The sequence below is a fragment of the Sylvia atricapilla genome, chromosome 4, assembly GCF_009819655.1.
Source record: "Sylvia atricapilla isolate bSylAtr1 chromosome 4, bSylAtr1.pri, whole genome shotgun sequence".
In the NCBI taxonomy this organism is placed as follows: Eukaryota; Metazoa; Chordata; class Aves; order Passeriformes; family Sylviidae; genus Sylvia; species Sylvia atricapilla.
Genome location: NC_089143.1, coordinates 9,837,085 through 9,951,315, shown reverse-complemented (window position 1 = coordinate 9,951,315; position 114,231 = coordinate 9,837,085). Strand labels below are relative to the sequence as shown.

General features: G+C 38.5%; 1 protein-coding gene across 2 annotated transcripts; it reads right to left on the bottom strand.

Moving 5' to 3' along the window:
• Positions 1 to 12,115: 12,115 nt before the first annotated feature.
• PDS5A (PDS5 cohesin associated factor A) lies at positions 12,116 to 90,704 on the bottom strand. Of its 2 annotated transcripts, XM_066317090.1 has the most exons (34): positions 90,493 to 90,704; positions 89,528 to 89,698; positions 59,578 to 59,781; positions 59,081 to 59,167; positions 58,200 to 58,297; positions 57,599 to 57,725; positions 54,014 to 54,094; positions 52,449 to 52,589; positions 51,280 to 51,395; positions 50,398 to 50,492; positions 49,382 to 49,527; positions 43,287 to 43,438; positions 39,973 to 40,086; positions 39,284 to 39,365; positions 38,495 to 38,543; positions 38,226 to 38,365; positions 37,110 to 37,225; positions 36,300 to 36,405; positions 35,243 to 35,403; positions 32,500 to 32,623; positions 31,074 to 31,232; positions 30,758 to 30,826; positions 30,002 to 30,138; positions 29,184 to 29,307; positions 28,729 to 28,933; positions 28,106 to 28,220; positions 24,832 to 24,964; positions 24,073 to 24,192; positions 22,879 to 22,941; positions 18,947 to 19,086; positions 17,839 to 17,944; positions 15,049 to 15,401; positions 13,893 to 14,043; positions 12,116 to 13,323 (listed from the first exon to the last, which is right to left on the bottom strand). In XM_066317090.1, exons 1-34 carry the CDS (start codon positions 90,517 to 90,519, stop codon positions 13,288 to 13,290), a joined length of 4,248 nt encoding a protein of 1,415 aa, XP_066173187.1. In that variant the 5' UTR covers positions 90,520 to 90,704; the 3' UTR covers positions 12,116 to 13,287. The 2 variants fall into 2 exon arrangements, with proteins under 2 accessions (XP_066173187.1, XP_066173188.1); XM_066317091.1 differs by lacking the exon at positions 13,893 to 14,043 and having other exon boundaries at positions 90,493 to 90,702.
• Positions 90,705 to 114,231: the final 23,527 nt, after the last annotated feature.

Here is a 114,231-nt window from a genome sequence, read left to right as displayed (position 1 = left end):
GTACAAATTGAAATAGTTTTGCACTTCATGGTCTGTTTATAACTCATACTAGATGAAATCAGGAACACTATGGTATCTGTTAAATACCTGGAGCATAGTAGTAGGGGAACAAAACCAGAAAACACAGCTGTCAAGACCTGGCTGGTTCTGGGATGTTCCTGTACTGCTCTGTCTGATGTGTCCAAACTTAAAACAGGGCACAGACAGTAAATACTTTGAACTCATATCAGTGCAATACTAAATGCATTTGCTTAGTCTTTATACTTACTGCTTTTTAAAGTGTAGTCAGTGATCGGTTTCTTCAGTTAGTGTAAATCATTTGCAATGATGCCAAAGGAAATGAGTTGTTTTGACTTTCCTTATATTTATTTATTTTTTTAACAAGAAGCTGCTACTGTTCAGCTGGTTTGCTATGTGAAAACCAGGAACAGTAGGAAACTGGCAAAATGCTACTTGTGTTAATCTCAAGTTGCTGTCTTTTCTGTTATACAGGCTAAGAACTTCTTGATTACATCAACACCTTTTTTTTTTTTTTTTTTTTTTTTTTTTTTTTTTTTTACCCTGGTGGTAAATTTGAATAGCTGACTACTTTCCCTTGTTCTTCGCTGCTATTTATCAAAAGAAAGAACTTGGAAATCATTGTCGGGGACATAAAACTTCTCAGTAACGGGCTTCTGAACGTGTCTGTGACAAGACCAGTCTCCTAAGAACAGCAGGCTTCTCCAGCAGTATGTAAAGTGATAAACGAAGCCAGGGAAAGGGAGAGAGGGGAAAAAGAGGTTCTTAGGTGAGCACAGTCACCTCTGAAAGAATGCCCTTTTAAGTTTTACTTCTCTCATGAAGTTACCTCATTTTCTTCTCTACTGCAAAACACCCATCTTTCCCCTTCCCCCCAGTGTATTAATGTTGGATTGTGGATTTTGCCCGCCATCCATGCGCTTGGGAGCTTAATGCTAGCTCAGGTGCTGGCAGGAAGCTTCTCAAGATGTGAGCTGGGAAGGCAACACGACCCAGCATTAAGGAGACATCTTTGGTCTGAAGTCCCTCTGAATTTTGACATGTGACTCCTTTATAAGGAATGTTTTTGTATTCTTGGTAATTATCAGAGTTGAATATAGGGATAATGTTGTACAAGGTTAGTTTAACTGCAGCTGGGGCTGAGCCCTAGGAATTTTGCTGTTATTGTTCAGCTTATCATTGTGACACATTGTACATACAAATGGTAGTTCTGTTTTCTGTATCACTGAACATCGCTATATTCAGGGCCCTGTGCACTCACAGACAGGGAGTTGCCATGCAGCCCACTCCAGCTCTGGACTCAGGCTGTACATTTACCACTCCTTGCAACAGGAACACAAAACATGGGTACAGTGGCTAAGTACAGATAAATCATGTGTTGTCTTCCTCTATTGTGCCAGAAGATGGCTTGAAACAGTCATTTTGAAGTCTAAATGGCCCCATTTTTCTAATCAAGGTATTGGTAATGACACTTATGGATTACCAGAGCATCCATTGGATTTCACTGCTAAACATTTCAACATGCATCCAACAAAGTGGTTTATCCTATCTTACCTAATTCCTCCAAGAGCAAAGTACAGCTTTGTTCAGAGATAGAGAAATGCCCTTTCCTGTTGCCAAAAGCCTCCATTTTCCCATGAGTACCAAAAGCCTTGACTCTATTCCACCCTTTTGCCAAATTTACAGCTTCCTCCCATTCCTTCTGTGAACATACTGTGTTCTCAGTGTGACAAATGGGTGCATTTTGGAGACAAAAAACCTTAGGAACATATCCTGGAAAGATGCATCATTTAGTGCATTCTGCATATTCCAAACTTTTTTATTCTTTTGTTTAAAGCTTGCAACAGAGTACATGGGGCCTTGACTATAATTGGTTCGGTAGTATTTATGAGCAATTAGGTACTACTGGTGTATGAATATGTCTTAGGTTTTTTTCTAATTATCACTGTATTCAACTGTTTTCCATGTAAATTAGTATTGGAATACTGACATAAGGAATATAGAAGCTTTTTTTGTTGTTGTCTGAAAGGAGGAATCAAATAGCCAGAAAGAATCTTACCTTGTAACACCAAATCTGCATTAGATGGTGTGGGTAACAGAAACATTTAAACTATGCAAATTTAAGCCTAACAGCTGTGACTCAGACTAGGCACTTCAGAGCTTATGGATTGCTTATGTCATTTGGGAAGGGAGAAGGGGAGTGGGGGGAAATCAAAACATGGACTCCAGCGAGAGTTCTTGTTTTACTGCATTGGTCATGCACTGTGTCGGGAAGTTCTGTTTTTAGCACAGGGGAAGTCAACTGTGCATGTCCCTTGTTCCCTTCTGAAACCACCAAAAGCTGGCTTAGACTTGGAGGCTTGCCTAACGTAGGAAACATTAAATTATTTAGCAAATAAATTGGTTTTTCTTAAATGCTGATGAGCAGAGGCAATGATAAGATGAGGTGTCCTCTCCTGTTCGGTTGATGGAGCTGGTGAGTGGGGGCACTGATTTGTGACCAGGTGCTTATTTTGTATGGTTTTGATGAGCAGCTGGCTCAACAAGAGATAGCAAAAGTGCATTTCATCAGCATCTGTTGCATCATGGAACTAAAGCATGAAAGTCAAGATGTTTATGGATGCCTAAAGCCTCTTCTGGGAAGACCAAATTGACGTTTTCAGTGTTACCATCCTTGTTTTCCAGGCACAGCTTTCTCCTAGGGCTAGGCAAAGGGGCAATCACTTCTTTCTTGCTAGTTTTCTGATCTGTTCCAAACCTATCCGTGAATGATGTAGGTAGCTCTTCCTGCTTGTGGCGTTTGTGTCATCAGCTGATTCATCATCAGACTCACAAGACCAACTGTTGTCGACGCATTTGGCTTCTGGCTTGGTTATTGCAGCTGCAGTGCTCTGTTGGCAGCAACCTGACTTTGGATTTGTTCTCACTGGACAAACCCCTGTGAATCATTTGCCCTGTACTGTGCTGTGATGTTCAATCTGTGCTGTTACCTGCTTTGTAGGCATCAAACTGGCTCCAGGATCGCTCACGCTGCTGAGCCCTTCATTGATAATGTAAGTTCAGATCACGGCTTGACAGCTGAGGACATGTACTGTGACAGTGCTGGGCTTGTCTGGTGTACAATCTGCAGCAACTGCTGCTGCTCTGGTGCAGTGTCTGAAGAAGGCTGCCATTGTAGGAATGCTGATGTCAACTGCTGAAGAGCCCTGCTTTTCACTTACCTTTTCCATCTTAAGTTCTGACTTTTCTAGTAAATCAATATTTACCTATAAGTACTGCAGGAGGTTTGTTCCTGAGCTCCAGACTTCCTGTGGAGGCGGAACAGGGGTGGGGAGGCTGGAATGCAGCATCAGTGGTTTTTGTCTTGAAAATAAAAACTACAGAAACACTTTTGTACACAAATGATTTTTAAAATAAACACACATTTTAAAAGATGTTGATTTTTCATTGGGAATGCTTAACAATAAATGCATGTTTCCCTGAAAACAGTTTTCATTTTATTTCTGGCAATTCAGATTGTTCTAAGATTACAGGGTCTACTGCCTCCATGTCAGCAACAAGAGAGAAATGGATGATCATTTTTTTTGGTGCACATTAAAAATTTTTGAAGAAGAAAATTGTGTAAATAGAAGTTGTGTAATATTTCAATTAGGACTGCCTCTTGTGCTGGCCTGACCATCCTGCACCACCTCTTGCGTACTTCCAAAGGCTGCATCTGAAGAAACAAAGCTGGTAACACAGAGGAAAAGTTCTCTCTGGATTTCCCTGCACCACTTATGTTCATGTCATCTCTAGATTTTAAACTGTGTACCTCAAACTGCAGTTGGTTCATGCACAGGGAGGTGACAGCCTGGTGGCTGATAGCACTGCCCTGCTGCTCAGCTCTAGAAGAATCTCGAAGGGATGATGACTGTGGATTTATTACCAGTACAAACCACTTTCTTGGCATTTGTCAACATTTGTTAAATGGAGTAAAGCAATTAGAAGACAGTGGCTGCACAGCTGAAGCAAGGAGCAGTGAGTTTGCTGTGAAGCTGGTTGTAATACTGTGTTTCAGATCTGCATCCCATCTTCAGGTGCGTGTTTGCCCCTGGGCAGGTTTCTGGGCAGGCTCTGCCAGCTGAGATAGTGCTGCACTGTTTTATGGTGTGAGATGTTGTTTGCGTTTTTCGTTTAACTTTACTGTCATCAGGAGCTGTGTCGTATTGTGGTACCTCATTCTTTAAGAGGGGTGAGGGAGAGGGAGCACTCCCCAGTCCCTCTCCTGCAGGTCTTAGCCTGACATTAATTCAGAGTTTAAAAAAAAAAAGCCCAATTTCCCCAGTTCGTGTAGTTAGACACTGACATGAGTAACTGAGAGCTGCTTTATACTGAAATACTTGTGAAGTTGTCCAACAGCCTTGTCATTTCTTCCAGCGCCCCAGAACTGGAAGCGAGTTCACAGCTGAAATGGACTGATGGTGCTTGCTAGCTTGACTCGTCCTGTACTTAGTTTTCTGTTTCAGTGGCTGTAATACTGACACATTTGGCTCTCAGACGGGTAACTGATACCTCCAATACAGCAAATCCAGGATTTTAAATTGTTTTTAAGGTCAAGTCTGGATCTGGAGCACCCGTGTCTGGTATAATGTCAAATAAATTACATTGCTTCACTTAGTGGCTGCTTTGTGTTGAAATACATGTTTTCTTTAGGTGGGTTTATGACAGCCTGGTATAAAATAAAGGGTGATAAGCTGGGCTGGTGAAGAAAATATGGGAGGGGGAGGTGGGACAGAAACTGTTTTGTGCTAATGATACCTGAGCCACCAGACCCCTTTAGCACCCCAAGTCTTTATGTACAGCTGCCTTTGCACCATTTGCAAGCAGGGCATGGGCTTGTGGCCCCCTGCTCCTGTAGTGGATGGGGACAGGGACAGTGCCATGGTCTCTTCCCCTTGTCTTTCCCAAAACCTCACAACAGGCAGTTTAAAAACATGATGGTGAATAGTCAAAGCTCCTGCTGACCCTGAGAGGTTTGGGAAGTTCCCTGCAGCTGAGTCACATTACTGTATCAGGGCCAAGCTGCCTATCCCCATTTTTATACTTCCTCCTGCTGCCCAGGTGCTGAGGTGGGTAGGAGGGTGCCTTTCTTGAAGGAGGAACATTTTGCTGGTTATAGCCCCCCAAAATAGGAGCCAGTTATACACCAAGATAGATTTAGTTCAATGGTTGGTCCCATTTTACACTGCAGTCAGTCATAACAAAGAGTGGGCACTGGAAATCCTGTCATTGCCACAGCTTTAAATTTCCATCAACACAAGGCTGGAGAATAAACACCAAACACAAAGTGGGTCCTGGGTGTTTCTGGAAATGGTGGCCATCACATCTTCACCTTGCTGCAAGAAATGGTTGGGTGTGAAGTGGTTTATCTGTAGAAAGTGGCTTAAAGGATCCAAAGCTGTCAGTGCAAATGGAGTGAAAACACTTGATGTTTATGGCTTTTGCTGTCAAAGAGGCAAGAAATGAATCCTGTGTATGAATGACCTGCTGGGATGGGGGATTGATCAGTCTTTGCTTGGCATAGGTCTTGCCCACTATAGCTTATTCCACATTCCAGTCCTTTAATGGTCTGAGCCATATCAAAAATACAGGGATAAAGTGTCTCCAGGCCATGCTTATCAGGAGACAGAACTATTTGGAAGAAAACATGTGTGAATTACCAACATTTTGAGTTACCAAAAATTCACTGGGTCAGACAATGCTGAGGTGGAAGAGGAAGAAACCAAAGCACAAACCAACCCCAAACATTTCTTGAAAACAAAGAGGAAAAAGGAATTCTTTGTACTGTTTGTGTGCCATTCTTTTCACCTGCGAATGGTTCTCATTGTGAGTAATTCAGGAAGGGAAGCTCAAAGTCCTGAACCTGGGGAGGAAAAACCCAGTACAAGCTGGGACAACAGTAAAGCAGCTTGGCAGAAAAGGACCTGGGGGTTTGGGATCTGGACCAAGCTGAGCATGAGCCACCAACCTGTGCTCATGGGAAAGGCAGCAAACTCTCCTGGGCTGCATGAGGCAAAGTGGCAGCAGCAGGCCAAGGGAGGTGATCCTGCCGCTCTGCACAGCCCTGCTGAGGCCACATCCCGCAGGAAGGCCAGGCCCGGCTCCCCTGGGATGGGCTGGAGGGAGCCAGCTGTCCACACCAGAGATTGTGTACTCGGGTCAGTTTCATGGGACTGCTAAAGAAGCAATAGACACAAAAAAGGGGCCACATCCTGCAAGTGTAAAATGACAAAGCCCTCAATAGCAGAAAGGTTAAAAAACCCCACCATCAACCCCAAAATAGAAACAACTTAAGTTTTGGCTTAAAGGTATGTTTTGGAAAGAAAGCAGCTCAGTGATGCAGAATGAAATTATATTCTGCCATCATCTTGGCCAACTGCTTTGGGCAGCTTCCAAAACCGCCCTCATGAAAGAATGTGTGCAAGGGAAATGCTTGGAGCAGGAACTCTGCTCTGCTCCCCTGGCAGTGAGTACCCCTGGCATGTTGTGCAGGTCCCATGTGGCAGCAGGAAGGGGCTGGACACAGCAGGGTAAGTGGTCTTCTTGAGGAGAAACTCATTACCATTTTAAGGCTGAAGAGTGACCAAATAAAAAACAGACTAGAGCTCTCGAGATCTGAGGAAGTTTGGCAAATCTGTCTTAGTAAATTTAACAGAAGGCCCCCATGCCTCTGACTGTAGCTCTGGGAATAGAGGTGCCCCCAAAACTGGCCAAAGACCACCAAATCCATAGTGGTTATGTGGGAAAACAAGTGTGTTGGTCAGACACGACTTGGAGAAAGTGTCTAAGGTGTCTAAGGAGTGAGGCACTGGAGAGGAAGTGGTGCCACAGCACTGGCAGGGCCCATTCCCCTCTCCACAGGCACAAGAAAAGCGCCAGAGAGCAGATGCCCACGGCCATCATTGTACATTCTGAAGGATGATCTCACCAGGAAGGTATCTGAAACATGGAGAGCCAGAGATACAACCACAGCCACCACTTGGTCAAACACACCAGGACTGCTGAGAATGCCACTTCTGTGTGCAGTCTGTGAAGGCTTGGTGTTTCCTACTTGTGTGGAAACTAGAAAGGATTAAAAATACACCCTATTTCTGCATGAAGGGATGCTGGATCTCCTGCTGTGTCTTGCAACAGTCCAGATGACTACAAAGCACTGGAGATTTGGCATTTTGTACACTTTGACAGACAGAGGCAGCTCCAGAGGTTACTGTGACTCTCACATGGATAACACACAGGTTACACCACCCAGAACCTGCATGGGAGGTCCACTGTGGGTACGAACCCTCCAGACAAAGGGAGTGGTAACAGCAGGAACCAGGTGCTGGCCTAGGGAGGATGGAGGATACCAGGGCTGAAGATAGTGTCCTTGTGGGAAAACCAGACCTTAGAAGCTTGTTACTAAGCAGAACCTGATAAACTGTGACATGCAGGCCCCCAACAAGCCTCAGAAATGCATCAAGGCAGTCTGCTTTCTTCCCAAATCCTTTTATGCTTGAAGCTAAACTTATGTAGATTAAAGTGAGAAGATAATGCACAAGACAATGTGCAGGTATGGATGGATACAGCAAAGAGGGACTTGAAAAACAGCTGGGAAACAAGATACTACAAGGCTGAGCAAAGGGAACTGGAAAGGGCACTAGGAAAAAGCACTATTTTGTCATGCTCACACACTGAGTGTGCAGAGCAGCTTCCTTGTCTATATCCCAGCCTGAATCCTGTCCTGGTGTAAGAGCATGAGGAAGGATGAACAGTGGTTGCTGCTACCACCATCCAGAATAATTTATCCAGATTACTGATTACTCTCTCCATTCCAGAGAACACTCAAGGATGGAAGCAGGTGATGGCTTGAATTACGTGGGCAGTGACAGTGTCTCCTGACTTTATGGGAAGCAGAGAAGAGCTCAGGTGTGGGCAGCATGGAGCAGTGCAGGGCACCTTGCATGTGCTCTGGAGGCAGCACATAAACCTCCTGGGAGGAAACTGATGGCTCTGCCCTCAGCATAAACCCAGCTTGTTTCTGGTTTGGGGACACTGACTCCCCACTTGCTTTACAGACATCAGACCCAGCACCAAAGAAACAGACAACCACCTTCCATCTCTTCCAAGAGCATTGGTTTATCAGAGTCAGCACATCAATTCCTGCTTCCAGGGCAATGAGAGAATTAAATACCTGAAGTAAGAAGCAGAACGTGTATTTCTTGTTCTGGAGCATGCCCAGCTTGCAGCGTTATGAACACACATCTGAGCCCTTGTGGCTGGCAGGGCTGTAGGAGGCTGCTCAGTATTCCAGAGCTATGTGGTCAGGCTTTTTGCCTGAGCTGGCACATTGCAGAGACTACACGGCTTGCCAGCATGACCCAAGTGAGTTACAAATGGGCTTGGACAACCTGTGCTCCCAGTGAAAAGCAGATGTCTCCTCATGGCTGTCCCTCCTCACCAAGCAACACAGGACTCAACTGCACCACCCTCTTGCATTGCCCATGCAGGAGGTCTCAGATCTGCTGACCATGGGTAGAGCTGCACAGCTGGCCATGACTCCACCAGGTTCAAAGCTGAATGGCTCCTTAGTCACTTCTTGCCAAAGCTGAAAGGGTCACCAAGAGCCAAACTTCCTCTGGTTGGCTCACAACACCCGGCCACTGCAGGCCGACAGTCCTGATAAAAGTGTCAGGACTTGCCCTAAGCGGAGAGAAGATGCTCTGTTGCAAGTCAGAAAGGTCTTTCCAACAGATAAGAGGAGGATTTTTTTCTAATGGTATGATGACTGCCCTTTGCCTGATATGACACCAGGGCTCTGAGGAACATACTCACAGCATCTTCCAGCACATGTGACACTGACTGAGTTCAGCTGCAGAGCTGCTCCGACCAACTGTGGAGTACCTGTGGCTGTGCCTTCGGCCTTTTCGGCCTGAGTGAGCAGGAGGTCTGAACTGCAACAAGCCTTGGCTGTGGTCCCACTCATCTCTTTACAAGCAGGAGCACAGCCCAAAAACTTGCTCATCTCCTTTTCAGCAAAAAATAGGGCTGTGAAGTTCTCCAGAGTCAGAGATGTTCTCATTCTGAATCTGAAGCGTACTAGGGAGTGATTTGTTGAAGCAGTCATCCGTCACAGGGCCACCACACTGACTTCACGCTAAGGAATCTCTGACGGGAGTACTGGGTCATTCACTTGCTTTTGTCTCTCATTTAGAAATAAGAAATAAAAGGACATCCTGGATCCACTCTCCTGACTCAGACTATGCAGCTAGAAAGGGACAGGTTGTCAGCAACCGCTTCCAACTTCTGCTTCTGAGGAAGTTCTGTCTTGTTTTCTGTCTTTGAGGAACTGAGGCAAATCAATCCAAAAATGTGTGGATTAAAAACTCTTAAGGAATGGAAGCTACTGCTGGTCTTTGAAGTTTAAGAGTATTTTATAGTATTGTTTGAGCTTCCTTCTGGCCATCTGAATAACTGGGATACTCATCAGCATGATTCCCTCCTGTCAGAAATTCAAGCAGGGGAAGCCTTCAAGGGACACATAAAGTGCTGCTGTACAGAAGGACTTTGCTCCCTGCTTTTTAACACCTTGCTGCTCCCTGTGCAAATCTATTCCTGCACCCAGACACAGTGCCCTGGGCTGAGACCAGCCACTGTGTGACTAATGCTTGGTTATCAGCTCTGTGCACCTGCAGCCAGGCTGGCAACTAGACTTCATAGCCCAATTCCTTTAGTTTGGGCTGTTTCCCTGAGCACCAATTTGAGATTTAATTTCCAGGCACAAACAGAACTATTACTGCTGATAAAGACAGGAACGAAACACACAGGCAAGAGAACTAGGATTCACATGGATAATTTCTTTAAGAAGCAAGTTTCCTGTGTATCCAAATGTTTGGTGGTCCCAAATCTTGCTTCATCTTTAGAGGAAACAAACAGTTCAGTTGTTACAGCCCCATCAGTTAACTTGACATTCAAGAGCCAGTCTGATGTTGAACTTGGTCCAACAATGTGAGCTAAGTAACACACAATCTGGAAGCACGTTTTAGATAACATTTCGTTATTTATCAGTTCTAAAACTTACAGGGCTTGTTAGCACATGCAGAAAAAGGTTTGTAGTGCATCTTATTTCTCCTGTTTAAGATTGCTCTAGACAACATTATTTTTTTTTAATCCAAAACAACTATTCAGATTTAGTTTTGTGGAGTGGTAGAGGTTTAATTTAGTACATTACCAAGTATGTTCTCAGAGCAGCTTTCCTGTTTTACTGTGATGAAAGCCATGCAGTCCAGGCATCAGAAGACAGAAAGAAACAGAAATAAACCTATGTCTGCTGAGAAACACAGCCAGACTTTTATGAAGATACGAACTTAAAAGATGGTAAGAGCTTAGCTCTAACTATGTAAAAATGTGAAATCTCAATACCTTTAACTCCTACACTGGTAAAAAGCCATAGACTGGGTTTTATTAGGCTTCCTACTAATTGCACATTAACAAGTGAAGAACTCTTGAGCATCAGTTTCCTTATTATAATGGGAGAATCCCCACTCTTACATACAGTATTTGAAAACTGATATATGGTCATTTACAAACCCCCCCACCCCACCCCCCTTTTTCTTTGAAATACTTTGCCTTCAGTTCTGGAGTTTTATACTCATTACTCTCTAATAGATCTTAATTTTAAGGCCTCAGCAGCACTGACAATGCATCAATTACATCTGTGTAGGAATGGTGGCTGTGCTCTGCCCTGGTTCTCCAGGCCCCTGGGTGCTGTCACTGCTCTGGTGCAGCTGTGACACAAAGGTGCCCACCCATGGCTGGGGCAGCTTCTGGAAAGAGTCACTGGGGGGCTCCTTCCTGCTAGTTCTTGTAAGCTGCATTTTGGCTCAGCCAACTGTGCTCTGCATTATTTGATACACGAATGTATCTGAATTCATCTGTATCATGAACTGACTCTACTGATAAGTCAACATGTGAAAATAACTCAAATGTCCACATCAAAAAAAAAAAAAAAAACAACCCCCCAAAAAAAACCCCAAACCAAAACAAACCACACCAAAACCAAAACCAAACAACAACAAAAACCCCCACAAAACCATAATTCCACCTGGAGAGACAATTGAAAACCATGCTCTGAGCATGGCTGTGAACCTCCAGAAATTTCTTCTAACCTTTATCATTCTATGATGAATGAGTAAAGTGACTTTGAAAGTAATTAAAAACTGCCCCAAAAAGATAAAAAGGAAAAAAATCCAATAATTATCCACTTCATAAAAACCGAAGCTTTTGGAAATAAATCTGAATTACTTGCAGGATTTGTCAAGTCTAGATTTCAGATCACTGTTAAAGGCCCACCACTGGGTACCAGAAGTAATTTCTAAGAAAAAGCAAGGCTCTTTTTCAGTTAGCATCAGAAAACTTTGAACTAAAACATTTTAAATTAGTTTAAATCAATAAGTTTTTGACCAGAGCACTGAAAAGAAACTGCATTATAATCAGTAAATCCACTTTGTGAAATTATTTTAGTTTCAGAAATCAAACCCCTGATAGATGTGTTATTACATAATTTTAAAATCTCCTCTCTGTCAAAAGCATTTCAAATCCTTCAGGTCAAAGCAGAGCAGATGCTTCAGAAGGGGAGCTGCACACACTGCTTTATGCACAAAGCCTGATTTCCTGTTACAGAAGAAAAAACCAGCTGTACACTTGCCAAGAGAGACTTAAGTCATGTTGAAAGGCACATAAGTGCACCCTACCATTTTAGGAGCACAAGCAATCCCTAACTAATGCCACCAGTATCCAGCTCTTCTATATGAATCTAGGGATTTCAAAACAATTTGCAGAAGAGAAATGGGGAACTGAGGCAGTGGGAAGCAAAGCAAAGTCTTCACAGACCAACCCAACCCCCTTCACAAGATAAAGCACTGTAACTTCACTTAAAAAATTTAACTTTTTAACTACCTAACTGTCTGCACTACAGCTTCTTCACTCTGTGCAGTAATTCTGTGAATGTCCAAGCCCATGGATGGACACCGGAATTAAGTTTTCTGTGAAAGAAAAAAACAATTAAAAAAAGACCGGCATGTGACACCTAGAAGCGTTTATTTTATGCAACAAACTTAAATATGATCATGTGTACATAAAAGTGTACACTGTATCTATGCTGAACAATGCCAGGAAACATAATATTGATGCAACAATCTTCTAAAATAAACATTAAAAAATGAGCCTGGACAGGAAGACAAAATGCAAAACAGACTTACTTCCAATCAGCACAATGCTTAAAATTGAGAGCAATCCTAAACATTTCCAACTTTCCTTACAAAGCTGCCAAAGTCCAACTATTTTTAAAAACTGATTTTTTTTTTCTTTACATCAATAATAAAAATCTGGTGACAAACATTATAAAATCAAATGCTGGACTGTCTTTACTCCTTTAAAATTTAGAATATTCCAACAGAACCGCAGGAGTAAAAACACTTAAAGTGATATATGTTTTTATAAAACAAACATCAATATGTACATTTATTGCAAATTATATTAAACTAAAATGGAGGGAAAATTAAAAAATGAAATGTCTACTTGCGAATTAATAATAATTTTAAGTGATTACTTTCCCACTCTGATAAAAATCAGAAAGCAACATTTATAAAATTGCCACCACATGACTTTTCATAGCAGGGAACTGAAATCTGTACATCTTATTTTTGCAGAAAAGTAGGCAGGCAGAAAGAATTATACATAAAACAGTCTCCAAAAGTAAAGCAAAAAAATTTTTTTGTGTGTTTTATTTTTTTTTTTCCCTCTAGTCTTGTTTAAAATCCATTCAGTAGACTTCTACCTGTTCTGTGAAACATGGGAATACCTGGCTCTAGGATCATGAATTTTCAATGTCAGTGTAAGGACCTTCTCTGACTTTCTTTAAAAAAAAATGCAGCATGAAAGTTAATGGTGTAAATACACTTTTAAACTCCAGAATGCAGGAACTGGAACCAAGTGTTAAGCAATTTGCTTAATTATTGACTTTTCATAAAAAAAGTCTCTGGGGAAATAAGTACAGATGCTTTTAGCCTCTTTCTCAAGAGTTTCTGCTTTACATTTCCATCGAGAAGGATTAATTTCATGTGAAAGGGAAGCATAGTTTTCCTTCTGGTTTCAGAGCTGAAAGCTGTGTGTTTTGAAGTAATTTCAGTTCCTGTACAGGAAATTCTGAATCCTAGTTTTTGCAGAAGCTTGGAGCATGCCTTTATTTGGCCTTCATTTCCTCCCTTTTCGAGCAAGTTTTCTTTTTACCTTTATGAGGGGAGAAAAGAAATGAAAATTAACTGTAAAGACATGGAAATTACAAGTTATTCTGAATCAAAAGCCTACCAAATATTGCTTACATTTTATCTTTCACACTCTTTATACTGTGATTCTTCCAACTCCATCTTGTATCTTCTCAATAATTACATAATTAATTGAATACAACTGAATGTCCTTACTGTACAGCACAACTTCCTGATAAACTTGAAACTACACAACTTGAATTGTGCATTTTGTAATTCCAAAACTGAGTAATGTTTTTTCAGCAATAATATAAACAGTTATCCACTGCTTTCACTGGAATCAGAGATTAAGAACAGTAATTTGATCTAATTAAATGTAATTACCCAAGGTTTATAAAAATAGCCCATTTTACTTCAGAATAGGCACTACTTCAAATGTTTTCCAAGTATTTACAGTAACTTGTACATGTCTACTCAAAAGCAAAAAACCTATTAGACACAGCATTTTTAACACACAAATTTGATTTCTTACTGTATAAACTACAATAAAGAAGTAAAAACAGAGAATTGTCCTATATAAGATGCCTGCTACACCTTAAGGAAGCCTCCCTCTGCTATCTCTGTATCCTCAGTATCTTCCTGGCTGCTCCCACAGGCCTTAAAAAGATCCATTGCATTTTGAGAGTATTCTGAACTTGAGTCTATCTCCAACAGTGAATCTCCATCACTTCCAAGCACCTGGCTTCTGAAAAATGTTAACAATGTTTTGGTATTTTGTCCAAGAAACACTCAGATATTACTCATTTTAAAGATGTTATCTGAAACAGTAACTTATTAAAGGCTATGGATAGTGCAATTAGGTTTTAAGACTTGAAGAAATTTGACATAGTAAACAAGCATTGCAAGGCAGTACACGAATATTACACTCTTCACATACAGAATATTTTACTGGTGTATAAAGCTTACTCTGAGAAGAAAAGGTAAAACTATTCCAATTATTCTTTCTTTACATTAATTTGTGATTTCTTAGAGCACACTGGTTTGCAGACCTTATTGCTCTACCACTTTGGACATTTTGCATTAATTGTGTATCGGATCCAGCAAAACAAACCTCTCATGTTTATGCACATTATAAACTGCTTGTATTGCAAACCAAGTAAACACGTTTAAACACTAAAGCAGCCCAGATTATCATCTAAAAGTTGTTTTCTTGTTTACAAAGTTCCAAATGTTAATTTTCAGCTACTTAAAATAGACATTACAGTACTGCTAATATTAAAACAAGCACAGACCCATAATATCAGGAAATAGTTACAGCTGGAATTACAGATTTTCCTGTGCATTGAAGACAGTCAGTTTCCAAGCCTTTGCTACCAATGAAGGGAAGCATAGCATAGCTAAATGCCTGTGTGCCTGGCATTAATGAATGCACTGAAACACCATCAACTTTGTGTTCCATTACACAGCAATGCTAGAAGGGGAAGCAGGATGCATAAAAATAATATTTGGTGAAAACAGGTGAAGTTTATCCTGTTCCAACCAAACAAATGAATTTCTCTAATTCCAGCTGCCCAGACACTCTGAAAACTAGAACTCAATGCAACATATGGGGGACCATGGCATCGGCTGTGGCTTAATTATGCCCTTAACTATCCTAGGTCTGTTGTAATTATAAATTCAGGGTCTGACTTGAAAGGACCACCCCCCCCCCCCCCCCCCCCCCCCCATGTATTACATTATTTATTTTTACCTCTGTAGATCAATTTGTCTCTGTGCTGCTGCTGGCTTTTTCGCTGTGTCTTGCTGTTTTGGTGCTTTGGCATTACCTGCCTCTAAACTCCCTGGACTTTCTTGGTTGGCTGCTGCCCTCTTCCTTCCCCTGACAGGTGGTTTATTTGTTTCCTCATTTTTTGCAGTGGTGCCCTGAGGTTCCGGTTTGGTTGGTCGCCCTCTTCTGGTTTTTGCTGCGAGCGATGGGCCTGTTTCTTCTACGCTTTTTTCTTCTGTTTTCTGATGAATATTCTCCGTTCCAGATGCTGTTGCTGTTCTTTTTTTCCCACGTTCAGTGCTATTTCCTTGTGTTGTCTGATCAGAATTCATCTCCTAGGAAATAAAAATCATGTGAATGTGAAGAAAAAAAGATTCCCAAAGGCAAACTCAAATTGTCACCTCCAACAGAAAAATGAGTTTTTAAAACTCTAAGTACTGTTATGAAAACACATCACATGACCTTGGACCTAGCAATAAGTTTACTAAATGGGATTTTGGACTTTATCATTGCAAAAATATTTTCTACATTGTGTGTAATGTTAGGATCTGCACCCAATGTATCTTTTAGTGGTGTGAAAGAGAGATTACAGTAAGAGTAATTATCTTTATGGGTTCCTCTCATGCCTTTTTTTTTGGACAAGCTCCTTTTAATGTCTCTTTATTAAATTACAGGAGAAAACTGAAGAGCAGAAGAATTATTCCAATACAGCAATACTTACTATTTACTTCCATACATGCAAATTTTGAGACCAACATTCAGTAAAGGTGACTGAAGATGTAAGTGCCAGTAAAGAAAAACCCAAGACTTGTAGGGAATGAAAAAGTGAGATCACACCAAAAATGAAATTTGCTGTGTTTGCTAATCCTTCATCATCATGTCTGATTTGGTTATGACTTACATGCACATTTTTCTCAACACACTGAACAAGGTAATGAAATGATTAAATACCATTAAGAGGTGTCTGTGTACATAAACAGAAAGGGTTAGCAATGTACTTCTCTATACAGAGCAGTATTCATATGTAATCAAAGAGGAAGCCAACTGGATGCAAAGCCTTCATTTGGACACTGACTTCCAAACCAGCTGGGAGAAGGGGTGGGGAAAAGGATACTGAAGAAGTATGGCTGGAATGACTTAGCAATTTCAACCAAACCAAGGCCACCATTCTAAGTGCTGTATCTGAACCAAGGACTTCTTTTGTTAAATATTCTACTGTTATTTCTTATGTGTTCAAATGAGTCAGGCAATCTCTGTAATCTTCACTACTGTTCCAGCAGCTTCACACTAGTAAGTAGACACCTACTATTGCTATTCATACGAACTTTACAAGTTCTCTGAAATTTCAAGTTCAAGAACCTAGAAAGCATTTTTGAAGATTTATTTTATATGTACTTTGCCTAACTTTTCTATGTGATGATACAAATCCAAAACACTTGCTTATTATTATTACTCTGATTTCATGTAATAAAAGGTGATTATGCAGATATATAACTTCTTTAAAAGCCTAAATCATCTGTATCCCTACATTATTACAAAAATCTGTTTTAAACCACAGAACCATCTCTGAAAATCATCTTGTCAAACCTGTTGACAGTGAGGCCTCATCCAGGGCCTTGACAAGCCATGAATAGTAATAATCCACCACTTTTCTGGACAGTCTGTTCCAGTGTTTAAACTTCTCAGCAATGTAGACTTTTTTTTGTATTTTTTTTTCCTGCTTGCATCCAGACAGAATTTCCCCTGAAGCAACTTCTTCCAGTAGCCTTTTGTCCTTCCAGTAAGCAGCCTTGAGAATACTTCCATCCTTTCCCTAAATACTTTTTAGATATTGAACGACTGATTGATCCTCTCCAAGGCTTCTCTTCTCTAAGCTGAACAAACCAAACACTTCAAACCCTTTCTTCACACAACTTCTCCATGCCTTAATTATCTTGCTGCCCCCTGCAAGGCTCTCTCTAGTTTTTCAGTATCTGCATCAAGCGGGGGAGGACAGAATATTCCAGGTACAGCCTAATGAATGCCAAATGGGGTGGAATAACCACATCCCTCTGTCTGCTGACTACTCAGGACACTACTCAGCTTGCTGCCCTCACTGCAGCCAAGGCACACAGCCAACTCATGCTCTGTTGGTTATCCACTGGGGATGGTCTCCCAGGTCCTTCCCAGCCAATGTGCACTCCAGCCAGGCAGATCCCAGCATGTTGTACAGCTGCTTGAGTTTAATCCATCCCAGCTGCAGGACTCAACTGTGGTAAAATTCATGCTATTTTATGTTTCATAAGTTAAAAAATCATTATGGTTTACACATGGTGTTCTCACTCTAATGAAAGGGGGGTGAACCATACAATTTATTTTTAATAGTTTAATTAAGATTTTAGTTGTGGAAAAATTCGAAAGTTAGATGTTTATTTTATCCTGTAGGACCACTTGACGTTTTCTTGGCAGTAATTTCAGTTAAAGCTACTACAGGAGTGAACTTTCACTCTGAATCCCAAGATCACTGTTACTTATATTGGAAAATGCAGAATAAATGTGGGAATAGTCTGGAATTTTAAAAAAGAATGGATCCATTCAAATGAGTGCTATAAATTACTCTGGATAAAATAAATGGCCATTCTGAAGATAAGGAGTCTTCTATTAGGCTAGGAAACTGGCAGAACTATATGAAATGAAACTGGATGTTACCAGTTCCTCAGACACCACCTGCAATGATGAGTACTGAAAAAACCCCCATGTCAGACATAGAGTCCATAAAACCTCTGGACATACCTTGTTTTTCACAGGTTCTGTCTTTGCTGGTGTGACTGAAATAATCCTCACAGGATTTTCATCATTTTCACTGACTCCAGTTTCTGATATATCTGAACTTTGTTCCCTGGAAGCATCATGGAAGATATAATAAAACAAAAATATACAGAAAAGAAAAAAAAATTGAATAACTGGAGGTAAAAAAAAGGGGTGGGGAGGGGAATCAACGCAATAGTCTAAATTAATTTAAATCCAATTGAATTTGCCAGAGTGCACACTTTTTATTTTCTTTCCCAGAACTGGGAAAGGTCTGAAAGGAACTGGTTGGTCATTGAGCCAAATCCTTTACCACAGACACACCACCGTATAATGACTTTCGGAAACTTAAAGACCAGAGGTCTAAAATAGGCTGTGTTCTTTTTCCAGACAGAAAGAGCTGATACTGGAAAATGTAATGAAAAATAATAAACATCAGTAATGTCCCAAATTCATAGAAAAAGACAAAAAAGAAAAAACTAAGATTATTACAACTCATATCATGCACACTCACAGAACAAATTCTGAATGCAGTTATACTTCCTTTATGAAACATAGCAACTAGAGCTGACTTTCTCTGCTTTCTTTAACCCTTTATTTTAGTCAGGTAATAAATTCCAAACCAAATAAAACCATATTAAACTCTGAAAGTGTAAACTGTTTCTCCAGATTTACAACAAATTTTAAAACCCTGCTTCCATATAAAAATAATGCTTGCTAGAAGAAACACTGAGTATTACAATCATATGTTGCATCTTTCCACTGAGACCTTGGTCTGCTTCAACAAGCTCTTTTTATTATTTTTCATCTTATACAGATCAGAGTATTAAATCTGTATCCAATAAGTTTCTTGTTTCCAATCAGGATTAACCCTAATTTATACATCAAGATATCAACCACACAAACTGAACCAAAAAGCAAGTTCTGAGATTTTACCTATTGAGAACTACTACATTTTCTAAACCTGGGCAAAATAAGGACACTCTTCAAACATGTAAGCACACACCCCAAATCATCTCCTGTCCTAAAACTTGCAAGCACAGTGGAGAACATGAAGTAAAGAGCTGATGAAAGAAATTTTGGACTCCCATACCTTGATCTGTTTCCTGCAGAAGAGCTCAGCTCAGAGTTTACACTGCTTCCAGTCTCTGATCCTGTAGTCCTAATATATGGTCTCCTTCCAGTTGCAGATAATGGTTTGTTAACTGTACCTAATACACCCGTGGGTTTTGGCTACAAAAACAATGTTTAAATCTTAAAAAGCGCAAACTTCACATACACGCTTGATTTTACAAATATTTGCTTGATTATTTAAAAACACTTTGTCTGGATTAACAATCTTGATCACAATGTCATCAGTTTAGAGCTACCAACCTTATCTTTACTTTAAAAACATTGTTTATCCTTTTAGTTCTTGTAATTTGAGAGCACTTAATCAACCCCCTTCTGTCTCTCACACTTTGAAGGCATAGCAGCTGGAGAAGTCTCAACAAAAGCCAAAATGTTAGGAAATATTAGAGTTGAGAGCCTCTAGGTAAGGATGAATGGGAAAGCAAATAAAGTGGATATTGTTGTGGGAGTCTACTACTGACCACCTAGCCAGGACACTACAGTAATGCGTAATTCTACAAGGAACTACAGGATCTTTCTGGATCAACTGCCCTTGGCCTTATGGTCAACCTTGGTCCTGTATATGGGGGACAGAAGACTGCGGATGCTGTAAGACTTTTGGGTGCTCTGGGAATCTGCTTTTGAAGATACTGTGATCTATGAACACTGGTCACCTTTTAGGAACCATCTCTCAAAAACACAGGAGCATGCAATTGCAAAGTGTAAGATGCCAAGCAAGTGAGGCAGAAGTTTAGCCTGGCTGAGCAGGGATCTTTTGGAACTTAGGCAGAAAACAAAAATATACAGTATTTGGAAGCAGTGACAGACAACAGGACTACACAAATGCTGTTCAATGCTGTAGGGAGAAAATTCCTGTGGTCAAAGCTTAGAGGTCAAGTTGGCTAGCACTATTACAAATGTCACAAAAAGGGCTTTTTAAGGTATGTCAAAAGCAAAAGGAGGATCAGAGATAACACTGGGCCATTACTTCAGGAGGCCGGTCACCTCACAAACAGGAGGTGACAAAGCAGAAACATTTAGCCCCGTCTTTGCCTGTCTTCAACAGCAATGATGAGCCCTGGGACTCCCAGAGCCTGGTGCCAGAAACACTTTGTCTGGGTTTCTAACATATAGAACAGATGATAGATAAACAACTCCAGTTCCCTCAGCTGCTCCTTGCAAGACTTGTGCTCCAGACACTTCACTCCTTTTGTTTTCCTTCTTTGGACATGCAGTAAACTCAGCTACTTAGTAAACTGAGCAAATAAATTACTGTATTAAAAGAATAATATGTTTAAGTTAATACTGCACAGAATTAGCACTAGGATGATGTAGCCACTTAGCATGTGTCTAGTGAAAAGCCTTTCCTACAGAGACTGTTGCTTTTCTTGCTAGTCAATGTTTTGCTAGCATCTGTAATATCTTTTTCCTGCCTGCTCCATCATAACTTCCACACATGGGAATTATTTTTTCTTCTCGGGTATGTCTTAACTTATTAACTTGGTCTCCAAGGAAATGTATCATTACATGAAGAATGTGACATGCCAGTTATGAAAACTTCCCTGACTGTTCTCCAGGGACAAAATAAAAAACTTCCTGTTGCCTACCCAGCCTGAGCACATGGGTCAAGTCACCAGCCACAGCAAGATCTAAAATGTTGGAATTGTATCAGAGAACCCCAAAGAGATAGTTTTACTTCTAAATCATCTCTCTGCATATAGTTACATAAATATAAAATATATAAAGACATAAATAAAATAGTTCAGTTAAAACTCAAGCTGGCCACTGCAATGGAAGATAATAAAGTGTTTTACGAATTTATTAAAAATAAAAGGAAGGCCAAGGAAAACCTCAATGCTTTACTGGACATAGAAGGGAATATCATAACCAAGGACAACGAAAAAGCTGAGGGACTTAATGTCTTCTTTGTCTCCTCTTTAACAGAAAGGTCAGTTATACTCAGGCTACCAAACCCCTGAACTGGTAGACAGGGATAGGGAGCAGAACAGATCCCCTGCAATCCAGAAGAAAGTAGATAGTGGCCTGGTGAGCCACTCAGACACTCACAAGTCTATGGGCCTGGATGGGATCCCCCTGAAGGTGCTGAAGGAGATGGTGGAAGAGCTCATTGAGCCACTCCATAATTTTTCATCAGTGTTGGTTAACTGGAGAGGTCCCAGATGATTTTGGAGGCTGGCCACTGTGATGCCAATCTACAGGAAGGCCAGAAGGAGGATCTGAGAGATCTACAGGGCTGTCAGCCTGATCTTGGTGGCCAGGAAGGGTATGGATGATATGAAGCTGAAGACTGGTTATCTTGAGTGTCCCTGTACATGGTGTGTACAGGACAGCCAGAGGACCAGGCCCAGCCAGTGTGGACTTAGGAAAAATGGGTCCTGCTGGACCAACCTGATCTCCTTTTATTACCAGATGACCTACCTAGTGGATGAGGAAAGGCTGTGGATGTAGTCTACCTGGACTTAAAGCCTTTAATGTTGTCTCCCAAAGCACCCTCCTGGAGAAGCTGGCAGCACACGGTTTGAACAGGTACACTCTTCACTGGCTGTGTGGTCAGGCCCAGAGAGTGGTGGTGAAGGGCAGCAGTGGCTGGTCACTGCTGGTGCTCCTGAGGAAGCAGTGTCAGGGCCAGTCCTGTTTAGTATCTCTACTGATAATCTGGATGAGGGGATTGAGTGCCCCTCAGTCAGTTCACAGATGACACCAAGTGAGTGGCAGTATTGTCTGCTGGAGGGCAGGAAGGCTCTGCAGAAGGACCTGGACAGGCTGGATCAATGGGGCAGGGCCAGTGCTATGGGGTTTAACATGATGAAGTGCCAAGTCCTACACTTGTGTCACAAGCCCAGCAGTGCTACAGGCTGGAGCAGAGAGGCTGGAAAGCTGCCCAGTGGAAAAGGACCTGGGGGTGCTGGCTGGGAGCTGCTGAACATGAGCCAGGGTGTGCCCAGGTGGCCAAAATGACCAGTGGCATCCTGGGCTGGGTCAGTGTGGCTAGCACAACCAGGTCAGTGACTGGCCCCCTGAACCCAGCACTGCTGAGGCCACACCTTGAATCCTGTTCCAAATTCTGGGTCCCTCTCTGCAAGGACACTGAGGTGCTGGAGTGAGACCAGAGAAGGACAATGGAGCTGGGGAAGAGTCTGGAACAAAAGTCTTCTGAGGAGCAGCTGAGGGAGCTGGGGGTGTTTAAAACTTTCTATGACTGCCTGAAAGGAAGTTGTAGCTAGGAGGGGAGTGGCCTCTTTAGGCAGCTAAAGGCAGGAAAGCAGCAATGGCTACAGCTGTGCCAGGGGAGGCTGAGGTTGAAAATCAGGAAAAATTTCTTCACTGGAAGGATTGTCAGGCACTGGAACAGACTGGCTAAGGATGTAGTTGAGTCACCATCACTGGAAGTATTAAAAAAATACTCAACATGGTATTAAGCACTGTAGTTAGCTGGTCTGATCAATGGCTAGAATCAATGACTTTGGAGGTCTTTTCCAACCTTAATCATTGAGTGGTATCTCCTACTGTTGTACTGAACCTAATTCTGCATTACATTCTGGAAAGCCTCTCCCAGAGGTGCTTTGCTTTGCAAATACACGATGTTAGAATCACAGAATTATCTCCAGCTGGGACTCCCTGAAATAGACATTCAAAAGTGCATAGACATTCGCAGTTGAATTTAACAGCATTAAAAGCTATACTAAAAATATCTCAGTGCAGATAAACTTGGTGTTGTGTACTCATCAGGTAGAGTATGTTCAAGGAATTAATTATATGCTATCAAATAAGAGTCACAAATTACTGTGACAAATTACATGAACTCTTAATATAATTTTTAAACTTCTGTAGTCCAGAACATTTTAAAAATCACAAGTAATATTCAAAGACTTGCAACTTGTCAAAATATAGTACCTTTCCTGTCAAAAGAAGAACCCTTGTCTCTTCTGAAATGTAATTCCTGTCATTGCAGAAATCCTGCATAAAAAAGAAAGTAAAAATTAGTTTGTCTTTGATGTCTCAATCTCACCTCTTTTTATATACACTCAACTGACTTCTCAAATTAGATGCAACTATCAAGTGTTACACATACTTCACACCATGCAACCTGCTGATCAATGAATCAATCTAATAGGTCAAACTTGTATTTTGGTGAAGACTTACAGTGAGCATTACTGAATGACAGTATGCCATACCTGAAATTGAGACAAACATTCTTCCTTCTAAAGTGACATGAATTGTTTGAAATTATGCAAAACTGCTCTCCCTATTTGTCCACTTGCACATTTTTAATGGGAAGTCCTAACAAAGGAAAAGAGGAGCCATTTTCTCTAACCAAGCTGGAAGATGTTACCTTTGTCACACTGAGTATCAGAGTTTTACACAGATCTAAATCCTGTAACTGAATAAAGGCATCAGCTCACTGTTACATGGCATCTGACATTTCACAATTAAATAGGAAACCAAATTTTGCTTAAACAGACTCTGAAAAGGCTGTTAATTAACAGTCTATGGCACTGAAAAATGTCAGCCAGTACATTCTCCAGGACAACTAAACCATCAGGTCTGGTCCAGAGAATTACTTGTGCTCCCTTTACACTTTTCAGAAGTAGGTCGCTTGGAGAGCAGTAGTACTACTGCTGACAGCACAGCTGCACTTGCCAAAGGTATTACTGGGCAGTAAGAGGAGCAACTTGCACAGCAAGCAGAACAGCCCAACAGCTACTGACAGACAGAAGCATACCATGGGTAACACAAAACAACGTTCCCCATTTTCTTGTCTGATTTGCATTCTAATTCACATATACAGTCAGAATATACATATAGTCTCATTGTATTCAATGCATTTGTAAAACACACCAATGAAATGACTCAGCAAATACATGCCAACATATCAGCATTAATTCCAATTAACTCTCACCTGGTTATAAACATTTCTGTCACATGTTCATAATACACAGACAGCACAGGATAGAGCTGATATTAAAAAAATAACTGCTGATAATAAAAGATGCATTTTCCCACTCATTATCTTACAGAGATAATCAGCTCTCCATCATAAAAAAATATTTCCCCTTATTACTTTGGAAATAAAATCAACAAATTTACCTTTTCAGGTTGTGTAAAAAATTTGGTTGGCAATACAGGGTCCTTTGGTGAATCTGCATTGCACAAAGCACTCTTGCTGTTGATAACACATAGTGCTACATCACATACTGTGTAAAGTTTCTGGAGAAAAAAAAAAAAAGAACAGCACGCTTTAGGAATTACTTACTGCTTTTACAGAGCAGAAAGAATGCAGTACTTTTAAAAAGTTTAAATTACGTGTTTAAATAACCACCACTAAGGACATTATTGTAATTATATAATTAACCATACTGCTGGGTCTTAAAACACATGGAGAAGTCCTCATTTTTATATGATACTATTTATAAAATACTTTACATTACTATGCTGTACAACTGAAGCTCCTGCTCAATCAAATCACCTTAAATGGTTTCTCATCTCTAGCTAGAGAACTCATCATTCTCATCATCAGCTAGAAACTAATGGGTTTACCAGTAGCTGTATAATGCAGTATTTCCTCCCCCAACAGCAGAAGACACGTATGTCAGGAAACTAGGTAATTGTTGTTAAAATAAGGTAGGCAGTATCAGGAATATTTTTTAAAATTGCAGGTATTATGTACTGACTGAGGTCAGCAAGGTTTTGCAAGAATGAGATTGGAAACATACAGACAGTGCTTGCAATTAGCAATGTCTCGAAAAAACCATAAAAATGTCAAAGCTAGTTCTTCCAGACCCTGCAAATCCTGCTTGTGAAACTCTCAGCTCATCACCCAGCACTAATCTCAACTGCATTTCTTACTTCATTGGCCTTTGGCTCATCAGGAGACTGAGCATCTCGGGTAAGCTTGATGTTTTCTGACATCTTTTTCATGAAGGCATGGCTATTGTTTTCATTCTTTGTCATCAAAACTTCAAGCATGAACCACAGGCACCTAAAAAGCCATAAAAGCACAAGCAATTACACTCCAGCTTTTATACTGCAGCTCCTACAAACAGCAAAGCTTTAGAAAATTTTGACAGCTGTACTAGCTTTTTCTTAAGAACCCAAAATCAATTTGAAGACAAACAGATAACATCATATAATGGTGTGAACAGAGTCTAGACCTTTACCACACACAGCCTTCATTGTACTCCTTGGAGTAAAACCAGCCAAATTAGTGTGCTTATTATTACATTGGTAAATACTGCCCAACCAACCAACTTAATTTTCTTCCACATATGAATAGAAACAGGACTTCTGGTGCTATCATCACCCAAATAAAATTCTGTAATCACTACCTTGAGCACTGTGTCCCTATCAACAAAGTACCACGAGCACACTCAAGGCAGGCTTAAACAAATCATGCTGCTGCTAGACAGTTATCCACACGAGGTGGATTAGTACTGCAGTTCAAATAGAAGAGGAGATCCAAAAAGCAGGTCAGATTCTTGCTAATGTTCCATAAGGGAGAAAAATTCTCCCAGGTAAGACATAATGGAATTAGCTTTCCGAGGTTTCTTTTTTTAAATCTGGCTTATTTATAGTTAGACTACATTTTATTTTGACTCCAAGTTTGTTTTAAAAATTTGTCAATTATGATATATAGAGCACAACTGCTCCATCCACAGCTATCACTTGTCACCAAAGCTCCACCATTGCATATGGTTAGAGGGTCAACAGTCACAATATGGTAAAATAGTACTTAGTTGGGAAAAACATATGGGTGCTTCTGGGAAATGCAGCCTTGGCCAGTAGCTAATTTAATTCTGAAGCTTTGGAAGAAAGATTGTTTAGCAGAAAGAGGTAATAAAACCCAAGAAAAATAGGATGACTGAACATTAGAATTCCCTGTTCAAAAAAGGCCCCATCTTCTTACCTGATACAAACTGTATTGAAAGGGATGAAGGAACATATCTCTCAAAAGCTCAGAGGCTTATGCTCCACCACAATACTTACAGAGCTATCTGATGTTCAAGAAACTAAGATGTCTCTAGTCTGACCTGCATCCAAGAGCTACAAAGGCTACAGTAAATCAATCTGTTAGACAGCTTTACATCCATTTATCCACTATCTTCAAGAACTCAACTAAGATGAATACAGGACCAGTAACATAACACCCTGACCCAGGTTCAGCAAAATCCAGTGCCATCCTGAGATTACTACTGAGAACACATTATACTCTGGTAATCCCAGTTAACTCATGTCAAATTCAATAGCTTGACTTACTCACTACATCAGAAAATTACATAAGTAATTACCAACTTGGAACAAAACCTGTCCAAAACACCAGTGCGATTTTTTGTAAAGAAATATGCACCTAGAAGAACACAGTCACGTAAGTCATTCTTTGTTTCCATTTCAGTAATTTTGGACTATGAATTAGGAAGAGAAAGATACTTGAGACAGTATGAAGATAAAAACAACCAACCCCAAACATACCCCTGCAGGATAAACTTAAAAATCTTCATCAGTAACAGTAAATATCACAGATTATGGTCCAGGAACTGTTAAGCATGCATTTACTGTACATCACTGTATCTAGGCCATGTAAACAAAGACAAACTAGGGAGACACCTACAAAACACACTGCAAATTCTGTTTTTCCAACTTTGCAAGCATCTATGTTAACACTTTAAAGTGAATACTAAGACACTCAAAGCTGTTAAAAGGAACACTGTATGACATTAAATGGAAAACATTTTTCTCATATCTCAGGAGACTCTTCTTAAGTATTCCTGCCAAAATTCCCCTACAGTGTATTTCTTTGTTTGGAGCAGTCCCTTCTGGCTAGCTCAACCAGTCTGTGACAAACATGAGGGAGGAAATTTGACAACAAAGAAAAGCTCTACAAGGAGCGTCCAAAAAAGCTCTGTGCGCTAGAAAGTGCTTCTCAAAGGAAGTATTAACTCAGTGACTGCAAATCAGAACTTGTTCCCATGCATTTTGGATAAAGTACATGCTGGAGGATGCTTTCAGATGTTGCCAGGAACAGGGAGTGCTGGGACAAAATGCAGGCTTGTTGATAAGGTAGAAAGTCTTCACTGACTTCAGGTCTGACCAGGTGTGAAGCAAGTAACTCAGAAATCAGAACACACCAAGCTTTTCATTTAGAGAAAGAATCAGACTTGGACTGTTACAAGCGAAGGTGCAAAAAGCAAAAAGCACTAAGATCTGAACTAGTCTATTGGTGCCAAAAAAGAACTGCTTCTCAGACGTCATATATTGCAGTATGTGGTTATATATGCCTAACACAAAACCAACAAAGCTCAGTTTCATCAAGAATCAATAGAACAAAAAACCAAAACACTAAAACCAGAGCTGTGTGGTGGGAGAGACAACATGCTTTAGTAATTTTTAAGTGTTAACTATTATTCACTGCAAGACATAAGGAGCAAAAGAAGTTGTAATTAAGATGAAATATGATTTGAGGCACACAAGAAGGTCTGAATCTGGAAACAACACAGAACAAGCCCCTGCCAAGTATGACAGTATTGTATACAGTAATTTTATAATAACAACAAAACTGCATGATTGTATACAGTAATCTCTGCTGAATACATTAAGAAGTACTAAGCCTGCACTGCTGATGTATAGTGTAAATGGTAAGTCAGCAGCAAACTTACAACGAATTTTAGTGGGCTTGCACAGGAAGGGGAAAATGAATTTCCACTGAGGCAGCACTTAGCCAGCCTCAGTGTTTTCAAGTCTTGGAGAAGCACTCTATTTTAAAAGTTCCAAAATATTTGAACTAACATTACTTGACATCCTATAAATATTCCTAGGCACAAAGACAAGACTCTAAAATCATTACTTTAAAAGAAGTGTACACAACTCACTAATTTGGTCTATACTACAGTATGACCTACAGTTTACCATTTGGGATCTCAGAATATACTGCTAAGCAGTTGTTGATGCCTTCTTTCCATGGCTGAAGTGTTCCGTATTTCATTTTTTCCATTTACTGGTTTGCAAGATACTGTTGATAAAACAAATATTTCTTCTTCCTAATTAGTTGTTTCCTTTTACTAATCATATTCTTTCCAAGTGCAGAACAATTCTCAGCATAAGAATTCTAGAGTCACTTGACACTTACTCTTTGACATCACGAAGCTGATCAACATCCTGAGGTTTTGTGAAATCTGGATCATGTGCCAGTAAGTGAATCATATATGGTACCACATATTCAGGCAGCAAGGACAGCAATTTTTCTACAGTAAGAACAACAAAAAATTGCTTCTGTATTACACACATACATGTGCATCATAAGAAAAACTTTTGCAAAGTAGAACTTCTTCAAACATGCAATGTAAAATTTTGACTTGCATTTTCTTCCTACAGACTTTACTTTTAATGAATCATTAAAAATAAATGAAGAGGTTTTACTACTACAGAACTACTTGGTCTTGCTTCAGGAAGAAGGTCATAAAGCCTAAAAATATCAGGACACAAGATTTTGTTTTTTGAACAAAACAACTACAACCATAAGAGCACTGTATTTTACATCCATAATTCTCAGCAATGTACAGCGGAGTATTTTATGGTGTATGCTAATACTGAACTAAGTAAACTTTGATTTGAACGTTTCTAATATAAAGATGAGGAAACAGATTAAACTTACCTGGTGTTTCCTTAGAAAAGCCAATTGCTTAAGGTTTAACAATTATTCCTTCCAGTTTACTATTATTGTACTCTTAACAATTTTACTGAAATACAAACCGTTAGCCATAGGATTCTGTTTGATATATTCTCTTCGTATACTGATGTTTTTGAGCAAGCACTGCCTGGCATGTGCTCTTCTCTCCTTCACAGGGTCTTTGGCACACAAAGCAAAGATTGCCATATATTCCAAAGGGAGCAGTAATTTCACAAGTGCCTTATGCAGCTTCTGGGCAAATATCTGCCTCACTTGGTAGCACTCATCCTACAGCAACACAAAACATAGAAATGCAACTATCAAAATCCTGGTCTTAAAAATAGCATTCGAGGTGGAAGTATGAGGAGACTTTTTAAAAATATGAACAGGAGCAGAACTATAAATATTTGAAATTGAAACTTCAATAACTGTTGTGAAAGCTATGGTGAGGAACAGAATATACTCAGTGTAGCAGCAACAAAAGCTCAGATGCAAGAACTCAATTAAGGGTCACTTCAATTCTAATGCAGTTACTTACATTAATGACGAGTGCACAGAGCTGGAACTGTTCTGGGGTTATTATTTCATGGTAACAGGGTTCCTGTGCAAGCTTCATTATTGCACTACCAGCAGCTAATCTCAGTCGAGACATGTCTGATTTACTAAACACGGCAGAGAAAAAAACCCAAACAATTAATCACAGCTCACCACAACTATCCTTAAATTACCTGAATGTTTCAATTTCTTCTTTTTACAAGATCAATGACCAGTCAATGAAGTCCCAGTAACATAGCTGTAAATCAAGGTAAATTAACCCTACCAAAGTTGGGGAAAAAAAAGAAAAAAGTGCTTTACTTTCCCTACCAAAAAACTCTACTTCAAGTAAAACAATTAATTTAGATGAGTCAAGTTTCTTGTTTTCTTATCACTGTCTAAATGAAAGCAACATTTTTGCCAGTTTTTCTCTTTCCTTCCTTCACCTTTAAGATGAAGTTGAGGTGCAGTTACCTCAGAGCTGGAATGAAGAAGCTCCACCCAAGATAAAATCTAACATGCTTGGGAGGTGCTTATCACTCAATTGTTTTCAAAGATACCTCTGCAGGTGTTTTACTCTTTACAATGTCTTTTACTAGGAAAATAATTTAATTTGGAACTCTGTAGGTATTAGCAAATTACAGGAAAGGGAGTATCTAACATAATTTCATGCTGCCACTCCATTCCCTCTATTACTACTTTGATCAGATCTGCAGCCAACATTGTGCTGACCTTAACATACCACAAGCACTCTAAAAGAACCAACATCCTTTGAAATTCTACAACAAAACGTAGTGAAGCCTGGAAGGAACAAAATCTGACCTGATTCGCTTCTGTTCTGTCAAGTCTCCTTCACTGACGAGCATGGCCGACAATAACCGGAGTGTGGAATTGGCAGATTTTGACTGGTTGTTTTTCATACCCAACAACCAGCGGACCAAAAGTTTAATTGCTTGCACCTATCGCACACAAACAGACCAACAATCAGCTTCCTTGCCAAAGTTACTACAACCTACTGTCGACAATTTGAATTTCCCATAGATTTCTGTGTGTTAGAGCTAATGCATTTTTAAAGGAACAGAATGAAGCAGTATTTAGAATGAAAAAGGAAGAAGCAGTCTTTGTGACCTCCGAAGACTTCAACTATGGTCCACTGTCTTTGCAGATTTGCATCAGCAAAGGATGCAGGATACTTGATATGTGATTAAAAGTAAGAGCATCTAGACAAACATTCCCAGAAATGGCCATAATTAGATTCACATTCACCAGGGTCTCAATTTATTTCAGATCTGTTTACAAGTCAGTAAAGTCAAATTAAAGTCACCTTTCTTGTAAGGAGAACTAAAACTTTTGAATTTCTTGATATTCTCAGCGCTCTGAATAATTAATATCAGTAAGTGGACACAAAAGAATGCGTATTTTCTATTAGTTTCATCACTTCTGAGTATAACCACGTAAGCAATAATATTCTAATATTAGTTGAAGGGATTTACTCTAATATTCCCCATTGCACAACTTGAAAAAAAGTAAATTTTTAGCTGCAGGTATATACATTATTGCTGTCAGCACATAACATACCTTTGCTAGTACTTCTGGAGAGACTTCTTCATCTGGAGACCAGAGTTTTCCATTTTTCTCGCCTGTTGACTATAGAAAATTCATGTAAGTTTACTAACTGGTTCAACCCATACAGAAAATGAAGGAATAAAAATAGGAAAGTCACGAGTTAGGCTGTCTTTCACAAAAATACCCTTTATAATGCAATTATCACTGTACTAATCATTTACACAACATTACTTTATGGACTCGTTAAATGAAACAGCTCTATTCCCCAGAGAGTTCATAACAGGTTAACAGCATAATAAGCACTTACCAAAAAAAAAAAAAATCTTACCCTGTCATTCATTAGGAGATCTTTCACAATGAAATTTGCAACAACAGATTTCATTGGAGAAGCAAACTGGTCTGGAGCCAACATAGAAATATGACCCAAAGAGACCAAGGGAGTTATAAGCTGTTCCGGTACATCAGCATTCAAACTTCTACTAAGAGGCTGAGGAAGGAGAAAGAAAAAAGAACAAATTCAAAATTCAATATGAAACTGAGGTACTGTTAACTCACAGTTGGAATGAAGCTCCACCCAAGATAACATCTAACATGCTTGGGAGGTGGTTATCACTCAATTGTTTTCAAAGATATCTCTGTTCAGTTAATAAATTAGCATGTCTTAAAAAGTGCTTATTTTACTGCTGTATTGATGATGCATTTCACTGTTTTTCCAAAAGAATCAATGAAATCAGCAATCAGAAGTATAAAGAATATGATTTCCTATTCAACAAAGTAAACAAAAATCTCATGTAAGTTAAAGGGCAAAGCAAATTCTATATTCTCTTCTTATTTTAATGTGAAACACATTCAAATCTGAGAGACATGAGAAAAAACTCTGACTCAATTCTGTTCAGAATTGTGAAAACCTGAATCCCAATTGCCAATGGCAGAAAACAGCAGCCAAAACCTTGGAAACCACCAGGGACGTTTCTACTAGCCATCAGTATTTATCTTCCAGGTAACAGTCACCGGGATAATTCCTTTATCACCCCACACCATTTCATCAGATTCTGGTATTAGGGAGGGAACAAACACTCTCACAGAAGTCTAAGCAGAGATTGAACTCTGCAAGTTTAATTCAAAGCTTTTCACACTTACAAATTATGCACAGGCTCAAAGATAGCCAAGATTAAGAGCCTAAAATATTTTATTACAAGTGCAGATTAATAATGTTATTATTTAAAAGACTACAGTGATTGGTAAAAAACTCTCTGGTCTGTATAGTAAGTCTTTTTGCTTAGTAACTTGTCTTAGGAGGAAGCAGTAAGTGAACAGTAAGGTGATGTCTGAGCTTACAGTCAAGTTGTTCTGCACTAACTCCCTTAGTGAGGCAAAGCTGTGTGTGCAAAGACCTTAAAGCTGGATAATTCAATACAGCTTGAAAGCAGATGATAGCTCTCATTTAGTATCTGCTAAATGTGTCCCCATGGGATTTGCTGTGGATCAGGTCAGCATATTTAGCTCACTTCCCCCAAACTTCTCCCATGCAGATAAAAATGAAAGCTTTAATCTATCAGAAATGACAATATTAGTAACTTTAAAACAAATATTAATAACCTGCTATTGTAAAATTCATGACTAAACTATCATATATCTGTATGCTTCCTGACCTCTTAAACTGTTATCTGTTAATAAACAGAAGGAATCAATTTTAATTACTGGTACCAATTAGTAACAGAAATGAATCTTAAAAATAAAAAGGTAACACATACCTCAAAGATCTGTGCAAGCTGTACTTCTTTATTTGAAAATACAGCATGTATACAGTGAACAGCTTGTTTTGCCTGATGAGGAGTGCCTCTTTTTGCTTTCTGATGCAAAATCGGAATTAGTGTTCTGTGTGAACATTAAATAGAATACTTCAAAATGCAATTCGCAATCTACAAAAATTTGAGTATCTTCACACATATAAATCTATCATCACTGTCTTATAAATCAAGCATTCCTTTGAAGTCTGTTCAGGAAAGATCACAATCAAACTAAAAAGCAGGATGGAACTGTATTTAGCAATACTTGTTGAATATCTGACTGTACACATACAAGAAGGAAACAGCCCACAGGAAAAAAATCAAACATGAAAGAAAATCATCATCAAAATAAAGCTATTTAGGAAGACAAATATAAAGTGGGGGCAACACGACAATTTCTGCTAGGGTGAATTCCTGGACTTATTATCCAAGCCTGGGAACGGCAGGGCTGAAGAAAATCTGTGAAACCTAAGAATAACCACTAAACATCAGTGTGTTTACAGGCTTTTACAATTGGAACTTTTAATCACAAGGTACACCCAAGTAAACAACTGCTTTGTTGTGAGACTTTGAATTTGAATCTCCTGCAATCTATCTGCTGATCAGAAGGCACAGAAGGAGAGGGCACGGCAGAAGCCACTCCTGATACCAGGTGCAGGCTGGTCAGACTTTAGTGTCACTCCTCAGGCAGTGCTGGAAGGCAGGCCTGTCCCCTCAGAGCTCAGCAGCTGAGACACTAACTAGACCCTGCAATTCACTCAGCAACTGACATGAAAAAAACAAAGTCACCTAGAAAGAGTCTGACACAAACACCCCCAAAATTTCCCTGCTTTCTTGAAAAGCTCTTTAACAATACAGTATTCACTACAGGATTATTCAGCACCCCGCTGAAACATTCTACATAATCAAAATCAGCAACCAGAGGCTAAGGAGCAACTTGCTGGATTGAAAGAACCAAACCTCAGTTTCCTCAAAACCTCCACAAAATCCAAAACCAAACCAAAGACCCTGAGAAATGTGTTAACAGTATCCTGAAGTGGAAAATCTCTTCTCAAACCTGCCAAGATTCCACAAATTGGATTAAGAGCCAAAACAGGAAAGAATTCAGTAAAACCTACAGTTAAAATAAGCTTCAATGACTAACCTACAGTTTTCATGGCGTTAAGTACATGTGCATTAAAATGTCTTTGCCAGGCCTTGGTGTAGCAGTTACAAGCCACACCTCAGCACACCCCAACTAACACAAATCTGCAAAAGGTGAAACCTGAAATGCTGACATGCACCTTTACATGTTTACATATACAAGTTTACACATGGCCCATGGGCTCTGTCTGAGTATGGCCAGTGCTCAGTGCTTCCATCAGGCTCCTGAGCTATATGGTAGTCTTTGTCCAGGAACTGGTACAATATCCATTATTTATTTCCTATACAAGGAAGAAGAACTTGAGCTGCTGCTGGTGAACACTGCTTCAAAGGACAGCAAGTTGCCTGCTCACAGAAACATTAAAAAGAAGCCCAAAACACAAACAGGTCCCTTGAATCAAACTATCTTGTTGATTTTATCAAGTAATTCATTTATGATAAAAATTTCTGAATACATGAAATCTGGAACATCTACTTGGCCTCAGACTTCTTTTTCTTTGTGTCAAGTGTAAACACTGACATGGCTTTTCAGAATGCCAACCTGACTTGCCTGGAAACCATGCCAAGGATGCTACCTCCACTTTGACAGTTACATTTTTAAGTTGAGACCCCCCAGACTAAATTTCTCCAACACCTAGCTAAAGCATGAAGTCAAAGAAATGTCAGCAATACCAGATCCTTTGAGAGAACATGATGTAACCCAGCAACAGAGTACTGATTAAATTCTGGTAAGGAACCAAAGACACTTGGGACTTTACTGGGAACTGTACTAACAATGGGGACTGCTGGGCTTTTCCTTCTCTTTACACATACAAATCTCATATACCTGCATTTGTAATATTTTTCTTTTGTCCAAAATCTGATCCCCATTCAGAAGAATACACTGGTGTACACTGTACACTGGTATACATTTTAGCATGGCAATTTTCAAAATGCTATTTCAATATACGAGAACTTGAAACCTGTGACTTATTATTTGGACAAGTTAGTTACTGACAGGCTGATCTTAAAGTTTCAGATGTTACTCACAAGGTAGTCAATAGTCCATGAATGCCTAGCCTATTATGCAGCTTTAATCAGCAATACAGCATGAACTGCAAGACAACTTTTACAGACAGCAAATTATTCTTTGCTGGAAATTCCTGCTTTTAGATTTTGTTTCCCATCTTGTTTAATAACCGAGATGTTAACTGTATCTGTGTTCCTTACAAAGACAGAAAAATCATATGAAGGACATATATGAGTAGAAATTATGCCAAACAATCATATCTTTGCTGTATTTTTGCTGCTGCTTATTTTGTAACCTAAAAGATTTGCTATGCAGTGGTTTTAAGTTGTCTATGATAAGAAGATTCTTAAGAAGTACCTAACACATTCCATAAACATATAAAAACTGAGAACACAGAATTTAAAAATGAAGGGACAGGGACAGAAAGGTACTGAAGGAAATCAAAATCATGGAAGAGAAGTTGTTCATATTAACAACACAAGATAGGGGCAACAATGAATGAACTATCAAGAAGCAGAATTCCAGATATGAAAAGCAGCACATAGCAATACTCACGATCTTATCTGTGGCAAGTCTGTTTCTATTTTGTGACCCGTGTTTCTGAAAATCTGTATGGCTGCCTCAGCTACCTTATCATCTTCCATCCTGAGGCACTGCAGTAGAGACTCATAGGTCTCTGCAGAGTGGAACGAGGTAGGATGAGTAAAGGACAGAACCTGGAGACACACATTAAAACAAAGGTATATTCATTCATAGTAAATGCATACTCAGAAAAACAAAATGATGGCTGTTTATGAGCATTACCATCAACATATATAGCTGTTACATGCCCATATTAAACTATTACATTCAATAACTTCATTGTAGAGATGATTATATAAAAATTTTCAAATAAATTCAACTAGGCTTTGTTTTTCAGGTCCTCCTGTCCTCCAAATATTTTGTAGATACTACATGATTTGAATATATAAAACTTCTTCAAATGAACACTTATTAAAGAGTACTCGTTTGTATTGCAACCTGTTTAAGAACACTTTCTTTCAACCTAATTTAACTGAACGGAAATTTTAATTTCTTCAGAATCTATAGTCCCTGAGCAGAAAAGAAACCAAGAACATTAAGATATCTACAAACAAAACATGGGGTACTGTTTTCCAGGTATATCAAATCCTTCTTTTTCCCCCTTCCACTTCTCAGCACCACCGAGAATACAGGTTCCGTTTTTTTCCTCTACATAACATGGCCCTTGAGCTAACTGCTTGCTTTCCTTCCAGTGTCATACACACCCCAAAAAAGGTGTGTCTCCCAGTTCCCTGTTTCTCTTCCTCTCACTTTACCTCTACACCTTCTTCTCTACTACTTCCCTAAGCAGAAATGAATTGCTGCTTTAACATGTACATTTCAATGCTCAGCACCTTTTCAAAACGTACCCCTTCCAACAAACCCTTTCTTCCATTATTCTTCTTTCAAGAGAGTACTAATAACCAGTTTCATACATTAAAGAAGTAATTATCTAAGTAATGACTATTAAAGCCATGCTAACATTCATTTGTTACTCATGCCACTTTTGTCCCTTCCATGACAGATTATTGCTGCATTAATGTAGATTTACCTTGAGAAGTTCAAGTCCTGCACGAATAGCAGTATCAGGACTTACACCCTCCTCTTCATCATCAGCTGTCCCCTCTATGGATTTATTCATCAGTTTTACTAGTGCACTAAAATGAGAGATACAAAAACGAGCAAACAAATAAGTATGACAAGTTTGAAGGCTGCAGATATAAGCAAGATTACTTGGTTTTCACAACATACAAAGGGAAGACAACAGTCCTTCAGGGGTGGTGTTGGCATTGCTATTTGGTTCTTGATATTTTAAAGTTATTACATTAGCCATTTTCCTTCTAATTTCACTTTCTGCAAAATGAATTCTTTGGGGTGAAAAAAAACCCATCCAAAAAAACCCCCCACCGTGCTGGTGGCATTAGATCAACACATACTTGCACAAGTTTCAGAATGTAATTAGGTTGCCAGACAGGTCTCAAAAGAAATCAAAACATTCTCTTGCACAACCCCACAAAAGCTAATTAATTCAGATGCTATATGGAAGACTGTGCTGCAGTTAACTATGTGAAAATTATGTTCACAGTTTTCACCTGAAGCCCCAAAAATAGAACTTTCACCATGAACTGCTACATTTTTAAAATCATTTTGCAGACAGCACCGCAAAGCAGCATCAAAAGAAGTTGCATCCTCTAGGTTGCTGGGAATGAATACATCTACATAATTTTCATTTAAAATTCACCCACACATTTAGTACTAGGACAGACCAATTTAAATAACAAATAGATTATTTTTTCTTTTGCCATTTCTATCATCTCTTTAATCATTCATGAGTCGACTTTACATGATCTTCCAAACTTACCTAATGGCTTCTGAGTCAATATGTACAGGGGCAATTCTTTCCAAAAGAAATTTGACCATTTCCAGAAAAGGATTTGTTGGCTGCTTAGGATTTGCAAGTTTCCGGGCTATCTCCCTCTACAAGAATATTAGATACAAACAAGAATTACGCTCGTTTTACTTCTTTAACATGTTGAGTAAGCTAAATATAGTCACTTCTTTTTACCACAGAGATTGTCTTTATAATCAGTGAAACGTACTTTAACAGGGTTATCTCCATGCCTCTCTTTATGTTAGATTCAAAGCAGACATAGTTTACAAAACCATTGATTACAGGTTTCTAGTTAAGAGTTCTTCAGGGGTTCTTAAGAATTGCAGCCCAGATTCAAAACAGATTTAAGGAAGAGTGAAGTCAGTGCACAGAATGGATATGTCTGTTGTGAACTGTAATCCAGAAAACTGTGGGTAACCCTGTAGTACATGAGATTTCTTAACAATGAAAAAATTTCCTGCTCCCTTTGCTGCACAATTTCTGAGCCATTAGACAAAACGCAAGAAATCTATGTCTGTCTGTAGGTGCTCTTCATGATCTTTTTAATTTCTGCCAATGAAATTGCTTACTTTGCCTTAGACCATAAAAAAAAATCTGTAGTAGTTGGCAGACTCTGGCAGAGTACAAACTTAATATTAAGATGTGTATTTTCAAAGAGGTTAAATAACACGAGGAAAAGAAAGAATCATCTCAAAATACTATTCTAGGATGAAAAATAAATTAACAATATGCAGATAGTAATAGATGACTTGCAGGTACTTGAAAGCTGAACTGGTGTGAGAAGACAGTTAGGGAATTCTACCACAGAACAAGCACTTCAAATAAAATATTTTGAAGAAATAAATTGGTCCTTTAGACACTATGCTTGATGCTCATAATCCCAGCAAGGAATAAAGCTCATGTTTTCTTAAGATGATAATCGTAATTATCTTTTCCCTAATCTCTACAAGTTAATAAAAAAGGCACTTTTTGAAAATTGGAAACATGTAAAACCATGTTTAGGTAACTAAGGCAACCATTAATTCCAGGTAGCTGTTTTAATCACAAATACTTTTGGTATAAAAGTGTGCTTTTCCATTTCCTTACCACACAGACATCTGCCTGTTTACAAGAACATGTAGGGCTAATTAACAGTTCAAGCTGGGACCGAAGTTTCTCATCATCTCCCAAAACCTGATTGAATTTCTTCACAAAATCTTGTGCTTTTCCAGGATCTGGAAGGTTTTCTGTATGATTAAAAACAGTTCAACATGAGATAAATCTGCAACTTCAGCAGGCCAAGATTCACAAAAATATAGTTTCCATGAATGCTGTACTAGTTTACAGAATGTTTATAGAAAGTTATTAACACTTACTTGCTATGGTCATCAGCTTTCCAAACATGGCAGCACTGTTTGCTTCTGACTGAGGACAACAGCAAAAACAGATAAGCAAATCAGCAGTAACTCCTTTATAAAATACACCTTTAAGATGATCTGTTAAGTTCTTCTGCAGCACTACTTTCTACTCCTGAATCTTACATTTTATGTTTTTGTTTTAAGGATAGATACTAGATTAGTAAAACTATCATTAGCAGCCATTACACAGAGTGGGGAAAAATCTTGTAACATCAAAGAACTGCAAAAATTCATTAATTCACATAACAGGTCAAAATCAGGAAAAAGACCCCAGTACGCCCAAAACAGAAAATTCCCACAAGCTCACTCTCTCACCAAAACCTCAAAGCAATGCCCTTCTATTTAAAATTTCTACTAGAAAAATTCCAGTACAAATACTTAAAGACTTGTTTTTTCTAACCAACAAAGAAATCACTGCTTTTTGTTACAATATATTCCATTTTCAAAATCTCTTAGAAACTGAGAAAGGAGAAAAGGTCTGTCAAAAGCAGACAAAAACCTTTGAAACTTTTAAAACTTGTTCCAAAGTTCTTGAGTAGTACTACGAAAGAATGATCAACAGAAGGAGGTCATATACCTTCAAGCATTACAGAAAAAACTTTACTTTGTGAGAATGGAATGTTGTCTCCATAAAGAAATCAATGAATAACAAAGTTACACTGAACAAATAACACAGCATTAAAACTCCCCAATAAGTCAGTCCCACAGATCCACTGGATTAAAGTATAAATATTTTCAAAACCGTACAGTGGGCTGCTTATGCAAATCCAGCAATTCTCGTACGTGACTCCTTAGCATGTTCTGGCACTTCCACATCTCATTCAGTGCTCTGCAAAAATGGGAAACCAGAAAAGAAAAGCTTCTCCGTGACAAGAACATGCTAGATGTTTTAATAAACAAGATTGTTTATTTATCTTAGAAGTGCAAAACCTACCAGGTACAATCAAAACCTACCAAATACTAAAAATAACTGTTGAAAACAAATTTTCAACTGATTTTCTCTTTTTACAGAACATCCTCTCTCTTATTCTTCTAGGAACAATTTAATGTATGCAGGACACCCCTGGTATTTTTTACAACCACCCAAATTAAGAACAGGCCACCATCAACCAGAATTCAGTTACAGATACCATCATCATGGTCCCTAACACAGAGCAAACCTAGAGGTCACCACCTGAGCACCTTTAAGTCTGCATTGTTCTGATCTGATGAAAATGAACGGATAAACCCGCTCTTTTCAAACATCACGGGATCCTTTAGTCTAATGGATGTGTTGGGTTTGTATATAAAAGGGAAATGCTTTCAAATATTATCCTACTTGCAAATAATACTAAGCATCCATTCTTTGTATTTTTATTACATATTACAAGAAAGAGAACATAGGTGTTAGAAAAGCCTAAGAAAGCAAGTATTTGTTGAATACAAACTATACTTACTTGACAGCATTTGGATCCAAGCTAGCATACAAATAGTACAAGCACTTCATTCGCTCTTCTGTTTCCAGATTGTGTGGAACAAGATACTGAGCAAAGATTTTCTCAACCAGTAATCTTCAGGAAAAGAAGAAAAAAAAGAAGAGAAATCAGTACTGTACATGTCAAACAATAGTGATACCTTTCAGACAAGCTGAAAAAAAAACCCAAGAAATAGTGGAAGTCATTAAAACCAGATTTTTCAACAAAGAGACAAAAAAGGAGTGGCCTTTATTTCAGCCATAAAGATTCCTTCCACTACTGACAAAAAGAGCAGCAAGAACTGCTCCGAGAGCTTTCACTTTCACCTCTAAGAGGAGAATCTATCACCATCCAAATTCTCCTTGTCTTTAGGATCTGAGAATCTCCCTTTGTTTATTCTAATGTATAGAAGGAAGGAACACAGACAATAAAAACTCAAATAAAGGAGAAAGAATACAAGAATATAAATCAAAGGGGAAAAAAAGTAAAAATCTGAAGCATCCTTGAGGGAATAGTTAAAATTGAACTTGTAGTACCTGAGAATCTACTCATTCTAATACACAAGCTAAAAGTCAGCACCAAAAAGGTGGAGATGAAGGAACACTAAAACATACACAACTAAAGAAGCAGAAAAGGAACTAAGTGAGACCAAACCAAACCAGCAAAAACAATCTCCAATTATCTTTTTAAATACACATTTGAAGTTTTAAATGAAATACCAACTTTGAACTACAAAACACGAGAGGTTAATCTAATTATAGCCCCCCAATGAAAGAACATTCAGATGTTAATTTAATTCATACTAATGAAAGCTGTGCACAATGTTCAGCTATACAATTTGTTATTTATTGACAAATACTGTGTGTGTGTTTTATACCTTTTTCACTATGCACCACTGCAGTAATACTAGCAAGAACTCTGTGAGTGCCTTGTACAGAGACCACAGCAGCACAGATCAAACACACCTTATTTCTGCTCACACGGCTTATTTTTGTTGAAAGAAAATTCCAAGAGACACGATGGCAAAACAGAGGAATAAAAGGAAGACCATGAATATGGATACATCTATCTCAAGACAGCCCATTAGTATTAAAGAAAACATGGCTTTGTCTCTTTAAATGTACACTTCCCTACTGATGACTCCACCAGCTAAACAGTTTCGGGAACAGGATCTTCAGATCTCAAGGGACTCCATCTGTTTAACACAATAGGAGATTGGAGGGATCAGAGCTCTTACGAATTTATGAACATTACTCTAGTCCATGTCTCTATAGATACATGTTCTAAAAAGCAGTCAATACAAATGGAGACACTGCATCATCCCTTCCCTGGTCCCTGTTGGCTAGGGTCATGATTTGCAAAGTGGGAGTAACTGCAAGACACACTTCTCTCCCTCGAGAAAAGTGACTGGCTAGCATAACAACAGTTGATAACTGGGCACTGTTTCAGATGTGGTTATTTCACTCCATTCTCTGTGTATTTGTTATAAAACAAAGAAGCTCAGGGAACTCATGAGAGGCAGCTCTTATGGTCAGAAGTTTTCAGTCTTGAGTAGACGTGTATATCAACAGTCAAGCAACAATAAAAAACATTATCAAGCGACCAAGTTATCAATGTGTGGAAAAAAATCTGTTCTATTCCACTTCATGCCTGAGCTCTGTGTGATACTGCACTATTATCTTCTGAAAGACTAGCATTATCCCATGCACCTCTGGAAAATACTCTAAGGCTTAGAGCTGTCCACTGCTGGTTTTTATTCTCTTTGCTGCATTACTAAAGGAAAATAGGCCAGAGCTGCCTAATTCTGGCTCATGCTTGCTTGTGTGTTTAAAGGATCGGACAGATTGTCTTAAAAGATCATAGCATTTCTACAGCTCATCAGGTGCTACATTTTTAAAATCTTGACTATAGCACTGAAACACATTTATCCTTCCACTGAGATCAGGAAACCAACCCAATGATGCCACTGAGCAAAAACTTAATTGTCAGCCTTTGAAGACAAGTAGAATTTGAATTAAAATTCAGAGTATCAAATTGACCTAGAGGAACATTAAAAAACCTAGCCACCAATCTTTGTGTGGACACCCAGAAAACAAACAGGATACAACCCATGCCTCCTCATGAAAAAGCTAGTTTCAATAGTGTAATCAGACTTTCCAAAATCACGTCAGAGAAAGAAACTCAGCTTTGATGACACAGTCTTCTCTTGAAATTCCCTGCCTCATTTCCATCAGTGTTCTGCATTTGCTATGAGCAGAAATACAGAAAACATCTGCCCCATTCACTATACAACTCTTGATTCATTCTCTGTCCACTATCAAACCTGTGTACTGAAAAAGAGCTGTAGATGTGGTAGAAAAACCATAAACCTCTCAATGCAAACTAAACTTTATTTTTATGCATATGCTGAATTAGCTTTGAATAAACTATGTGAAGATTTCCTGATTTTCAAAAGAGGTGCCAACTAATCAAGTATGTAACTATGGCCCACTTATGATCAGCCACATGAACAAAGCAAGAGCCTTCACCACTGCAGTGGTTTAAAATTTACTGTCATAACTGGTGACTGAAGGAGGCTTATTGGCCAATTCAAACTGGTCACCAAGATAACAAAACATACTGAAGTAGCAGGCTGCATAAACAAGGCACTAAAAAAACACTGTAAAGAATTTTACAGTGAGTCTACCATACTAAAAATCTAGGCTGAAATTCTGCCTTTGTGTGACCTCACATCTTCTCTTTTTCTGAAAGACTATTAATAACCTTCCAAAACCTTGGCTAAAATACTTTTTTCAACACCAAAACAGTATTTCAAAAAATCGAAGGGACTGAGTGACAAACAGAGATGAATCAAATATGAAAGTACCCCTGATGTTTCTTCAGCTTTTGGTCTACCTAAAAGTCTGTACCAAAAGGAGAGATCTGTGCATGTACTGTGGTATGGACATAACACTCACAGATGATGGATTTTCACAGCCTGGCCTCTGGAAAGCAGTGGTGCAAACAAGAACTGGCCTAGTAAATGTTGAATTTGACTATTTTTTTCTACACAGTAGTTAGTTAATAAAAATCTGTTATCATCATAGACCTAGTTTTATCAGTATATGAAAATGAATCCATGAACAGATAATACAACAATCCTGAATATGTGCATATAAGTCTTAATGATTAATTAAATACATCATACATCAACCCAAAAATACAGAATATAACAGCTTTCACAGGATAAGCACATATTTTCAGAATATTTTTTTATCACTACACAATTAAAATTAGGAAGACTTAGATTGACTCACTTGTCATCAATGCTATTTTGATAATATATGTGCAAAAGTTTATCCTTTATCCAGCTCACTTTCTCTGCAGCATCTTTTCCAGCCTCAGCATGAAGACAGTACTTCTTGTACAGCTGGGCAAGACCCATCATAGCTTCTTTTCTTACTCGCCACTTGAGAAGGAAGAAATTAAAAGAAGTTGGGGAATTGGTTCCAGCAAATAAATAAATAAATAAAACATATAAAATACAGTAAAGATGTAGAAGCATGAAAGACACAATAGCCACTTTCTGATCTCCTATATTTAGACACTTCAAAAGCTGAAAAATGCCCTTTGAAGCCTCTAGATGAGAATTTGCAAAGCCTGCATAAAGGTTTTCTTGCCAGTACTATGCAGATTAAACACTGTCAGTACCCAGGATTTCATTACTTCTCTGTGCCCAGCAAAGAAAATCTGAGAGCTAGCTAACAGAAAAGAAGTTAAGTACAGCTTAATATGTACGCCTGAAAAAGCATCTTACTGAGTCAGAGTTTGGAAGGCTTATCTATACAGAGACAAGGCACTGGAAGTGGCAGACCTTTCTTCCCATTGCTTGGCATCATCTTACAGCACCCTTGCCTAGACATGGGAGACCTGGAGCCTCAGCCATGCCAAACCTGCTAGGCTTGAACTCTTAGGCCACTTTTCAGGACATTGGGAGAGGCCCACTTTGCTGAAGCCCTGAAGCCATCACTCTAGAACTGCAAGGATTAAGGAAAAAACAAAACAAAACACCCAGAGTACAGCAGCTGCAGGAGGAGTTATTGGGTTCTCAATCTTGATTTTAGTGGTCATACTTTATCCCCTCAAGTAAATAACAAGTATCCCATTATTAAGCAATTTAATAGACAAGAACTATAGGCCATCCTGTGCTGATTTGTGTAAGGAATCATACCAGAACCGATTTAAGGATTTAACAAGCCAGCACAGTGTCTCATGCTGAATGATTTACACAGTAACCCTCAGAAGACATTTGTTTTCCCACATCATTTAGAAGAAATGCATTAAATTCAAACTGAGATAATTTCTTCCAGAACACACTAGGTATCACTTCTGGCCTTGAACTCCCAAGGACTAACAATACACACATCATTTCAGCCTATGAAGCACAAATGTAAATACTATTATTCATACTGTGAGTAACTTCCTTGATCTTGCTAAACTGAAAGCTTGACTCAATACCACTGAGGTACTGCAAGTTTAATTTAATAGTTTTACTGAATGATTTCCTTTTCTTGAAGGGCAAGGAAAAGATAAATCTTCAAGACAATATGGCTCATGTCACCACAAGACACCACTAGCTGCTGGTTATAACAGTAAGATGAAAAAAATAAACTTGTATTTTGTTTCAAAATTTCAAGTATTAAAACCACAAATGACAGATCAAGATAGTAATGAATTTTCTAGAACGTAACACAGTAATTAGTTTTCACTAATGAGAAAAACTTTAGCTATAAATAGATGTTATTGTCTAACTTTTCTGCAGGAATTTGCTCACTCCTGTTGAGATCTAAAGCACATTTTAAATAAAGGTCTGAAATGGGAACATTTTCAGTAATTTTTCTGAATTCAGATAAACCCTTTCAAGGCAAGTGGATAGCTTCATCAGATCTCCTATACAAGACAGGAAGGATGGCAAAACTTGTCAGAAAAAAATGAAAAAGGATTTCTAGAAATCATTTCAGAAAATTTAAGCCTAAAATGGAGTAACAAGGGGTTAACAAAAGAAAGGAGGTTTGGATTGCCAACAGAATTCTGAGTAGTGAAATTGCTGTAGAGTAGATCACAGAGCATGTCAAAAGGCAGTTGCAAACTGACAATAGGAGACACTGGACCAAACTCCTTAGAGAATGTTTTGAACACCACAGAAGCAAGTAATTGAATAGGAGATATATGTAGCAAAAAAAGAGTAAGATGCTTCTGAGAATTAAAGCTGAAACAGTAAATAAACATAAAGAGGAATGTAATCATCAGTTTCAAAGGCAGCATATAAATAAACACAGCTAACAGAATTACTACCCTGATTTAATTAACAGAAGAATTTTGATAACCTTAGCTTCCTTGGTTGATCAACATAATTAAATTCCTCCATTGATGACTGCTGCCCTGAGCTTTGAAAAAAAAAAATTGCTATTGAAAGTTCAATACAATACCTTACCATTAGAACAACTAACCTATTCCTTTCATAAACATCCTACAATCGTTCTCCTTTATCTGGAAAAAGCCACACTGGTCTTCAGCACGGTCAAAACTAACACACATGCTGAAAAATGTGTAAAAAGGAACTGAGAATTGGTGCATGATTCTATGGCTCCTCACCCTATAGCTTTTGACTTCAAGCTGATGAAATGCAAGTCAGTTCTTATGAAGGGCCTGAGTCTCTACTTCATAAGGACTGTTAGGGAGAAATGCCAGTCAAGTCAGCTGTCAAAACTCTCTTAAATTCTCAGGTTCTTAAGATTATTCCAGTAAAATGGAAAAGATTTTGTTATTTGTTTTTAAAATGTCTCCTAATTATTCTAAAAAGCGAAGATGCTCAAGGGAGAGACCCTTGAGACAGTGTTCCAGTGCAGCTTTCGTAAGAACAGTTGTTACTAAAGACTAGATTTCAGTTTTTGGGAAGCATCTGTTACCACAGTCACTTTTCCATCTGGACCAATAAAAATGGATTTGAAAACTAGTAGTGGAAGTGGAGTTTTGTTTGCTTGCTTTAAATTTTTGGTTTTTAAATAGTTACAATCATCATTGAAATGTCTATACAGATGAACTCAGCTAAGGATGTTCCTTTAACTCTAGAAAGTGTTATCTTTACCAATTCTGTGAGAAAACCCCAGACTCAAATGGCATACCAGTTAGCATAATTTCATTTTTTTTCCCTGATTTACAAGGACAAGAGGAAGAACTGAAATGACAGGGTGACACTTTACTTCAGCCTGTTGGACAAGCATTCTTTTCATAGTAACAGGGATACTCATTTGATAGATGATTGCAGGCCTAAAAAGATGAAGTCAAACTGATGAATGATGATTTTAGGAGTTTGCAGTAGATGTGTCCAACAGAAACTCAGCTACAAAGGGGAAATGCAGCCAGCAAAATACAGAGTTCCATTAAAGAAAAAGAATTATTATAAATAGGTATGTATAATGTACTCAGCCTGGAATTGAGAAAATCCTACACAGAAAACAAAGATAGTTACATGGATATTAGCAATGCTTCTTTCCTAAATTGGAGAAAAATCCTAAAAATAATAAAAAAAGCAGATGAAAATTTACAAGTCCTTGATCTTAATTTTATAACTCTAATGATATTTACCAGCACATCCTATATTGCTACAGTCTACTTCAAATGCTAAGTATTTGTTGTAGTAATTTCTATCAGTGCTCAATTTTATTTTCTCCTCAGGATATATTTTCATTAAAGCTCCCTCCAGAGATTTTTATAAGAGCAACATCATATACAGACAAAGTTATTCTTCACTGATTGCCTGAAAAAGCACCTAACCTTGAAATGCAACATATCAAACCTATGACTGTTGTGAAATGACTCAGTCAAACACATGAGGAACATTAAGTGCTGTCACACTGATCTAAAGCCACACAAAAAAAGACCTAGCTCTGTAGAAATCAGTATTACAGCTGTGCAGTAATAGCTGACTGCCTCACTGACACAGCAGCATGCTTAAGGAAAACAGAGACACCGTGTTGAAGACACAGTAACAATCATCCCATTCTCACTAGGCAACAATCCCAGTGGGAAATGGTGGCTATACTAAAAGTTTTTAGATTTCATAAATGACCTTTTGGACATGTTTAGTGGCTGAGAAAGAAGGAAGGTGATCTTGATCACTTCTGAGAAACATACAATGTCAAGCTGCAAGTAAAACTAATTGAAGAGCTGCTTTATAATAGTGAACATACTCAAAATCAGTATTCCTCTGTGTAAAAAACTAGTATCCTTTTCTCAAAATCCATTATAGCAACATTTTCACTTGAAAGGAGAACAAAAAAATGTAAAATTAAAAAAATAAGTAATTGCAGTAACTAGCTAGAATGACATGGGGGCCATCCTTTCTACAGCCTAACAAAAAAGAACAATAATAAGGAAAAAAATATCAACATGGCTACATAGCACAGAGAAGTCTGCCATTAGCATCACCCTCCAAAGAGTATAGAGCCACATCCAAAAAAATGTAAACAGGAAACAGTGTAAGCTCTGGCAAACTGAAAGTAAATCCTTGATGAAGCATGGGCAATAGTTTCAAAATGAAGTTATTAAAAGCATACTAACTAAACATCTTCACCAAAGCTTCCAGAAGCAGGAAGCCTTCCAGACCCTTTCCTTATGGCTGAAAGATAAACAGGTTTATTCCAGGAGAGAGGTCTGAAGAGGTTTCTTAAAGTATCTTTATGAGACACTTAAAAAAATTAATAAAGCAAGTAAGAACAAAATCATTAAGACCAGGTGGTAACCCATTCATGACTTTTACAGGAATTGAGACATTATATACTGAATACAAATTTTTCTATTATTGCAATCTACCCATCAACAGATTGAAGACAGCAAATGTGAAAGAAACCAAAGGGTCTGAAGAAGAACAATGTGCCACTCATCAGAACATCCGATTTTGAATGGGCAAACAGGTTGAAATAGAACGGTAACGACAACAAAGAGCTTACACTACTGAAAAATAAGTTATGGAAATGTGTCATTGAACTTTATATAATGTGAAGTTTTATCTAAAAACTTTTAGCATACCCAGAAGAACATCAGTAAAATGCATTAAGATTCCGAAAAACTTACAACAAAGTCTTGTACCAGAGGGCCTTAAAATAAAAATTCTGTTGTGAATTAACTAACTAAAACATAGGGGGAAATGGGTGGAAGTAAGTGACTGATTTTCACAATGAAAGGAACAAAAGGAACCCTGAGTCAAAAGGGAATCTCTGACACTTCACATATGAAAAATTATTACAAAATTAACTGAACAGTGTGTATAAAATTTACTGAGGTAATCAGATGTAACACTGTAATTAAGAACTGCAGCTCCTGAATTGTTACAAAATGAAATGGAAGAAATTCAGATTAAGGGCAGGTTTTCATACTGGCATTAACTCTGCATTTACAGTATTTCATCTAAAGTTATTCAAGAAAAACAATGATATTAACATAAATGTTTTCTAAAATTGTCAGCTCAATGCTCAGAAATAGCAGAAGAGACAGACAATGTTTCAGAACAAGAAAAAAAAAGTTACCATCAAGTATATACACAGTGTGGTGCAAACTGTGAATGCCATTCAAAATCAGATATTCTGATGAGTGGCACATTGTTCCTAAATCTGGTCACCTTAGTTTCAACAGGATAGAGACACTCAGACAAGAATGATCAGAAGTATGCAATAATCAATTTACATTGAAGTTAATCAGGTGATTCTTTAGAATGGAAAACAAAGAACTGGAGAAGATATGGTATTCATATCTATTAAATATAAATGAGTCAAAGAATATTCATTATTTTACATAATCCAAGAACTATGAGATACCCAGACAAGTTCAAAAGCAAACATGTGAAGTTACTTTTCCCAAACATGCATTAAACCTGAATTTACTGATGCATACGCCATGGAGGCTTATAAAGTGCAAATAAATTCAAGAAAAAATTGATAAATATATGGAATAAAGCTCTATTCAAAGTTATTATGAACATGGGCCAGCAGACCTAAAAAATCCTTCAATCACAAACTGCTGAAAGCCAAAACTGACCACTGTGAGAATTACAATGGGTTATAGTGACCTTCCGTTTAAACATGTGTGACCATTCTGATGTTCTTAAAATGTAACTGTATTTATTACGTGTCAATGACCTTATTTATTTGACAACACTTGATTGATGCCACCATAATATGGAATTTTCAATAAGATGTTCTTGTAAGAAAATTATTTTTTCCCCGGCAGTATGCCTGTTAATAGTCAGCTCTGAAGATTCTCTGATTCTGTGGCTTTGGGTTTTTTTTAATTTTACTTTTACCAAAGTATATTACAAGCAGGTAATTGCTGAAAATACGATATTAACACTTACCCGTTTGTCCAGAGTTCTTTCCCTTACAAAGCCAAGCAGCTGGTCATTAACTAAAGAGAGATCTCTCTTGCCCGCAGTAATAATTGTAACAATAACATCATGTCGAATGGCTTCTTCAGGGTCATGTGATCTAACCTTCAAATACTCTGTTATGAGCAGAAACAATGAGAAGCTTGGCTTTTTTACACAGGTGTGATGTATTCTGATTCATTAATAATGTTTAATCAATTAAATGTCATGATCATATATCACAGCCATGTAACCTATTAAATACAGAGCTACCCACAGGAAACATCCATTCCAATGTTTTTTATGTTAAATATAAAACATTTACATGGCTGTAAATATCAGAAGAATATAGGAGTGATAGTTTATATGATAACCTCATTTACAAGCAGCAATAAAGTGAAATAAAGTTGACTAAAATACATTGTAAGTAAAAGGGGGTGAGGGAATAAGAAGAAACAAAGAGAAGAAACTCTCATTCCCATAGAGTGAAAAATGTAAATAATAAATCAAAAATACTGACAATGGCTTGCACCAAAAAACAACACTACTTTCAGTTAAGCCTCAAAATCTTCTCATAGTTAAAATGATACTGTAGAGAAAGAAGAAATTTCATAGTCTAGATCAGCAAAAAGGTATTTTCTGAACTCAGTGCAACATCGTAGAGGGGAACTCAGTCACTGATTTAGAAAAGTCAGGATGTTGCACCAATATTTGCTTTGCCTCACCCAAAGTTTCTTTAGAACTTGAAATTACTTTAAAATTCATCCTGCAATGAGTAGATCCTTAATGACTCACTCTGACAAAGCCCACACAAAACCACACACTCCTCTTTCTTATAACTAGCACTTGTCTTCAACAGAAATCAATTACTCTGCAGATACCCCTTCCACCCAGCATCAAGCATTGGTTTTGACACATTTTGGAACTACACTGCTATGTACAAAAATAGTCACACAGTTCCTTGCTCATTCTGTAGATTATTCTAAACCCCTGTATGAGCATCTCACCAGTGAGGTCTTTTGCTAAGTCTGGATGGTTCATTAAACAATGACTGGCGAATTTCACACTCTCTAATCTCACAGGGACATGGATATCATTGAACCTAGAGGGATAGAAGATGATGAATGTTAATTTTTAATTAGCTTTGCAAATCAGTATCGTTCTCTATGTAATAACATGTGTTGATAGTAACTTCTGTTAACTATTAGAATGTTTTTATATGGCAAAATTAGAGAATATAAATGTTTTGAATTTATCTCCATAATGTACCTCATACAAGTATTTGTTATTTCTTGTAAATTCAGTCAGGACTAAAAGAATGAAAATATTTTTTATCCCAATGGATTTTGCCCACTGACTTCTGAACACACCTCTCCATACAATGTCAATTGTGTGTGTGTGTTTACACAATTGTGTGTTTGTGTTTAAACACAAAAATATAGAAAAGTAAATTAGCAACAAACAGGAACCATTTGAAAACATTCATTTTTTAAAAAATTATCAACTTCTACATTTACATAAAACAAACTATCCCGTCACTCAGAAAGGTAAATGCCAAGCAAAACAGAGCTGTAGATACAGCTGAACAGTATGAAATTTCAGATAATGCTGCCATAGCTGTTGTGTAAATTCTGCTATACATTTAATGTGCTGTCTATCTAACTTATATGCTCTTAGCTGATAGCAACATAACAGCAGTTCTTCAGGGCTCTTCCTTCTAAAATATAATGCTATGCAGTTTCCTGCCTTAAAGATTTAATAAAATAACCTGTTCAGATACAATCAGTTACATCCACTAAAAAGACAGTGAAAAATGCAATACTGTAAGAAAACAGAAAAAATAACATCATAGAAGACCAGAAATTCAGAATTCTCTCCCATTTCCTTACCGCCCAAGAAAGCACTGCCAAAGAGGTCGATTTTGCGTGGCCAGATCAGAATCTTTGGAGCCAAAGAGTTTTGCCAGAAGTCGAACAACAGCCAAACGTTCTTCTCCATCATTGCTCTAAAAATCAGAACACAAAAACTGTAAATCATTAGCCATAATTATCCATAATACCTTAGTAATAGTATTCTGTTTTGTGAACAGTTAGATTAAGAACTGAATTTGAAAGTATTTCTGATAATCCTCATTCTCTGTAATTATCTTATTGGATTAATATGAGGCAAAATATACAAATACCTATTAAGGTAATGTATTGCAGACACTGAATAAATGGTTCTGCTTTGAAAGGACCTTCTCTTTGAGGAATAAAACCCCCCACACAGTACTCTGACATACCGTTGACAATACAAACAATTAATGCAAACAATTAATGTTTTGCTTTAAAGCATTTAAGACTATTTTATGTGTGTGGAAAAGACACCAATTAAAATCTTATAAACACAAGTGCACTAATGAAAGGTGCATGTAATTTCACCAAATACCTATTTCTTGGTTACTTTTGTTTGTTGCAACCATAGCCTTCATGTACATCCACACATACAAAATTATTTCTCTTGTCCACTTACAATCTTAGGAAAGACAAAAAGCTTTTTAATTAAAACCCCCACAGACTTCCAAATCAGGATAAATTAACTATTTTCAAGGATCCAAAAGCAGTCAGCTGTCTTATTAGCCAACAATAACAAATCTGATAAAATATTAGGAAATACTCGCCCTATTATTAAAACATTATTTCATAGAAGAAAATTCTGCAAATCAATACTGAAGTTAACACATTTGCATCTCATAAGCCAACCACAGCCTAATTACTTTATAAATTTTGGGTGTAATCCAAAGATTAAGTACATAAAGCTTTTGCATTAGACTGCATTAATTTATCATTATAATGATAATATATATTTTGTGTGCACAATACATGTTTGCAAGCACATTAAGTACATAATTGTATACAAATTATCAGTATCCCTTCTTTAATATCATATTTACCTTCAAAATAAAGCAATAAATACAGAATTTTTATCCCTCTAGTAGAACACTTATTTAATCTACAGTTGTGCACTTTTAGTATCCCCACAAATTTTACTGATTGTCCAAAGCTACAGTGTAACCCACCTTCAGCTTGAATTCCAGCTGTGGCATGACAGACAGCAGTAAGTGAGGATCTATGGCAAAAAGCTCTTGTATCAAGTCAAAAACGTGTTCTGATAAGTCACTTACTGAAGACTTTCCCAGTACCAGAACCTGGTTAAAAAACTAAAATACAAACAGCATTACATGGTATATTTTCTTTCATTAATGCCTACATTATTTTAAAAAATTATTTTAACATAGTATCATTAATGGCTTTATACTAATGGAAGGCACTCAAAGCACAATTTCTTCATTACATCAAAGCATTTCACCCTTACAGTTTTGGGTCAAGTAAATTACAAGGATCCTTCTCAGTTCAGTTCTATTAATTCTATCAAGGTAGTTTAATACACGACAATTTGATAATTTCAAATCTTGGTAACTAACTCCCAAGCAAAATTAACAGGTAATAAAAGAATTGTTAACTTAAAATGCATATTCATCCAGAACATTGATAAAAAAAGTTAGAACGTTTAAAAAATTTTCTTATCCCTGAAACCCAATCCAACTGAAGATCATCAAATGCTGAAAACAAAGGTTCTCTGCTTCAAATCAGTTTAAAAAAATGTCAGATGCTTTTATGTTATGCCTTGCAGTATTTGATGGGTAATGTATCAAGGTCATTAGTGATCTAAGAGAAACAAACTGAAGTAGTCTAAATTATTATTTATTTATTTTTGGATTTATATAAAGCATGTTAAAATCTAATATTTTCTATTAGATATTGTGGGTTAATATTATTTAAACAGGGCAAATGCAATAGCAAAAAAGCTATTATACACTTGAAAAAGAAAGTAATGAGAAGAGTATTAAATCAACTTAAAGGTTACTTTATGTACTGTCCTGTTTCAACATGACTAACTACAAAGCTTAAAAAGACAGGGGAATTGGAACTGTTAGGGAGACTCCTTGAGCTTTTAAATACTTACTGATTCATCTTTTATGAACCCGCTTAATTCCCTTTTAAACTGCTCTGAATTTTATGAATTTTACTGGCTTCAGCACCAAGGAAAGGCAACAGAATGGATCTGATCACATTCATCAAAGATTGCATTAGCTGTATTAATAGGCAGAACATACAACACTCACATTCAACAAGAAGGAATTATAATCTGAATCCCTGTAAAATGCATAGCTCTTTTACCCTTTATGACTACAAGTCATAGTAAGTTTAGGAGGGGAAAGAAAATGTAGCAAAGAGCCAGCAACTTGAAATGCTTCCTCCTAAAGCTTAGTATGAAATGAGGTTTTCTGGTTGCTGGACATATGAAGTATTAATAATTCCTTTTGTTTTAACAGGATTTTTGGTAGTCACCATTTTCACAGCCTAGATTCAGTCTTAACATTAGACTGGGATGGATAAAGATTAATTTCCTCTTAGCTTATTTGAAATCCTGCACACACTTAACAATCAAGGCAAAAACATTCTATTCGGAAAATTGTAGTAACTTCTATAAACAATTTAAAAGGATAAAAATATCCATCAAATCTCCAACAAATCAAGACAGTAACAAGAGCAAGTAACATGGATTAATTAATTTACATACATTGGCAATACACGGTTCAATGGTCTGGACAGTCCTTTTCAACAGGACTTTTGCAAGATCAAACGCTTGTTTGTTAAGGTTCTGAAATAAAGAAAATAGAATAAAATTTTACAGAGCTTTCACATGCCATAATAAACTTTGAAGAAACATTATTATACCTCCATACTCTGAAAATTTATGTGCACCAAATCTAGCACTGAAGAATGAACACAGCTCTCCATACAATGTATGGAGAATGAATTTAAATTAATATTTAAATGTGGTTTTGTTTGCTCCTCATATGAAAGGTACATGCTGCATAGCAAGTTCAGCCTTTTCTAAAGAGTAAAACTGCACTGACTTCTCCAAAGACTGTATCATATGCTCTGAGATAGTCCACAGTGAGACTACAGAAAGCACCTACACTTGGGCAGTTAGCAGTTAATTTTCCAAGCAAGCATTTGATTGTAATATGACAAATCCAAAAATTGTTTATATTGCTCTTGAGCAAGAAAAAGAATGTAACTGCACATCTGAAAAACTTGACTGTCCAAGTCTGTATAAATGCCATATGATTTAGTTTATATCATCTAAGGATTAATGCATCTTGGAGGGGAAAAAAATAGATATGCATGAGCTGATTGCCCTGAAAACTACAAATCACTGCAGACAAAATGCAGGTAAAGCCCAGGGATGATGGATTCTTAGAAATACAGTATTTGGAATGTCTACATTGAGAACAACGCCTTCACGTTCTTTTAACTAATGGGATGACAAAGGCACTTCATCAACAGAGAGTAAAGAGAAACAAGTGGCCAAAGATTCTAACAAATATCTCCTCATTCACCAAAGCACTAAACTGATGTCTCATTATAGAAGACAGAGATTTACATCAATTCTTCTCAAAAAAATATCCCAACACTTTTTCCCAAACCCAGCCATGGTGAAATCTTGTTGACTGGTATGCTGGTAATAAACTAAAGTACTGCCAATCTTAAACTTTAAAATACATTTTCTATGGATTGTCAATACAGTTTCTTTCACACAACCAAACCAACAACCCAAATACACACACAAACGCAGAACACCACAACACTGATAAACCAAACACCAAAATAGCCTAGGGAAGTAATATATAACTTGATAAAACAAATAATCAACTATTTCAACTACTAGGAGAAAAGAAACCTTGTGGGTCTGGATTACCCATGCTGTAGAACATGCAGAAGGAAACACATATTTTTAACACATGAAAATGTTTTTAAGGAATAACTTAAGTAAGCCTGAGAAGAAAAATATTCATAGAATAGCACTACTTTTGAAGTTAATAAGAAAAACTACAATATGAGGCAACAGGTCAAAAGGTGAGACATGCTACTGCTATTGAAAACCCAGATTTACTAGATGAGAGTCACATTATCACACACAGAGAACAATGTACACCACACTATCACTTTACTATGAATGGATGTACAAATGAATATAATCTAAATTCAGAGGCAGACTGTCTATCATGTCTAACTAAAACAAAAACAAACAAACAACAACAACAAAAATAAAAAAACACACACACACAAAAAAAAAAAAAAAAAAAAAACAAAAAAAAAAAACACCACCACACCAAACCCAGAACTGCATTATCCAAAACACATTATCTCAGCTTCTTTACAAAGACAAACTTCCATTAAATCTTGCCAGAGTGGTATTTTTCTTATGTCATAGCGGAGAATGACTGGTATTTGACTGCTTTCCACAGATCTGGAAGTATTGCTACTGTATGCATTGTACAAGAAAATCAACTGTGCTCTTAAGGCTACAATGCTTCTGATTTACATATCTAAAGACAGGCAATATAATCACAGAATTTTCTTGGAGATCTGTTCATGAAAGGAGAACATAGTTACAACAGTCAAACTCTGCTGGCAGATCAGATAAAACAACTTTATTGTTGGTTTGTTTTTTGGTGTTTTTTTTTTGGAACTACCATGGTAAAACAGTTGTTTAAGGGCTGTTGTTACAGGAAACAAAGTAACACAGACTAACATACTGGCCAAATTACAATACTGAGCACTGACTTCAGGATATAATTTGCTCATGACCAAGAGCTGGCAAGGGTGGCACCAGTCCTCTAACTGATATTAAATACGTATTACAAACCAATATTTACACCAATCTCCCTCTTTATCAGAGCCTTGCTTGAGCATTTTCTTCATAAGGCAAAACTATAACAATGGTAATGTTAAAGGATCACAATCACTTTTACTTTGCCTAAATCAAGTAGTCAAAACACACTGTTAAGTTGTACAAGGTTTTACTGGGCCTTTGTACCCTCAGAGCAATGCCCACCATTAACAGCATCATGTCAGATTGCAACTCTCTGCTTCCATTCCTCTTATCTACTGCCTATAATTCATTATAAGCAACTTACAAAGAACAGTATATTTTCACAAGGACTCTTGTTATAAGAGGCCTCTCTCTGTTAGCAGTTTCAATAAGACATTATCACACTGCTGTCAATAAAAATTATTTGAAAGAATGGCATTCCTGTCTCATGATTATGACAGAAGGAATGCAAACTCATCTCCAACAACAGATACTTTTATAAACTTGTTGAGATTTCACAGGTAAATGACAATGGCCACAGCTTAGTCAATCCCGTGCTACACATTTCCATGAATTCTCCCCCTTCATGCAACCAAATCAATATTCCCTGGTTTTGTATATTAATTTAATTATGTAGTCATGGATGGACCTGCCTAATTTTTGTGATTTTAAATTAACAAATGAACAAAAAGGAACACGTACTTGGTAATCAGAGCACAGTTCATCTGCTGTAATTAATAACTGGAACTTACAGTTCTCCATACTATTTTTGTTAAGTACAGGCACTTTAGCAAGAGAGTTTTCTTGGTCAGTACAAGGCATCACCAGCCTGCAACTCATTTTCCCTATTTCACAGCTGAAGGAGTTGTGTTTATTCTTTTTTTAAATTTATTAAGGCGTTATAGTGAAGGTACTTTAAAAACTCAAGTGCAGACCCAGGGGTCCCCTCTTCAAGGAACATAAAATTCTTCTAGGAAGGGGAACGTGTGTGTGTGTTCTGTGTAACTTTGTTCCTTATAAGGGAATTTAAAGCAGAAAACAATGGAAGGGGTGGGAAGCACAACTAGGAAGGTGCAGTGAAGTCTGACTGGCAAGCTGGGGAGAACAGCAAGACACCACAGAAGTCTTGGAAGTATCTTACCCCCACCTCTCTTGTTTAAAATTCAAAAATATTAAGTATCTTCTCTATTAAAACCCCCCCAACATATCCCAAAAGCAAACCAACCAACTACCTACAATCCTCAAGATGTAATGTTTTCTGTTTATATTTGCCTGAAAACACTTTATTTATGTTTCAGTACAGAGATCCTGAGGTGGCAAAATCTCTTGGTATCAAATAATCTAGACAGAACTAATCAACAGCATCAGGTAATTCCCAAATGAACATGATACAATAAAACAGTCACAATAGCTAAAATGTATAAAGAGATAACAACATGCAAAAGGCAGTAAGAATTATTGTTATTGTAACAGCATACTATGATAATATTTTACTTGGCAGACCTTGTGTGCAGGAATGAGGTTAATCAAAATTGAGTCCAGCAGCTCCTGAGTTACTCCATCGCCTTCCATGATGATAGAACTCATCAAATCCAGCATATGCATTTGTACCTTCTGGTTGTGGCTATTACTGTGATCATAAAGAATATTATCAATATTAAATTCTCAGGCTGACAAATACTAACAGTACAATCAAGAAACAACATCTAATGTTGTCCAGTTTGCTCTCTCTTACATTCATCACTTCTCAAAACTAATTTACGTGCCTTTCCTCTCTTATAGAAAGGTTCAAAAACACAGAACAATCTAGCTCTGCTTTAAGAGAATCAAAATAAAAAAGGACAATAACAACCAATACAAAAATGGAGATAAACTAACCACAAGGAAGTAGACTGCTGTAACATAGAGAACAAATTTTAAAACACATCTACTTTCGGACACACACCCCTCCATCCTGTCAGTAGTTCAGAGTCATTTGCTTTCATTTATGGAAATAAAGACTTTTGAACAAAACAGATTTATCTGGAGACTATGCAATGATTAAGTCTACTCCCAAACCTGATGTTATTTTGACAGTTAATATAATGGAAGCAATTCAACTTACTTGATAACTGAAAAAAGAGTCCTAAAAAGCTGAATAAAAATTTCATTGCAATCTTCCAACTCAAAGCAGATGTTGTAAGATTTGACCCAAGCTAAATTCTAAAACAAAAATTAGGATATTTAGGCTAGTACAATTTCACATTAGGTAACATAAAGATAATCATGTTAGCAATGGCGGTTTTTTCTATTTAAGAAAAAATAACATACAGTAGATGTAAATGCTTTGGGAAAAGAGAGTGGATATTTGCTTTGCATATAAAAAGCTCCTAACACAGAGGGGCTTTGCAAGATATATCCAGAAAAAGCTAAGTACAGAATGATCTGATTTCTTAAGTACAGAAGCCAACTGACAGAACTTGTTAATATAGTAAGACCTTATTTTTTCTTCATGCTATTAAACAATACAATTTTAAACATCATGTTTTAAACACTGAACATCTTGTTTATAAATTCAATACTATTTCTAAAAGCATACTGAACCCCAGCAGAGTTCTTGTCAAGAGTATGGTTTTGCAATGTTTTTGATGCAAAAATCTTACATTCCTCCTCCTCTCACCAATATAGGTCCATTTACATTTTAATCAGCATTTGAAATGTTCTCTCGATTAAAAAAACCCAATTTATGGAATTGTAAGATAAAGGCTAAATTTCAATAAATACCAATTGTTTTAACATGTCCTCAACTACAGATTGACAAACTTATTCAACACAAGCAGCATTTTAAGTACTAAAAGAAGTAATTCACTGAACTTTAATGAGAATGGTGTGATTTACAGAATAAAAGAAATTTGCCAGGCATACAGGTGCATCAGGAGAACTGATTACACTTCTTAGGCTTACAGAGCTAATACCATCTACTGAGAGTTACAACTACTGTATTACCTCTAATAAGTAAAAGTATCTGTTAAATTGAGGGCTCTTCGTGTCCTCCAAGCCTTTTAATTGTCTTGTAATAAACAAGAATATGTCCTGTCAAAAAACAAAGTTCACAAGCTTGATTCAGCAGAAAGTGAAAATACAATCCTTTAGCAGTGACATCTCTCACCATTTTCAAACTCGTACTGTGAGAACATTAAATTGTCTTTTTTAGGCACCGACAGAAAGCTATCACCAACACAGATACTGGCCATCTAGCATTCCTTTACACATCTCTGGCCCTTAAGTATTACACTGATTTACAGGATTAATGCAACATCTTTAACAAAACTAAAAATCAGCATACATGGAAATAGAAACATTTTTCTGTTGGTTTTGGGTCTTCTTTGGTTGGGGGGCACTGTTTGGTTTGTTTGGGGTTTTTTGTGGGGAGAGGGTGGTTTATATTTTCTTCAGTAAGAATAAGGAAAGAGAAAAGCCTTTATTTTATGAAGCATTTTTACCTTAAGTTTGTCATGGGAAGTATATGGAGCTTCAGGAGCATAGATACGAAAGATATCAGCCAAGCAACATGCTACAAGGAGGCGCACATCTTTATTGGGATTCCTGAGGAAGAATTCAGATGCAAGGTGCAAGGCTAATGGGAGATACTGCTGCTTCTCATCCTCTGAGTCCTGGTCCATATCCATGAAGGTTTTTACCACCATCTGAAAAACACCAGGAAAAAATGTGAGTTCTTTCTGCTTTTATTTCTTATTACTAAACAAGACTTTTTAAAAGGATGCAGTGCTATCAATACATGTTCTGCTGCATAATCACAATTAGTACTTGAATTTTTTTGTTAGGACAAATATCAGAAAAATGGAAGTGTTAATCTGATACTTAAGAATTAACTGAAAACCACGTTGCAGTTGTGCTTATTTTGTCCATCTTGACCTGAGTGAGGTACAGCACAGAAACTGCTGTGCACAGATGATGGTGGAGATGGCAGCATCTCTTCCTCAAAGCAGTCCCATTGCAATTCCAAGTGAGGACTCACCTCAGTATGAATGGTGCAAGGGGCTGTAAGCCATCTGGCCTAACACATGGCTACAGTGCAATGCAGCTGCTTTAGAGCTGTGCCAGGGCTAGAGGAGCCTAAGAGGCCACTCTTAATACTCTGCCTCTATTGAGGTAGAGGCCTCACAAAGTATTTTACACATGCACGATGATCTTTCTATCTAGTTTAAAAAAACTACATACTGGATAATTTAATCCCTCATGTAAAGTAAGCCTTAACACTGCAGATCCCTCTTTCTGCATATTTAGAGCTGCATCTTCAGCCTAATTAACATAATGTAAAAAAATTAACCACATGGTTTCCTTGTTTCTTCTAGCACAGTAAAGAACTATTAACTCCCATGAAATGCCACCAAAATAGTTTATTTTTAATTATTATATGACCCCAGTTAATTGAAATTTCTCAACGTAATGACTGGGCAAAGCTCAGAGTAAAAGCCTAGTATGAAGAAGAAATAAGAAGTTGCAGATAATAAAAAGCTGCAGATTTAACTTTTAGAATAGTGTTTGTTAAAGGATGAGAATGACTTCTAGGATGTCACCACAGAACGGGCAAACGTTCCAGAGACTCTTAGAATGACCACTGTGAAATCAGTCTTTGTGCTCCATTCCTCCATGTCACTTGAACTTCCTTAAGAGTTAAAACTGTGAAAGACAGCCACAACTCTATACCAAGAGGATTTGGTACACCCACTACAGACAGTATACACAGTACACACAATGAAGAGATTCAAGACAGAACATAGAACGATAAATCTTGGGTCAAACACACCTCTAAAATAACAGTAAAACACAAAAAGAAGACTGAGCTCACACAGCAAATAAATATATCTCTTACTCTAACCAGATTTCTTTTGTTACAGTGCCATTCAAATGATTCTAGGGTTGCTTTTCCATTATTAAGCATGTCCCTGCTTCCAACTTCCTGAAAGCGCTGTGTTTCAGCTTTCTTTCCTTCCCGAGTTTTGAAATACAGTTTTAAATTCAGATCTTATGAATTAAAATAAATGTTTAACAGCAACCTCTCCTACAGTACGTTACTTAAAAATCCTCCTCCATTTCTAGAAATGTACAAGTATAATCCAATTTGCCACAAAGAAAAAAAAAGAGGAGACTAGAGAGGAGAAAAACCATACACAACAACAAAGAGAGGGGAGGGAGGAAAAAAAAAAAAAAAAAAAAAAAAAAAAAAAAAAAAAAAAAAAAAAAAAAAAAAAGAAGAAGAAAAAAAAAAAGACTTTACATTTACAGCCCAAGAAAACACAAATTGTATCTTATTGGTCTGTTCCCTTAAAAATATTCTTAAGCCATGTTTAAAAGCCCTAGCTGAAAGCACAAAACCATTCTTCTAGTGACAATTCAGGTCTGCCAGTTACAGGGCCATTTGTTGCTGTGTCCTGGGGTGCATCAGGCACAGCATCCCCAGCTGGTCAAGGGAGGGGACTGTCCCACTCTGCACTGCACTGGGGTAGCCTCACCTGGTGTCCTGGATGTAGCCAGAAACTGATCTGCTAAAATTATATGCTAATGAAACTGAAAATCTAAAATAAACTCTATAGATACAAAAGGCTAAAGTCCAAATAATTTGAGGTTTTGAATGTCCAAACTGGAAACCACTCATTATCACGCTGAGACAGTTTTTATTCCTGAAAAAATGTGATCAAACTGTAACAAGAATCCACCACTTTTTCAGATTACAGCAGTACTGTTTAACTGATGTCTGGCTGTACACTTGAAACTACCTAGAACAATAATATTCATTTATATAAAAAGCATACAGACTTAGCATCTTTCACAACAAAACCCTGTTATTGTACTCAGTGCAAAAAACAAGAGACAGAAAAATATTCTTAATAATATTAATGTAACATCACCCATTCCCTTCCAAACAATTAAGCAGTCAATTAAAACACTAATTCTAGCAAATGTAAACAGAATACAGTTATGCACATTTATGATTAAATTTGTTCTGCACCACTTTTGATTGAATGCATCTCCATTAATTTGTCACATAGTGGTATTTCAGTTAGCTTGAAAAAACGAAGTATTATAACTATTCTAGAAATTGACATTATTGCCATTTTTTACCACAGCACCCTGAAATTCGAATTATCAGAGGAAAATTTTACTCTCCAAGGCTGTGCAAATAAGTAAGTGAAATTATTAGATTATAACACTGAATAAATGCAAATGACTTCACCCAAACTAGCGAGAACAGCTAAATGAAGACTGCTAAAGTCACTCTCAACACATTATGAACATACTGAAAATTGGAAAGTTAAAGCTCCCAGGAAGGTGTCCATCTGATTGTATCAACCATGCAGTGTGCAAGCCAGTCACTCTGGGTTACCCTTTCCCCCGCTGGAGAGAAATACAGACCCTAAGTTCAAGCACAGATGTCTATGATGACATTCACAGATGCTGGCTCAGTTCTGCCCTGAAACTCTGCAGCAAGCATGAAAGCAGCTCAGTGTGACTAGAGGCCTGAAAGGAGATGAACAATATCTGCAGCTTCTCGTGAGACTGTCAGCCTTTGGCCTGCATTGAAACGTACACATGAGGCTGCCAAAGGGCTGTTCACACAGTGCCCACATCTCCCATGCAGCTTACATGTGGCCGGTTTCCAAAGACGAAATCAGCATGGTGGCTTGCCCTTATGTGACTCAGCTGTGCCTCTTGTGCAAGAGCTATGCCTCAGACAGGAATACTAACTTTTGCTGTTCAGCTCTGCCGGATTTAGGAAAATGGCTGGTTAGATCAGGAAGCCCATCAACTGCTGAAACATACTGATTGCTTCAGCAATCTAGGGGGAGAGGTATATAAACACTGAGAGAGGACAGGGTAGTCAGTACAGACAGCAAGAAGACTCAAACCAGCAGTTGCAGAGAGAAAGAAGCAGGCAGACCTAGAAAAGCCTTGCTGCAGTTGGCAGGACAAGCATAAACCTCCAAGCCAGTCACAGCAGGGGAAGGCGTGTACATGTTGCATTTGTTTTACTGTTCTTACACCAGCTTATTCACAGGGCTCCAAAGCAGTAACATTTAACAACCCTTGGCTTGTAAAAAGATCAGGGAAAAATACTCAGTATTTTAAAAATCCCTTTGCAAAGACTGAAAGAAGAAATTAAACAACTGAGAGAATTTGATACCATTTGTGGTAATAGGGATCATACTGTAAAGTAATTTCAGTACTAGGACTAAATGCAAAAGATATTTGAAAGCAAAACTTAACCAAATGGATGTGAGCCCAGATAACAAGAACTAGGACAATTCAAGGAGGGATGCCAAGGAAAGGCTGAAATCACAGCAGACACAAATAATGCAACTCTGTCATCAGAGTGTTTTTACACCTTTCCTGGCAGGATTTAAGCAGTATATAGGTGATTCTTGCCAATTATTATTAACAATAAATTACATTTTTATCTCAGTTCTCACAGTAAAACACAGCAAAATGCTTCACAGATGTCTCTGAAAAAAATAGTTCTATGTGGTGCAGATGTAGGGTGAGAAGTCTTATCTAAGACTACCTGAGGCTGACAATCAGCCTGAAGCATCAAACAAACGTGGAAAAGAGACACGTTCAAGTGTGAAGAAAAAGAAAAGAAAAATACTCAAATCGGGAGAACCAGATGATTGTTATTTCAAAATCTTTAAGTTCCTGACAAATGAAATCACAAATACAGTAACACAGGTTTTATTGGCTTTTCTTTGAATAGCAAACAAGCAAAACAATCCCAAACAACAAACTATATACACACACCCCACCATCACCCCAAGCTAATGCCCAAACAAGGGAGATCCCAACGAAGCACCAAATATTGATGTAACAATCAAGAAATTACATCTTGCCAATACATCCCACAGGCTGACATGAACAGAATCTTAGAATACAAACCAAACCTGGAAAAGGTAAATAAAACCCAGAAGTCAAGAAAAACAGGATAACACACAAAAGGCAAGTTCCTTTAATAAGCCCATCTCAAAACAGCTCATACTTTTAATAAAGATAACACCTTACGCAACACTGACCATGACAAGAAACTTTGTTTGAGCATCAAGAACAGCCACATGGAAACTGAGGAGCTTGAAAGAGATGAAAATTAGGCCAATATTGTCTCCTTAGCCCCTTCCTAAAGTCATAAACTGAAAGAACCTTTTGGAACTGAATGGATTTATTGGTGGACAGTGGTGTTATAACTGACCCTATTTCCATAAAAACCTGTGGTATGAGAAGCAGGAATTGATGGTGATGGCAGAGTTACAGAGTGGCAGAGGATACTGTAGGACAAGAACCGAAACACAAAAAAAATCACCATTGGTAAACCGTCATATGCTTAGTGCTTAAATCCAAGAACTTATAGCTATTAAGGCCTTATCTGCTGTAAACAACAGAAGAGGAGAAAGATGGACATTTAGTGAGCAATTGTAAAGAATTTATGAGGCAACAACAGGCTATGTACATAAAAACAATGCAAATGCAATTGCAGGATATGACAGAAGAAGGAAAGGAAAAATACAGCAATACAACTCATTAAATGCTAAAAATACTAAATGGTGATTGGAAACACATTACTTAGTCTGATTATCTTCACTAATTTAAAAAAAAATATATTTAAAATGACACAGGTAAGAAGGTATTTGCCAAAGGAGCCACAAATGCTTTTCTTCTAAGGAGACATTTACCAGACTGTGCTAATTAAAAACAGCTGAAGACTTCTTTTTGGGGGCAGTACTGTTTAATATCTTGGTCAATGATCTGGACTAAGGGATTGGAAATTCACAGATGACACCAGGTTGGGTGGGACTGTTGTCTGTTGGAGGGCAGAAGGCTCTGCAGAAGGACCTGGACAGGACAGACTGGTGGGCCAAGGCCAATGTGATGAGGTTCAACAAGGCTCTCTCCAGGTCCTGCACTTGTGTCACAACAAGCCCAGGCAGTGCTACAAGCTGGAAAGATGCCCAGCCGAAAAGATCTGGGAGTGCTGGTCCCCAGCTGGCTGAACACCAGCCAGGGTGTGCCCCGGTGGCCAAGAAGGCCAAGAAGGCCAATGGCCTGTGTCAGCAAAAGTGTGGCCAGCAGGACCAGGGCAGGGATTGTCCCCCTGTACCCAGCACTGGTGAGGCCACACTGTGAATCCTGTTCCCAATTCTGAGCCCCTCAGTTCAGGAAAGACATTAAAGTGCTGGAGCAAGTCCAGAGAAGGGCAATGCTCCATTTTCACTACAAACTCTTTGATCTGTACTCTCTGACAAGGCACTTAACTGGCTTTGGATAACTTGGGGAAGGTAAAAAAGTTTAACAAAAGATGGTATAAAGCATTTACACTCTGAGGGGCAAAGACTGCTTTCTTCTTTATATATATCCTGCTCACCAGGTGAAGCCAATGAACAGGGCTTCCAGATGTGATTACAAATGTATCATACAAGATGTGAAGTTGGCACAGCAATGGCAGCCAGAGCAATACCCCCTGACTGGGCAAACAGCTCACCTGGCTATTCCTCCCCTGGGCACTGACCTACGCCAGGCTTTTCTGGGGCATTTGGCCAACTGATCAATCACAAGCAAAGAAGTCACAGATTGGTTATTTACCACTATCTTCTCACTGGTGAAACACCATATTCTGTATTATTTTACTTAGATCAAGCAAGTCAGACTGTTTTCCAAGAACCTAGCCATTAAGTGGATCTGACATATGTAAAAGAAGAAAGACTGATTACTACGTGCAATAAAAACAGTATGGAGCAGATAGTTCATGGATTACTTGAAGTAATTTCCTTGATACACATTTTAAAGTAACTACAAAATGAATTCAAATATCACACAAATAGGACAAGTATTATTACCAAACTGGCAGAGGGATTGTACAATTACCCACATATTGTATCTTCATAATCAGCACATAGTAGAATTCCAGTTCTGTTGTAAAGCTGTAAGATCCCTCACAGTACCATGAATGCAACAGAAGGAGTGGACAAGGCAAATAAAAAGAGAAAAATCAGACGCCTTAATCCAAAATACTTTTCATGGCACAAATTAGAACATGCATTTTAAATTCAGTAATATGCTCTGCAAAAATCAGTCACGTATTGACAGTAAATCAGATTGACATCTTGGTTACAGCAACTCCTATGAACTGCTGAAAGGAAAAATTTCAAGAAAGTATGCTTCCCAAGATTACAGTGGTGCAAAAGGAAGTAAAACTCTGTCCTTCCTTCCCAGCAGAAGATAATCCTAATGCTGTTACCACTGCATGCAATAAATCTTGTACTCTTTGGCCATGAACATGCCCACTGGAAAAATGAGATTCATGATGTGCAAAGAAAATACTGCATGCCTTTTCCTATCACCACAACCTTGTCAAAATATATTTTGCTCACAACTGAGTATTTTAAACAATATCACTGATTTTAAATTTTACTAAAGTATGATTTGGAAGTTTCAAAACCATTTTTGTACACCCTTAGTTCCTTCAGCACCATATGCAAGAGTAATGTGCTTTTTCCTCCAAGTAAATGTACTTTAAACCCAAGTTGATTTCTTTTGTCTTAAGCAGGTACCACTATGCTTTGTGTAAGAACAACCCTAAGTTTATTTACAGTCTCAGTATTGCAACAATATGAAATCTTTATAATCTGTCATTTCTTTAGAAACTATGACTATCTGAGTGATCACATGCAACCAAAACCACAGCTATCTGGAGACAGGTTTGAATTGATCTGGTACATTCCAGGTCGAGTAGCAAGAAGGTAGGTAGACTTCAATGGCCAAGACCATGAAGGGAAGAACTTAAGCTTTTCCAGTGTGTAAACTCATAACAAACAACCTAAACAGGCATGAATTCTTAACCTTACTAGTGGCAAGTTCAGGAAGCCTGAAATGGGCAGCTATAGATAGCCAAATCCTCTTAGATCCCCTGAAAATTTACCTTTACTTCTACTTAGTAAAAACTGGCATAAGATGTGATCACCCATTACTTTAAATTCAAGGTCTCAGAAATGTGTTGCTACAGTAATTTTCAGAACTTGTATCCAATTAACTTATTCATTTTCATTTAATAATCTGTTTCCTGGGGTTTTATCGTGACCTGAGACAGTGTAAGTTTCCCATTTATCTTTTTAAGCCACAACTTTCTTTTCTCTGCTTTCCAGGTTCTTATTATTCTCATCATATCCTCATCTTGTACCTTTGGCAACAAAGGTTCACTACAACTTCAGTATTGCACAAGAGAACATCCCCACAGTATGCAAATGAGAACACTCACCTGATTCAGATAAGGGAAGCCTAAGACAGTATTCACCATTTGACTCCTTACCCAGCACTAAATTCTATAAGGTTCTTCAACAGAAGCTGTTCAGCCAAAGATTTCATTGAGTAGCCTCAACTGATGCATCAGAAGTACCTTATTTAGTCTTTCACAATTTCATGAAGTCAGTTTTATTTTCTCTCATTATTCCTCTTTAATCAACATTAAGCCTAAAAGCTCCCACTGGATCAATTTCACTCAAATGATCTGACTTAATACAAATTCTCCTTGGTTGTGATGAACAAAACTAACTCACCTCATCACATTTCCTAAACAGCTGAAAGGTTTTCAGGTGTGCAAAGTACTACCTGACATTAGGTCACTGTATGGTTTGTCAACAACCAAAATTGTTTCTTGGTATCTACTTTTTACCTACAAGCAGCTTTGGATGCATGACAATACTTGGCTACACAATCCAAGACCTTTAAAAGTTATTTTAATGCAAGAAACATTGAGAAATATTGTTAGTTTGGCTGCACCAATACTGCAATCCCTAAGGTATTTTGTTTTCCCAGCTTTAAACTGGTTCACACCATTTTTCTATGACACAAACTATAGTCACAATCAAATCACACATTTTAACAATGTATACATACCTCTTCTCAAATAATGATAAGAATGCTCATATTTATCAGCACATTATGTTTTCATACTCACACTATTCCCCGCCTCTTACACATTTATGATTTAAGTGAGGTGTCACAGCACCAATTTTCATCTTATTTTTTTTAAGTGATTCAGTCCTCAGCAGCATCTAGTCTTTATTACTGGGAAGATTTGTAATGGTATTCTTTGCAATTTCCCTGCCAAAGACTAATAATTGTTTAAATAACCTAAGAAGGTTCCTAAAGTCACCTAAATTCTCAGAAACTTTGCTTCCACACATATAGATACATAACGAAAGAGGGACTAAAAAGAGTCTATTTTTTAAATGTTCTAATGACAATTCAAGACATCAGTTAGAAGCATTTCCTTAAGAAGTCCTCCTCCCCTAGGTGTAATGGCAAGTGTTATATATGGCTGGGGCAAAACAAAAAAATTCTTCAAACCTTATTTCCCACAATGAAGGAGTTTCTATTTCCAAATGAAGTTTTGCAAATACTTTGATAATACCCTCCAGATATGAGAGGACTCCTCATAACCAGCTCAATGCTGTGTGTCAATTCATTTCCTCTTCCAAAGAGAAGATGGTGCTACCAAAACAACGGGAGTTACATTTCTACTGTGAACTGACTGTAAGGATTCATTTTGAAGTGATTACTTAAGATCAATTCTTACAGCACAATCACGTGTTAGGGTTTTGCATTAAACACACACAGAGAGGTATGCTGCCAGCAACATTGATCTTGTAAAGTCTATATCCATGTCTATTTCTACACTAAGGTACAGGTACATCCCATGGGTACATCCTACACTCTCCTGACTGTCAACCAGAAGCAGGGTACACATAAAGAGCACCATGTTTTTTCCTACTTGCCTGTTGTAGGAAGTTGATCCTGGCTGGATGCCAGACACCCATCAAAGCCTCTCCATCACCCCCCTCCACTGCTGGACTGGGGAGAGAAAATGTAACCAAGTGTTTCTGAGTTGAGACAGAGAGATCACTCACCTAATAACTGTCACAGGCAAAACAGGCTCAAATTAGAAATACTGAATTTATTACTAACAAAATCAGAGCAGGACAGTGAGAAGTAAAACCTTAAAAACACCTTCCCTTCTATCCCTCCCTCCTTCCCAGCTCTACCTCCTCTCTCAGCAGCACAGAGAGACAGGGAATGTGGATTATGGTCAGTTTGTCAGATGCTGCTAGTCCCGCTACTCAGGAGAGGAGGAGTCCCCCTGCTCCAATGTGGTGTTTCTCCCATGGGAGACAGTTCTTCAAGAACTTTTCCAACTGGAGGCCATCTCACAGGCAACAGCTCTCCACAAACTGCTCCAACACGGGTCACTCTTCCACGGGGTGCAGTCCTTCAAGGACAGGCTGTTCCAACAGGAGTCCCCAAGGGGTCACAAGTCCTACCAGCAAACCTGATCCAGCATGGGCTCCTCTCTCCATGGGTCTGCAGATCCCTCCCTGCTCAGACAGGCCTCCCACAGGATCACAGCCTCATCTCAGGTATCCACCTGCTCTGGTATAGGTCTCCTCCACAGGCTGCAGGTGGATCTCAGCATCTCCATGGTCCTCTCTAGGCTCCAGGGACATGGTCTTTACCATGGTCCTCAACACAGGCTGCAGGGCAATCTCCGCACCCCTGTGGTCCTTCGTGGGCTACAGAGTCACAGCTGTTTCACCATGGTCTGCACCACAAAGCTGCAGAGGAATCTCAGCTCCAGGGCCTGGACCACCTCCTCTGCTACCTTCTCCACTGACCTGGGCATCTGAAGAGTTGTTCCACTCACATATTCCCACCCCTATCTTTCTCTGGCTTCCATGAGTGCAGATGATTTTTTTTTTTTTTTCCTAAATCTGTTATCACAGAGGTGTGACCACCATTTGTATTTGGCCCAGCCTTGGCAAGCAGCACGTCCATCTTTGGATCCACCAGGGATTGGCTCTGCCAGACAATGGAGGAAGCTTCTGGCTGCTTCTCACAGAAGCTACCCCTGCAGCCCCTCTTCATTATAAAAGTTTGCCCATGCAAACCCAGTATGTTTCAACACATTAGATTCAATAAATGAGACAAAAAAAAGTTTCTTCTCTTCTTCTTAAAAAAAAAAAAAAAAAAGAAAAAAAGAAAAAAAAAAAAAAAAACAAAAAAAAAAAAAAAAAAAAACAAAAAAAAAAAAAAAAAAAAAAAACAAAAAAAAAAAAAAAAAAAACAAAAAAAAACAAAAAAAAAAAAAAAAAACACCACCAAAAAAAGTGATTTTCTATTTCAGCAATCTTGTAAACTGTGGTGAGCTGAACACCTCCCAAAGCAGAAAATTATGGGAACTATCTGTACCTTGATCTTTAACTGATTTCACAGTCTATTTCTTTTAAAAGAAGGAAAAACCTGAGATTTCTTTTATCTGTGAGTAAGAGAAGAAATAAATTAGAATTTCTTTCATGCGATTTGTTGAATGATTGGCAATTGCACACAATGCCATCACACACAGTATCAGAACAACGGTACCATGGGTCAACAAGAAAATGCTCTTTAGTTATGACATGAATTTTCTGATTTGCTTAGGAGCCAGATTCCACTGCACCTTAGAACTTAAAATCGGGGCAATATCATGTGAGACCCTAGCATGAACTGACAAAACTTCACTGAAGAATTTTGTCTCTTGTCATCTACCAGAGTCATAGTACAATACTCTCAAATTAACGACAATTATATAGAACGCAGAAACTGAGAGTTTCCATTCCCAATGCAAAAGCTGGACGAAAATCAGAATTGTAAAACTGTAAAAATCTTTGATCTTTCACAATCAGAAGTTATTTCTGTTGTTACCACCCAGTAACAACAAAAACAAACCAGCACAGCAAACCAGCTCCTCAGAAGGCACTGGCTGCCCCAGAGAATCTCTGCTAGCAGCTGGTGAGGTGCCAGCTACTGCGCCTACCAACCGAGATGCACTGCTGCAAAGACTTTCTGATCAGACAAATTCTCTCTCTGCAATGAAGCACTGTTTTACCAGATAATTTTGCTACCTATTGAGAGCACTATTACCTGTTTCAGAAATACAAGACCCTCTCCACAGCTCTGTCTTTAGGCAGGCACCAAGATCAAAACTAAGGCACTACAGAATGGAATGAACGCAAAATATAAGAATTTTCTTACTTTGTGGGTTTCTGGTGGTTTCATTTTATTTTTAACTAGCCCCATCAAAAGCAAAGTTTCTGAAAAGTCTTAAAGCATAGGGAAAAACTGATGCAAAACCCCTGGACCTGAAACTTATCTGGAGTGGTTTTCCTGGCTGTAAGTCCTAATTTTTTAATAAGAAGGAAGAAAATTATTTCTTATAAATGTACGGAAAGTATTGCATTTGTAGAATTCATTTAGCAAGCCTCAATTATTTTACTGTGCATAATGTCAAGTACTCCTAAGTAACAGACTGACTTCTGATATATGTGAAATGAATATTTTCAAGAAATTTTCCATTTAAAAATTATCATTACAATGGAGTGAGAGACCAAAGGAAAAATAAAAGCCACTGATATTGCTGATAAAAGGACATAAAAGTCAAATTCACAGTGCTCAGCAAAAGGATGCTAAAGACATAACGATTATGTGTAGGATATTCAGTTTCTGAGAAATAAGCCTGTAAAATCAATGATACATCTATGCATGTGATTCTAACATTAGTAGCAAACAATTATATGGAAAATCCTCAAGAAATTCATACTACGATCACAACTGCCAATACGAAAAGTGTTGGAATATTTAAAATCAAATATATTATTTACAGAAAGCCTTGCCCTGGACTTTACAGGACAGTATTTAAAACGTTTGTTTTAATGTTTTTACTCTTCATTTTACGATACTATATGTAGACTTCTCCATCTTGAGCATTGGAGTAATGTGCATTTGTATGCCAAATGAAAAAGTAAAAATGAAAAGGTAAGGACAGGAGAGCAACAACAACAACATAAGATCAAAAAACTGGTTTTCCCATTTGTGTCTCTGTATTGTACCTGTTTTTATTTGCTGGGTCTTGACATTTACGCCCAATTACCAGTAACAAGATTATGTTTTCACTTGATGCTAACTTTGTTAAACATTTTAACAGTATTTTCAAGCAGCACAGCTACCTTGAGCTGATTGAAAATTATCCCTAATCCAGAATATGCACTCTGTTTATAAAACCATGTCTTTTTCTTACCTAATAAAGAAAAATAAAATCAAATTCCTGCTTTGGGAGAGTTTTAATATACCTTTCTGGACTAGCAGTATTATTTTAGAGGACATTATGTCACATATCTCAGAGCAGTTGTGGCTTTGCTCTGATTTTCTGTGGTAACTTTAATGTCAGGTTAATAGAGTCCTGACTGGGAATTTTTCTCTAGTATTTTGAGAATTTAAGTAAAGCCTTGTTTCCATCATAAGAGTTTGCAACTATTTTTCCTATCAGTTCCATCAAATTCCTTCCTTGGAGATAGCTAGAATATGACCATAACTGCTGTACCTGTGTCTCAACATTCCTCCTACGTAATCACAGTTTTATGGCTACTGATTTTGTTAAGATAAAAAGCAGGCAGTATATCCGATATAAAGTGTTAACAAGTTCCAATAAGGAGTATCTCGTACTAAAACTTCAGTTTTGAAAAATGGAAAGCTCATTGAGGTTCCAAAAATCAGAGAGCACTGCCATTTCCCTGCTTTGCTAGAAAGACTTTATCTAAAGACATTTTTTTTAATTTAAAAAACCCACCTTATGTATTGAATGCTTAATTTATGTATTTAGATACATCACTCAAGTTCAGTCTCACAATTGATGATGCTGAACTTAGCTGAAAGTAACATCTCACTAAACTACATTGCTGGAATCAGCAACCTGCAAGCACCAAATATATTTAAAATAGCTGCCAGCAATATCCTCATAACCTGTGCCTAAAACAGGAATCACACAAAAATCTCTGAAGGTCCAGCACACTTAAAAAAAGCACTTGAGGCATAGAAGCTCTGTATCTGCAAACCAGTTTGGCATGGTCATCCAGAAAAATCACTTATCCTCACTTACCATGACAAAACTTGAGAAATTTCAATGCTGAAAGTACAAAACCACATAAGAGTTGAGACTTGATAGAGGTTCTTGAGGTTATACCCCTTAAATTACTTTAACACCTAGTTCAGTATTACATTAGAAATGTTTTGTTACCCACTAAATTTTAGTTTCTGAGTTTTTTTAAACTCAGTCAGTAAATTCCAGCACTACAACAGATGCAGTGTCTCAAGACAGTGCATGCTCTGCAACAGTGAGTAACTTCTTCCTTCAATTGAAAAAGCTGGAAAATTCATCTGATTCCCTTTCTAAGATCAGACAGCTGAAACAATGTTAACCTGCACCTCAAGCATGAACATAAATTTGCTACCCCGTGGCCACAGAATTTGGTCACTACACAAACATCTGCATCTGTAACACAGTGGCAAAGTGAAATTTGAGAAGCTTAAAAAGAACACACCAAGCTTCAGCACAAAAAATTACGATTGCCCAGAACACATAGAAAAGCAGCCATTTCATCAACAGTACTGGACTGAAGTGGCCTGAAGCCAAAATAATGCCTCATTTAAAAATGATCTTTGTTTCTCTGACTCAAAAACTGCAGAGATTTCACTTCACTTGCTCAGCTGCAGTGATCTCAGAACAGTAGCCCACATGCATATGCTGGAGGTTCAATATATCATAAAAAACCCAATCATGGGGAAAACCACAAAACGGAGGAGGAATGTTACCTGTAGAAGGACAAAACAGATCTCTTTCACGTACAAACTCTGCAGAATGACAACTAGTTGACTAGATGACTGTCAAAATAAACCACTTGGTCTTTCTTAAGCATACATATAAGGCATTACACAAAGGCACAAAATTTAACTTCTCTTATCTAAAACCATTCTAGACTGTATAGTTATTGCCTTGAGGTCCTGAATCCTACATAAAAGTATTATGTCTGTTAAGCTTGCTAACACATGAAGGTCCACTGCTCTTATTTTTCAGGAGCCTTGAATGGCTTTTGAAACCATGAAACTTTTTCATTCATGTTCAGTAAGTTGTATTTCTGGGGGTTTTTCAGCGTTTTAATTTTTTATTTTAAATCACCCTCATGATCATAGCATGCAGATCATGTACTGGTATAATGAACCCATTCACAATCCCTGCCTCCACCCCACCTTCCCATGCAACATACCTTGCTATTTTCGCTTTCTCATCTTCCTATCCTAAAAAGAAAACTCTAACACTGCGATTTTTAATTCTAATTGAATTGGTGGTCTCATTTTAGTTTTTTTTAATTCGAAATCAACACATTTTGCAATTTATCTTCACAGCGAGGAAAAAAAAACTTCAGAATGCACTTTGGCCCACAAATTATAGATGTATGCAATAGTCTTCTAAGCTGCAAGAATTCACTGGACATCCTAAAAATGCTCTTGCCTAAGATTATGATCAGGAAACAAAATCTGTAAACTACAATCTCTAGCATCTAAATCTCAAATATTAAACTGAAGCCACCTAGCACCTTAAAGAAAATTGCTGAGACCTAATATTTTACTATGAATTTTATGGGAGAATAGTGGAGGTGGAAACAAGCAGATGCTGAGCAAGCATCTGATCTTGAGGAAAATTCTTCAGTATTTTTATTCAATAGTCCCAAAATACTGATACATACTGATGCAATTAATTACAGAATTCTGTTCCAGATGCTGAGAGTAAAGCAAATAACCCCAATCCAGATGGGGCTCAAATTCCCAAACAAGGAGAGAGGCCAAAAGATGTTACTCTCCGATTCCACTATTGGCAATTTCCCCACTGAAGGTAAGGATTGCCTGTACAAAGAACCAAAAAGAAGTATCAAAGGGAAACGATCCAGCAAAGAAAACTGAAGGATGGAGGGAAATGCTTCCTGCTGCCCGCTTGAAACCATCACCTTGTTTAACATTACAGGCATCTTTCATTTGCCAGAACTCTGACTGCTCACATATAGGGTTAAAAATGCTAAAATCATGGGGTAACATTCAAATCGGTTAGCAGCCACCTGCATATTGTTGACACTGTGTCTACAGTATTTGTTTCGAATTTGCCTAGGAGCTGCTTTCAGAGGTCAGAAGACAGCTGATTCCTGTGTGAGTTGGGTACTGAGAACCCAAGCAGTAGGAAAGTAGTTTTCAATCACAAAATAAACTCTTCCAATTTAAGCATTCTGTATCCTATGTGCTCATCACTTCCCTCAGGTGAGAAAGCAGTATCTCCCGACCAGTAGTCTTAGAGAAACTCAAGAAACCCAGAACACCTTCCTCTCATTTTCAGTATGATGGTTTTGCAAGCATTCTAGTCAGAATTAAGACAGCACGAAGTAAGTTTAGAGTAAAATACGTAGTAGCCGCCATTCCCATAAATGTACCTAAATTTCTTTGTGCTGGTCAAACCTCTGAACATTTGTTCCATTGGTCATGAACGGCATCAGTTACTCACAGGTTTTCTTCCTACACTATCAAAGACTTGTCAGGTAATTACAGATTTTTGAATCAAGAGTCACTTAACATCTCCAGAATTTATATACAAACAAAAACACTGAACTCCAGGAATCCCCATGTACTACTCAGATGTGAATATATGTAAAGCATATCTACACATTCATTTCTTAAGCAGTGTTTTGAAGTTTTCTGAATTGAAGAGTGCCAGCAAGGGCTTACTTCAATAATAATATAAAATGAAACAACTAAACCCAAGAAGCCACAAACCAAATTATATGAGATGAAATCAAATTATTTAAAAGTAAGGATTTGTATAATCAAAATTATCTACATAACTTCATCGAAAAGTTTCTGGCAGCATTCCCACTCTGCTATTTTCATAGAAGTTTCCATATACAAACAAATTGCTACTAGAAAAGCAGGCAAAATTTAGCTCCAATGTTAGCTGAAGTTTGGCAACTACAGAATTTCAATGCATATAACCGCTAAAAATTGCAAACTCCTTGTAAACACTGTCTCTAAGAACAAACAAAATTATGTTCAAACATATTTCAACAGCAGCTGGATTTTTGGGACTCCTATCAAGGAGCCCTTAATATGTTCTGCACAACTCTCAGGTCCCAAAGTGTAAAAAATATTACTTCAGTGAGTTAAGGAAGAGGAGTTCTCTCTTTCTCTAAGTAATTCTGGTAGCACTTCATGTGCAAGAGTAAACCTGGAGATGTAAGCCCTGTGGAGTGTTATTAACTGGCTTTGATATGACACACACACAAAAAAAGATTCTACTGCTTGCATTTTATCAGTTCATGCTTGGAGGAGAATGCTATTTATGATGCCTATCTGCTGGATAGTACTTTTTTTTTTTTTTTTTGCATTATGTGTGATTATCTGGAAATAAAAGATTCATCTCTGTCTACAGACAGACACACATCCTGGTAGTTAGCACATGTCTTTGTTTAAAGAACAATCAACTACAGCAGGCATCAGCAAGGGAAAAACAGTAAGAATCAGAGCCAGCATGAAGACAAATCTCTTTGCAAGCACTGGCCTATACTGCCTACTCTAGTTCAAGTCATAGCACAAGACTCAGTAGTTTGGCCTGCAGAACAGGAGAAGACCAGTCTAAACATCACAGACTGCATCTCATAACCATAGTACTGGCACAGAAATGTGAGCCATCATGCTTAGGGAGGCCTGAAAAACACTGAATCTCAAATTCCTTCTTTCATACAAACAGGACAGGCAGTAAGAGAAAAAGAGGAAACCAAACAATCCTAGAGAAAGGAGAGTAGTTACCTAATTATTTCTCTCTACTTATTACTGCAGCAGTTCTGAATTCAAACATAAAATCAGTTAATTTTGAAAGCAATTATGTATTAGGATGAATGGTATCTATTACTGCAGTTACTCAGCTGAACATCAGAAAATTCATTGTGGATTCCCCAACACTCACACTTGTTCAAAATTACTGCCACCAGCAAAATCCACACGTGTGTGTATAAACACAGCACTGATCTCGATTGATTGTAACCAGAGAACATTTTCCTCTGTTTCTTAGCTTCTTTTTTCAGACATGTAAAGGCAGTACCTCATTCACTGCACTGACATTTGCAGCTTGCTGAAACAAGGGGCACACTTCATTTTCTTTAGAGATACTGCCTCACAAATGGAGGGGGTGGAGGGGTTTTTGTAGAATTTCTTAGGGTGTAGTTTCATGGCTGTGAGTCAACCAAAATCTGCCAGATCTGTCCCTCCATTATGCTAGCACATGAGTGGCTGATAAGCAATACTACTGAAATATCCCTTTTTCTGCCCAGGTTACTTTTCAGATATATTTGCTCCTTGAACTAGCTCATTACATGGCTGTAAAAATGACAGGGGAGGGTGAGATTATTTCAGCCCAATCTCAGGGTGCAGTTTAATGACTTAGAAATTTACTTAGTAAGGTCAAACTCAATGACCACAGTGGTCCAAATTCACCTGTCACTGCAAGTAACAGTTCACCCTAATATTTTCACAAAGCTTCTGCAAAAGAAATGAGGGGATAGTAGGTGACCACACAAGTCACGCTAATCCAAATGAAAATCCTACCTGAAAAAACTGGTTTTGGATTGGATCAATTCCACAATCCAATATCCTGCAAGATACACCTGGATAGGCATGGGGAAAAGTATGGTCCACAAGCAGCAGGAGCATTTAACCGGCTCGGAGTGCTGGCTCTGGTGTTTGTGCTTCCCTACACCAGGGTTTGATTGAGGGCAATCCTCCACCTACTGGCGTAGCAACTCCACCCTTTCCAACTACACCAGCTTTCCCCTTTCTCTACAGTCACTATGTGCCTCTACTTTTTACATTTTCTCCTCTCCCTCTTCACAATCTTAATGTGTTTCTATGACTTTAGGAGCGCTGGTAACTCAAATAAGGAAAACTACTTTAAGCCATTTTTCTTCCTGAACAGTAGTGGCAGCAGCAGTGAAAATCAGCAACTGTTTCTTCAGTAGCAGTACCACATGAAAAGTACTCAAAAGTAGTCAGAACAGCGCCAGGATGACAAGCTTCCAGAATACAATTCTGGGAGACTATAAAGAGAGCTAGTCTTTTAAATTATTATTTATTTATTTTTAAGATAAACTAAGTGGATTTAGACTATGTTAGAATACCCACTATGCAGGCCAGCTTAGATTACTAAACTGACTTGCAATATTCTACAAAACCAACCTGTCATTACTTACTCCTCCCTGTTGTTACACTCCTTATGAAATTGTTTTTGTCCAACAGCTTTGTTTTTGAGCAGAAAATTGATAAAGATGATGAAAAATCACGGGAAAACAAATCTTATTTCTAAAATGTTGAGGTTGGTTTTTAAATTAATTTTCTGGGGACATTCCATGATGCCAGGCTTTTAACAAGTCTTGAGAGGTATCAATTCAGAACATGTACAGAAACAAACACACGACAGCTCTCATACAGACTGAAGCTGGAGTAACTCTGAGAAGTCTCAAGACAGTGTGAATTAGGGCACAGCTCCACAGTCTGAACTCTCAGGAGGCAGAGCCTGTGAGAGAGATCCCCTCAAGGCATTTCTCAAACCAGCTCCACTGCTAGATAAAAATCTAATGGTGAACTCCATCCTTACAGACATACACAGGTACCAAAAACCAGTTTTAGCATCAAACATGAAGCGACACACAGGGCTCTAATTCTAGGATGAGTATTCTTTAACCTGTGTAGCGTACCCAACTCAGACCAGAATGCTCCAATTTGCACAAGAACCTAAACTAAGAACGATATCTAAAAATGTCAAAGTGGAACAGAATTAAATGGCAGCTTTTTAATCTGTTATCTGACTGAAGATCATTTAACCTTTAAAGGGAAGCAGCCTAGGACTGAAAGACCACAACTCAGGAAAACATTACACATCACCTCAGCTTTCCCAGTTGAGATTTAGAAACACAGACACTAAACTTGGTTTTTACTCCCATTTCAAAGTGATTTTTTAATGGCTTATTAAGTTTTCTCCTGACCTACTTCCAGCTTTATTAATGTGTATATATTCTACAAAGATACAGTTTTTGTACTTGGTGAACCCTCCATTTCCTAAAGCAAAACTCTCATGATTTTACAGCAGTCTAGACTACCAGTTTCAAGTGGAACAAAGCTGAAATCTTATTTCCAGATTTCCCAATTTCCCTTCAGCTACAGTTATGCCTACTTTCATATTCTACATACATTTTCTAAGAAAAAAATGTTACTAACAGCTCACAAAGGCAACTCCTAGTCCATCATTTATTGACTTCACACAAGAAAAACCAGTACTTCTTGCCACTGATAATCTACTGGTAATAGCAGAAAAAGGAGCTTTTGAGAAGAGATGGATTAGAATTTTTCAGGAATAATGGCAAGTGCCAACTACATTTATAAAGGACGATTGAATTAGGCATTTAAATAAACATTCATTTTCAAGGAAAAAAAGCTTTAAAGCTGCATTGCATTCTTCGTTTGCCTTCTAGGTGAATGATTGTTAACTCTGCAGCACTACACTGATGAGAAAGAAACACCTGTTAAAACCCACACATACAGAGCCACTTTTTCCATTTCTCACTGATCACTGAGTTGCTTTTAACCATGATAACAAAGTACTGAGTTTACTTGCTTTATTTTTATTACTGCAACAGCTTAAGAATTAAACTTCCCTTTACGTACTGCACAATATATTCTGCAAACAAAGCAGCATAATTTCTGAATTATTCCTCTTCACTACTTCATGTAAACAAAGTTTTTAAAAGAAAAATTATTTCCTTTATGACTGACAGGAATAAGGCCCACAGAAAAGCACTACAGTCCTCTGACTGAATATTGAGTTTTACTCTTAAATCACAAGAAAAGAACAATTTTTATATTCTGCAGAATTTACTTTCAAGTAATTCCCTACTAAATTATGAATAGTTTGATTAAATTTCAGTAATGAGTTTCTTACAGAGAACCATTACTGCATTTGGATAATTAAGTACATGCATGTATTTTCAAATGGTACCAGAAGAAAAGCAGTTAAAACACAAAATTATACTAAAATAATAGGATCTACTATACTTTGACTACCCTGTGGACCAAAAGACAGAATAAAAATTTTAAGGTGAAATATGCAACCACATCTTCCTTACACTAAACTTGTAACAGATATCAATTAGCTTGTTTTTTTCATATCCACATTACTATTGGCATATATTGTAACACTCACATTGCAAAATTTCTTTCTATTAAGCACTTCCTAAATTCAACTATAGTTTCATTGCACATATTCTGCTACAGCACTTGATTCTAAGTAGCCAGGGAAAAAAAAAAAAACAACACCCTAATTACATAAAAAAACACTATACAAAACAACAGTTAAATAATTTACTGTTCATCTTTTGAGATTTTAAACTACTTTTGAGTGATGTGGATTCTATTGGGTGTTTAGGTTGGCTCTTTTTGTTCTTGCTTTACCCTTTCAGCAATACCATATTGCAGAAGCAATTTTCATCAAGATGATCATGGAATAAAAGTATCACTGTTGTTAAAAACAACCACTTTTGAGTTTAAAAACTAGTAATAGTTTTGAATATCATAAACAAACACCCACTACCAGTTTGTGAGTTAAGAGAGTATTAAAAAGCTTTTGTGCTTTATTTTCCTTGTTTATCTCCTGTACTGCTCCTATTTGAAACTGATTTTATCACAGGCAGCAAAATTGCCACTGTCTGGTTCCCAATAGATCTCTTCCCCATCACTCCCCTCTCAGTGAGCTGCTGCATCCCCTGCCTTGCTCTCATCCTCCTGCATTACCTGCCCACTTTCCTTTGGGTGCTGTGTCCAGACAGCGGGGAACAGGGCAGCAGATCACCTAAAACATTTGAAGCACCCATTAAATAATTAGTGTAATTTATTCCAGCTAGAACATGAGCTGCTGCCTTTTCAAATGTTTAACAGCACTGGTCCATGTTTCTTTGTGTAAACAGAATTCAGACGCCTCTACTCTGTTCAGCACCAATTAGACAAGTGTTCTATCTCTGAAACCTCTGTCCGACTGCCAGCAAGTTTTGAAGTAATGTAACTTCAAGGAAGATCAGTAACAAAGAAATTCAATTAATTTCATTAGAAAAGCAAGGTAAAAAACATTTTTTCAGGCGAAGTTCTATCACATATACAAAGTAAACTGAGATAGACAAGTGTTTTCCTCCAGTTTTTGAGAGATTGATTTTTGGGTACTTAAAACAACAGTAATAAGATTTTCATGGTAAGCACAAGTTTACTGGTCTTTCAGTGGGCTTGCACATTAGATGCAAGGATAAAACAGTTTTAAGATCAGTAAGTTACATAATATTTAAAAAATATTGTAAAACTGCATGTTAAGCTATTTTGACCTCATGGTCAACCAGGCTATTTCCTCAGAGAGCCATATGAAAGACAGACAATTGCACAGGAAGGGGATTATTTAATGACTGCAAGCAAATTCTAATACTACTAAGTACTAAGCTAGATATTTTTGTTTTTAAGCATTTTTCAGGTGCTGTAGACATGAAAGAATGGTGTGTGGGAAAATTCCAGAAATATCCAACTTCTCCAAAATCCTTAAAAAAAAAAAAAAAAAAGTCTTTTCCTTCTCTTTCATCTTCAGTATCTGTTCAAAAATTATTGGTAAATAGAAAAGACATGTCTCTTTAATGCTTATGAATGTATTTTTCCAGTACAAAACTTTTTCTCTGTTTCAGTAGTTTGGGAAGTTTTTACAGATCTCATGGAGAAAGAAGTCATAATTTCTAGCATTAGAAACTGAAGACATGAGGCCTAAAATGCTAATGACTACCAAATTGTATTCCAGCAAAACGTGACAGGCTGTACTCACGGAAGACAATAGAGTACCATTAAGATTAGGTAATATTTCTGAACAACCAGAAAGAAAAAGGATCTCACTTGAGAACAAGACATTAAAAAGGCTGATCAGCCTTCACAGTAAATTTAAAAGACTTTTTCCCCCACTGCAGCTGCAAAATTGATCCTAACACTGAAGTTCTGACACCTCCATCAGATATGTATCTTAGGTCTCACATAAATAAAATGTATGTTTAGAATATCCCCAATGCTATCCAGGTACCAGAAAGTTTTCAATCTTCATTCCTGAGCAGTAACTACATTGTGCCAATTTTATCTTTGTTTCTCCTTAGCAGTGTTTCATCACGCTTAAGAGATCTTTACAACAGCCAAATTCTGATGTCAGCACAGCAGTGGGAATACAGTTCACTGGTTTACTGCAGCTGCAAAGCCAGCAAAACACACATTGCTTTGACTAACACCAATAATAACCATGTGGTTTCGATTGATTTCTAGGTAACAATGGTGATTAACAAGATATTGCAGTCTGGGAAAGAAAACTCTCAGAGATGAACAATGTTTAACATAGACTGGGGACTACACAAAAGTTTGGTTTCTTCACCTACCAAACTGGCCAAATGGCTGTAAAATATACTACGAACCAAAGATCTGCCAATTATTTTGTCTGTTGTTTTTCTTTCATATAGCAGAAGATGCACATTGACACTAAGCAGACAAAATAGTATTAATTGATTCAAGTAGACAAGGTAGAAAAGTAACCATATATATAGGTCTGATTTCCCTTTCTATCAATCATCTCTTTATTACTGTCTACAAGCTCAGGTACAATTTTTCTTTCACTTCATAACACTGGTAAGAGAATAACACTTCCTTTATGAGTCTTTCACCACACCTAAAGCTCCTGCTGTTTTGCAAACTTAGGCATACAAACTCCTTATAAGAATGCAGTATGTCACAGATCTTGTATCCAAACTTTATTTAAAATATTTAAATTCACAAAAAGTCTCCCAATTGTACCATAAAAATATATATCCTGACTTGCATATCCACCTAAAGTGATTTATATGATTAGATCATGTCACTTATACTGAAGACAACATCAGTACAGCTCTGGTCTGCCACAGGCTTCCAGTACACCCCTAAGTAATATTTAGCCTTCAACGGTCTGTTTCAGTTTTAGAAGAGGGGGACAAACCCAGAAATCTGTAATTCATTACTATCACAACAACTCTTATTCATCTTTTTTCCAAGGTAAATAATCCTGTACTTTTCAAACTTTTAATCAGTCTTTCTAATACTAATGTGAATACAGTACTTGGTAAGTGATTACACAAACACACAGAAGGAAACACCACGAGCAAAATCTTGAAGCCATTACTTGGTTCCACTCACATTAAAAAACTTGTTCCAGAGTTAATCAGGGTTGTTTAGTAGAGAAGAATATTGCTCAAAGACCACCTTATTTATTGAAGATGGAATACTGTAACTGAAGGAAAACACTTGAAGAAAAGGAATATTCTATGCTGTATTTTGAAACAAAGTCTGAAGACCTGCAAGCTAGCCTCCCACCTATTACAAAGTTTCTATATGATGCCTGTAAATCAGCCTGTAACACAGTTTTCACAGAAAACATTAGTCATTTTCTGGGTTTTTTTTAGGAGAGATTATGAGGCCTGATTTACAGAAGCCCTGGGCACTCAGAAAGGTAACAGAAATCAAAGAAACTTTCAGTCTGAACATATAAAGTGCAACAGAATGCACTTCACCTTCAGAAGGCACATTTTAGAAATACAAACCAGGTATATGAAACCAGCTTGTCTCTCTGGTATTGGGGTTTGCTTTTTTCCTTTTCAGTAACTCTTCAGTTCCCCATCTTTTAAGTGCAATTAACATCATGGAGTCACCTCATAAAAAAGCATTACCATAAGAATAACACTAAAAATTCTTAGAAGTTTATAATAGAATAAATAAAGGCATAAAGACTCCTGAACTAATCTGACAATCTCAGTGGTCAAACATCAGAAGTTATAATTTCTAATTCACCAACCTTTTGGGATCCCCCCCCACCTTCAAACGGGGGCTTTTTTTTTTTCTTTCACAATACATTTATCTTAGTGTTGCTGGGAAACCACTGGAATAATATCGTACATGTGAAATTGCCATTAATTACTGAGGCACTTGCAACAAAAGAAAATTACCAGATACAAAAACAAAGGAAGGGTGTCATCATCAATCAGTTTGAAATTCAGTAACATCTGGGTGAACTTGGTAAGCCTACATGGTCTGTTCCTCTAAGGACTGACAAAATTGGGACATTTACAAAGCAATTGGTTAATATTCCATTGGAGAAAAAAAAAAAAAACCCAGAACACAATTTATTCTTCTCTGACTAGTGGCCTGTCCTAGTTAATGAAAAACTCAATTGTTACAAGACTCAAACTAATTAAAAAGATTAAACTATGGGCAAAATCAAATTAAAAATTTGGCTTTAGGCTTATGTGGCCAGCAATAGCTCAGGAACATTGCAACTGCAGTCTGCAGTTAAATACAATTAATGAAAGTTTAAAATTATTAGAATAACTGTGGATCACTTCTGTAACCTGGCTGTATGAACTCCACAAAATTACTTATAAATCTTAAATATAATCCTGTAAATACATGCAAGTCACCCAGGTCATCTAAAACCATGACAGCAAAGAGCATTTATTAGTTAATATACTATCCAACCCTCTAAACATGCATACTCCTTTTCCTCTCAAACATACCAAATTCTTGTGGGTGACACAACAGATTTTCTTCTACCAGATGATACTTTAATTGCTATTTTTCAGTATTGTTTAAAGTAACTACATAGGCAAAAGCCAGGTCAGATCAAAGGTCCATCTAACCACACCACCTCAGACAGCAGCCATTAACTTATGCAGAAATATCAAGGTTAGTCAAGAATAACTTTTTTCCCCTCTCACCAAACTACAGCCTACTCCAAAATTTAAGTAGCAACAAGCAACCTTTCTCGATTTTAACATGATGTAACAGATGCCTAAAAACCTAAATGCCTGTGCATGATAGGACAAATTGTTAGGATTAGCTATTTCTAGTGGTATGGAAACACAATAGGCCAAACTACAAAGGGGCCAATACCTAATAACCAGGGGAATATGCAGAAAAACAACAGAACGAAGGTGAGGGGGTGTGTTTGTTTCGTTCTCACACAAACACATATAATAACTAAGAAAACCCAGGGACAAGAGAGGGAAGACTTCAAGGCACACCCCGAGTGTAACTTCTCCAGATGATCACAAGCGAGGCCTTTGGGTGTGCATGGCAGGAGGAGAACTGGAGAGAGGATGAAAGGGGGTGGGGGCATTGAAATCAAATGCAACTTGCACAGCAAATGCCTTGCCTCACAGTCGCCATGGGAAAAAGAACAAGACTATTGGACTGATTGAATAACAAAAGGACAATCACTCCCCCAAAAAATCCAACTCCCCACAAAAGAAAACCCAGAACCCTAACCCAGCTGTGATAAAGAATTATATCTCCCTCACTAAATTCTAACCTATAAAACATAATTTCACAGAAACATATTAAATGCTACCTTAAACCTGTGTTTAAAATTTCCCTGCTGAAATAAATTTAATCACTTCTTTTTCTTTGAAAAGTTTCAGAAACATTTTTACTTTTGCATATTTAGTGTCTGATTAAATGTGCTTTTAACAGACTTCATGAATTAGTGTCGTTTACACTGGTATCTCTAGGAAAAAGAAAATCTTACACTCTAAGTATTTTCTTTTTTTTCTACAGACTTGTCTTACACTTTACCAAACTATTCAGTTTTTAGTACAAAACTTTATCTGAACTCACCATCATGCATTCTTTCTTTTACATTAAAAACTCTAGCAGGCATGATGGTTCTGCAGAAACAATTCCAATGTCCCCATCTCTATCTCAAAAGAAAACATTTGCTAACTTTCACATTCAAATCAACTCTGAAGTTCCTTCAACATTCTAAGGTAGGACTGCCAAAAAAAGAAGTTGAGTTTTCCTCTGTGCCAGCCCAAGTATTTGTGAGTTCTCCAGAAAAATTACACAAGAAAATTGTTCAGGTTAAAATTAACATAGCTGGACAGGGGTGGGTGTTCTGTTGTTGTTTGGTTTGGGATTTTTTCCCTGCTAAGCTTTAACCCACTCAACCCTTCCACTTTGGTGTGCAGTAAAACAAAATGCTTGTAAAGAGGGTACAGAACAGAGGTTGGGACAAGCACGTGAGAGCCCCACATATTTTGGTGGCAGCTCTGGCTTGGCCTACAAGGGCTGTTTCTGTCAGTCACTGAGAAAATCAGCCTCTATGCATTTTGGATTGAGGGAGCTATTTGTAATGTATCTGACGATTAACTACACTTTTATTAATCTTACTCATAATGACTAAAATGTTTTATATAAATGACATTTAAATATTCTCTTGTGATCAAAGCTATATCTGAGACTTCACAGTTTACTGACAGCAATATATAAGTCTGGAGTTGAACACAGCAGTAAAAGACAGTCAATTTTGAAAAAAGGTTCAATAGTCATAAAGAAGCTTTGTGGCAAAGCAGATGCCAAGTTTCTTTCCAAACTTCTTTCAACCTTCGACTATCTTATGGAAAGAAATATAATACTGCTAACACAACTGCTCTCAAATTTTATTTAGGTTCTGGTTTGATCTTGGAACTGAAGGAGGGCTTCTTGGGTGCCTCACGATTTTCTTTCCCCACTTTTATCATTTGGTTGTGTCAAAGTTACCACTCCTCTTCACAAGCCTTACCCAAATTGTCAAACATCTGACTTGAGGCTCTAAAACCAATCCCTACAAAACTTGAACATCTGCCCTGTAAAGAGGGAGACCTAAATAAAAGAATTATTTTGTAGTCAAAAGTACAGTAAACCTCAACACTCTGCTACATGCTAGCTGCCTAGTTTGGCTAACTGGATCTACTGAAGGGACACTTGACCCCAGCCACAGCACACCAGTTAAAAATCACTTCCTCAACAGCTGAAACTATGCATCACATACTGTCCCACTCTAAGAAGGCACCAAACCATCAGTGTAATCTAACACACCTTTGACTCCATTAAGCACCTGAACTTGTGTTTCATTTGTCATATGCAAATCCTCCATTTCCTTCCTACATCCCACAAAAGATTAATGTTAATTTTAAAAATCTCAATATTTTCATTTTCAGGGCAATGATAATGTTATCATGCAGATATATCAAAACACTTTGAAAGTATCTGGCCTACATTTTATTACCCACAACCCCAAGCAGAAGGAGGGGAAGGATATAAAAACATTCTTTTTAAAAGTCCTTGGCACAAAAGCTGCTGCTCAGGCACTCTGGGACAGGTGCCCAGAACGTCTCAAGTTCCAATAATAAGAAAAGCTTTCACTAGGAGAAGAGGCCTGAACACAAAAATACAGATGTGATACCAGAAAACTCGCTAATAAGGACACAAGTTTGTAACCAATCAAGTTGACCGTTACTTCAACAAGCTAAAAGAACAAAAATTTGCAGCAACAGAGCCACATCCTGGTGGCCAAAACTCTAAGTTGCACATTTTCTGTAAGAAACACCTCCTGTAAGAGCATCTTCGGCTGACACATGGCCAAGAAGACAAAAAAATCTACAGTTTCAAGAACTGATTCATGCCTGAGTTGGTACTTTCTGTTAAAGCTGGCTTTTATCATTAAGTCATCTTTAAAGTTCTGGAAAGTTATCTTACGAAGAAAACTTAAAGAAATTCAACAAAACCTTTTCAAGCATTTCCCACGCACAGCATCATCATAATATTCCACATACCAAATTAAAATTTTCTTTTGTAAATTAAGTTGATATAAAGAAGCTCAGACTTCATCAAGAACATACATGTTAAACAAAAGCATAGAGAAAAATATACTTGTTGGTTTAGTTCTAAACTGGACAGTACTTCCCATTTTCTTGATGCTTCAGTAAAACCAATACCTAACAAAAAAAATTCCTCTAACTCAGATTAAACAGTATCACTACAGTAAGAAAAAAATCTTTCTCTGTTTTTTCAGTGATGGTAGGTGCAGGAGCAAAGTATTTGTTTCCATTTAAAGTTAGTATCAAATTTTTTGGCTGTGTGAACTCCTTAACAATAATTCATTAAAAATGACAGAAAAAAAGTCTGTTCTTAGCCTGAAAATTATGTCTAATACACACACGTGAATTCAGTAAAACATGTACAGACAATTCTGAAGTTCTATTATTCCTATTATATAGGAATGACAGTTCACCATTGCAATAGGGACAAAATAAAATACCTGTTTCAAGGATCACCTCAAAACTGCATTCCTCTACACTCCACAGATTTGATCCAAGGTGTCTGTCTAAACAGTCACAACTCTAGTATCCTCTCTTGTAACTGGCAGTATTCCACTGCAGTTTTGAAAACACTAGGCTGGACTTGTCCATCCAATAATTTTCAAAACTGTAGATGGACAATGAAGCTCACTTTCAAAAAAAAAAAACACTGACACGTGCCTTGCTGCTTAAAAAGCAAAGCACAAAGCCTATGTTCTCTTCACATTTATAGCTAAGAAAACTTTTCAATGTACTGACCAGCCAAGACCATGATTTCTATTTTTCAGTCTTTGTGCAGGCACTGCTGTCATGGGAAACAGATCATCAGATGACAGAATATTTTCAATGTCTAAAAATTATTACTCCACCCTGGGCATAGGACCAAATCCTAGGTTACAAAAACCTTTGGTCCAAAGACCATGGTGTTAACAAACGAGCTGTGTCAATATTTGATCAATGCTCAACTTAATTCTCAATTTTCAGCAGGACTTAAGAAATAATACTACAGTATCACAGTAGCATTTCCTTCTGTAGTAGTTTTTCTAGTGGAAGAAGGGATTAATAAAATAAAAAAGAGTTAAGACTCACACTCCCCCAGTATGCTGTCAAACAAGCAGGGAAGACACTTTTTAACAAGCTCTTTTGCTTATGAAAATTTAGTCATTTTGGCAGTTATACTAAATAAGAAAAAACAGTACGTATTACACTAAGTTTAAAAATCTGAAACAGGTTCTACATGTGAAATTATTTGAAAATTCCATCCATAAACTCCAGAAATTAAGCTTTGTTTTCTGCAGTGTGATCTTTTATATCAAGAATACCCTTAATGTAGATCTACTTGTTTCCGCCGCTCAACTACATTTTCTTCAAATGATACAACCCAAAAAACCATCTAGCTTGCAAAAAAATTTTGCTAACGTATCCTGTAATTATTACTTATGATTCTGCTTCAGACCTCTCCTCTAAACTGTGGATATGTTTCATGCACAGATTAGCAGTTAAGGTATCAACTCTGGCATTGAGCAAGCTAACAAGAGAACAGTAATGACTTACAAAAGCAGGAAAAATGGATCCTCCACTTTTAAGGAAAAGCAATGAAGTCATATTCCCTTAAAGATTCCCGCCTGTCTCCAGGCAGGAAGGACAACGAAACTGGCAGTTCTCCATTCCAGTGATAAAATGTTTACCTTAACAAGTAAAAGTGGCAGGGAAGGGGGCAGTGGTCAGAATTACTCACCTTTAACCGTTTAACCACCTCATCGTTGGTAATTTTGTCCGTGATCTCCTTCACTCCAGGAGGATAGTAGATGATTTTACCGTCGGCAGCAGGTTTTGGTTGGGCAGCAGGGAAATCCATCCTGGCGCTGCTGGTTATAAACTTTCCTTCTCCACAGTCCTCTACCGGCCTCTATCGGTCAGAAAACAAAAGTTCAGCAGAATGGAAACGACTTTCTAACCCTCTTTTTCCATTCCTCTCCCTCAATTCGCCGAAGGCCCCGGCTATCGGCCCGCCGGCCGCGCCCCCCGGCGCTGCCCCCGCCGCATCCCGGCGGCAGCGAGGCCCGGCCCGCCGCCGCTCCCCGCGACCCGGGCCCCTCGGCTCCCCTCCGCCGCCTCCTTTCATTGCGGGGCTGCTCCAGCCCAACACTCTTAGTTCGCAGCCGACGGTTTTACAATGAAATTTGGGGCCCAATCGAGGGATACCCCGCTGCCGAGGGCCCCTTACGGCCCGGGGGATGGGCCGGGGACGCCGTTCCCGGCCGCAGGAGCTGGTTCAGAGCCGGCACACCGGCCCCGGAGCCGGGAGACGAGGCCTAAACAGTTAGGCCTCAAAACTATCGGGAGGCAGAGAAGCCAACAGGAGAGGGGGAGGGAGGGAGGAAGGGAGGGAGGCGGCGGCGAGCGCAAACAAAACCCCCCCGCGACCCCCCCATCCCCTCAGAGCCCTCCGCGCGCCCTCCCGCGCCCCCAGGAACCCCCCCGGGGCCGGGGCCCGGACACTCGCCACTTTCCATTTGTTCCCGCAACTTCATGTCCCCTCAGCCCTCGCCTCGCACCCCCCGCCCCCCCCCGCCCCGGCGCCCCGCATTCGGCCGGGCCCAGGAAGAGCCGCCCGCAGCCCCGGCTCGGCGCACACACCCCCGCGGCCGCGGGGAGCGCGGAGCGAGCGCGGCGGGAAGCGGGACCCGGAGCCGCCTTTACCTCATGCAGCTCCGGAAGGTGCAGCATTGAGCAGCCTCCGTGCCGGGTGGTGCTCGCCGCTCCGCCGCTACCCCGCCGGCCGCTGCCCTGGGCGCTCCCGCCGCCTCCTGCTCCGCGGCGCGGCAGCTCCTGCTCGGGAGCGCTGGCTGGGGGAGGGGGAGCGGCTCGGTGGCGGCAGCAGCGGCGGCGGCAGCGGCCGGGAGAGGGGGAGGCTCGGGCGGAGCGTGCGCCGCGGGAACCCAGCGCCGCTCTCCGCCCGCCCAGGGAAGCGCAGCCCGGGAGGAGCCTCCGCGCCGCCCCCGCCCCTTCCCCTTCCCCTTCCCCTTCCCCTTCCCCTGCCCGCGGCAGGCGGCGACGCCCGCCAGGAGCCCCCAGCCCCCGCCCCGGGGCGGAGGGCGAGGCCGCCCAGTGAGTGTGGCCCGGCGCGGAACGCCGCTCGGGGCGGGCGCTGCTGGGTGCGGGCAGCGCAGCGCTGCCTCGCTTTGGCGCCTAAGCCCCCGCAGCGGCCGGGCCGGGCAGGCTCCTCTGGGCTGGCGGAGGCATGGCCGGCGGGAGCGGCGATGCCCGGCTGCCGGCGGTGTCAGCCAGCCTGCGGGGTCCCGGCTGCAGGGCGGGAAGGCGAAAGTTACATTGGTGCTTCCTGACGGAGCCCGGGCCGCTCAGGGCTGCGCGGGCTCGTCCGGCCGGTCCCTCAGGCATCTGGGGCCTGGTCACCGTGATAGAGAAAACTGCTGAAATGCGGGGTGGGGTGGCACGGAGAGGGCGGGGGCTGGCCAGAGTGCACAGTCCTTCTTCGGGAAGATGAGGGGAGAGAGCAGTGTCCACACTATGGTTATAAATCTCAAGGAGAAGCTTGAATATGCAGACCAAAGGAGCCCTTGTCAGCCAACTCAGGAAATCCTTCCGTGCGAAATGTCTTTGTAATTTAATATTCATATTTCCAAGGGATGGGATATGTCTGGAAAGTCAATAGCAAAGTGGGATATATCTGTCTGTTTTGAATCTGCAGTATGTACCCTGTCTGTTTGAAGTGTAAGTGGCTACGAAATGTTTTCTAGATGCCCGTGTTGCTCAGAGAAGGTGTGTGACAGCTGAAAAATGACTTTTAACCGATCAAGACTAATTCCAGGTTTTCAGCTGTTAATTTTTGTTATTCAGACAGCTAAAAGTGTTGTTTTTTCTTAATTTTGCCGATCTCTAATGAATTGTTTTTAGAGCAAATTGAAGGTATGAGGTCCGGACCAGTCTCCATGGAGGGACATTTCTCTCCATGAGGGTTGCACAGGTAAGACAAGAGCCTGGCTGGGCACAGCAGGGTGGTGAAGGAAAGATGCAGGAGGGTGAGGGGATGGGGAAGGGGTAAGTAAGTAAGATTATGGTGAAGTATGCCAAATTCCAGCTTTACAAGGTGTGGGTGGAAAATGCACAAAGACAGAAGCTCTCTGGAACTTCTGGTGTAATAGCATGTGGGTAGGAAATTGCTCTCCTACACTTGTGTTCTTTGTCTCCCTGCAGTGTTGTCCTAGGGGAGTTAAAGCCTTGAATGTCCACAGCCTCTATGAAACCAGCTTAGAAGGATTATCGTGAAAGTGACTGAGAGTTGCAAGGAACACTTGGAGGATCTCAGACACTATTTTGAAATTCAGAAAGGTGTCATCAGACTGGTCATTTAGATCTGGCTGTGAATCCAGGCTTAGATGAAATTATTCTCTGCAAGCTTAAGAACTGATGGATTTGGGCATTAGCAATAGAAGGTGACCCTAAGTTTGTACTGTTTTTAGTAAATAAATAAAGCAAATTCAAAGCATAGAATCTTTTTTCTGAATCCAAACTAAAGGGGCCATTTAGATTTGCTGTGGCGTTGAAGTACTCAGACTAGCTATCAGCTTTAATTTGTTGTCAATCAAATAAGATATACTGTCAGAACTTATATACATTTAACATATTTAGGTCTTCTATCCTTACATTTATTACATAAGGTACTTCCTTCTCAAATTAAATTACTAATACAGACCATTTGGTGTAGGTTCCTTATTTTTAATACACTTCTATTACCGTGATAAATTAGAAACAAATCCTAGAATATTATTCTGTAACTAAATAAAAGTATATATCAAAATTCTGTGTGAGCTAGTTTCAGTTTAAATAGAAAAATACAGAATCTAAGTCAGTAAAAATAATGCGAGAAATAAATTTAAATAGTCCATTGCTAAGGATTTTTTCATGAACCAAACATAAAGCTGGAAAGATGTTAGGCAGTCTTCTCTTTGGGCAGAATTGAAATACTGTGGATTTTGCATTCCAGAAATTTCACCTAAGTCTCTCAACTTCCTGGATTTTAATATTTGTTTTCAAATATTCTTTAGTTGTTATTGAAAAGCACTGTTTTATATCATTAGTGTGATCTACAATGTCATAACTTCTTGTTGTAATCTTGTAGTTATGAGATTTTTTTTTTCCAAAATGGACATAATCTTTATTTAGAATACTTTATGCATTGGGTTGTGAAGTAGGACTAAGAACAGAGTGGTCTAGAGCTGTGCTCCCACAACTTGCTTTTAGTCTAAGTTAAGGACAAAGTGCAAAGCCTCTAATGTGCACTTCTAATCACTTTTATTTTTCATGAAAGAATAAAATAAAGTCTTGCATTGTAAGGAATATGTACATTGAAAGTAGCAAGTAGTTAGACAAAGCAATTCAAACATTTGACTTGAGAGTGCCAGGAAAGGTTTGGTCATTCAATTAAAATTCTGTTTGATCTTACACAAGGTCTTTGTGAATCTCCATACTGAAGTAGTCTTGGTTCTGGACCAAGACCTCTCTCTCTTGCAGATTTCAGATAAATAGTCAAGTTAGAATAACATGGAATGTCATGAAAGGCATCAGTGGAAGGTTGACCATCAAGGAGTTCAGACAAGATTCCTGCTTTAATGGATAATGAGTGATTACTCAGCAGTGTGTTAGCCAGATAGGGGGTGTTTTGAATGAGTCTTGGACAAATCATGAGCAAAGTGGCTGAGAGGAATAGGTGCAAATTCTGTAATCATGGGCTGATTAGGCAATGGTCCTACCTTTTCTCAGAAGAGAAGCAGTGGGATTCATACTTCTGCACCATTTGAAATTCTAAAGGGCTAAAACAGAGCATGTGGTTCTGATATCACACCCAATTAAGGGACATATGAATGAACACTTAACTGCCAATTAGCTTGAATATATGCATGGCATTTTCAGAATGTAAAAACATAAAAGCTTCAGATAATCTGACCTGTGGTACTCTTTAATCTGAATAGTCCTAAAATCTGCTCTCATCAGATACGATTACAGCTGCTAGTGTCTGGTTTGTTGCTTTTGCTTGTTTGACCTTCACCCTTCTAATTTCAGCAAGCAGCTGAGATCTGACTTGGACTGTGCTTGTACAGCTGTAGCCAGGTTCACGTGATCCCTTGGGTTTTACTGCATGGCTCTGTCTAATATGACTGAGTCCTTTAGTCTTTACCCAGATTTTACTGTTTCTGTTAGAATTTTATTACCTTTACTTACGTTATTTTTATTGGAATGTATTTACTCCAATCTGCTCTTGTTTGTTTTGGTTATATTTTAGACTATTATAGCAAGTGTTATTCATAAACAGACTGAAAGGGTACTGAACACCTGTGAGGCAGCCTTGTGAGGTGCTTCTTTCTCTGTATTGTGATAGGACAGGTTCAAGGAAAGGATCAAGAAAAGAAAAACGTGTTTTTACTGGTAGGGAAAACACTGCAGCATAGGGTGTTCAGAACAAAACACTTTTCAGGTGAAACAGAAGAGAGTATGAAGTGATTACTTCAAGCACAGAAAATCCTTTAATTCATGTTGATTAAATTAAGCTATGCTCACATGTTTCCAGGAACTGCTTAGTGGTTGTCCTGATGTCTTTGTTAATACAGTAGACATGGATAGTAACAATGACTAAGAAGTAAACAGTCACATTAAGACATGACACTGTGTTGTGAACTGCAATAAGTAATGTCTGTCATTGCACTATAACATATCTTTGATAACACCACCTACTTGTTTTAACTGCCTATTTTAATAATTGATGTATTTTACATCTGCTGTAAATTGAGGTGGGTCAGAGGTGGGTTTCTTGACAATGTGCATTGCTATAATGAAAAAGCTCCAAAAGGCGTTCCATTTCAGAGGGGATTTACAGTGAAATTACTCTTAGAACAGCCCAGGAAGCGAGCTTTATTAGAAAACCAGGGACTTGTGTATCTCCCATTTTCTACATTTACAAGATAAAACCTGTAAAAGAGTGCAGGAAGACTTACTTGTATTATGTCATAAAGATGATCAGATGGAGACACAAAATGCTTCTGTGGAAGAGTCCTACAGCTCACCGAGTCTTCATAGAGTAGTACCAGTTCTGAATAAAGGGAAGGACCAAATACTGTCTGGATGATAAACTCTTTTCAAACTGATTCCCAGCCATGATTTGCCTAAATGCTATTTTTGCTCTGGTTTTGGTAAGGAGGGATTTTCCATGTGCTGCTTAAAAATGTCTTTATTCTGAATCATGCTTGGAAATAGGGCAGTTATCATAGAATTATAGAATAGTTTGGGTAGAAAGGGACTTTAAAGGTCATCTAGTCAGTCCAGCCCCCCCTGCAGTAAGCAGGGACATCTCCAGCTGGATCACGTTGCTCCAAGCCCTGTCCAGTGTGACCTTGAATGTTTCCACAGAAGAGACATCCATAACCTCTCTGAGCAACCTGTTCTAGTGTTTCATTACCTTCCAGGTAAAGAAATATTTTCCTTATATTTAGGCTAAATCTACACTCTTTTGGTTTAAAACCATTACCCCTTGTCTTACCCCAACAGGCTCTGCTGAAAAGTCTGTCACCATCATTCTGGTAAGTCCCCTTTAGGTACTGGAAGGCTGTTACAAGGTCACCCTGGAGTCTTCTTCCAGGCTGAACAACCCCAGTTCTCTCAGCCTTTACTCACAGGAAAGATGCTGCAGCCCTCTGATCACCCTCATGGCCTTTCTCTGTACCAGTTCCAACAGGTCCCTGTCCTTCCTGTGCTGGGCCCCCAGAGCTGATGCAGCCCTGCGGGTGGGTCTCACAGGGCAGAGCAGAGGGGCAGAATCCCCTCCCTGGCCCTGCTGCCCACGGTGCTCTGGATGCAGCCCAGGACACGTTTGGCTCTGGGCTGGGAGTGCCCATGGCTAGGTCATGTCCAGTCTCTCACAGCACCCCCAAATGCTTTTCACACAGGGCTGCTCTTGATTCCTTAGTTCCCCAGCATACACACACACACACACACACACATGCACTGTAATTGGCAGGGATAATTACACTTGCTACTGAACTTTTGTAGTGTCTTGGTGCATTCAGAAATGGCAAGGATGGTCACTGTACATAACATTTATGCCTTTGTGAAAAAGTGTATTTTTATTAATACCTTTTTAATTTACAAACCACTCTATTGACAGAATGATTGCACTGCTTTCATTTGCTTGCAAGTGAAGTAAAATCAATTTATTGGCAACTGCAGATTGGTGATTTCACAGGAGAATTTTTAGAAGCCTCCATGATCTATTGCTAGTTTTGAACATTTAAGAAACTGAAGTTACAGCAGCCTACTGCATGTCATCTATCCACCTCCTTTCTAGCTGCTCTCAATTATGATGACTTGTCACCATTCACTCCATAATTACATTCTCAAGGTTATTTCCATCTCTGCTCCTGATGTGTCCAAAGCACATACATTTACACCTATTCATTTCTGGCAACCAAGTCTACTTTGCTCCAATAATATATTTAATATGTGCATTTATCATCTTTTCTGTCTAGAAGATATGTAAGCCTTTGCTTGCACCATATCACAAAAGCTTCAGTTTTCTTTGTCACAATCAATAATTTCTCAAAAGTCACATTCATAAGTTGCTACAGCAAAAAATTAGGCATTTTACCAGTCAAATCTTTCTACTTCCATGGTGAATTTTTTTTTCCAGGCTTTTATAAGGGAAGCCATGGATGGATCAACTGGTCTTCAAAATTTTCCAGTTTCTATTGGACAGGTTCTGATTGGGTAAATTTGATCCCAGATAAACTGAATTTATGAACAGTCCCTATAGCCAGACCACTAATCATGAAGCTGGCCAATACACAGTTTTTATTAATTAAGTTACTTTATTTACGGTATACTCAAGAATACCCTGTGTTTTTCATTAGCCTTTTATTGTTTCTGTAATACTTGGTGTACAGCAGACATGGTTGTGGCAGAGTGCTGTGTCATTAGCTGAAGGTCATTTTAAAAGTCAGTTTCAAACTCAATTTTTCCATTCTGTGAAATCCTTCTGAGATATTTTTTTTTGTCCCAGCCAGGCTAAAAAGAAATTTGCAGTTACCTGTGGTTTTCATAATAGCTCGTGGTTCTTTCTATTCACTTGGTATTGTTTCAAATGACAAGGCAGACTTGGGAAATACTGAGTGTATAGGACTGCTTAGAGGAAATACTACTGGGGAAACTGGGAGAGTTTGGCAGTATATTTAGCCCATGGCAGCTGTTTTCTGGAGGCAAAACAGTGAGACTCTCCCCCTGCCCCATTAAATAAGAACTGTCCTGTGATCTATTAACAAATGAGAACATGTGTAGTACTAACAAGTTCTGACTAGGAGGTTCATTTGTGAAAAGTATCGATTGTATTTATGATACTGGTGTTGCTAATTCTTCCAACAGATACAATGTCTGCTGCTCCCAATAAAGAAAAGAATGATATGAAATTTTACAAATTAATATGAACTTGGAATTTACCATTATGGTCAAAGAAAGACGTTTGATGAGTGGATGTGCAGCCTCTGAGCTGTGCTGTAATGACGGGGTCATTTCACATTGATGGATAGGTTGTGTGGTGTATTCAGAGGCTTAGAAAAGGGTTGCATTTGTCAAACACAGGGAAGCATCAAAGTGTGTGTGTATGACTGTGTGAGCAACAGAATCATTATAGTTTGCCTTTGAACAAAGTCAGGAAATACATTGATCATATAGGTTTATGCACTAGGGGAGCAACTAATGATGATCCAGTCAATGTGTTCTGTGAATGGCTCAAGGGGATAATCATTAAAACATTACACCACTACACCATTTTGGAACCTGAATATGAAACCTGGAATTTCAAACCCTTGTAAAGAAAAATTTGCATTTGAATTGATGAAATAAAATTACTTCTTTTGTTTGTGGTGCTCCAGTCACTTCATCCTTACAATTCTGCTTCAGTTCATGCACTGGATGTTTGCATCCATGTCATCAGCCATCATGACAGAAGCAGCACACTGATAACATACTAATCCAGCAGCAGAAAAACTGAGTATCACTGGAAGAAAATTTTCCTAAATTCAGGATATGTGGCAGCAGAGAAGCTAAATAAGGTTATTTGAGCCAGTATTTGCCTGGGTGCTTGACAAAGCAGACATTGAATTGGTGTCTGAAGAGAGCACAGAATATCAAATATTGAGTAGACAAAGCCAGAAGTAGCCTAGACAAGGCATGGGCAAACAGAGAAATGAGAAAAGTACAGTCTTGACAAAAATGCTTAGTAATATAAAAACTGTGTTAACAATATACAGATTTTTAGCCAAAAATTCTTCATGATGCAATATAAAAAAGTCCATGATGATGAAGGGATCAATTAAAGTGATACTAATGCCAGCAGAGGGATTACTGCTTGTAAAGTAGACTGGTATCTGTCTACTTAGAATTTCACCAACATCTAATACCACTATTTATATCCTGTCTGAATTTGGCAAGGCAGCTCATGTGTACCCTATGTAATATACTATAACTACACTGTATCAAGCACATAAACATTTGCTTTCTTAAGTATTTTTCTGTACTGTGCTTTTTATCTTCCAGACATTGCATACAAAATATAAATGTACCTAATCATTTATATTTTCAGGGAAGCACTGCTAACATTGTAAACTTCCATTATCTAGGTCCTTTAATAAGGCAGACAAAGACTTCTAGCCACCATGTGAACATTTAAGTCCCTGTTTTAGAGTAGTCAGGCTTTGTTTATGGAATGCCATTGACCTATATTTAATCAATAAGTTTTCAGCCTTCAAGATCTGCTCAGCTGCCATCTCTAATTCAGAGGAAAAGTGGAGTGAACAATATTTTTTGTCCATTTTCAGTATCATTCAGCTGCCTGGATGAACTCTGTTAAGCATGATTTTTTTTATTTAAATGAAAAAATATGTTGACAAGTCTATCAGATTCTGAATATACTAAGAACAGAATATTGTTACTTCTAGGGGAGGAGAGCAATAGATCCTTAAATCCCCTAAGGATGTTCCTTCATAGAGCAAGTACAAAACACACAAATGCTGACATAATCTATGAGCAAACCCCCCCCCCCCCCCAAAGACTCTATAGTTTCCTGAATTTAGGCAACTTGTAGTAATTTTTTTTCTGTCTTACCAATGCCTTATTTTGATGTTTGTCTCTCTGTTCCTTTCTAAATGATTTGTCCCCTGAGCTGCTGCTGGGTGTGGGAAATGGGAACTCAGGAAAAGGTATGAATGAACAAGAGAAATGGGATGTGCAAAGATGAACACACATAGTTGAAAATCTGCAGCTGGTTGGTTAGTAGGAGTTTCATGTGAGCAAACAAAAAATGCAGAGATAGAAGGTGAAACAAATAGCACTGAGCAAATTGTAAATATCTTTTAAGTATCACTATTTGTGATCTGTAAGTACAATTTTGCCAAATTCAAGATGAACTGGAAAAGCCAAATTCTGAGAACAATATAATTATTTGTTTTGTTGTATATCTTAAAAGGAGTTACACCTACAGTTCTATTTACTTAATATATATCCTTTCAGTTATCATTTTGGCTTTCCATACTTTGCAGCCACTATAATAATCTCTTTGGAAACTAGCTGAACAAGCTTGCAAGAAGATTTTTAAAAACACAGCATACTATTAAAATTCAAAGTTAAAAAGAAGATTGTTGTGGATTTTTTTTGCCTCCTGTTTACATATGAAGGGGAGTTTCAGGTCAACTGGAGAGTGACATCAAAATATATTGGGAGCTTTTATTTCTGTGTGTGTATGTCCTGCTTGCTGTTTTGATGCTGCATGGTTAGTCTTCTTGCTGAGACCTGGGAAGAACATATGTGTGATAGTGGCTGAAGTCACACCAAAGCAGTGAACCTGACAGTGTGGAGTTTTGAAAAATAAATGAAACAAGTTTAAATTATGGAAATGCTTGTTTTCTATTTCACCCCATTAATGGGCTTAACCATAATTTAGATATGGATTTAGTTGTATGTGCCTTTTATAATTGCTGAATTTGAAAAGTATACATATAAACAGGAACAACTAGGAAGGTCCAAAAATGTGTCTTTAAGAGTCGTCAAAGTCATAAACTGCGTAATGCTGCTGAGGAAAATAATTACCAACACACGTATGGATGTTGTGGTTTAACCCCAGCCAGCCACCAAGTCGCATGCAACCTCTCAATCATTCTCTCACAGTGGAATGGGAAAGAAAATTGGAAGGATAAAAGTGAGAAAACGCGTGGGTTGAGATACAGACAGTTTACTAGGTGAAGCAAAAGCCTCACACGCAAGCAAAGAAAGCCAAGGAATCCATTTACCACCTTCCCATGGGCAGGCAGGTGTTCAGCCATCCCTAGGAAATCAAGGCTTCATCATGTATATTTGAGAAGTACAAACACCATCACTCACAACGCCCCTCCCTTTCTTATTCTTCCCCCAGCTTTAAATACTGAGGATGACACTGTATGGTCTGGAAAATCCCTTTGGCCAGTGTGGGTCAACCGCTCCAGCTGTGTCTCTTCCCAACACCTTGTGCTGTGCACCTCCAGCCTCCTCACAGAAGATGTCTTGACACTGTTCAAGGGCTGCTCAGCAATAACAAAAACACTCTGTTGTATTGTCAGCCTTGCTTTCAGCACAAATCCAAAACACAGCCCCATACCAGCCACTATAAAGAAAATTAACTCTCCCCCACCCAAACCCAGCACAACGGATGAGGGGGAAATTGGCAATTTGAATATGTAACCTTTTCCTTTTCTACTCTTCCACTGTGTAGTATATTTAATTTAATTTTTGTACATAGAAAATAGGCAAATTCATAATAAAAACTGAGACAAAGATAAAATTTTCACTTAAGTTTTACGGTACACGTTTTTGTCTCCTGACCATCACCACTGTACAGAGGAAGAAATACCAACACAGAAATTGAAGAACTACACAGAAGATATGAACTACTCCCACTTCAATGTTCTTTTAAGTTAGTGTGTTTGTTCTTTCAGGTTTTGGGGAATGTAATCAGAGGAATAAAGCATTTGAAAGAGTTCAGTTTGATCATCTATTTGAAAAAAGCTTAAATATGTTTTCATGCTGGTTGTATCAACTGTTTTGTTTGGGGTTGGTTGGTTGGTTTGTTTGTCTGGGTTTTTAATAAGTTGTCTATTACAGATGGGCCCAGATCCAAATGACACCACTTCTGCTCCATCCTGAATTGTGTGTATCAGGTTGCAGATACCAATCTGAATGTCATGAGCTACAGCAGGGTGGAGTGGAGCTTGTCTTAAGATAGGATTCCCTCATTCTGTGAACTTGGAATTGCCATGAATGTGACAGGTACAAGCTAACTAATTTTTGCCTAGTCCTTAAATAAATTGGAAACTGTAGACTGTCCTGTTAGGAGTGACTGTCCTTTTATGTCGCTTAGCTGCCTGTGGCTTTCTAAATCTGAGTTTCTTTTGTTGCTAGTGTTATTCACTGGGAAAGAATGTGGCCCCGTTTCCAGTGAGAGAGGGTATGAAATGTTAAAAAATAGAAGCGATAGGTGGATTTTAAAGGGACTAAAAAAACCCCAATGAGGTCAGAATTTACAGGAAAGCAAAAGACGGCCTTCCCCATTCAGCAACAACCAAATAGCTATCTGTTCATTTCCTATCTAAATAATTAGATTCTATCATGTGACAGTTACAAAGAAGCACATAATAAACAAAGTATTTTCTTTAAAAATGGTGGTCTATACAGCTATTTTTAAATGCATATCACTCACTTGCTCCCTTCCCCCATCTCATTGGCTTCTTATTTCAGCATAAGACATCTGGCATACAAGTTATTCAAGTTCAGAAACTAGTTACTGAAATCTAATTAATAAATGAGTGCTAGTGGGTTTAGACCATAACAAGTTCCCTAATTTATTTTTACAAGCAGTTGGAGTAATCCACAGATGTTCCTCACAGATGTCAAGCACAAGGATTGCTGTAACTAGCAGCTTTTGTGTAACAAAGGGTAATGAGAAAAACTGTCACTAAGCAGGATACCTGCAAGATATTTATATATTGTTGAATTTTGAAGCCATCGAGTTGTTGTATCAAAAAGTTTTGTAAAATATTCATGTCTCGATAGGACATGTGTTGTACACACCTGTACTTGAGAATAAGGCCTCTAATAAACTACTTTGGGAAGAAATAAAATAGACTTTTGTATTGTTTTAGTCTTATATTAATTGAAAGTCAGTCACTGTGAGGAAAACAGGTTCGTAAATCACTTGTGATTGGCAAGCAATTAACTTCTGAGAAATGAATTGCATGGACAATGGAGTACAGTCTGTCTTGACAGGTAAAAGCATTTTTGCATTAGAGTAACATTAATAAATGATTGAAACAAGCCTAAGATTCAAGCTTGTACTTAATATTAGATCTACTTGGAAATTCCATCCTGCAACAAGGTCCAATATTTTAACATTTAAAATTTCTGAATCAGAGCAAACAAGACATCTCAGAATTTCCAGTAGAATGAAAGTACTGGTTTTTATTTAGAATCACTGAAGTGTTCTAATTATTTTTTCCTAGAATTTAGCAAGGTGAAATGGACTAACTTAATATCACAAACCCCATAAAATACAAAAATATATGAAGTAAATTTTACTTATAGTATTAAATAGTCGAAAGAAAATAATAACTGATAGCTTTTTTCCCCCCTCTTTTCTTTCAAACTGATGTTGTAATGGTTTGTTTCCAAGTGTTTATTTCTGCAGCTCAGTATGATGTGGCCACATTAAGTACACTTGGGAATTATTATATTTGAAGAAATGCATCTCTTTTGCTCTAAGGAAAACATTTACTTTAGGAGGCCTAGAGTACCTTAAAGTGACAAAATCCTAATCCAAGCAAAGTAGTTTGTAGGTATTACGGGCCATCTTGATGAAGATAAACAGGTAGGAGCATAAGATTATTTTAACTATCTAATACATACAACGAGATATTGTCCTAACTAAATGAAACAAACTTTTTTTTTTGCTTTCTGCCTCTGCCCTGACTTTTCCTTAGTGAAGACAAAGTCCAACATGGAATTGTTTGGATTCAGGTGCTATCAGTTATGCTAGGGATTTGGCTCTTAGTAAGATACCCCAGCAGAAGCTCCATTGCCAAGGAACATAAAAAGTTGAAGTGTCACTGCAAATTCTTGAATTATACTAGTTCTGTCTTAATGTAGAATATTTTAGACCAGTTCAAAATCAGTGACATTCTGCAACTGTGCCTGTCCTCTTAACAATTGCCTGAAGGCAGATACTGTGCAGATTGGAAACCTGGAGATTTTCTGTCCTGGGCCAGTTTTGTTCTTACAACTCTGGCTTTAGGAATGAATGGAGGCCATTAATGATACTGTTCCATGGAAATGTCCTCTCTTTTAATCAGCAGACAATACTTGTTTTGTAAAAACCAGTAAGTAAACTTTCACATCCTGGTCAAATTCCAGTTTAGATAACAGCACCCTGCTGACAAAGTTCCTACAATTTCAGGTGAATAGTAACTGCCTATTTACCTGCTCTGTGTCATTGCATGGCATAGTTAAACAGCAGTTGCATTTTGTTTGATGCAGACGTATGAAGTCAACCTCCCATGCTTTTGGTTTTTTTAACAAATCATTTTGGGAATGATAGAAATTGCAGAAGTGTCAATCATTATTCATTTTTTTCCTGTTAAGTCTAATTCCTGCAGTGATATACATGAAATCTTTTTTTTTTTTAAATAATACAGAAATGCAATTTTACTGCTTACCTTGTTCTTAGGCCACTTAAATATGCAGATCTCTAAGATATCTGATATTAAATTTACCATAGGATAGGATCAATGCAGCTTTTAAAAATAAAGAAAGTGAAATTCAACAAATAAAAACATGACAGTTACAATGAAAGCCAGATTATTGCTTTTTATCATATTCCAAGGTGGCATATTAAGGATTGTTTGTTCTCCATTTCTGCAGTTTAAACAGATTAGGGTGGATTTTTGGTATCTATTGAATTTGACATATCAGATTGATAAAAACAGCAGAGCAATATAAGAATCAGATTCACCACAAATCCAATCTGAAGTGTGAGCTTATTTCAAATTCAGTAGGTCCTTGTAGCAGTGAGGATTCTGTCAGCTATAAAAGCATGACCTCATTCTATGCCTGCAGAGAAAATACAATTAAGTATAATTCTTCAGTTCTTGGATAATAGTTTTTATTGTCATTGTCTCTCTGCACCTCCTTTCCTAAAACCCGTCTTTATAGTTCATATATTCTGGAGATGTTTAGCATAGCAGGTATAATGAGCAAATTTTATTTCTGTTCTGCAATATATCTGGAGTATCTCATTAAAGTGCAGGTACTTTAAATGAAGACTAGTAATATGCCACTTTAGAATGTGTTTAAGCAAGAATTTGAAAATTTGCAACTATTAACCTTCAGTTGTACCATTATAAACTCCTTTGATAGTTTACTGATGGATACCTGAACCAAAGTACTGATTTGTTAAGTGACTTCTTTAGTATTCATTAGTGGTAATGCTGGAATAGATGTGACCTGTTTACTTAAGAATGCAATCCTATTGATATCAGCAGAATTTTTGCTATTGTCTTCAGTGGGGCAAAAAGTGCCTTAATGATCTAGATTTCTGCTGCTTCTAAATATATTTTTTTTCTTGTTTAAAATAATGCTGAAATAGAACACTGCATAGAGGGAATGAAGGCATTTTTTTAATACAGATATAATAAATCTGCACTCTTTGGAATTAAAAAATGAATTTGTGAAATAACTAACATTACTGCAGTGATACCAACCTCTTTCTTCAGTTAACTATGCAATCAATTGCTACATGGAACAGAAGATCAATATCCTGCAAGTATAAAAGCCAGATATGGAGTTTCTTAATGGAGATAAAACACCAACATTCACTGTGCATTTGACTTAAATCTAGAGATGGGTGGAGGAGAAGAGACAGGTATGTGAGTTACTCTGCACATATTTCTTTTCATAAAACTTCTCCCTCCTTTTTTTTATTTTCTTAAGGAATTAAATTTCTACTTCGGAAATCACATTCTGGCAGAGAGGAAGAGTTATCTTTTGTAGGAACACAGAGTCTAAGATCATGGACAAAGTAATATTAACAGGAGACAGAGACATTCCAAGAAGCCAAGTTTAACCTCTTAAATCAGCATTAAGGGAAATCGATTTAAAAAATAGGGAGGGATAGCTAACACTCTTTAGTTTCTGCAGTGTTAAATGAAACTTAAAGCTGGCAATGGAATGTGAAAGGCTCCTTAGAAAGAGGGTTACAGCATGGAGGGACTGGATCAACTTTTATGAAAATGGTTTCTGCAGGAAGTAGATGAAGGCTATTTTCATCTTTTCTTTCTGAAGGAAGGCAAAACCTGTCCATATATTAATGGTCCAAAGTAAAGTTCTGAATAATGATAAAAACTGTATCTTAAGCTCCTGGAAAAATAACTTCTTTCAGATTTACTGCAGCAGGCATTAATTTTTAAAGCACACTTATTCCTCAGGCCTTTTCCTACATTATTTATTCTTGTATATTCAACATGTTACTGTAAGTAATAACAAGTCTTTAAAACTGGCAAAGTTAAACATGTCTTTCTTGCCTCACCAGTATGCTCTTAAAGCCAAAGGTTTAGCTAGAAATCGTTCTTGCAAATCAAAACCTAATTTTTTATATAAAGACATTTTAAATGTAGAAGAAAGGAAATCACAATTTGCTGAGTAGACATAGGCTATATATAATCAAAAACATTATAAGGGACTGACATTTCCTTTGGCTCCACTCTGATAATATTACTACTTTAATGTGATTTATAACAAAAGCAAAAATATACTAAAGTAATTTTACTTTAAGAAGGCAGCACTGAAGAAACTAAAATGGAAAATCTGTTGTTAAAGTATTCAGTGAAGACCAGACTAAACACTTTAGCCAAACAGCACAGATTACATGCTGTATGTTCAAGTCACTCCAAGTAAAAACAAGCCAAGTGTAGACATAAGGAGAGGAAAAGGAATGGAAAAAAAAATCCCAACCCAAACCAACAGCCTCTATAATAGGTGATTATGGTGTTGTTTGAAAAAGTTGTGTGAAAACTCAAAAAAAGAGACACAAATAGTTGAAAGAGCCTCTATTACAGTGATTATAATTTTCTAATCAAGAATCCCTTCCTATTTAAATTAAATCCCTCCTATTTACAGTGTTAACTGCGGTGGTAAGAAATCTGCCAGTGCCCAAATTAGTCTGGTATTTTCATGGTGTCACATACTGTAATATGTACAACTGGCAAAGAACAACATAGTTTCATGCATCAAGTGCCAGCAGCAACACCCCTCTAGCAGTGCAGTTTAATGGAGGCTATCAGACTAGAGCATACTGAAAACCTCTCTCTTCCTCGTTTTTTGGCAACCTTAAAAAATATAAAGACACAGTCATTACACTGGAATTTACATGACCTATTTTTCCAAACGTATGATTAACACATTACCAGCATCACATCCTTAAACAAAAATCATTTTGTTTCTGATAGTTGTCCAGACACTGAACACTTGAAGTAAGGAAACAGTTCCTGGTACATGCGTGAAACTGTCACTTGACACCACACACACACACACACAAATTCCGATCAAGGCAAATTTTCCCCCAGATTTTTTGACACATACAATGGCAGTGCATTGAATAGTTATTTATTTTGCCTTTGTGAGTCGTGGCAAGAGACAGGTTTTTTTTGAGGTTTATGAGCACATCCTCTGGATGACTATGTATAGGCTTTATGTATTGTATTAGAAGTGTAAATGTTTGTCCTTGTTTATTTAAATATTGCACACTATATAGCTACAAGATAAGTACTGAAATGGCAAAGTCACAGGCAAACTAGCAATGCCTAAATCAATTTATTTCCTAGAACATGAAATGTTTTGAATACGATTTTCAAATTTTCTTACATTGCTTTTATTGAGAAATATATATATTGAGAAATCCTACATTAAAAATTTGTAATTTGCCTTTCTGTTGCTGTGCTACCAAATAGCCAGCACTTTGGGATTGTGATCCCTACAAGCTCTATACAAATTACCTACCCCAAGCAGCCTTCTGCAGTTTTCACAGGACGACTGTGTTGAGCTACCCATATGTACATAGTTCATAAAATCAAGTATTATTTTTGCAATTGCTTATTGATTATTTGCATTAAAAGTTACATCTACAATGGAAACGGTCCTGGTGGTAAAAGGAGGCTCTCCAGCAGGCTGCTAAGGAACCAGAAATGGTAGTACTTGTGATTGAGACACAAAGCTGGCTGTGACTTCTTGGTTTTTCTTGTGAAACATCTAAGATTAGGTCCTAAATAAGCATACCTTTAGTAGTCTTCTGAAGGCCACATGTTCCATGTTTCCCTCTTTGAAGGAAAATGAAGGACAAATGAGGCTCAGGTATGAATGGGATGAATCACACCATGAGGGATCTGCCGGCTGGGAGACAACCTTACTCCCCTTGTGGAGGACCAGGCATAAGCACGTAAGCATGATTTGTCTCAAACATTCTGACTGCTGTGACAGGAAAGCTGTGACTGTAAAAGAGGTTCTGTGGAGGTGGAGCAGGTGCTGTACAGAGCAAACTTTCTTTTCTTGAGAAAATTAAATGTGCCTTGAGACTCATGTTCACTGTGCCTGCATCAAGACAGGGCTACAATGGACTAAAGGATTCCCAGAAACCTAATTTCTGGGGTCTCTAAAGAGTTTATTATTGCATGCATGAACGAAATACTGCAAAAATCTGTTTTACATAACACACGTGCACCAGATAAACTATAAAAAAAAGTGGATTGATCTCTCTCCTCTCTTACCCCGATCCAGACCACTACGGCACCTGAAATGTTCTTAGGATTGGGAGCATATTAAAATGTGAACAACACTTCCAAGACATGAAGTTTGTTGTGGGAGATGGAAGCTTGTTAAAGTTTGTTGTAAAAGGTAAGACCTTCTTAGTCAACACTTTCAAGACTAAATAGTGGGCTATTTGCTGGAGTTAAGATGATGATACAATAAGACATAAGCATTCCCTGACCCATGGGTTGATGTATTTTTATTTGTGATGACAAGTTATAAAAGACATCGAGCGTCCTACCAAGTGGGTTGTGACACCCCATCAGGAGGGAAAATGCTTCTCCCATTTCATGGGAGTGTCCTGTTTCTGTTCCCTAGGAAGATGACAGCAGGACACCTCCAGCAAATGTCCTCCTGAGGCATTGTGCCCTGATGGCTGCATGCAGATGGCAGGGAGGTATCTCAAGACAATGGGGCACAACAATCGTCTACTGAGAACTGGATGTACAAGCACGAAGTAGTGGCAACCCTGCCTATTACCTTGCTGGGACAGGCAGCAAGACAGAGCTGACAAGGATCCCTATGGCAATGTAATGAAGTCCTATTCTCAGACATCAGTGGTAAGTAAACTTCCTGTGTAATTTTCCAACTACATTTTAAAGCCCTTTTGGTGACTGTGAAATTTCTCAGATCGACAAACTTATATAAACACTACAGGAAAGTTCTCCCAGCAAAATCTCATCTGAAGTGTTGTTTGGCTTGTCTCTCTGGGTTTTTGTTTGTTTTAAAAATAATTTTATTTGAAGAGCTGTGCCCCTAAAACCCTTTTGCACCTTGTGGATCAACTACATGTTGATAAATTGCAAACTCTTGTTCACTTAGTTCCTTTCATGGTGACTTCTCAGCAGTTCTAATTTCGGGCTACTTATCATCATCTCAGTCCATCAAGAGCACATTCGTTTTCTCTTTTTTCCATAACCTTCCACTGTCCATCAAGTGTCCATTGCTTGTTGTAGATAACTGTTATAAATGATTAGAAGCCAATTCAAAATAACAGAATTTATTTACCAAATTTCCAAAACCAAATTAAAAAGCCACAATAAAATTGGACAACATCGATGGAATGCTGGGTGGGCAGAGTGACAGTAACAACGGTACCATCCAACCTCAGCCACACACACTGGGTCCCGGTGTACGGTTTTTATACAGTTTATTTATCCTGAGGCTAAGTCCATTGAAAGTCCAAATATTCATGCATTTCTTTATTTCCAAGAGAGGTTTTGAAAGGCGTTCCCTGAGCATGAAAATATGATTCAGGAGTCTTCCCGGATCTCGTCTTTGGGGTGTTGATTTGATCAACCTCCGCATCTCTTATCAAGATTGATATCAGATGTCGAGGAGCTGTGGAGGCCCATCCCTGATGAATGGGCCATCTCCATGGGCCATGCCATTTCTGTTGTAAATGTTGTGGTTTGACAGCTTCCACTACAGGTCTTGGAATCTCGGAGATGTCCTGGAGTAGCTTTTTAATAGACCAAATCTTTGATACACGAATTTATCCATTACATTTACCACAATAACGAAGCCCTCTGCTCCTAATCAGCTGTTTTTCTATTCTTTTGCAGCGCGTAACTTCCACAGCAATCACTGATGCCGGATCCCACAGACACTCCGCAGCTTGCTTTAAAACTCTCATTCTCGCCGTGTACATGCCATTTCCCCTTCAGTATGAGCCCGCAGACCCACGGCAACATTCCCGACTGCGGGATCTATCCCTCATCAACGTTAAAAATTGCTTAGTAAAACTGGGCGGCAGCAGCAGCAACTAAATACTCACGCTTCTTGTTACAAGTGTGAAACCGCCACTACACGGCATAGGGCTGTCACCGCGCTGGCTGCCGGCGATCCCGCGCCGCCGCTGACGGCCCTCAGCAGCTCCGGGCCGCAGGGCGCTCTCCCGCCGCCTGGCAGGCGGAGCCGCCCTCAGCCGGCCGGGGCGGGCCCGCGGGGAGGGGAAAGGGAAGGGGCGGCGCCTCCTCCCGGGCTGCGCTTCCCCGGGCGGCCGGGGGACGGCGCTGCGTCCCCGCGGCGAGCGCCCCGCCCGGGCCTCCCCTTCCCGCGGCCCCGCGCCCGCCGCCGGCGGCAGCGAGCGAGCCGAGCCCAGCCGAGCGAGGTAATGGCCGGCGGGGTCCGGCGGCGGGGCCGGGGAGGAGCTTCGCCTTTCCCCGCTCCCGATAGGGCGCGGAGCTGCTCGCCGCGGTCTCCCGGGGGCGGGCGGCCCCCGCGACGCGTCCCGCGTATGGCGGCGGGCCCGGGGGGCCCGTCCGCGGCGTCACTGCAGAGGAGTTGCCTGCGGGTGGGAGGGGAGGCGGCGGGGGCGGCGCAGCTCGGCCGCCTGCCCGCCGCCGGGCCGTGGGCGCGGGTCCTTGCTGGCGAGAAGCGGCCGGGGCGCTGTGGTGGCGGGCCGGGGCGGTGTGGTCGCGGGCCTGCTCTCCCCGGGGCCTTCCTGTGGCCTCGGCGCTCCCCGGCGCTGTGGTGATCGCCGCGGTGCCGGCGGCCTGCCCCCGCCTCGGCCGTCACCGGATTGCCCTTCTGCGATCCCCATTCTGCAGAAATCCCCACTCCGGCCCTGCCTGCAGCTCTGGCCGCAGCAGGAGGGCTCGGCGCTGGCGAGGCGGTGGGGAGGCTTCGGCCGCCTCCGCAGCAGGCAGTGCGGAGTGAACTTCATCGAGCAAGAGTAGAGTCTGCCAGATAAATTCACTCCGTTCAGAATGAAATCAAACGATTCTTAAGTACTCTCAGGGTTTGCTCGTTCTGAAGAGTCAAGAACCGCTGAAATGTGTTGGTTGGTTGTGATCTCTGTAGCATAGTATCCCTCCGTGCTTCGGACAGGATTTGCTGATGAAGTATACATAAGGTCACTGAGGTTTTGGAGGATTCAAAAGCAAGAAAAAAAGTACCTAATTATTTACCAGTACTTTTCTTAACTCCTCTACTGAAAGACTAAGGACAGTATGACGTTGAGACACTTAAATACTGTTTTATACAGTGCCTTGACAAAGTTTAGTCTGCATCTTAGTCTTGGAGAACCTTAAAGTGAAAAGTTGAGAATAACTCCTACAGAACTTAAGCAAAAGAACTCCAAAAGGAGTAAAAGTTTTAGACAACCTGTCTGTAGTTGTGATTTGAGAGCCAGAGGCTGAAATACAAACGGAGAAAATTACAGAAAGGCAGAAAAAGTTAAGTGTGGTATACGTTTGTCACGTTGAAAGTTTCAAGCCTCATTCTTGTTGGCACAGTCACCCTTGACTGACACAGGGCTTGCTTATGTCACATGGTTGCAGCACGTGTTTGCAGTTCGGGTTCTTACAGACTGAAGAGCTGGTGAGGGTAATTTAACAGCATCAAAGCACATCTAAAAATCCTGTATTTCTTTTTCAATATGCTTTTTTTTTTCTGTCTCTTGGTTTTTTGTTTTGTTTTAGCTATGGAGTTGCCCCTTGTTTCTTGTTCCCATGTTTACACTTAAAAAAACCAACTCTTCCTCTGTTGCATTAACATTAATGCATTTCATCTGGGGAAGCCACTGATATAGAGGGAATATAAAAATGTTACATTCGGGGCTTTGAGGGGTTTTAGGTCTGTGAAAAACGAGTTCCACTCTCTTAGAAAAATTTATAAGTTTAATAAAAATAAAAATAGACAATTTAGGAGACAGAAAAAGCAAAAGTTTCTCAGCCAAGGGTGCCTGGCATAAAGTCAGCCAGCAGCACACTTTTCACTCTTTCAGACTTTGATATTTGAGGATTGCTGTGTCCTTTCAATCATCTTATCTGGTAGATTTATTGTGGGTGGCTCCATTCTGTCTGGTAACATGGGTCTCATAAATTTTCTTCTTGAAGTTTTTGGTTGTTTTCATTTGATAAAAAGACAAGAAAGTTAGCAGTTTTTTATGCAGGGTTACAAGGTGATGACCTTTCTCCATATCTTCTGGCTTGGTCAGTTTAAAAAAAAAAACAAACTAGTCTTTTACTATTTACACTATGTTGCAATCAGAAAATACATTCATTATTTTTCTAAACTCTAATAATAAAACATAATACAGTACAGTTATACATGTAGTGTTCATTCTAGTATTTGTGAAAAGCCATCTTAATAATACGCATTTCTAACAGGTCTGAGGTGTTGTGCAGTTTCTTGTCTTTCACTCCTACCTGTGTCCTGATCTGTAATCTGTGGTAAGTGGCTGACATAGTCGAATTATTATTTGGGATTGTTTATAGAGCTAAGTTCACATGCAGAAGAACTCCATTCAGATAATAATCCTTGAATGTTAGAAGTTGTTGCCTTAGTTTTTCTTACACAGGCTCTGCTACAATAAAAAGGCCAGTAGGGCATTAGTTAGCTGTCACGCGCCTGTCAGAATTGAGTAAGGCTGAGTTTTTGAATAGTCTATGGAAGCATGGTGTGGGCAAGTTGCAGCTCTAGGGCTGCTGGAGTTCTCTTTCCTCTTTCCAAGTACCTCTCTGGTGATTTGTAGTGTGGCGTTGGAATAAATCTTAAGCAGTAGTACTGATGTCAGGTGTGGAATTGCAGAAGCAGCAGCATTACCACAAAGTTTTGGGTTCGTTTCAGCCTGCGTCTCACTTCAGAGGCTGGGCATAGGTCACAGTAACACAGCTGGGCTGTGTGGAGTTTGCACTGGGAAACAGCCCAGGTAGCACATGAGCTCTGCATCCTGGAAGGTCTCCCCTCAAAGCCACATTTGCCATGGGAAGCCCTTTCTTCAGCATACTTTGAGGGCTGTGAGCTGTATGGGAGAAGGACATAGGAGGGAAGCTATAAAAGAGTCAAGTATCTCTAAAACTCCTATAGAGATGGAAAGACATTTTGCTTTCTGAAGAAAACTCCACCAAACTCAGAAACAAAACCCTAAGCAACAACTTCTCCACTAAACAAGGGGAAATAATCAGGTTGTTTATTTTTTTTTCTAGTTTGTCATGCTGCATATCTGCACTCTTCCTAATACTAAGGCCATGTGCATTTTCTTTGCCAAAATCCAAGCACACAGCAAAAGGAAGGTGACTACAAAAGTCGCTCCTTTCAAGCAGACCTAGTGGTGTAGAACACACTTACTGGGGCTTTCCTCCTCGCACATTACTGCTGTAATCATGTACACCCAGCAGATTTGCCTGTTCCCTTTCTGGGAGCTCTGTAGAAGGGTTCTGCAAGAGCAGTTTTGTGGCTTGAAAGGAAACTGCATGATACGGTGTTTGACAGCTTCTGTCACCTTCAAATACTAGGTGACTGCCCGCTGCAGGTTGACTTCTCCTCATGGCATGGCTTCTGCAGAAAAGCTTTGAGTCTTTTCTAGCAAGCAGGGCTTTGGTCTTCCTGCAGGCTGTGCTTGCTTCATAAGCATCTACTTCAGATGAATTTATGCTAGTTTTGTGCTCATGAACTGTGTGTAGTTGGATGAAGTTTTTGTTTTGTACTCAAAGGAATGCTTATTTTTTGCAGCAGCTTCTAAAGAATCTGTCTGACCTGAGCCAGACTTAAAAATTACAAAAGTGGAAGAAAATCCTAGCAGAACAGATTGCATAAAGCAAGTGTATGCAAGTTATTAGGAATGAGACCTATTTGTCAGTGTCTTGGAACTTTGACAGAACTTGATATGAAAAAGGAGGACCTCTGTAACAGTTGAACAAGACCTGGGAATAACCAGAGTGGAAGAAGGAAGAGTAGGAAAGATCCTTGAGGTGTTTCCAGAAGCACTGTCTTTAGCTGAGTATAGATTTGCACATTCAGTAATGAAGTGGCCTGTTCCCTTGCTGACTGCTGGCAGAAATCGAAGAATTGCAAAAGGATCCCAACCAATCATCCTTTGCTACTCTACACTTACTGGGAAAAATCTGCTGGAAGGCATTTCCTGTTTCTTTTTTTTTTTTTTCTTTTCTTTTTGTTTTACCTTCTGGTTTTTAAAAGAGGGACCCAAACATTGTCCAAAAAAGAAAAGCTTCTTACTTTATAAATGCTAGAAAGTAAAATGATTGGTGTTGGTTTGATTTCATTGGCTGCTTTTCCTCTTGTGCTTGTGTTTAAATACTTAACTGTTTTCCTCCATTCAGGAAACCCAAAGTGCAAATGAATGAATGTGGAAGTAACCTTTTTGAAAGGTTGTTCTGGTAAAATCATTGCATGGCTTTTCAGCTTTTCCTGGTACGGTTTTTCTGAAGCCACTTTGTTAAGGTGAATAACTTTCTATGTCTGCATAATGCCCTTTATTTGTAAATTTGGATTCTCATGATCAGGTTCTTGCTTAAGTGAAGTGCTTTGTGTGTTTTGATACCAGTTTTTAATTCTTTGGAGCAGTGGAATGAGGTTGGATGTAAATAGAGATGGGTATCTAGATTTCTTGGGAAGAGTAGGCCATCAGCTTGTCATGGTAGAGGAGTGTGACAGAATAATTGTTCCAAATTCTTTACCTAATTAGTTGTATATGTTCAGTTTGGTTTTGGTGGTTTTAATGTGTTTGGGCTGTTGTTGTTGTTTATTCTTTAT

Excerpts from the sequence above, each read along its gene's own strand:
- PDS5A (XM_066317090.1), bottom strand. The coding sequence starts at position 90,519 with ATGCTGCACCTTCCGGAGCTGCATGAG. Across the intron at positions 32,624-35,242 it reads GACTTGCCACAGATAAGATC|AACACTAATTCCGATTTTGC; the intron begins GTGAGTATTGCT and ends ATGTTCACACAG. Across the intron at positions 29,308-30,001 it reads ACAGAACAGAAGCGAATCAG|TAAATCAGACATGTCTCGAC; the intron begins GTCAGATTTTGT and ends TGCCGTGTTTAG.